This window comes from Suricata suricatta, chromosome 9 (genome assembly GCF_006229205.1).
Source record: "Suricata suricatta isolate VVHF042 chromosome 9, meerkat_22Aug2017_6uvM2_HiC, whole genome shotgun sequence".
Classification (NCBI taxonomy): domain Eukaryota; kingdom Metazoa; phylum Chordata; class Mammalia; order Carnivora; family Herpestidae; genus Suricata; species Suricata suricatta.
Genome location: NC_043708.1, coordinates 81,035,351 through 81,151,430, shown reverse-complemented (window position 1 = coordinate 81,151,430; position 116,080 = coordinate 81,035,351). Strand labels below are relative to the sequence as shown.

General features: G+C 47.8%; 7 protein-coding genes, 1 long non-coding RNA gene and 1 pseudogene across 17 annotated transcripts in view; 4 read left to right on the top strand and 5 right to left on the bottom strand.

Annotated features, from left to right (window-relative positions):
- Nucleotides 1–10,032: 10,032 nt before the first annotated feature.
- Nucleotides 10,033–22,912, bottom strand: SPINT1 (serine peptidase inhibitor, Kunitz type 1). Of its 4 annotated transcripts, none has more exons than XM_029951994.1 (11): nucleotides 22,679–22,912; nucleotides 21,926–22,465; nucleotides 13,954–14,081; nucleotides 13,580–13,718; nucleotides 13,301–13,486; nucleotides 13,107–13,133; nucleotides 12,656–12,781; nucleotides 12,488–12,538; nucleotides 11,566–11,736; nucleotides 11,298–11,345; nucleotides 10,033–10,930 (listed from the first exon to the last, which is right to left on the bottom strand). In XM_029951994.1, exons 2-11 carry the CDS (start codon nucleotides 22,383–22,385, stop codon nucleotides 10,707–10,709), a joined length of 1,560 nt encoding a protein of 519 aa, XP_029807854.1. In that variant the 5' UTR covers nucleotides 22,386–22,465; nucleotides 22,679–22,912; the 3' UTR covers nucleotides 10,033–10,706. The 4 variants fall into 4 exon arrangements, with proteins under 4 accessions (XP_029807854.1, XP_029807856.1, XP_029807855.1 ...); XM_029951996.1 differs by having other exon boundaries at nucleotides 13,316–13,486; XM_029951995.1 differs by having other exon boundaries at nucleotides 22,766–22,912.
- On the top strand, nucleotides 18,925–19,739 carry LOC115302016. Its single transcript, XR_003913388.1, has 2 exons — nucleotides 18,925–19,092; nucleotides 19,506–19,739. It is a non-coding gene; the product is annotated as an uncharacterized LOC115302016 (long non-coding RNA).
- A 10,951-nt stretch (nucleotides 22,913–33,863) lies between the features above and the next one.
- PPP1R14D (protein phosphatase 1 regulatory inhibitor subunit 14D) lies at nucleotides 33,864–45,596 on the top strand. 2 transcript variants are annotated; one of them, XM_029952005.1, is made up of 5 exons: nucleotides 33,864–33,985; nucleotides 34,380–34,655; nucleotides 44,928–45,011; nucleotides 45,201–45,233; nucleotides 45,447–45,596. In XM_029952005.1, the coding sequence occupies exons 2-5, from the start codon at nucleotides 34,404–34,406 to the stop codon at nucleotides 45,510–45,512; spliced, it is 435 nt and encodes a 144-aa protein (XP_029807865.1). In that variant the 5' UTR covers nucleotides 33,864–33,985; nucleotides 34,380–34,403; the 3' UTR covers nucleotides 45,513–45,596. The 2 variants fall into 2 exon arrangements, with proteins under 2 accessions (XP_029807865.1, XP_029807864.1); XM_029952004.1 differs by lacking the exon at nucleotides 33,864–33,985 and having other exon boundaries at nucleotides 34,324–34,655.
- Nucleotides 45,597–46,658: 1,062 nt separating this feature from the next.
- ZFYVE19 (zinc finger FYVE-type containing 19) lies at nucleotides 46,659–53,419 on the bottom strand. The gene is made up of 11 exons (XM_029951998.1): nucleotides 53,198–53,419; nucleotides 51,815–51,936; nucleotides 51,594–51,647; nucleotides 51,093–51,211; nucleotides 50,848–50,993; nucleotides 50,399–50,507; nucleotides 48,311–48,520; nucleotides 47,785–47,864; nucleotides 47,367–47,465; nucleotides 47,131–47,258; nucleotides 46,659–47,046 (listed from the first exon to the last, which is right to left on the bottom strand). Exons 1-11 carry the CDS (start codon nucleotides 53,249–53,251, stop codon nucleotides 46,968–46,970), a joined length of 1,200 nt encoding a protein of 399 aa, XP_029807858.1. The 5' UTR covers nucleotides 53,252–53,419; the 3' UTR covers nucleotides 46,659–46,967.
- Nucleotides 53,420–53,508: 89 nt separating this feature from the next.
- Nucleotides 53,509–94,039, top strand: DNAJC17 (DnaJ heat shock protein family (Hsp40) member C17). 3 transcript variants are annotated; one of them, XM_029951999.1, is made up of 11 exons: nucleotides 53,509–53,708; nucleotides 83,865–83,934; nucleotides 84,232–84,290; nucleotides 84,506–84,611; nucleotides 85,821–85,906; nucleotides 86,134–86,230; nucleotides 86,827–86,870; nucleotides 87,309–87,386; nucleotides 87,904–87,984; nucleotides 88,497–88,607; nucleotides 93,833–94,039. In XM_029951999.1, exons 1-11 carry the CDS (start codon nucleotides 53,631–53,633, stop codon nucleotides 93,953–93,955), a joined length of 933 nt encoding a protein of 310 aa, XP_029807859.1. In that variant the 5' UTR covers nucleotides 53,509–53,630; the 3' UTR covers nucleotides 93,956–94,039. The 3 variants fall into 3 exon arrangements, with proteins under 3 accessions (XP_029807859.1, XP_029807861.1, XP_029807860.1); XM_029952000.1 differs by having other exon boundaries at nucleotides 53,511–53,708; nucleotides 84,524–84,611; XM_029952001.1 differs by lacking the exons at nucleotides 84,506–84,611; nucleotides 85,821–85,906.
- LOC115303070 lies at nucleotides 81,191–81,372 on the bottom strand (annotated as a pseudogene).
- On the bottom strand, nucleotides 89,518–94,094 carry C9H15orf62 (chromosome 9 C15orf62 homolog). 2 transcript variants are annotated; one of them, XM_029952002.1, is made up of 3 exons: nucleotides 91,736–94,094; nucleotides 90,806–91,642; nucleotides 89,518–89,925 (listed from the first exon to the last, which is right to left on the bottom strand). In XM_029952002.1, exon 2 carries the CDS (start codon nucleotides 91,424–91,426, stop codon nucleotides 90,899–90,901), a length of 528 nt encoding a protein of 175 aa, XP_029807862.1. In that variant the 5' UTR covers nucleotides 91,427–91,642; nucleotides 91,736–94,094; the 3' UTR covers nucleotides 89,518–89,925; nucleotides 90,806–90,898. The 2 variants fall into 2 exon arrangements, with proteins under 2 accessions (XP_029807862.1, XP_029807863.1); XM_029952003.1 differs by having other exon boundaries at nucleotides 90,806–91,595.
- A 105-nt stretch (nucleotides 94,095–94,199) lies between these two features.
- On the bottom strand, nucleotides 94,200–97,795 carry GCHFR (GTP cyclohydrolase I feedback regulator). Its single transcript, XM_029952006.1, has 3 exons — nucleotides 97,621–97,795; nucleotides 95,857–95,951; nucleotides 94,200–94,708 (listed from the first exon to the last, which is right to left on the bottom strand). The coding sequence occupies exons 1-3, from the start codon at nucleotides 97,654–97,656 to the stop codon at nucleotides 94,585–94,587; spliced, it is 255 nt and encodes an 84-aa protein (XP_029807866.1). The 5' UTR covers nucleotides 97,657–97,795; the 3' UTR covers nucleotides 94,200–94,584.
- A 7,221-nt stretch (nucleotides 97,796–105,016) lies between these two features.
- The window catches only part of RMDN3 (regulator of microtubule dynamics 3), a 15,430-nt gene continuing 4,366 nt past the window's right edge, over nucleotides 105,017–116,080 (top strand). The window contains exons 1-6 of one of the 3 annotated variants that reach the window (XM_029951791.1): nucleotides 105,017–105,101; nucleotides 105,467–105,679; nucleotides 108,195–108,387; nucleotides 108,818–108,961; nucleotides 113,407–113,704; nucleotides 114,498–114,600. In XM_029951791.1, coding sequence (XP_029807651.1) covers nucleotides 105,493–105,679; nucleotides 108,195–108,387; nucleotides 108,818–108,961; nucleotides 113,407–113,704; nucleotides 114,498–114,600 — 925 coding nt within the window. In that variant the 5' untranslated portion in view covers nucleotides 105,017–105,101; nucleotides 105,467–105,492. Of the gene's footprint in view, nucleotides 105,102–105,146; nucleotides 105,680–108,194; nucleotides 108,388–108,817; nucleotides 108,962–113,406; nucleotides 113,705–114,497; nucleotides 114,601–116,080 lie in introns of those variants that run through there. The other 2 variants (XM_029951793.1, XM_029951792.1) reach the window with 2 other exon arrangements.

Genomic DNA, 116,080 nt, shown 5'->3' with positions numbered 1-116,080 from the left:
TTTCAAATCTGACACCAACCTGGACCAGGCCAGCTGGTCCCAGTGATCCCATTCCCTGATCCCCAATTATTTTTTGACTTCTGACTCCAAGTCTTTGCTTTTGCCAAATTCTTTAGTTTGCAAAATGTGCCCATCCCCCAACCCCCACCCTGTGTCCAGTTTCTCTTTTAACCATCCTTCAATACTCCCCTTTCCTAGGAAGTGTCTCTTACTTGTATTAGTGTCTAAACTGCTCTCTTGGCATTTCAAGGGCTCTCTGAATTTGGTTACTTACTCAGGCTGCATCTCTCCAGTGAAAGGGAGAGGAAGTCCTCTTCATGCCCCTGTGCTCCCACAGGGTGTTAGGCTCAGGCAATGTTTGCTGCTGGCCCTTAAGTGCTTAAGATAAAAACGGGGTTCCTGGGTGGCTCAGTCGGTTGAGTGTCCGACTTCGGCTCAGGTCATGATCTCGCGGTTTGTGAGTTTGGGCCCCGTGTCAGGCTCTATGCTGACTGCTCAGAACCTGGAGCCTGTTTCTGGTTCTGTGTCTCCCCACCCCCGCCCTTCCCCCATGTATGCTCTGTCTCTCAATAATAAATACATGTTAAATTAAAAAAAAAAAAGCCAACCAGTGAGCCATGGAAGGGACCCTGAGAATCAAGCTCAGCTCCAGATATGTGTTACTGAAGCCTGGAGGTAGGCCTGAGAGCAATGGACCCTCTGAGACGCAGGGCCCAACCTCATGCCGGACAGGCAGCATTTACCTCTGGTTCCTAACCCACTGACTCATTCTGCTTCCGTTTCTCTCTGTAATATCTGTTTTTATTTTTTATCTTTCCTTTGCCTTTTCCCCCTCTCTTTCCAGTCTTGAGTCTAAATTTAAAAGTATTGATTTTATTAATTAGATAAAATTGTATGTTTCTTACATCTACATTATTCCATGCTCTTATGGATGTAAATTTTCTTTTTAAGTTTATTTTTTCTGAGAAAGCCAGAGACAGTGTGAGTCGAGCGGCAGAGAGAGAGAGAGAGAGGGAGACAGAGAATCATTAGCAGGCTCTGTGCTGCCAGCATGGAGACTGATGTATGGCTCAGACCCACAAACAATGAGATCATGACCTGAGCTGAAACCAAGAGTCAGATGCTTGAACTGACTGAGCCACCCAGGTGCCCTGGATGTAAATTGTTTTTAATGTCTATGTAACTAACCCTTAGCTGATATTTTAATGTTTATTTTACCATAATACATTCTCATAGGAAAATTAGAAAATCCTAAGAACTTGAAGATTAAAACTTTAGTAATAGTCTTAATTCCCAAAGATCACCAGTAGTACCATTTTGATATACTTCCTTCCAGCCTGTTCTTCTGTGCATGTTCTTGAAATACTTATTTTCTGGTCATGCTGCATATGCAATTTTGTATTTTGTTTTGTTTTGTTTTTCATTTAGAAATTTAACAGGGGTGCCTGACTGGCTCAGTCAGTAAGCCACTCCTAGGGTTGTGAATTCAAGCTCCACACTTGGGGTAGAGCTTAGTTAAGAGAGCAATAGGGGCGCCTGGGAGGCTCAGTCAGTTAAGCATCCGACTTCGGCTCATGTCATGATCTCGCAGTTCATGGGTTCTGGCCCCACGTTGAACTCTGTGCTGACAGCTCAGAGCCTGGAGCCTGCTTTGGATTGTGTGTCTCCCCCTGTCTCTGCCCCTCCCCCACTCACACTCTGTGTTTCTATCTCAAAAATAAATAAACATTAAAAAAAGAAAAGAAAAAGAAAAAATCTAGTCTTTGGTTTGGAGACTGGATCCCATATAATCCCAAGTGACTCTTGTGAGAGACCTTGGGTTTCTGTGTACATATGACTCTGGTGGGGGGCAGGTGCTCTTTGCTGGAGCATGACTAGAAGATTGTGGGTGTTCAATACATACTAAATGATGACAAGGTGCATGTATATTATGTATTTGTGTTCACATACATTTCTCTGTGTCCCTGTTTTTGCTCTTGCATATTTAAAGTGGGTATTGTCTTTGTCCAAAACTTAGAATAATTCCATATATGTGCAAGTCTGTGTATCTATGTCTGTGAATGTGGTGTCTCTCTTTAGGCAAGATGTGTACAGCCCTGCACGTGTATGTCTGTGTGGCTACATGAGGTCTGCCCTTAGATGAGTGTGTATTATACACAAGTCTATGTGTGTGTCTAGGTGTGTGTAAGTTGGTCTCTGCGCCTGTGTGTGCACATCTAGGTTGGGCCTAGTTTCTTGGCAGCCATGCGTCTGTGTGTTCGTGTGTGCCTAGGCTCAGTTCTGTGTGACTCTGTGAGAGGGGTCCCTCTCTGCGGGCATCCTTGTGCTAGGTGTGTGTGCGCCCGAAGGAGCTGTGCCTCCCTTACTTTCCCCCTGGGAGCAGAGTGGTGCCCAGGGCGGGCGTGACGCACCCTCCCTGAGCTCCCCATTCTCCTGGGAACCAGCTGGGGAGAGTGAGCGAGACCGAGAGCAGACTGCGTCAGGAGCACCAGCCCCTTTTGCAACCAGCCCAGGCCCCAGGCGGTAACCACGGCTCTCACAGGTCAGACCTGCCCGCTGAACCTGGCTGCCAGGAACCCAGCTCCCACAGGGCTGCACCGTCAGCTCCCTCCTTGGGCCTGTGCCAGATCCTCCAGGGTGAGCAGGACTCAGCCAGCCGAGGGGCCACATTAGTCACCCTGTGACAACAGCCGGGAGTGACTTCCTGGGCCTGGGCAGCACTGGCTGTCCCAGGGAATCACTGCTTTCTGCCTCGATTGCAGCAACGATGAGGCAGCTTTATCTCCTCCATTATTGCCTTCTGTTCTTACAACTGAACTTTAGGATAGGCCTGGCAGCTCTCATAAGCTCCAATTTTTAGATAAAAAGACAAGCACAGAGGCCCCTGACCAAGGTGAAGGCGGAGCTGGGCCTCGGACGTGGGTTTCTTGACTCTGGGTCCAGGCCTCTTTTTGGTGATCTGCCCAGAGCTCTAGGTTTCTTGCCCCCTAGAAATGATTCTCTCAGAGGGCAGGACTGGGAGTCCTGGTTTCTGGGACAGATTTGGTTTTTCTAGGCTGGGGAGTGAGGCAGAGAGAGACAGGTCTGGAGGTGGGAGGTGGGGAGTGATGTTGCCACTGAACTAGGACTGCCTTCCTAGTGGAAGATTTTCAAGGCTTATTCCACTGAACAGAGGATTTGTCTCACAACATGAAACTTATTGTCAGATTCAGTATATATTTTTTTTAATGATTTTATTTATTTTGAAAGAGAGAAAAAGCACCAGTAAAGAAGGAGGGGCAGAGACGGAGAGAGACACAGAATCTGAAGCAGGCTCCAGGCTCTGAGCTGTTAGTACAGAGCCTGATGGAGGGCCTGAACCCGTCAACTATAGGATCATGACCTGAGCCGAAGTCCGACGCTCAACTGACTGAGCCACCCAGGTGCCCCAAGGACAGGTATTAATAGAGGTCCTATTCAAGCTTAAAAATATCCTGACAAGCAGAGCCTGTCCCCAGAGGTCTCCCTCCAGGTATAGCAAAATCACTGTCCTGGTGAGACAGGGGATCTTTCATTCCTGGGGCACCACCACACCCCTGCCCAATAGGCCATGTGCTATGCTGACCACCCCATCTTCCATGGGGCCATCCTGTTTCAGCCCCATCCCTGAATCTGGGGAGCTTGGGTGGCTCAGTTGGTTAAGGATCTGACTTCAGCTCAGGTCACGATCTCAAGGTTTGTGGCTTTGAGCCCCACATCAGGCTCACTGCTGTCAGCACAGAGCCTTCTTCAGATCTTCCGTTCCCTGCTCCCCCTCCCTCCGCTGCTCATACAATCTCTTCCAAAAATAAATAAGCATTAAAAGAAATAACTTTCCTATGTTCACCCTGCTTGTAACCCCTTTAGAAGACAGACCCAGTCATTGTCACCAGCAATATAGCCTCCTTGACCCTCATCTGTACCAATCTGTCTCTCTCCCCAGGTGTCTGGATGACTCGCTGGCTCTTTGGCAGTGAAGGACAGCAGGGGGGCCTTTGGGTCTATTGGGGGCATAGAGGTTGAAGCTGGCAGAAAATCAGGTAGCAGAGACCCCAGCCAGGGACACCTGACCATGATGGCTTCCTCCCTCAGACCCGTTGGCCATGTTCTGCTGCCTCGCCCCTCTGCTACTCCTCTCCGGTACCCTGCATCAGTTGGAGAGCAACCAGAGCCTGTCCCCAGAGTTCTCCCTCCAGGTACAGCAAAATCACTGTCCTGGTGAGACAGGGGATCCTTCATTCCTGGGGCACCACCGCACCCCTGCCCAATAGGCCATGTGCTATGCTGACCACCTCATCTCCCATGGGGCCCTCCTGTTTCAGCCCCATCCCTGACTTGCTGGGTGACTTCGGGCAAATTACCGCTTTCCTCCTCGTCTGAGTTTCTCTCAGTTGTGATGTGGGGCTTATACTTTCTGCCCCTCCCTGGCTCCCAGGGGACCTGCAGGGATAAGCAAGATAATAGCGGGGAACTGATTTAGAGGAAGCTATTGAGAGCCAAGTAAGAGGTATCAGTACTGGCCTGTGTTTACATGGGTGTGGACCTTGGGTTCCCAGCATTCTGGGGCTTGGGACCAGCCCTGACAGCTTCTTGGCCTGGCACCTGGCTCCTTTGTCCCACTTCCAGAGAAAGGACCAAAACCAAAGCCAGGAGTCTAGTCTTTTTGAGAAGATTATGTCAGAGCAAAATGTTTGGGGCTCAGGAACATTGGCCTAGCTTTGTCCCCAGCCACTCACTGTTTGACATTGGGCCAGTTACTGTCCCTCTCTGGGCCTCAACAGTTTGACTCTGACAGTCTCCCTCAGCTCTGCACTCAGGGCTTGTGAGTCTGTAATCAGAGGCCAACATCATGCTTTGGGGATAGAAAGGACCTTGTTATCTAGCCCTTTACTTTTTGTAGACTATAATGTACCTCTCTTTGAGGGCCACAGGTTAACCCTGGTCAGCCTAGTTAACCTAAGTCCTAAATTGGTTGCCAAAAGGATCATTTGGGAGAATGCTTAAAACCTGGCACAGGCCTCTCCTCCACCCACAGCTGTCCATGGAAAGGGTGCTGGCCCTTGTCCCCTCCCCCACTACACCTGCAACTGCCTCCACCTGTGCCTCCACTCCCTGCCTTTACCAGGTTTCCACCTGGCTCCTCTCCTTAGCTGGCTCCTTCCTGACCTTGGCAGGCTTCAAAACTCTTCACCTTTGAACCGCTCTCTTCCAGGCCTCCAGCCACCCCTCAAAGTGCTCCTCCTCTGGGTCCTCTCCCTCCAAGCAGAGTCCCTGTCTTAAGGTCCAGAGTGTTTCTCTCTCCCAGCAATCTCCCATGCCCCCATTTACCCCTACCCAGCCTACGCCAAATCCAGGCACTCAAACCTCTCCCCCAACCCCAGAGCCTCACCGCTGGAGTGTTAGGGCCTCACCAGGACGCACCTGTAGGGGGAACATGCAGCGCTGACTGAATGACCCAAAGACTACAACGCCTATGTTTTTGCCTTGTTCCTGGCTTTTCTAAATGTTCCTTCTTGCTCTTTCTTATCTTCTTCCTACGTTATACTCATATTATCTCATACTTTATAGATCCTTTTAAGCTGCCTTTAAATTCTTCCTCAGGAAGGCAAGGCATAAGCAAACAAAAACTAAGTAATTAACAATAAAATCAGTGAAACCAGTAGCCAGCTGGTATCTGGGGCCTGGTTCTCTTGAAGCTGCCCCGCCCACGCGGCCCTGTTTCTGCCAGTGGCACTGCCACCCATCCAGGCTTCGAGGACAGAAAACCTGAAGGCTCCACTGACTCAGATTCTCCCTCTGCACACTCCAGGTACCGAGCTTTCCTGCCTCCCCTTTCCCCAGATCTCAGAAGCTCACTCTTCTTTTCCCTCCCCACTGTCTCAGTCCCTGTTACAGAGCTGCATGGTTTGATGATTTGTTCTTTCTGGAATATAAATACTTTCTCAAAAGAATAACTTTTTCTTATTACAAAAGCAATAGACATTTATTGTAGAAAATTCAGAAAATGCAGGCTGACAAAAAGAAGAAAACAAAAACTACCTGTAATTTTATCAATGAGAGATAACACTGTGGACATTTGGGTAAATATCATTTTCCGGTTTTGTTTTAAGTTATTTTATTTTTCATTTTAAGACAGAGATAAAGCACAAACAGGGGAGGGACAGAGAGAGAGAGGGAGATACAAAATCTGAAGCAGGCTCTAGGCGTCAAGCTGTCAGTGCAGAGCCTCACAGTGTTCAAACTCTCATGAACCACAAGACCATGACCTGACCCAAAGTCAAGAGTTTGATGCTTAACCAACTGAGCCACCCTGTTTTATTGTTTTAAACATACAGCCTTTTTTTTTTTTTTTTTAACACCACAACCAGGAGCCTCTCTATTTCTTTCCTGGTTTATTTTCTTGGTCCTCCTAGTTCCAGGCTCCCCTGATAGAAGCCCCCAAAGCCACTGCAGTTTGGGGGAAAAAAAGTGCTCTGGGGAAGCCTGTGGGAGAGTTTGGGCCACCTCTCCTCCACCCCCCACTGAAGCTGGCCTTCTGGGTTTGGGGCTATCAGGTGGTGCTATTGACAACAACCCCTCCCATGGGGACCTGAAAAGTGCCTTCCCAGCCAACCCAGTCTAGGGGTTGGGTGGGGAAGGGAGTGGTCTTGTGCAATAGGGCAAACCACTCCTCAGTCAGGGCTGTTTGTTTAAGTGGGCAGGGATGAGTTCGGGAGAAAACCCAATTTTTGTCAGTGCTTATTTGAACTATTGGGACCAATAGGTTTTTGGAGAAAACTCCCCAATATGGGAAGAGAGGTTGGGTTATAAGAAGATGGGGAGGGGTTCCCAAATTGAGCCTAGAGCGGCCTGCCTGGTGGGGGTTATGGATGGGTTAGTGCCTGCCCAGCTCAAGAGGACCCAGACTCAGTGCCTGGATTGCTGCAGGAATGGGAGCCCCCGATCACCAGTCTCCCAGGTTTTCACATAAAGCTAGAAAAGTGGAATTTTAAAAAAATGAAGTTTCTTGACTCTTTAAATGTTGGTAAATAATCAAAGAAATTGAACGACGGTGTCAAAGCATGGTTGGCTGCCAGCATGCAACTTTTTCATTAGACTTTACTGCACATCTACTGTATACCTTACACAGAATATCCTAATTGACTTCGTATTGCTTCCTCCCTCCTCCCCTCTCCTGTGGTCCAGCCTCCAGTGATATGCCCTGCTTACCTAACTATTTCTTAAAGTAGAGTCTGAATCGCTCCTTCCCCTGCTCTAATCTCTTCAATGTGTTCATCAACATTGCCTCTATCCACCAAGCTCCCGGCTTTCCCCCTCTGTGCTTGTGCCAAACTGAGCAGCTTCTTGATCCCCTATCAAAACGAGACGCGTGCTCGTCACTGCCTGGTTTTTACTATGATTTTGTTATGCCTGGAACTCCCACACCCACCTGCTCAACTTTTTATACCTCCTCCGTGAAGCCATTTCTCAACCGCCCTCTTGATTTCCATGGCTTGACCAGCCTCTGCTTTATTCAACAGCCATTTTTTGGACACCTTGTATCTACAAGCAGAGCCTGGCACCAGGAATACTGAGATAAATAAGACCCCATCTGCAGGGTGCCTGGCTGATATGCAACTTTTGATCTCAGGGTCATGTGTTCGAGACCCATGTTAGGTGTAGGGATTACTTAAAAAAAAAAAAAAAAAAAAAAAAAAAAGAGACCCCATCCCCATCCCTGCCATTGGGAGCCTCCTCCAGATGAGGGCAAGCACATCCTACCATGGGCCATGTGTGTGCAGCAGAAAGGACAGCAATGGGCTTTGGCTAAAGAGACAAGGCTTTTTCGGCTTCATCACAGGGTGTGTAGAGGTTTCCTGGGGCAAAGGGGCACTTGAGGTAGATGCCACTGCCTGTACAAAGGAATGGAGTGTGGAAGTTCTAAGAAAGGGAGTCACTTGGGTGGGGAAAGTCACAGAAACAAGCGGTTGAAGGACCAATTTTTTTTTCTTTTTACAGTATTTGCATTCCTCTGCCTGCACTCCACAGTGTGAGCTCCAAACAAGCAGGGGCTGTTTCTGCTTTCGTTGCTTCACACCTGCCACCTGCCTGAGATTGTGTACCCTTTTCTCAAACACAGCAACAGATGGGTGGTGAGAGTGCCCCCTAGCGGCCCCCGTGCAATCCTTCCTCCCAGAACCACAGCTGACCTGGCTGACTCCTCCCTCCATCCCAGATCTTACTGGGGACGCGCTTTACTGGACATTGTCTCACTTCATCTCCACCCCTCCCTCAGAGGAGGATGTTCCTTTCTGTCTAACACTTATTAAGCACTTATATTGGGTTGATCACTGTTCTAGGCACTGGGATACAGCATTTAATGAGTCATTAATCACCTCAGCTTTGGAAGTGCTTCAGAGATCTAAGGGATAATGGGGGGTGTCCCCAGTGCTAGGGGGACTAGAGGGACCAAATCCATGTTGAAGTTTGAAGGATAGATGAATGGCCAGCCTGTAAAATGGGAGCAGCCAAAGCACAGTAGCAAGCCCCTGCCATCTATCCATTACCATTGACTAAGGTTGTGGAGGGATGTGGAGTGATGGAGACCCAGGGAAGATGTTGATACCATCTGTTGTCTCCAGGAGCTCACAATCCAGAGGGAAGACCGCTAAGTAAACAGAAAGGAGAAAGGGGCACTCCATGCTCAGGGTTCTGTTAGCAGATGCTAGGGCGTTTCGCACCTGGATGTGTGCGGGAGCATTTGGGGAGTAAGGATTAGGCTGAAAGATGAGAAAGGAGGATGTGGTCCAGGCCGAGTACAGCAGGTACAAAAACAAAGTGTGAGAGTTAGCCATCAAAAGGATGCTAGAAAGGTTCTTCTTGATCTGGGTGCTTGCTTTCTGGGTGTGTACAGTGAGGGAAATCGATTGAGCTGTACATTTGTGAGTCAGGTATGTACATTCACCCTCAGTCATTTAAAGGTAGCCTCCAACCTCTCACATTCCCATGTTATTTTCCTGCATAGTAATTATTACAATCTAAAAGTCTCTCTTTGGTAACACTAGACTTGGGAGCCACGTTCATGTTGGGGTTTGAACCTGGCCCTCCAGTACCAGCTCTAGGACCCTGGGAATCTGGCTTTGCTGAGCCAGCTTCCTGTAAACTGGAGATAATAGGACCTTCATCATAGGGCTGTGTGCTGAGACAATGACTTGAGATACATAAAGCACTTACACAGGTGCTTCCTATGTCCTTTATCTTGACAAATATCAGATTGTCAGTACACAGAAGCTCAGTATGTAATTTGTTAAAGAAATGAATTAAAGGAGGCTCCTGGGAAGCCCAGTCAGTGGAGCATCGGACTTGTTATTTTGGCTCTGGTCATGATCTCAAGGTTTGTGAAGCTGAGCCCCTGTCTGGCTCTGCACTGACAGCACAGAGCCTGCTTGGGATTCTTTCTCTCCTTCTCTCCCTGCCCCTCCCCCACTCACATGCACAAACTCTTTCTCTCAAAGAAACTTAAAAAAGATGAATGATTTTTTTTTTTGCACCAAACAAAAGGTGGCTTATGCCTTTGGAGGGGTGTGGGGTGGAGTGGGATGCCTCCCGGGCAGGCAGAGCTTAGGGAGCAGCACAGATGGGTGTCCTGGGCCCCCACACCAGAGGGAATAAGGAGAAGAACCAGGGTTCAAACCTGTGCTCCCTCCCCTGAGTCCTCTGCTACACACCACAGTTAGGATCTGCCCCAGCCACTGAGCAGGTTGTTGACAGGCTCCAACCAAGAAGAAATAATGCTACACAGCAGCACCGCAGCCTTCCTGGGCCCCCTTCTTGCACAGCCTCTCACCCCTCCCCTCTGGTGGTCAAACTTGGCAGTTCTTTCCACCCTCAGGGGCTGGGGCAGTTTCGGGAAGGGTGGGAAAACCTGCTCAACAGGGTGGCCAAAGCCTGAACCGGTTGTACAGGGCAGTCCCAGCTCCCCCCCAGCAGCCCTGTCCCTCTCCTGTGGCCCACAGAGCAGAGGCAGCAGCAGCCTCACAGAACCAACTATTTTATTACACTGTGGGTGGACTGGGGCCTGTGGAGGGCAGGGGGATGGGTGGGGTGTGATGCCTGAGAGCCCTGGGGCATGTGGGGAGGATACTATGGAGCATCAGGCTCTGTAGGGCGGGCAGGTGTACTCTTGGGGGAAGGGAAGAGGCGGCCCCTTTCCACTCCTCTCACCCATCCCCATGGCATTAAATAAACAAACAGGAGCTCTATATAGCACAAAATATACAGGGAGGTCCTACCCCCTCCTTTAGCCCTCAACTGTGCAGAGTGGCAGGGCCAGCTGGGAAGGACAGGGCTGGGACCTCCAGCTTCTGAGATGGCGGCTTTAAACAGGAAACAAAACTCCAACTTCTTCACAAATCCCAGGCAGACAGGTCCATCTGTGTATGGGACTCCGGGTTCAAAGGTTTTCTGCTCCTCCCTGGCCCTGGAGCTTTCTCAGGAATGAGAGGCCTAAACTTAGCTGAGACATCTCTGAGAGGGGCTGGAGCCCTGGGCTCAGAAGCAGAGTGGGCCTGGGAAACAGGCTAGAGGAGTCTGATCCCAAAGTCTTCCCCGGCCCAGGCTTCCATCCTGACAGAAAGGAAGGAGGGCCAGGCAAGAGCTGGAAAGAGCCTGCAAGAGCCCTAGACTGAAGGGCCAAGGCAGCCCCAGGCTCAGAGGGGCCGAGTCGTGTGGTTATAGACCAGGTGCTCCATGTCCTCTGTGGTGGAGACTGTGGAGCTGGCGGGGGTAGGGGGTTGAGGGTGATGGAGGTGGTGGTGTTGGCGGTGTCTGTGGAAGTCCTTTCTCTGGTTCTTGAAGAAGCAGTAACCTAGTATGGCTACCACCACCACAATGCAGATGACCAGGAGTACTGCAATGGCCACTTCCACGGAGCCTGGGGGGAAGAAGAGGCCTAATGGAGGAGTTCCTGGAGCCTGCTCAGCTCTGATGCCCAACCCCCCACTCTGCGCAGAGGGAACCAAGTCAAATGGATGCCAGGTATGTAAAGACCTCCAGCGTACAAGCAGCTGGGCTCCATTAGGAGCTCAAGGAAAGGCCTGGGGCTCTGACGGCAAACATACAACATGCACTTTACTGTGCTTTCCTCCTCTGCCCATGGCAGGCATCACTACAGACTGTGGTTCTCTGTCCCTTTAGCCAACCTCAGGATCCTTCTGAACACAGGTTTAGGCAATCGCGTGGAGTTGATCCTTGAGAGGATACCTACTTATCCTCTTGGGGAGAGGGCAGACAGGACTTACCTACGTTAGGAATGGGGGTTTCCCGCCGCAGACCAAAAACATCTTTCTCTACAAAATGATGAGGAGAGAGACAAGTCAGCACTAAAGGCTCTGAGACTCAACTGCTCCTCAGTGCCCCAGTCCACCCGCTGCCATCCTCCCCGACTCCCATTCCAGCACTCTGATGATGCGCTGTGACCAGCCTGGGCCCCTGGGACAGAGCAGAGTGCTCTAGCTCAGCCTTTCCCCTATCTTCCCCTCCCCTCCAGCCCCCCACTGCCCAGCTCACTGGAGATGCCACGACAGGACTCAAGACACTGCTGCTCCTCCTCAAAATTATTCTTATTGCCATAGCAACCACCATAGGTAAAGCGGGCACAGCGTTCACTGAATGGGTTGTAGTACCAACGTGGGATGTTCTCCAGGCAAAGACCTGTGTCTGGCAGGTCCACACAGTGCCCTGGGAGGTAAGGGACAGGCCAAAGGGGGAGTGAGTCCATGAGGGGGGGGCCTCCCTGCCACCATCCACTAGGCTGCACAGGGATGCTGAGAGCCACCTCCTGACCCACCTCATGCTGAGGAAGGCTGAGAGTCAGTGAGGGCCTCTGGGGCCCCAGAAACAGACAAATCCTGGGCAACAATCTTAGGCACAGAAATATCCCACATTGAGTCCTGTAACTATTGTTTTCCATTTTCTTTCAGCTTTTCTGACTGTGTCAAGGTCTCGGTTTTCTCTCCAGTACTGAACGGTCTATTTTTAACAGTGAAGGCTCAGGGTCTGATCCCTGGCAGGTAAATGTCCAGAGAAAATTAACGTTGTTTTATTATAGTTATTGTAATAATTAATTTCAACCTCTAGCACATAACAGTGGCTTCTCATGTACGCTACGGATGTGAAATTTCCTTGAACACATTAAGTTAAAAACGTACCTAAACAAAAACAAAAACAAAACAGAACAAAAAAAAAAACAAACGTACTTGATTTATAGGGAAAATGGTGAGTAAATAACACCTCAGTGTGACATGTGGGCATGGTGTTAAGAGGGTGACCGAGGCCTGGGAAACATGAAGCTGAAGAGAGCCTAGGAGCCCGCCAGCTTTCCACCTGCAGCCTGGCACACACAGCAGGCCCCTTCGGCACATTGGAGGGGTGAATGAGGATGGCAGTGCCAGCCTCTCTCCTGCCCCAGGGTGCCTGAGGAGGACCTCACCTTTGTCACTGGGGAAATGGATGTTCTGGAGCTCCTCAAAGCCACTCGTGTCTGTAAAAATGAAAGATCAGAAGCCCAGGCCCAAACAAGGGTCTTACAGGGGTGCAGGATGAATGGCCAGGCCCTCCCCCTCCACTGCCCACCGCCCCTCCCTCTCCCGGGCCTCACATTTCTCACAGGTGGCCTCGTCGGAGGCATCGGGGCAGTCGGGAGTGTCGTCACACTCCAGGAAGCTGTCGATGCAGCAGCCATTGCTGCAGCGGAACTCGGTGGGGTGACAGGTGCCAGAGCACACTGGGTGGGGCAGGACGGTGTTGAGGGTGAGGTCAGGCTTGAGCATAGGTCACCAAGTACCAGAGTCCATCATCTACCTGGCCTTCTCTACCCCAGCATAGCATTATGACACGTCCCCTGCTCCCCTTCTAGCACCCCCCCACCCAAACTCTTCTATACACAAATTGGGTAGTTCCTGATAGGGTGCTGGGCTGCAATGGGTGGGGTGCCCATGGTCCTTACACATCCTACAAGGGCAGGAATGGGTTGCGCAAAGGGAGCTCAAACAGGGGCAAAGGCATGACCTGGCAGGGGTGAGGGGAACAGAGGAAGGAGCAAAGCCCACCTGGACGGTGCCTGTCCATTGAGGGGCCTGGGAGAGAGAAAATAGACAAGTGAGAGGAGTCAGGGCCAGGTCCCAGCAGGGATGAGTTGATAGGGGGGAGAGAGGGGACTGGGAATGCGGGACTCCCACACCCAATGCCCTGATGATGGAGAGACCACACCCCTGGGGGAAAGTCACCTGAGTCCCCAAGCTACCTCGTAAAGGCCCACCTTGCACATCTCGGCAGGCTAGCTTGCACTCTTCTTCCCGAAGGTAGTTGTTCTTATTGCCTAAACAACCTCCATAAATGAAACTCTTACAAATCTGTTCTGTGGGGTCGTAGTACCAGCGGGGGAAGGAACCGCGGCATCGGCCCACCTTGTTGGATGCGAGGCAATATTCTGGGGGAAAGGAAAGTTTGTGAGGGGGCTCTGTGGGGCCCCATCATTGGAGGGGGCTGGCTCCAGGTCCTCCCTCCCTGTCCCCTCCTTTACCTTCTGTCTGCTTGGGGGACAACACAGTAACTGTAACATTGGCCGTGCTCTCTGTCTGGTCTGAGTTGGCCGCTGTCAGCTGGAACAGGTAGGTGCCTTCCTTGAGTCCCCATAGCTTCACCTGGTCCGGCTCATTCTTCTGTACACAGGAGTAGCCATCAGGCTGGGACCCCCGATGCCCCTCAGCTGTCCCAGGTCCTCCCAGCCATACCCCCACACCCACAGGACACAGGGAAAGCAGAGGGACTCGGGATTAATTGTATCCTCAGCTTCTATCTACCCCAACCATCTGGAACCTCAGGTTGACCAATGGTCCTGGAAAAGAAACCCTGGAGAGCTGTGGTGGGGGCCAGGGAGCCAGCCTAGGATCTCACCTCTACTCTGACATCCGTGTCACCCTGCAGTAGGTACCAGTCTGTGCTCTCCACACCCTTCAGCACCAGGGGTTCCTGGGGCTGCACCTTCAAGTCTATGCCTGCCCAGGCCTTGGGGATCCGGGACCCTGAAGGGGAAGGTAAGGTAAGATCAACTCTCCCTGCATGGACCAGAGCTCTCCTGGGGTAGGGAGCAATACGGGCCACACCTAAACAAACCCAGGACTCAGCAGCCTGCATGAGGCACAGGCAGGAGCTCATGACACAACTATATTATCATCTTGCTCTCTATTTAGATAGTCTTTGTTACACTGAAGATATTTTTAATGTTGTAAACCCTACTTTCTAAAGGAAAATACTGAACAGCATGTGCCATTTGATCCCATTTAGGAGAAATATTTAGGAAAGGAGCTTATTCCCATTTTCTTTTTATTTATTTATTTATTTTGAGTGAGAGAGAGAGAGAGCACATGTGCTTGCACACACAAGTTGGGAAGGGGCAGAGAATCTCTTGTCAGTGCAAGAGCCTCAAGTGGGGCTTGATCCCATGAACTATAAGATCATAATCTCAGCTGAAATCGAGAGTCAGATGCTTAACTGACTGAGCCACCTAGATATCTCTATTTATTTATTCTTTTTTTAAGTAGGCTTCATACCTAGTGCAGAGCCCAATGTGGGGGGTTGAACTCATGATGCTGAGAACAAACATCGACACTTAATTGGCTGAGCCACCCAGGCACTCCCTCCCCCATTTTCTTTCTTTCTTTTTTTAAAATTTTATGTTTACTTATTATTGAGACAGAGAGAAACAGAGCATGAGTGGTGGAGGGACAGAGAGAGAGAGACACACAGACTCCGAAGCAGGCTCCAGGCTCTGAGCTGTCAGCACAGAGCCTGACGAGAGGTTCGAACCCACAAACCATGAGATCATGACCTGAGCCAAAGTCGGTCGATTAACCGACTGAGCCACCCAGGTGCCCCTCCCTCCCCCATTTTCTATAATAAGCAAGTACTTGTGCTAAGTGGTTTAAAATTTTAAAGTAACGATATTTTTGAAAAGCCAAATAAGTAAATGTGTAATTAACACTATTACCCCTCATTCTGCTGGTCTGGATAGCTGCTGAGAATCCTGTCCTGGTAGAACCGTAAGCACGAGTCTCTGGGCAGCAACGTGGCAAGACTTGGTGTCCTAGAGTATGTAGCCACAGGAGGGGGGTGCCTCTGCCCCCTCAGACAGACTCTGCCTCCCGTTACAAGAGGTCTTGAGGGAATCACACCCTCGCTCAATCTGATGATGCCTGAGCCTGGGGCTTCCTCCAGTCTCAAGTTAGAGGCTGGAGAGAAACCAGAACAAAGCAGAATTCCTACCTGTAGTAAGTTGAATGGTTAGACCCAGAAAATAAGGTTGTGTCTAACCTCCGGATTTTGTGAATGTGACCTTAACTGGAAAAAGACTGGTAGCAAAAGTAATGAAGTTAAGCATCTCCATACGAGATCATTCTGGATTAGTTGGGTAGGCCCGATCCAACGACACGTCTTTACAAAAGACAGAAGGGGAGAAAACAGAATGAAGAAAGGCCAAGTGAAGACAGGCAGAAACTGGAGTGTGATGTGGCCCCTAGCCAAGGACTGCATGGAGCCCCCAGGAACTGGAAAGATCAAGGAAGGATTCTCCCTTAGGGTCTTCAGAGGGGGTGTGGCCCTGACAACACCTGGATTTTGGATTTGTGTCCTCCAGAACTGTAAGACAGTAAATTTCTATTGTTTTGACTCATCTAGTATGTAGTAATTTGTTTCAGCAGCCATAGGAAATTATACACTGAGTTGGAGGGGACTCCAGTCCAGTTAGGCAGATAAGGCCCAACACCAGGAAGCAACATGGGAGAAAAGACCCAAAAAGAGGAAGTAATATGTGCTGCGTGTACAAGAAAAGGAAGTGGATATGCAGAGAGGGGAGCGACCACAGCAAGTCAGAGGAAAAAGGGAAGGCTTTCTTGAGAAGGGAGAAAAAAGGTGTTTTTTTTTTTTACCTTTTTAAACATAAATTAATTATTATTTTACATTTATTTATTTTTGGGAGACAGAGCACAAGTGGGGGAGGGGCAGAGAGAGAAGGAGACACAGAATCTGAAGCTCCAGACCCTGAGCTGCCAGCACAGAGCCCAAGGCGGGGCTCAAACTCACAAACTGTGAGATCATGACCTGAGCCAAAGTTGGATGCTCAACCGACTGAGCCACCCAGGTGCCCCTATTATTATTATCTTAAATGTTTATTTAGGTTTGAGAAAGAGAGAGAGGGAGGGAGACAGAGGATCTGAAGCAGGCTCTGCACTGAGAACGGAGAGTCCGATGTGAGGCTCGAACTCATGAACTGAGATCATGACCTGAGCCAAAGTCAGATGTTTAACTCACTGAGCCAACCCAGGTGCCCCAATTTTATTATTTTTTAATGTTTATTTATTTTTGATAGAGAAAGAAAGAGGCAGGTTGAGCAACAGAGGGGCAGAGAGAGAGACAGAGGATCCAAAGCAGGCTCTATGCTGACAGCAGAGAGCCTGAAGCAGGGCTCGAACTCATGAACCATGAGATCATGACCTTAGCTGAAGTTGGACACTTAACTGAGCCACTCAGGCACCCCAAGAAAGGATATTTTTAATTCTTTTGTTTTTGTTTTCATTTGGTTGGTTGTAGGGAAGAATGTGCGGTGCTGTTGATAACAGCAGAAAACATGAGCCAAAGGAAGGAACTGGGAATTTGCAAGGCAGGTCTGGCGGAAATTGAAGAGATCAGCCAGGATGAGACAGACCTCAAAGGGCCCTTAATGCAGGGCCAGAGCATGTGGACACAGCAGAAATAATGTGTCAATATTTAACAACTGGCAGTATAGGAAGGGGACAGACATGGCCATGATCAGTGGCACAGAGTTCTAGAGACCACAGCTGCACCAGACATTGACCTCCTAGATGAATGATGGAGGCCCAGGCAGCAGCTATCTATCCCTCTGTTTGGAATGCCTTCTATGGAACAAGGAGGCCAGTGAGTGGATCCGAGCCAACAGTTCAGGGCACATGCGAAGGGAGTCGTCTGAATTAAAGGGATAGTTAAAGGAATGGAAAGGAAGATGTGAGAAAAAGCTTTCCATGTCTGACTGGCACTGGGAATTGGGAAGGCACAGACAAAAGGGAAACCAGATCTAGAGAGATCCTGGAATTGAGAAGTTGAACTTGAGGGACGGAAGACCATTGAGGGAAGTGGCTAGCAGGCAGTGGAAGTGTGCGTGGGGACTCCTGAAAACTCAGAGATGGAGACAGATATATTTACATATTGTTAACAGCTGCTTTCACATTACAACAGCAGAGCTGAGCGACTGGAACAGACTGTATGGGCCACAAAGTGTAAAATATTTCCTATTTGAACCTTTACAGAAATTTTGCTGACCACAGATCTCCATCACCTGCCCTCCTAACCACCCAGCCACAGCTGCATTCTTGCCCCTTTCCAGATGAGAAAATTGACACCAGAAAGGTTAAATGACTTGCCCAGGGTCACTCATTTTCTGAACCGCAGAGTAGGGATCTGAACTCTGGTTTATCTGACTCTATAGCTCATGGTCTTTATAAAATAGCATGCTACAGGCCACTCACCTACTTAGAGGAGTGATTTTGATTGCTGTTCATTGTCTCGGGGTTTTTAAATTAGGTAACACATATATATGATACAAAATTCAAAAAATACAAAAGAGTTGGGGTGTCTGGCTGGCTCAGTGGAGCATGAGACACTTGATTTCGGGGTTGCAAGTTTGGTTGGGTGTAGACATTACTTAAAAAATGAAATCTTGGGGCACCTGGGTGGCTCAGCTGGTTAAGTGTCCAACCTCGGTTCAGGTCATGATCTTACAGTTCATGAGTCTGAGCTCCACATTGTTATCCATGCTGGTGGCGTGGAGCCTGCTGGATTCTCTCTCCCTCCCTCTCTGCTCTCCCCACTCTCTCTCTCAAAATGAAAAAAAAAAAAGTTAAAAATAAATTAATTAATTAAACTAAAACCTAACCACCACCTCCCCTCCCCCCAAAAAGTACAAAAGAGCAGTGAGTATTAAGTCTTGTCTTTTCTTAGCCTTTTCTCCTTAACCTCCCAGGGTCCTCTCACTAGAGGCCACCATCCTTACTATTTTATATGTGCGTGTGTGACTAGCAAGAGACAGTACTGAATTTATAAGCATGCAAGTTCTTTCTGTTTTTCCCACAATGTATTTTGGAAATCATTCCATAGCAACACAGAGTTTCCCCCTTTCTTGGTTCCACAGTACTCGTTATATGTAGGCATCATAATTTGCAACTTACTTAACCAGTACACCAGTCTCCTCTTAACTTAGATTCTTTGTTTTTTTCCTTTCTTTTCCTCTTCCTTCCCTACTTCCTTCCTTCCATATTGCTTCAGGGCTTTTTTTTTTTTTAATTTTTTAATGTTTTATTTATTTTTGATACAGACAGAGACAAAGCATGAAAGGGGGAGGGGCAGAGATAGAAGGAGACACAGAAATGGAAGCAGGCTCCAGGCTCTGAGCTAGCTGTCAGCACAGAGCCTGACGTGGGGCTTGAACTCACGAACGTGAGATCTGACCTGAGCCGAAGTCGGAGGCTTAACCGACTAAGCCACCCAGGCGCCCCAGGGCTTATTATTATTATTAAAACACCACTGCCATATCCAATTATAAGATGCATTGACAGAAATTGAGATTGGTTCTGATTCTTTGCTATTAGACACGGCACTACAATGAGTAACTAGCTGGTAAGTTGGTTTACACATGTATTAGTATAGCTGCAAGATGAATTCCTACAAGTGAAACTGTGTTGAGGATCATGTGCATTTACAAGGTTGGTTGGTTGGTTGGTTGGTTGGTTTATTTATTTATTTATTTATTTATTTATTTATTTATTTATTTATTTATTTAAGTGATCTCTCCATCCAACGTGGAGCCTGAACTCACAACCCTGAGATCAAGAGTTACATGATCCTCCGACTGAGCCAGCCAGGTGCCTCCATTTACAGTTTTGATGGACATGGCCAAACTGCCCTCCACAGAGGCTCTCCAGAAGGTTATGTCAAGTGTAAGTGAATTGAAAGGAAGGAGATAAGGTAAGAGATAAGAACGGCTCATAGGAAGCTGAGTCACAGAGATTTCTCTTTGACGAGGCAGAGAAAGGGAGCCAATAGGGGACTCACAGAGGGGAGACCCAACAGGGAGAAGAGCAGGACACACAGTGACAGCAAAGGGATGAGAGGGGAGAGCTTCCATAAACATGTCAGATGCAGGTGCAGAGGCCTAGAAGGATAAGAAAAGGAGGACCTGGGTCGCAGGGGTGGAGAGGAAATAAAATTGGAAGAGCAGGAAAGAAAAGTGCCTATCTGGGATGAACTGTACCCAGGGGGCTTGGCTGGCAATCAGCAGAGGGTCCAACAGGGGCAGGTTCTGAGGTAACCTCTAAAAGAAAAAGCGATGGGGGCAGTGAGCTGGGGGACACCCATGCCTCCCTCCTTGCATTTTCCAGAAAGTAATCAGCTAAAGACAAGACTACGTGGGAGTCCACCTGGCAGACAGGCTAGCCCCACCAGCCCCTGGGGTGGAAGTGGACAGCAGAGTGATGCACCTTGGGCCAAACCAGCAACATCCACCCAGCCCCAGGCCCCAGGAGCAAGGGGCAGATGCCCCACCCTACCACTCCCTACTTCCCACCCCCAAGAGAGCAAAGGGCCAGAGTGGCAATAAAGGAAGTCCTTCCCCAGCTGCCAGGCCTCAGTACATCTCCAAGAAACCCAGACTCCACCTCCTAAGCCACTCCTTCTACAGAAAGAGGGGGAGGGCAAGTGAGGGGAGAGAAGGAAGTTAGCAGATGTTGCTGAGGCCACAGGAATCTGGACTAGATGGGCCACAAACAGGGAAAGAGGAACAAATCAACCCACTCTGGGGAGGACTTCTATACCCAACGAAAGAATCAAAGGTTTAAATGCCCTGAGCACCTAGGTGCCCACCTTGCCTGCATTGGTCCGCCCTAGCCTCCAGGATGGTTTTATCCTGCTCTTCCCCATCTCCAACCTCTAGCCAGGCTCAGCTGAGAAGGGACTCCTTGATCCCAAACAGTGCCCGCCAACCCCCAAAGCACTGCAGCACCCTTAAAGTGGCCTGGAGCTCGCACTCAGTTCACACCCTGCCCAGTTCTCTAAATGACCCAGGAAATCCCCACTCCACCCTGTGTTGTGCCAAACAGGCCAGCCAGTCTGGGGTGGGGGCATTTCCTAATAAGGAAGGCTGGTCCCAAGACCCTGTGGCCCCATCCAGCTCATCTTCCCAACCAGACCCCAGAGTTTCAGGTGCTGGCCCTGAAGTAGAACCCCCATGGACCCTCTGTCAGAGCAGGAAGGCACAAGCAGCTCAGGTCAATTAGACTCATCACCACCTACACTCTCTGCTACTTCCTTGTGGAACAGGCTCAGGCCCTGGCCCAGTGGGACCCAGGTGGCCCAGCCTGCCCCAGAGATGATGCCCACTCTCTCCTTGCCCCACCCAAAATCCCCATCCCACCTCTCTCCTCAGAGACCCAGGAGAACTACTGGAAGGATAGGGAAAAAAAAGAGTGGGTCCTTAATCTGAGAGAGAGTCTGGCCCAGGAAAAAGCTGGGAACTGAGACCACCCCCAGATTGAGTACCAGGCCTGTCCGGGCCCCTCAGCTCCCCTATCTCTGGTTCTATTATCTGCTGGGCGATCTTGGGTCAGAGTGCTATGTTTCTACCAAAAGGGTGGTCTTATGTGAAAACTAGCACAGGACTTTTGGAGACCCTGCATGGGTTGAGTCCCACGTCTCCCATTTACGGGCAGTGATGTCCTGGGCAAATTATTTAACATGGGAGTCAGTTTCCTAATCTAAAAAGTGGGATGACAACTAATAGCACCCTTTTCAGAAGTGGTTGTCATGAGGCCTAAGTCAGAGACTAAGTGGCACAGCAATCAGTAAACTATAAAGTGCTAACAGAGGTTATCAGTTGTGACCCATCCCTGCCCTGGAGCCCTACCTGGCCGGATCATCAGACAGAGAAAATGGGGAACGAAGGTCTCTGGAGGGGCCCCCCGATCTCAGCTAACTGCTCAGTCCTAGGAAGAAGGAGGAGGAGCCCCCACTTTGCCCTTATCCCTAGAAGTAAACAAGGTGAGCAGACCTTGTAGCTTGGCTATCACATCCTAAACTGGGAGAGCCCTGCCTGGCTCACCTGCGTACACACACACCTGCAGGGACAGCTGACATCCCTCCCCTACCAGGTATACATACCAGTGGGCTGACTCACTCAGCAACCCTCCTCACCCCCACCCAGAGCCTCTGGCTACTGTGCCCACAACACCACCCCTTCCCCTTTTAGGTCAACCCCAGACTGGGCTTGTTATTTGGCATCTGGGATCTTGCAGTTGTTGCCACACCACCAAAAGGTCAGTAGGTGAGAAGAGGGGGTGCAGAGAGATACTAACCAGGCCCAAGCCCAGCAGTAGAGAAGCAGACTATCCTACCCCAGGCTCACTTGGCAGAGCCTCAAGGTACCTAGCACAGTGCTTGGCCAGGGGTATCTAGCTGGTCACCAGGCGGCCTCCAGACAACTCACTCCCTGACTTAGCATATGAGGACCAGCAATCGAAAATCCGTAGGCGCTGCCTCCTCTCTCTCAAACACAAATCCCAGAGCACCAGCCCACTCAACATCCTGAATTAGGGAGCCAGAGTCTGGGTTCTAGGATGTCACCCCTCCCCACTCTAGTAGCCTGTCTTTTGTTTACTGTTTATACTGCCTACTTATAAGGAGGAGTCAGGCCTGAATGTGTCTGTCCTTCTCACTCCTTTCTGATGCTTGCCTCCCCCAGGACTCCATTACCAGTTCCTTTTTTGAGTCTCTCCAGATCCATCCAACCCGGCCCCCTTGTCCTCACCTCCAAAGCCCTGGGTCCGAAGCTCGCGGTAGGAGCGGTAAACCTCCCGCGTGAGGTAGTTGATGAAGCCCTCCCTGGGTGCGAACTTGCACACGAAGTTCTGCTCGTAGAGGCAGTTCATTAGGAAGCAGGCGGCAATGGCGTCCTCCCCGCCGTCGGGCTGCAGCTCCACCAGCGCCAGGTTGCAGTTCTGGGTGGTGCAGCAGGCGCGCACGCAGTCCCAGCCGCGGCGCACGGTGGGAGAGCCCAGGAAGGTGGCCCCGTTGCCTACCGAGGCCTCGGTGTCGAGCACGAAGGCAGGCACCCCGGCGGTAAAGCGGTCCAGGCAGGCGCCTCCCGCGGGCAACCCGGGGGGCGCGGGCGGCGGCCCCGCCTCGGTGCCCAAGAGATCAAGGGCGCACAGGAGCCACATGGTGACTGCTGGGACGCTGGCCTGGGAGAGGCGGGTACGGGCCATCATCCTTCCCGGGGCCGTTGCCCTCCTCCCCACGGGGGTCACCTTCACTGTGCGGGCCTCTGGGCTCTAAGGGTGCTGGAGACCTGAAAGAGGGGAGGAGACAGAGGAGGAGACACACCGGATGAGCCAGAGACTTCAAGGGAGGCGGGCAGGCCAGGAGGAAGTCGAGAAGAGGGCTGGGAAGCACCCCGCGCCCCGGGAGTGAGAAGGGGTATGCGGGCCCAGCCCTCCCACGCCCACTCCGGTGACCCGGCCGCTCGCGGACCCCTAGATGGAAGGCTAAGGAGCTCACGTACCCAGGCACACGCAGCAGCGCACAACAAAGGGCCACACATGCTCGGATCCCGCTCCGTCTCCGCCTGGCGCTCCAGGGCCCCGGTTACCTGCGCAGGTGAGTGGGGTGGAGCCGCCCCTGCCGAGGTTCCGGTCCCGGCTTCCTGCGCGGCTCGGGCCCCCGCTTCCGCCCCGGTGCCGGGTGCGCTCGGCCACCTCCTCCCAGGGTTTCTGGTGAAACTGAGTCAGTGAGGCCGGGGCGGAGCGGACATTAACCCAAGAGCCGCCGGCCCCGCCTACTCCCGGTGCGCCGCCGCCCGCCCAGCCCTGCTGCGCTCTACGACCGCGGCCCTACGTCCCCGAACCCCTTCCCCCCGGGCTGCTCCTGGCACCGTCTCGGAGTTCGGTGGTGGTGCCTTTGAGGCTGCTGCGCTCCGCCGGCTCCGCCGAGGCCAGCCTTGTGACGGTCCCCGCGCCCCAGAAGTGCAGCCGGATCACTGGCCTGGACGCTGTAGCAGACTCGTCCATTCTGGGGTCTGGCACTCCGGCCTCCCTTTCCGGTCGGGGCCAGCATTCCAGGCTCCGAGCCTGGGGCGTTTGAGAAGGAGCTAGAGGAGGAGATATGGGGCAAAGACCGACGCAAACGGCAAACGGTCTCGCAGCCTCGAAGCCGTCGTCAACCCTCCGGAAATCGTTTTCGTCTAGTGGCGGGAAGAGATCCCAGAAGGGGCTGCACCTTTGGTAACTGGAATCCGGATGCCTGCTCCAGCGTCACCGCCCATGCCAGCTCCGGGAAGCCCTCCTCTGCCAGAGTGAGCAGCTGAGGTGATTTCCCTCTTCCAGGTTTCCCTGCTTGACCTGCAGTGGTTCCATTTTGTTTGAGGCCCTTCCTTGTGCTAAGGTTTACATTCAGGTCTCTGTCAGAGCCGAATACCTGTTAGCGCTCATTGGTCTGCCGCCTCCTTCCCTGGAGTACAGGTTCCCTCTTCTCTCTCACCAAGAGGGTGCTCCTCGTCAAGAGCTGGCCGCCCTCTTCCAATGGAGTGCCATCCTTGGAAGCTAAAAGCTCCAGCTCACCAAAGTAGTTGAGACAATGACCTTCACAGAAGTGTGGGCTCCTTGAAGCCATGAGTGAAGAACTCCTCTTAAAGACCATTCTTATAGAGCAAGGTTGGTCCTCTTAAAGCTCTCCCCAAAAAGAGATTCCACACCTTTTCATGATCTAACAAATCCTACCCAGTGGGAACATTCTTCCTCATTTCTCATCTAGAGCAGCTGTTACCTTCCAGGTCCTGTAGCTAACCCTTTGATCATTTTCCTGGTGGATCTGCAACGCTCCCCAACTACCTACATGAGTGTTAGGGGTGAGAATCTGGGGTCTGTCCCCCTTATCTTCTCTGGATTTTATGCTTTATTTTTTCCCACTGCCCCTTGCACAGTGTGGACATAGGACAATGCTGTTAGGTTGAGAATGCAGCAAAAGATTGTGCAGTAACTGGGGAGAAAGTTTTTGTTGTGAGCTGCCTCCCCTTATACATACAAGGATCCTGACACAGGAGACTATGATCTTGTAGTGACATGACATAACCATAGATTTATCATTACATCCATCTACACCTACATATTTATCAAGCACTGACAATGCCCGAGTGCAGTTCTTTAGTACTTCCCACACGTTGCCCCATATACTCAAAACAAACCAAGAAAGTAGCTACTATTTTTATCTCCATTTTACAGGTGAACAGACAGGCTCAGGCAGCTAATGTAGCAGGTAGCAGGGTGAGGATCAGAGTCCAGGCAGACCAATTCCAATGCGTTAGCGCCTAAACCCTGGGCTTTACTGCACTTGCAACTGGACCTTGCAACTGGACTGACTTCAGCTGAACCTTACACCCTCCCCACAGATTTAACTTACCAGAAACAGAAACTCATTTTTAAGTGGTGGGCAGCCCCTTTTAGTTAAGATGCTGGCACAACTTGACATAATTGCTAATGCTCACAGCTACTCTGAGAATAGTCTCCACTTTGCAGAGATGTTCACTAACTCCATTGAGGTCACATAATGAAGAGTAGGAGGCAAGGCTGGATTGGGCCTGAGTATGTGGACTTCAGACTCAGGCTCCTGAGTTTAACTCTCAGCTGCCACTTACCATCTGTGTGGCCTTTGGCAAGTTATTTAGCCTCTCTGTGCCTTGGTGTCCTTGTGTATGAAGTGGGGCCTCATAGGTTATTATGAGGATTAAATGAGTTATTACAGTAAAACATTTGATATCATGAGTGCCCAATGAATGTTACCCGAAGAAAGACTCAGTCCACCCACATGATGAAAGGGATCGCATTTGAATGGCGGAAATATGGTGTAACATTTTCTTCTTTCTAATTTTTAAAATTATCTTCCAAGTTCTCTTTAGTGAGCTTGCACAATGAAGACGGAAGTATATTCTCACAGTCTCCACATTGATCGTATTTAGCCCCAAATCACTCTTCTCTCCACATTCTCTTCTGGTCTCATTGTTCCTGCCACTTTGGAGTTACCTGTGCTCTCTGCCTTTGGGCTTTTCTTGCAAATATCCAGCTGGCTCCTGGGTTCACCCTGGTAATGGTCCTCTCTGGGCCACATCTATCCCATTGTCTACTGCTGCTGCCCTTGCTCTGGGCTCTGCCAGCTTCCCAATAAATTCCAAGCCACCTTGTATACCGCATGAGGTTCCCTCCTCCAGCCCTGCCTTTATCTGCCCTTTACCTGTTCAGACCCTCAGTGACCCCCAACAGCATCTCTGGCAGTGTGCACAGAGCCAGCGGTTCCCTGGATGGATTCGTAAAGTACGCTTTGTAGAGAAGTAGAGAGTGTTAAACCTACTGAGGGGCTTAGCTAAAGGCATTCCCCTTACATATAGGAAACTCAGCTCAGAGACCTGTCCTTGATTTGTTCAGAGACACAGAGCTAATGTGTGGCAGAGGCCACCTGCAGACTTAAGGTCTCTTGACTGCCAATCTTGGGCCCTGTCCATGAGTCTGCCCTGACTTCCTGCAAAGCATTTCCAGAGGACACATACGGTTTTCTAATTGTTTATTGCAGGCCCAAGAGGAGCTGTCTGGATGATTTAGCTCTTTTGTTAGACTCACCCTCCCTCTGTGAGCTTGGAGAAGAGTTGGCTTGGGTTTGTGCTCCTGGCTTCATTCTTATGTGCCATATCCCCAGTACCAGCCATTACTCTTAGGATTGAGTGCTTTGGTGAGAATATTCAGTCCTTAACACCACTGCTTGAAAAGGAACACTGACTACCTAGTCTCGGATGGTGATCTGGTGGTTTCTATAGTAGGTGTGGCGGGTTGTCCACAGTGATGGCCAGCAAAGATGGTAGACCCTACTTCACCTTCCCATATGTGCACACTGCCCCTCCCACCAAGAGGTGGCATCTGTGTTCCCTTCCGTTTGAATCTGTAACTTGCTTTGACCACAGGACATGCAGAAGTGGTGCCCTGTGACTTCCAGGCTGTAGCCATATGGCTTGCATTTTTTCCCTCTTAGAACCAGTTGTGAAACAAAGAAGCTTGACTTCCCTGCTGGGGAGAGAGGCCACCTGAAGTGAGCCAGCCGCTGGAGGATGTGACAACAAAGGGAGAGAGGAGTACAGCTTCCCCTCAGCCACCTCAGGAGAGTAACTGTGTGAAGCCATCTACTATCCTTGGCCTCAGTTGAGATGCCTGGTAGAGACCATCTGCACTGGCCAATCCCTGCCCAAGATGCAGATTCGTGAGTAAATAAATGGCTGTGTTTGTTTTACACCTGTGTATTTTGGGGTGGTTTGTTATGTGGCAATAATAACAGAAATGGAAGGATAATATATTTATAGAATAAATTTTAGGTTTAATTATTTAATGATCATAAACATTTTATTTTATATTTTGGTGCTGGAACCCAGGAATGAATAAATAAATTTTAGAAACAAATTCCAGTTTTGTGGCACCTGGGTGGCTCAGTTGGTTAAGCCTCTGACTTCAGCTCCCGTCATGATCTCACAGTTTGTGGTTTCGAGACCCGTGTCGGGCTCAGTGCTGACAGCTCAGAGCCTGGAGCCTGCTTTGGATTCTATGTCCCATTCTTTTTCTGCCCCTCCACCACTTGTGCTCTGTCTCTCTCTGTCTCTCAAAAATAAATAAATGTAAATTTTTTTTTAATTCTAAAAGAAATAAATTTTAGTTTTAATGATCTAAGTCAGGCTGCTGACTTAGGCAAGGCCACTTGATTGGTTCAATTTTTATTTAAAGGAGACAGGTCTTCTGAGATACTACTACAGCCTTAAAGAGGCATTTTAATTTTTTTCTTAATGTTTATTCGTTTTTGAGAGATAGAGACAGAGTGTGAACTGGTGGGGGGTTGGGTATGCAGAGGGAGAGGTAGACGCAGCGTCTGAAGCAGGCTCCAGGCTGTGAGCTTCAGCACAGAGTCTGACATGGGGCTGAACTCACAAACCACGAAATCATTACCTGAGCTGAAGTCAGACACCCAACCAATTGAACTACCCAGGCACCCCTTAAAGGGGCATTTAAAAAATGTTTAATTTGGGGCACCTGGGTGGCTCAGTCGGTTGAGCACCCAACTTCGGCTCGGGTCATGATCTCGCAGTTCATGGGTTTGAGCCCCGCCTTGGGCTCTGTGCTGACAGCTAGCTCAAAGCCTGGAGCCTGCTTCAGATTCTGTGTCTCCCTCTCTCTCTGCCCCTCCCCTGCTCATGCCATCTCTCTCTCCATAAGAGATGCCGCCTCTCAAACCGTAAGAGATTCTTAAATACAGAGAACAAACTAAGGGTTGCTGGAGGGGTTGTGGGCAGGGAGATGAGCTAAATGGGCAAGGAGCATTAAGGAGGACACTTGTGGGGATGAGCACTGGGTGTTATTTGTAAGTGATGAATCACTAAATTCTATTCCTGAAATCATTATTACACTATATATTAACTTGGGTGTAAATTTTAAAAAATAATAAAAAAATTTTCATTTCATGTTTACATATGTATGCATTATGATATTAAATAAATTCCTTACTCTGAATGATGGTCTAAATTTTTTGTGTGTGTGGCCCAAATTTTGAAAAACTCTGCAGTGTTAACAAAAGAGATGTATAAAACTGCTTAATGATACAAAAGTATTCAAAAGATATTAAATTATAAAATGGCTTGCATATGTTACAAAATTATCTAATTTCATGGAAATCCAAAACAAACAAAGCTCTGTGAAAAGTGAAAAATAAATTTACCAAACAGATCATTTATACTTTTCTTCTTTATCTATATTTAAATTTTTTCTACAATGAACATGTCTTCTTTAAGCATATTTCTTGGGGCACCTGGGTGGCTCGGTCAGTTGAGCGTCTGACTTTGGCATAGATCATAATCTCACACTTTGTGAGTTCGGGCCCCACTTTGGGCTCTGTGTTGACGGCTCAGAACCTGGAGCCTGTTTCGGATTCTGTGTCTTTCTCTCCCTCTCCCTCTTTCTCTCCCTCTCTCAAAATAAAAAAACCAAAACATATTTCTTGAATAATAATAGTTTTTAAAGTTTCCCAAATAATTATATACTGTATATTAGCATTTTCTTAACTATGTTATATATGCATAGAAAAAAGACTAGAAGAAATTTGCCATAATGTCAGTTAGCAGTGGTGGTTTTATGTGGTGGCATTGTGGGGAATTTTTAATGTTTAAGAAAATTTAGAATGTTGGGGCACTTGGCTGGCTCAGTCAGAGGAGCATGTGACTCTTGTCAGGGTTGTGATTTGAGCCCCATGTTAGGTGTACAGATTACTTAAAAATAAAATCTAAAAAAAGAATTGAGAAATGTTTCTAAAATAAATGTGTTTTTCTTTTGTAATAAAAAAAATTTTTTAAATTAAGTAATTTCTATGCGAGCATGGGACTTGAGCTCATGACTCCGAGTTCAAGAGTCACATGCTATACTGAATATGCCAGCCAGGTGACTCTATAAATAAAAATGTTTAATAAGAGGAGGAAGAGAAGAGGCATATAAGAACAGCCTAGTTTTTTTTTTTTTTTAAGTTTATTTATTTTGAGAGAGAGAGAGGGAGAATGAGTGCAAGGGAGAGGCAGAGAGCGTGGGAGAGACAGAATGCCAAACACGCTCTGTGCTATCAGTCAGAGCCCAGTGTGGGTCTCAGTCTCTGGAACAATGAAATCATGACCTGAGCCAAAACCAAGAGTCAGCTGTTAACTGACTGAGCCACCCAGGAGCCCCAAGAAGAGCATAGCTTGATGACATCTTCTGGGTGCCCATTTTATCCCACCACTGGATTGAAAGCAGGCCAGGGAAGTAGGGCAGATACCTCCACCTCTGCCAAGGGCAGCACCCTCTTTGTTGACCCACCCTGATGAGGTCCTGTGGTCCTTGCAGTTTTTTTTCTTTCCCTGTTATCTTGGGGCATGATTCCCTTACCTTGGGCAAACTAACTGATGAATGGTGAGGCGCATAGGGCAGTGAGTTGCGTGTGAATGCAGAAATGGAAGAATGTCAGTAAAGAGCCTTACACATAAATAATGGGCATAACTCTTGTGTGCCATGCTGCATGCTCTTGCAAAATCTCCACAACCTCCAGTTTACAGATGAGAAAATAGGCCCACAGAGGCTCCGTGCATGAACCTGTCTGTGTTGCAGTGTAGGCGTCTGTGAAGTTTGCATATTTTGTGTCCCCAATCCATCACCAAGTTCTATTAACTAGGACCCTCTAAAAAGCTCTCCAATCTATCCCTCTGTACCCTTGTCACTACCAACAACACTACCTCCTCCAGTCAAGCCATACAGCAATAGCCTCCTAATTGATCTTCTTCAGGCTTTTTGCACCCTCTGATTCTCTGTCTTTTGGAAATTTAAATCTGAACATGCCAGCCTACCCACCACTATTACTTAAGATTTTGTTGTGACTCTCAATACTCTTAGGATAAAGACAAAATTTCTTAACATGGATTACAGAGCCCTGTGTAGATACCTCTACCCATTCTGCCTCATGACTCTTAATTTCCTCCCTCCTCTCTCTGTTCTAGCCCCATTGGCCTTTTAGTCCTTGTACTTGACATCTTCCTTCTGCCACAGGACCTTTGCATTTGCTGTGCCTTCTGCCAGAACCATTCCTGCTGGTCCCTGTGCCTAGTTAACTCCTATTCATCCTTCAGAATTCAGTTCAACTGTTACCACTTGCTAGGTCACACCCTCAATAGATGTTCTTATAGCACTTTTTACCTTTTTTCCATATCACTAAATATAGTGGCAGCTTTATAATTATTTGATTAATTGATGAACACTTGTTTACTTATACCCTAGACTGTAAGTTCCATGAAGGCAGGGATTGTGTTTCTTTTGGATCACCAATCTCCAGTACTGAGCATAATTCTTGGCCTACTTGAGGAGCTCATAAAATCTTTGTTATTAAGTGACTAGGTTAATGAAAAAAACTCATTGAGTCTTCTGATCTGGTTTGTTTTCCTGAAAGGGCTCCCAAACTTCAAGAAGATAGGATGGAGGAATTATCATAATAATGCTGGCCATTATTATGTGTAACAGGTCATCAGAGTAAGAGCTGAGTCTACAGGCTGCATATTAAAGGCCTCCCTACCACTCATTTCCACCCTCATCCCTTGAGGCCCAGGAGGGAAGCCACTGCAAAGAAATCCCTGGACCAACCTTTGGCAGACAGAGCCTCCCCAGGAAGGCAGGGAGAGTGAGAAGGCAAAGGAAGGGAATGATATTTACTGAGAAGGGCATCTGTTTTGGACATCGTGTTTACATCTATCAACTCATTTATTCCTCCCCCAAAACACTATGTTGCAGATAAGAAAATAGATTCAAAGAGGATGTGAAATGTGAGGAGTATAAAACCAGTGCAAGGCAAAAAGCTGAGTTTGAACTGACATCTGTCAGCCTTCCTCTAAACTCTGGGCTTTTCCAGGCTACTTTCCTGGCCTCCAGCCCTCAAATACCTCCCCAACGGTCATCTGAGAGCCCCAGAGGTTTTTTTTTTTTATCATTAAAGACTCATCTTTTGGCCATTATCTAAAGCTCTCTTTTGGAAGTCAGTATATAATGATTGAAGTCAGTATACCTCAAACAGAAATTCGACATTGTGAAGGCAACTACTGCAAGACCTAAAAAGAAATATATAAACAAGATCCCATATTGAACTTGAGTTGGAAGAGACAAGTCTAGTCTCAAAACGGAAGTAAACTGCCACTCTCTCACCCCCAGCCCGACTCCGGCACCGCTAGAAGGAGGGCCATGAGCCAACGGAACAAGAGGAGTTGAGAAAACTGTTGTTGGTTTGAGCTTTGAAACTACAGATAGTTTATGAGAATGTTTTGAAAAATGAGGCACATTTACAGATTGTGTGGTGTTGAGAAACCCCCAAACAAAACGTTTCAGGGGTTTTGGTTTTGTGACTTACTCTTCTGTGCAAGAGGCGGGTGCAGCAATGTGTGCTCCACCACACAAGGTTGCTGGGCATGTAGTGGAACCAAAGAGAGCTGTTTCCAGAGAGGATTCTGGTGTCCAACTGATTGTGAAGAAAATTTTTGTTCATGGTATTAAAAAAGATACAGAAGAATATAATTTGAGAGACTACTTTGAAAAGCATGGCAAGATGGAAATCATAGAAGTTATGGAGGACAGGCAGAATGGAAAAAAGAGGATTTGCTTTTGTAACTTTTGATGATCATGATACAGTTGATAAAGTTATTGTTTAGAAACACCACACTACTAATGGGCATAATTGTGAAGTGGAAAAGGCCCTTTCTAAACAAGAAATGCAGGGGGTGTCTGGGTGGCTTAATTGGTTAAGCGTCCGACTTCGACTCAGGTCATGATGTCACCGCTCATGGGTTCAAGTCCAGTGTGGGGCTCTGTGCTGACAGCTCAGAGCCTGGAGCCTGCTTCAGATCCTGTGTCTCCCTCTCTCTCCATCCCCTCCTCGCACTCTATCTCTCTTTCTCTCAATAATGAATAAATGTTAAAAAAATTTTTTTAAATAAACAAGAAATGCAGTCTACTGGATCGCAAAGAGGTCATGGATGTAGATCTGGCAACTTTGTGCATCATGGAGGAAACTTTGGAGTTGGTGGTAACTTTGGCCATGGTGGTAACTTTGGTGGAAGAGGAGGCTATGGTGGTGGAGGTGGTGGCCGCAGAGGTAGTTATGGAGGTGATGATGGCAACTATGGTGGTGGTCCTGCTTATAGTAATAGAGCAGGCTGCGATGGTGGTGACCAGGATGTGGAAACAAAGGCGGTGGATATGGTGGCGGTGGTGGAGAATGTGATGGTTACAATGAAGGAGAAAAGTTTGGAAGTGGTAACTATGGTGGTGGTGGGAACTATAATGATTTTGGAAATTATAGTGGACAATAGCAATCAAACTGTGGACACAAGAAAGAGGACAGTTTTGGTGGAAGACACTTGAGGGGGGTCCCTATGGTGGTGGTTATGGATCTGGTGGTGGAAGCAGTGGATATGGTAGCAGAGGGTTCTAAAAATTTTCACAAGAAAAGGGCTAGGGTTCTTAGCAGGAGAGAGAGCGAGGAGTTGTCAGGAAAGCTGACAGGTTACCTTGAGACAGTCCCAAATGCATTAGAGGAACTGTAAAAGTCTGCCACAGAAGGAACAATGCTGTGTAGTCAGAAAAGTTACTGCAGCTTTTAAAAACAGGAAGCCCCCCCCCCCAAAAAAAGCAAAAAAAACAGAAGCCCTTCTTGTTCAGGACTGTCATAGCCACAGTCTGCAAAAAGTGCAGCTATTATCAATGCCTTGTAGTGACAATTACCTGTACATTCCTGAGGTTTTTTATCTGTTGTAGCTTTGTCTTTTTCTTTTCATTACTTCAGGTACATTGCCCTGTAAATTGTGGTAGTAGTACCAAGAATAAAAAATTAAGGAATTTTAACTTTTCAATATTTGTAGAGCTTAGTGTTTCTACATTTTATTACAGAAACTTTAACAAAATGCAGTTTTGAAGGTGTTTCCTTGTGAGGTAATAAGTAAAGAAGAAAGTCATTGTTAATTACTATTTTGTATGAATTTTGCTAAAGTTAACTGCAAGAAACACCTGCTGACTTGCAGTTTGAGGGCAATCTATTCTCGGCATTTTCTTTTTTTTTATTTTTAAAATGTTTTTTTATTTATTTTTGAAGACAGAGACAGCGTGAGCAGAGAGAGTCAGAGAGAGAAGGAGATATAGAATCGGAAGCAGACTCCAGGTTCTGAGCTAGCTGTCAGCACAGAGCCCGATGCGGGGCTCAAACCAATGAATCGTGAGATCATGACCTGAGCCGAAGCCAGACACTTAACTGACTGAGCCACCCAGGCGCCCCTGTTCTCTGCATTTTCAAACCATGAAATGAGTGGGCTCTGACATGTGGAGAGAATAGATATTTGTATGTTTGCAATGTGTGTTTTAGATAAATAGAACTGGTATTTAAATTAGCATATTTGTGAATTTAATAACATTAAGATTTACCTTCAAATGAAAAAACCCTCAACATTAAAAAAAGAAAAAATATATAACAAAAATTGAAATGTGGAAAGTAAAAGGAGATGACAAATTTCTGATCCTTCATATTGAGGAGACAAGAGATACTGCCGAAAATGGACAAATATATACAATTACACAAAGTGATAATGGTGATTACAGAAGAATTAAAAACAGAAGCTGTGGATGGGGTTGCTTCTGGGGAGTGGAACTGGGGAAAGGAGAAAAACTTCCATTTTTCATTTGTTTGTCCTTCTCAGCTGTTCATCTTTTGAAAAAACTATAGTGTTCTTCTGTAACTTTTCTAAAAAGTTTAGAATAGTTTTATTACCAAAGACTAAACAAACATACCCTTTCTTTAGAATGCATGTACTGTGTGTTTAAAACTCTTGACACCTGGGTAGGAGGTAGGTCTTTGGGTTTCCTCTGGGTCAGGAAGGCCTTGAGTCAGGGGAGGGTCGTGTGATGAGAAATATGGCTTCCCAAGCAGTTGCCTCTGGGGAACGGGCTTGATAAATTTACCTTTGCAAGCACAGGGCTGACAGAGAAGCACCTCTTCCCTCACATATTTCGTAAGGCAGCTCACGTTCAGACACACCCAGACACACGAGGGTACTGACCCTACGAGGGCCAGAGATAACCATCCTCTAACTGCCTCCAGTGAGACTCTGCCCCTACCAGTGCCACACTTGGAGAAGGAGCTCCTCCCTGCCTGGGACCCTGCTCCTGGGGGATCCGTCTGACTCTAGCGCCTCAGGGCCCAGGTGGATCTAGTCCCAGGAAGATGGGATGCTGAGGGCTCTCAGGTGAGTAGGACTCAGGTCCTGTTCCAGAACTGGCCATAGAGCACTGATCAGAGCTCTGCACTCCTCAGGACCCAAGGTTCTCTTCTTCCTCCAGAGGATTGGCACCCTATTGACCTTTGCTTATCTGAAGTTTATATCACTTTGGGCAACAGCAAAGAGGAGGGCAGGGCACAGCTCGGGACTGCCACTCACTGGCAGCCAAGAGCCTGAAGATTGGCATTCCCAGCACCAGAGAAAGTCCTGTTGATCTTTGACCCTCCGCCCCTCCCAGAGCCTTGGCCCTCCCTCCCTCCCTCCCTCCCTCCCTCTTCCTTTCTCCCCTGCTGGCCTCTCCCTCTGTTCTCTGTCTCCTCACTTCCCTGGCACCCTTGTTCTGACTGGCCATTTTCCCCAGGTTCTTGTTCACACCAGTCCTTCCATGCTGTCTTCAAGCCCTACTTCCTGCACATCTCCCAACCCTGATGGGGAGAACCCAAATAAGAAGGTCCAGTGGACTGGGAGGAGGAGGGCGTCATCTACAGACTCAGAGTCAAGGTCCCACCCCGACTCCTCCAAACTACCCAGGTCCCGGAGACCCAGCCGGCTGACGGTGAAGTATGACCGAGGGCAGCTCCAGCGCTGGCTGGAGATGGAGCAGTGGGTGGATGCGCAGGTTCAGGAGCTCTTCCAGGTGAGTGATCCGGGGCAGGGTGGGAGGCCACAGGGGGCCTGGGAGACAGCCTGCTGGGAGACCTCAGGAGGAGCTGGAGGCCCAGAGTGAGAGAAAACTGCTCCCAACAGGTGAATTTGGATTTGCAGTCCAGAAACCTGCCTCCCTCTGGGCTCCGCCTCTAACTCTCCTCAAAATCTGGGCCAGGTCTTTTAGTGTCCCTGCGACTTAGTTTCCTAATCTGTAAGATGAGCCTATCAGTGTCTGTCATATTTCCTTTGTAGGACTTTTTTGAAGCTCAAATGAGTTAGAAGAGTGATTTTTATTTGTCTTTACTTACTCTCATCCTTAACACACAGATGTGTCAAGAGCTACATTGTCCAGAAATATAGCTATGTGTAGCTATTTACCTTTAAATTAATACAAATTAGGGGCGCCTGGGTGGCTCAGTCGGTTAAGCGTCTGGCTTTGGCTCAGGTCACCGTCTTGCAGTTCGTGGGTTCGAGCCCCGCATCAGGCTCTGAGCTAGCTGTCAGCACAGAGCCTGGAGCCTGCTTCAGATTCTGTGTCTCCCTCTCTCTCTGATCCTCCCCTGCTCACTCTGTGTCTGTCTCTCAAAAATAAGTAAAACATTAAAATAATTTTTAAAAAATTAAAAAAATAAATGAATACAATTAGATAAAATTAAAGGTTCATTTCCTCAGTCATACTAGCCACGTTTCAAGTGCCCAGTAACCCCACATGGCTCGTGGCTACCATACTGTCAGGACACATACAGAACACTTCCATCCTCTCCGAATGGACAACACTGGACTAGAACAAGTCCTTGGCCCTGGCTCTGATGGACCCCCCTCACCACCACCCTGGGAAAAGGATGGCTCTCTGCCCCTTGTTATGAGAAGTGGCACTTTCCTCCTTAGATAACTGAAAATCGGGATCCTTGAGTAGTCACAACTCCTGCTTCAGCGACAAGAATAACATTCTGCACACATAACTCTGTTAGGCACTGCACCCAGCACTTGGCATGCATTACCCCATTCGGCCCTCCCTACAACCCCCTTCAGTAGCTCTGTTTACCTCGAAGGAAATGGAAGCCTAGAGACGAGTAAAAGTCCAAAGTCATGCAACTAGGAAACCAGGAGACCAGGAGCTGCAGCTGGGGCTCGGCCTGCAGAGCCTGGGCACTTTCTTGAGCAGCCTAGTGGTTCTTTAGCCCGGAAGTACTTCAGAAAAAGCCAGCTGACCTGACCGTGCCTCAACTGACCTTAAATCTACTAGGGCGGGGCCCAGGAACTGGTCTTTTTAATAAGCCCCACAGTTAATTCTAGCATGGGCTGGCTGAGAACTTCACCAAGCCGGAGACCAGGAGTCTCTCTTGTCCACACACTGTGGTCCTTCTTTCTCTTCCTTCTTGACTCAGATCCTATCTTTTCTTTCCGGAGCAGCAAGGGGCTTGTCATTCTTCCAGGTGAGGGCTGTGTCAGTGGCCCTGTGGTTGGGGGTGGGCGAGAATGATGCATGTGGCCCAGCCTGTTTTGTGAAGGAAGCTCACTGGCTCATGTATCACTTTGGCCCAGGTGTCAAGCATGTCCCTGCAGCATCCTGGGCTCTCTCTTTCAGTGTAGGGAGATGCCTCAGGAGAGGCACACATTGTTGGCCTGTGTCTGCTCTGCCCTTGGAGAACACCTCTACCGCCCTACCATCCTGCCAGCGCCCTCCCTCTCTGGATCAGTTTCACTTTCAGATTGTTGTACATGTGCATAAAAAGTCTCTTATTTCAGACACGTCAGAGCACATTTTTCCAGGCATCAGAGAAAGGCACTAGACAAAGAACCTGGTTTTGCAAGATCAATGCAGGGGGGAAAGCTGTACAATAATGATCTCATAACATCAGAAAGCAGGATATGTGGGAGGACCACTCCCAGGCAATGACCGAAATAAAATACCTGGCCTGTGGTTGCCGTGGCAATTGTCCAAAGGTGCCAGGTGCCAGTTCCTCTCCCAATCCTAGCACTTTTCAGCAGGAAGTAGCCAAGTGGCTGGGGAAGCCCCAGGTGGCTGGTCATTTTGGGCAGAGATGGGGGCAACAATGTCCAGGCTTACCTTGCCCCAATTCTGCCTATATAGAGTCTGTCTCCACCCACCAGGCTCTCCTCAACATGCCCACCTTGGATAGCACTGCGGGGAATGATTCCAGGGATGCATCACTACTTGTTTAGTTTGGTTTAATGGGTTCCAACCTTGCTCTGTTGGAGGGCCCGACCTCTTCTCACTGGGGATGCAGCAGCTCTGTGTCTTCAGAGAAACCAACTCTAGTTTCAACAAAACAGACTTGGGGCCCTAGAGCTCCTATTGTCCAGAGGTGGAGTATGGATTTGGCTTCTAAGTAAGGATATAAACACTAATGAGTTTGTCCTATTTTAAGGAGACTCTTGGGGCACCTGAGTGGCTCGGTTGGTTAAGTGTCCAACTTTGGCTCAGGCCATGATCTCGCAGTTTGTGGGTATGAGCCCCACATCGGGCTCTGTGCTGACAGCTCAGGGCCTAGAGCCTGCTTCAAATTCCATGTAACCCTCTCTCTCTGCCCCTCCCCCCTCAAAAATAAATAAGCATTAAAAAATTTTAAGGAGATTTGCCCAACAATGTGCCCTCCCCCAGTTCCCACCCCTGATTTCATGTCTCCTTTATGAGAAGACTTCTTTTTTTTTAATCTATTTTTTAATGTTTTTTTTTTAATTTATTTTTGCGAGAGAGAGAGAGAGAGAGACAGCATGAGCAGGGGAGGGTCAGAGAGAGAAGGAGACACAGAATCCGAAGACAGGCTCCAGGCTCTGAGATAGCTGTCAGCACAGACAGAGCCTGATGTGGGGCTCGAACTCACGAACCGTTAGATCATGTCCTGAGCCAAAGTTGGATGCTTAACCAACTGAGCCACCCAGACGCCCCTATGAGAAGACTTCTTAAATGTTTGTCCACACTTACATCCTTTCATTAAAAGGTTTATTTATTTATTTTGAGAGAGAAAGAGAGTATAAGCCAGAGGCAGAGGGCAGAGAGGGAAAGAGAGAGAATTCCAAGCAGGCTTCATGCTGTCAGCACAAAGCCAGTCTTGGGGCTTGGACTCGCAAATTGTGAGATCATGACTGGAACCAAGATCAAGAGGCAGATGCTTAACTGACTGAGCCACCCAGGCACCCCCACATTCACATCCTTTAATTACCTTTCCCCTTCCTTTCACCATTCAAACCACTAAGACCTGGCTTCTCTTCTCTGCATTCTATTGAGAGCTCTTGCCAAGGTCATCAGTCACTGCTTTGGGGCCAAATCTAATGTACACATCAGCAGGGGACACTGTTGACCACCCCAGAGTTTTGAAATATTCCACCCCCCCCCCCAAAAAAAAGAAACATTCCTTCCTTATAGCATTTATGACACTATCTTTTCCTGGTGACAGCTGGCATTTTGATGCAGCCCTTCTGTTTTGGTGACATTTTAAGAAACAATCTATTAGGGACTGGGCAGAGACCTCTGTGCAGCCAGACTTCACTGTGCGCTTATCATTGGGGGACCTAAGACTGTTAAATGTTTGCAGGCAAGACTTAACTCATGTTTTCGTGGTCTAGGTGATAGCTAATTATTAGTAAACTGTTTCCAGAGACATAATGGGGTTTGTAGGCCTGTGGCATTAAAATCCCACCTGTCTGAGAGTAGTGCTGGCAAGGGGCAAGACAGCTCCGGGCTGTTGGAAGTGTTCTGTTTCCTGATCTTGATGTTGGGTGCATGGTGTATTCCGTTTCTGAAAATTCAGTGAGTTGTACACTTTTGTGCACGTTTCTATATGTATGTTGTAATTGAATACAATGGCTTAAAAAGTAGGGGGAGGAAACAGTCTGTTAGACTTCCAACTTTAAAATAGTATTGTTAACAACTATGTTAAAAACAAATACTTGTTAGCTCATCCCTGAGCCTTATTTCACTGCTGGTTCTCATGGCAGAGAGATCAGGAGTACGGGGACAGGACATGGAGTGAAGGTGAGAAAGGAGTCAGATCAGGCACCGTCTGGCAGGAAACCACTACTAGCAATATCGACTCACAATTTTACCACACTTGTTCATCTTAGCATGAGTTGTTTGATATATCCACTCATTTATGAGAATTCAAAACATACTTTAGGGAAAGAATATTTGGATTATGATATCAACCCATATTCTCAACTCCAGACTGCAGTGGTAATCTGACTCTCAGTAATATACATACCTTACATTCAAAACACGTGTAGTTAGGCGTGCCTGGGTGGCTCAGTCAGTTGAGCGTCTGGCTTCGGTTCAGGTCATGATCTCATGGTTAGTGGGTTCGAGCCCCGCGTTGGGCTCTGTGCTGGCAGCTAGCTCAGAGCCTGGAGCCTCTCACTCTCTCTGCTCACACTGTCTCTCTCTGTCTCTCAAAAATAAATAAAAAACATTAAAAATTAAACAAAAACAAAAACCAAAATATGTGTAATTAAAATCATAAGTGATATGAAAAGGGTTTTGGGAGCCAGACTAATATTTTTTAGAGGTAGAATTCTAATAATTAGAATGCAGCTTTACTATTCTTCCCTACCCTCCACCTTCTGGGATTCCAATTGCACATATATTAGACCACTTGATATTGTACCACAAGTCACCAGGTCTCTTTAGTCTTCTTTCTCCCCCAAGGTTTTTTTCTTTCTGTGTTTCATTTTGGCTAGTTTCTGTCTCTATATCTTCAAGTTCAACTGATCTTTATTTTGGCAACATCAAATATGCCATTACCTCCATCCAGTAAATTTTTCATTTAAAATATTGTATTTCTCCATTTGTTTTTCTCATATATTTCATTTTTCTCATTAGTATGTTCATGGTTTCCTTATCTGCTAATTCTGTCATATGTGGGTCCATTTCTATTAACTGATATTTCTCCTGGTTATAGATCATAATTCCTGCTTCTGGTATAACTAGTGATTTTTTGCCTGGATACTGGTCATTTTATGAGTTTCATGTTACTGACTAACTGGAATTTTTTCTTCCTCTAAAGCTTCTTCTGAAGCTTATCTTTAAGCTACATTGAATCTAGAGTATCCCTTAATCTAGAGAATAACTTAACCCCCAGTAAAGTATGGCCCTTCTGAGGTCTTTACTGAATTCCTGAATGGCCAGTGATGACTGTCCACTCTTACTGGATGGAATTTGATTTGTCTCCTAGTCCTGGGTGAGGTCTGGGAACTGTTAATCTCTGTGCCTTTGGTGCCTCATAGTACCTGGCCTTGAATGAACATCTTGTGTTCAGCAAAAACTCAAGAGAACCCTTATGCAGATTTCTGGAGATCTCTTTTCATAACAGTCTCCTCTCCAAAATTTTGTCTAGCCACCTTCAGCCACCTCAACCCTGAACTCTGATCTCTGTCATATCAATTTAGCGAGACCATAGTGCTCTCCTTGGGACCTCCCTCTCTGCTCTGTGGTCTGGAAATTGCCTCTAAGAAGAAATACAGGACGATTATAGAGTTTGTCTCATCTGTTTCCCTTCTCTTTAGGTAGTTCTGAGCAACCTTTGTCCAGTGACTGAAAACGCTGTTCACATATTTTTGTTACTTTTAAACTCTTAAACTGTTACTTTTAAAACTTCTAGTTACTTTTAAAAAATGTTTATTTATTCTTGAGACATAGAGACAGCATGAGTGGGGAAGGGACAGAGAGAGGAAGACAGAATCCCACGCACGCTAAGTGCTGTCAGCAGAGAGCCCAATGTGAGGCTTGAACCAGTGACTATGAAATCATGACCTGAGCAGAAACCAAGAGCCAGACACTTAACCAACTGGGCCACTCAGGCACTCCTTGTTTTCTAGTTACTTATCCTGAGAGAATAAATTCAGTCCCTGTTACTCATTATAAATAGCTGGTTAACTCTTACCCTTCAGTTCTCAGATTAGAGATCACTTACTCCAGGAAGCCTTCTTAAATCTCAGGCTTGATTAGGTTCCCTTTCCATGTGTTCTCAAAGTGTATCATCAGAGTGTTTACCTCTGTGTTATAATTGCCATTTCACTTGTCTGCATCTTTCAGGAGACTATAAGCTTTTCAAGGGCAGGGTTATGTCTGTCTGTTTGCTGTTATGGCCCAGCACTTATCACAATATTTGGTGCATAGCATGTACTCAATACATATGCATTAAATGAATGAAGGCTGAACCAATGAACGAGAAACTAAGGAAGCAACAGGGAAAGTCTAGAGCTTAGTGTGAAAGAGCTCACTTAGAACCCTAGCACTATTTATTTTTTAAAACGCATAGAGGGGGCCTGGGTGGCTCAGTCAGTTGAGCATCCAACTCTTGATATCGGCTCAGGTCAAGATCTCATGGTTTTGTGAGCTCTGCACTGAGCATCAGGCCTTTTTGGATTCTTTCTCTCCTTCTCTCTCTGCCCCTTCCCCATTATGGTCTCTCTCTGTGTCTCTGAAAATAAACAAGTAAAAAATTTGGGGTGCCTGGGTGGCTCAGTCGGTTGAGCATCTGACTTTGGCTCAGGTCATGATCTCATAATCTCAGGTCATGGTTCGTGAGTTTGAGCCCCACATCGGGCTCTGTGCTGCTAGCTCAGAGCGTGGAGCCTATCTTCAGATTCTGTGTCTCCCTCTCTCTCTGACCCTCCCCTGCTCGCACTGTCTCTCTTTGTCTCTCTCTGTCTCTTAAAAATAAATAAAAAACATTAAAAAAAAAGGTGTAAGTAAACAAGCGAACAAACCTAAAAAAAAAGTGGCACCAACCTGTACTAGGAGTCATGTTCTTCATCACTATGCCACTTTCACTTAAGAAAGTCCTTGATAAAGCAGTAAAAAAAAAAATCACTAAGTTTATTAAACTTTGGCCATTGAGTTCACATCTCTCTCTCTCTCTTTGATGTTTATTTATTTTTGAGAGAGAGAGACAGACCATGAGTGGGGAAGGGGCAGAGAGAGACGGAGAAGCAGAATCCAAAGCAGGATCCAGGCTCTGTCTGAACTGTCAGCACAGAGCCACACAGGGCTTGAACTCACAAACCATAAGATCATGACCTGAACCAAAGTCAGACACGTAACCAACTGAGCCACCCAGACAACCCACATCTCTTTCTTTAAATAGACGTAATTTTTAATGTTTACTTATTTCTGAGAGGGACAAGACAGAGACAGTATGAGTGGGAAGAGAGGGAGACAGAATCTGAAGCAGGCTCCAGACTCTGAGCTGTCAGCACAGAGCCCAATGCAGGGCTCAAACTCATAAATCACGAGATCATGACCTGAGCTGAAGTTAGATGCTTACTGACTGAGCTACCCAGGCACCCCTAGACTTCATTTTTTGAGCAGTTTTAGGTTCACAGGAAGACTGAGCAGAGTTCCCATATTCCCCCTGTCCGCACGCACACATAGCTTCCCCCATTATCAGTATCCCCAACTAGAGCAGTACATTGTTAACAATTGATAAACCTCCATTGACACATCATAATGACCCAAAGTCCATAGCTTCTATTAGGGTTCATTCTTGGTGTTGTACATTCTAAGGGTTTGTTTGGACAAATGTGTAATGACAGGTACCCACCATTATAGTACCATCCAGAGTATTTTCTCTGTCCTAAAAATCCTCTGTTCTCCTCCTGTATATCCCATTTTCCCCTTTATTCCTACTGATCTTTTTACTGTCCCCATAGTTTTGCATTTTCAAGAATGTTGTAGAGTCAGAATCATACAATATGAATGACTGGCCAATTTCAGATTGGCTTCTTTCACTTATTCTCTGTGTTTACAGTTCATTTAGTCTTTTCATGGCTTGAAGCTCATTTCTTATAGTGCTGAATAATAGTTCCATTCTGGATGTGCCACCGTTGATTTATCCATTTACCTACTGAAGGACATATTCGTTGCTCTGGAGTTTTGGCAATTATGAAAAAAGCTGCTATAAACATCTTTATGCAGGTTTTTGTATGGATATGTTTCCAACTCACTTAGGTAAATATTAAGGAGCTTGATCACTGGATCATATGGTAAGAGTGTGTTTAGTTTTTAAGTACTGCCAAAATGCCTTCCCAAGTGGCTGGACTATTTAGCATTCTTACCAGCAATAAATGAAAGTTCCTCTTGTTCCACATCCTTATCAGCATTCAGTGTTGTCAGCATTTTGGACTTTTTGCCAATTTTGTAGGTATGTAGTGTGTCTCATTGTTGTTTTAATTTGCAATTTCCTAACTACCTATGATGTTGAACATCTCATATGCTATTTGCCATCTGCATATATTCTTTGGTAAGCTGTCTGTTCAGATATTTTCCCATTTTTCAACTGGGTTGTTCCTTTCTTATTTTCAAGTTTCAAGAGTTCTTTGTCTATTTTGGACAATAGACCTTTATTAGATACGTCCTTTGCAAGTATTTCATCCCAGCCTGTAGCTTGTCTTCTCACTTTCTTGAGCTTCTTTTATTGTTAATTTTACAAACTCTGTGTTTAAATTATTTCACTGACTATAATAACTTTTTTTAAGTTTATTTATTTTGAGAGAGAGAGGGTGCATGTGCATGTGTGAGCAGGGGAGGGGCAGAGAGAGTGAGAGAAAGAAAGAGAGAGAGAGAGAGAGAGAGAGAAAGAGAGAGAGAGAGAGAGAGGATGAGAGAATGCTGAGCAGGTTCCACACTATCAGAGCAGAGCGCGATGGAGGGATTGAACCCATGAACCACAAGACCATGGCCTGAGCTGAAATCAAGAGTTGGACACTCAGTCAACTGAGCCACCCAGGTGCCCGACTATAATAACTTTTAAAGACAGCTTTATTAAGATATGACTCACATACCATACAGCCACTCACTTGCAGTGTACACTTCAATAGTTTTAAGTATCTTTGGGTTTATACAACCACAATTTTAGGACATTTTATCACCCCAGAAAAAAACTCTGTTTCAATTAGCAGTCACACCTCAGACCTTACCACCACCACTCCCAGCCCTAGGCAACCACTAATCTACTTTGAGTCTCTGTGGATTTACCTATTCTGGACATTTCATACAAATTGAATCATAGTATATAGCCTTTTGTAACTGGGTTCTTCCAGTAGCATAGTGTTTTCAAGGTTCATCCATGTTGTAGTATGAATCAATGCTGTGTTCCTTTTATTGCTGAGCAATATTGTATGGCTATCTCATATTTATTTATCCATTCATGGAGATATGTGTTGTTTTCACCTTTTGGCTATTATGAGTAATGCTGCTATGAATATTCATGCAAATTTTTGTGTGGACATGTTTTTATTTCTCTTGGGAGTAGACCTTGGAGTAGGATTGCTGGGTCAGATGATAACACTATATTTAATATTTTCAAGAACTGCTGGGGAGCCCTGGTGGCTTAGTTGGTTCAGGGTCCGACTCTTGATTTCCGCTCAGGTCATGATTTCACAGCTGTGGGTGTGGAGCCTGCATAAGATTCTCTCTAGCTCCTCTCCCTCTACCCTTGCCTGTCTCTCTCTCTCTCTCTCTCTCTCTCTCTCAAAACAAATAAAAAATAACTGCCAAACTGTTTTTCAAAGCAGCTGTACCATTTTAGATCCTTACCAACAATATGCATATACCTTTTTTGAAAAAAATTTTAAATAATGTTTTATTTTTTATTTTTGAGACAGAGAGACAGAGCAGAGAGGGGCAGAGAGAGAGAGGGAGACATAGCACCTGAAGCAGGCTCCAGGCTCTGAGCTGTCAGCACAGAGCCTGACGCAGGGCTCAAACCCACAGACTGTGAGATCATGACCTGAGCCAAAGTCGAAGGCTTAACTGACTGAGCCACCCAGATGCCCCTGCATACACCTTTGAAATTAAACAGGCAATCTTTTTATTTAAAAAAAATTTTTTTTAAAATATTTATTTATATTTGAGAGAGACAGATCATGAGCTGGGTAGGGGTGGGTGGTGCAGAGACAGAATCTGAAACGGGCTCCAGGCTCTGAGCTGTCAGCACAGAGCTTGTTGTGAGGGCTTGAACTCACGAGCCATAGAGCATGACCTGAGCCAAAGTCAGATGCCCAACTGACTGAACCACCAAGGTGCCCCGAACAGGCACTCTTTTTAAAGAACCTGTTTCAGATAGAAGATAGTAGGTACTCACTAAGTGTTGAGTGGCAGAATGAACGCGTGGTTTGAGTAAGGTGAGGAGACAGACTGGACATGGGAAGTAGGGTAGGAGATGGGTGAGCCCCAGACAGTAACTTTCACTCCGGCACCAGCTGTCCAGGCCCCTCTGAGCCCCATGTGATTCCCAAACAGGGTCAACCAACTCCTCCCTCGCCTGAGATTGACCTGGAGGCTCTCATGGAACTATCCACAGAGGAACAGAAGACTCACTTGGAGGTAGTATGTGGGCCTGGGGTTGGGCGTAGAAGCTGAGCTTAGAGAGGGAGGAGCCTAGGAACCCTGGTTTTGCCTCTTTGAGTGGCATGGGGAGAACCAGTTCAGAGGAGAGGATTCCTGAGAAGCTGAGAGGAGGCTTGTGGGAAAGTGCTGTGGCTTGGGGACTCACTCTCTCCTCTTTTCCACCAGGCTCTTCTCCAAAACTGCCCCCGCCCCACAGAGGTAAGGGATGCTCTGCTGCTCTGGGGGTCAGAAGGGCCTAGAGGGGAGGCAGCTAATGAAGAGGAGTATTTGAGAGGAAGGCTTAGCCCTAGGTCCTTCTCCCCTCCCCCCAGCTCTGGAGACATGGGGTCAAGGGAGATTAAGAAGGGCAACAGCCCTTGTGATGGGTGATCATGGCCCCATGCCTTGATCTCACCCCTGTTTCTCTTTCAGCCTTTTATCTCTGAGCTGCTCAGTCAACTCAAGAAATTCCGGAGACTCAGTCGGCCTCAGAAATAAGCCTTGTGAGACTACCTTCAGCAGCTTTAGCATCGCCAAGGCTGCCCTGAACCTCAGAATCCTGGGCTGAGAGGGAAATGGCCTTTTGAGACAAAGACCAGGAACGTGGAAGATGAGGAGGGACATTTGGACACATCTAGTGTATGTATAGTTTCAGCTGGTTCCTGTCTGGAAGCCGTTCATGGCTGTTCCCCAGTACTTTCCTTGGCAGCTACGTGGATAAAACCTTTGGGAGCCCCAGCTGAATGGAGTGTGGAGCATATCTGTCCTGAGGGATAGGGGAGGGGAAGGTAAAGTGATATATTAGAAGGTTAGCGTCCTGAGTCACCAGATTCTATCCATATTTTATCCACCCATCCATCCATCCATCCACCCATCCAGATAGGCTTTGAGTATTCAAAGGTGAAGCCTTTAGAGCTCTGCTTTAGAGCTCATGATCTAGCAAGGCCCAGAAGCCAAGCCGAGGGCACCAGATTAGGACACACAGCATCCTTTATCACCAACAGGAACCTAAGTGGCAAATACTAGTTCTGAATCTCAGAGGAGAGGTAATAGGAAAACTTAGTTGGGTCTGGGGACATCAGGGAAAGCTAAGCCCTCCTCGCCCCCTAAATGATTCAGGAAGCATCAGGCTGAGACCTATCATGAGCTGGCTCGGGCCAGCAGCAGAAAGAGAAAAGGCAGGAGCTAAGTAAAGGTGTGTAAAGGGTACAGGTTGAGACGCCAGGAGTCAGCTCAGGAAGGTGTTGCTGGAAACAAGACATTAGGTCTGCATGGCAGCAGGTTGGGACAGGAACCTGGGGAGGTGGCATCCTTTGGAAGTAAGGCAGGAAGCAGGGCATACATCCACTGTTTGTGCAAGCACTGTCTGAGTGCTGGGTAAGCTGAGGAATCTGAGCTGGTGGGGCCTGGGGGCGATGCTGGGCTGCCCAGAATAGGATGCATAGTTCAGATCAGTTGAGTGAATATCCAAGCCTACTGTGTATGAGAGGGGATGGGACTGTTCCTCCCTGGAGAAGCCTGCAGGATGGCCCAGCCTTTTTCCTCACTCCACAGGACTGAACTTCTAGTGGAAGAGCTGCTTTTGGCACCTCTCTAGGGACCCAGGCTCAGAGACCAGAGGGTTCTAGAGATAAGACATGGCGGTCTCAAGGAATCAGCATTCTTTATTAGATCCATTAAGTGCCAGGGGAGGGCCCTGAGTCCTTGAGCAAGTTCTAAGGCTCATCACCCTTAGGTTCAGTCTCACCATGCCTCACTCCCAGTCAAGGGTTGGCTGTTGGACGGCTTCTGACTTCTGTCCTCCCTCTGGCTCCCCCAGTTATTGTCCTAAATGGAGAATCTTTCCTGCTTCCAGGGACACTGAGGCTCAGGAAACGGCATGTCCATGAGCAGTCTAGCTTGACTTGTGCCCAAGCCTGCACGACTGACCATGGGATTGCCTCCTTGGTTTCCTCAGTGTTCTCGGCCTATGTGCTGGGGGCAGTAGGCAGACGTCTGGTGCTCTTTAAGTTCAAAGGCATCGTGGCCTTCCCTGTGGAGCAACGAAAGTCTGGTTAAGGATCAGAGAGGACCCGCGATTTCTCCCAGCCACACAGAACACCCCACCCGCACTCACCGGAAGCAGCGGGCACAGTAGAGGTCTCCATCGCAGCCGGCGCAGCGCAGGGTGGCATCCTCATTGCAGATGCAGCACCAGGGGAGCTCCTCTTCCTCATCCTCGGGCCTGGGGGCCTGGGCCTGGGCCTTCCAGGAGCAGAGAGAAGGGGAAGGGAGGTGTGTGGCGACATTGCCACAGGAGCAGTCGGCCAGGCAGGGGGAGAGGCCGTGGCAGCGGCCTTGGACTTTTCTCACCTCGGACTCTGCCCTGCAGGACTGGGCCCGGGCTCTGAGAGCAGGCTCCACGGGGATGTTAAAGCCACTTGCCTCATCCAGGGCAGCTTCTTCGGTGAGCTGTGGACAGGGCAAAGAGGTGCAGCTTCCTGTTCTAGGCCTGGACCCTGACCCCCTGCCCACCAGTATTTCTGTGCTCTGTGGCCTTAGCTTCTCAACCCATCTCCCTTGATCTATTGCCTGTGGCCACTGATATTCCATCTCAAGGGGCCAGTAGGCAGGTCTGGGTCATAGGGACAGTGGGGCCCCAGGGAGCACAGGAGATGCAGAGTGGCCATTCAGTGAGAGAGTGGAGGCAGGGTGAATGGGGCTAAGTGGGTGGTGAGGCAGTGAGGCAAAGATGGGATGGGGGGGGTCAGGTGGGTAAGGCAGGGCCCACCTGCTGCAGGACTCTCTGGATGGCTGTCTCCTTATCCTCCTCTTCATCACTGTTTGGGAGGTGATAGTCCTGGAGGGTCACTTGAGAGGGAATGACAGGAGCAGGGGAGGAGGAGTGAGGCTGAGAGAGTTCACTCGAATAGCTGTAGTTTTGCCCACAGAAGCTGGTTTGCTTTCCAGGGGCACTTCTCCCAGAGCTAGGCAGCCTCTATCATCTACAATCACATCAGATCCTGTCCCTCCCTGCCCCACCCTGCAGGACTGGGGGACAGAAAAAGAAGGATTTGCACCTGAAGGGACTGAGGGTCCCTGGGCCCCTGACGGCTGCTACTTATTCCTTATCTATTCCTTTGCCCCAGCACCTTCCTCATGGCTGTGGGCAGAGCTCAAGAGACCTCTGGACATAGCAATCCTGGCACCTGACCCAGTGTGACAGGGAATACAGCCATTTTGTAGAGCTTGGCCTAGGGTGGGAGTGGAGGGCCTGCCCAATGCACATAAGTGAATTGCTGCTTCCTAGCCTCTACCTTTATCGGGGTCCTGTCCCCGCAGCACGGCCAGGCGCTTGGCAAGGGCCAGGGTCTTCTCCTGCCTCGTGTTCTCCTCCCGCAGCTCGACCGCTGCCTCAGCCAGCAACCTGCTCTTCTCCTCTTCCAGGGACCAGGTGGCCTGTCCCTGGGAATTAGTGCTCTGGCCCCCTGGGCCACCGTGGTTGAGGTCATTCTGGATAGGGGCAGCTGGAAGGAGTGATGCAGTCAGGGAGGCAGAGACATTCCAAACCCCGTGCTCCCATTTCTCAACTTTCTTTAGAAACCATAAATTATCAGCTTTTTGTTCAGCATTAGCTCCTGTGGTTTATATTACAAATAAAATGAGTCTTTCCTCCACTTTTCCAAATGTAAAATACTAGCAATCTTAGACCTGTTTCTTTCAACCACATCTGTTCTCACTCCTGATATTCATACCTGCTGCGCTCAGAGTAGGTGTCCCGTGGTATGAGCATCACTGCCCCAAATGATGAGGGCATAGGGCAGCTAAGCCTCAGCCAGTCTCTCTGCTTTACAGGCTGGAATTAGCACTTCCACGGAGCAACACAGACAGGACACGAGAGAAGCTGAGATCTTGTAAGGGACTAGGCAGGAGGAATTCTACCAGAGTGGGTGTGGCTCTGACATGGTCCCCTTTAGATCAGCATTTCAGACCAAGAGGTTCAAAATCAGAGCTCTGGGTTCAAGTCCCAGATCTGCCACTTAATATGTGTGATCTGCTCACCGGGCCTCAGTCTCCTCATTTATAAAACATGGATAATAATAGTATGTATAAGATTACAGAGGGTACTCAATGAGATTATGTCTCTAAAGCAAGGCTTCTCAGTTTTGTTTCTTTTGATATTTTGGACAGGATAATTCTTTGTTGTGGGGGCTGTCCCGTGCACTGTATGACATTTAGCAGCCATATCTAGCCTCTGCTCACTAGATGCCAGTGGTACCCTGTAAGTTGTGACAACCTGAGAGTCTCCAGACATTGCCATCTGGGCCCCGGATGGAAAATCATCCCTAGTTGAGAACCACTGCTCTGAAGCATTTGAACAGCACTGTCCAATAGAACTTTTTATGATGATGAAAGCGTTCCATATCATGGTCTGTATTTGTGCTAAGATTGTTGTTCAACAGGACTTGAAATGTGGCTGGTACCACTGAGGAACTAAATTTTAAATTTCATTTCATTTTAATTAAATCTAAATAGCCGCTTTCTCATGCTTATCCTCATAATCATTGCAAAGAACATTTGCTGAACACTTATTATGAAACCAGCAGGGTCTTAAGTGCTTTTTATTTTTTTTAATGTTTTATTTATTTTTGATACAGAAGAGACAGAGCATGAGAGGGGGAGGGTCAGAGAGAGAAGGAGACACAGAATCGGAAACAGGCTCCAGCTCTGAGCTAGCTGTCAGCACAGAGCCTGACACGGGGCTCAAACCCACGAACGTGAGATTTGACCTGAGCCGAAGTCAGAGGCTTAACCGATTGAGCCACCCAGGCGCCCCTCTTAAGTGCTTTTTAATCTCATTTACTTCTCGTGACTTTCCTGAGATGTCAGTTCTATTATACCTCCATTTTACAGATGAAGAAAGTGAGACTTAGGTCAAGTAACTTTCCCAGGGTCACATAGCTAGTTTAAGTGGTAGAATAAGAAATTGCTGTCTGGGAGTTCCTGGGTGGCTCAGCCCACTGAACATCCAACTCTTGATTTCTATTCAGGTCATAATCCTGGGATTATGGGATTGAGTCCTGTGTTGGGCCCAGGCTGAGCATAGAGTCTGCTTGAGATTCTCTCTCCCTCTCTTTCTTTCTCCCTCAGCTCCTCTCCCCCACTCATGCACCCTCTCTCTCTGCCTCTCTCAAATTAAAAAAAAAAAGAAATTAGAAATCACTGTCTGATTCTCAAGCCCATGCACTTATCCACTAGGAATACTGGCTCCTGTTGGGGTAAACCATAGCTTATGTTGATTGTTCTCTGATTCATATTTGCATCCCAGAGGGTGGGCAGCACAGCCCTTCCTACATGGGGAGGGGCAGGGGCAGGTCCCTGGGGGATCCAGGTGGATAAGTTACCTGGGCCTCCTTGTTCCCAGCTGTCATCAATAGCCACCTCTGCTGCCAGCTGTGTCAGCAGATCCTGTGCCTGCTGGGCCTGGGTCCTTGTGTCTGGTGGTTGATGTGCCTGCTCAGAGGAGGGAACTTCAGTGAGGAGCAGGGTAGTGGGGAAGCAACATCGTAAAGCTCAGAGGAGTCAAGGTGACTGGCAGATGCTGAAGAGTTTCCAAAGCTCAGGGAAAGGGGACTGACTAATCCAAGGCTCACATTATTGAGTAGATCTGGCCACTCTTTCCTGCCCCACCCCATCCTGCTGCTTGTTCCTAGATCCTTGGGCTGGCAGCAGGCCTGAGAATCAAGAGGAGATGGTGGGAGGTTTTGCCAACTCCCGTAAAGTACATAGGCATACATGTATCTGGACTTCTGCTGGGTCCTTGTCCTACGACCCCTGATCCCGAAGCACTCACCGCCCGGGACATCTGAGAAGGTGGAACTCTGCCTTGCAGTGCAGCAAGCCGTGCCTCCGTCTCTTGGGTGGAAGGGATGGAACCCTGGGTTTCATTTTTCAGCGCAGCTAGTCTCGCTTCTATCTCTGCCTGTGAGGCCACTGACTCTGAAATTGGTATGGGGAAGCCTTATAAGAGCCAGAGGAATCCTAGTCCCAGGAAGCCTGGACAGTATGTTTTAGGTCACCCTGACTGCCCCCACTCACTGGGCTTGTTCTGCTGGCGGAGCTGTGCGAGGCGCTCAGCGATGACTTGGTCTTGTTGGGTCAGGCCCCGGCTCTGGGGAGTGCTGGGCTTCTGCTTGGCTTCCAAGGCTGCCACACGCCTGGTGGGGTATGAGATAAGGTTCTTGAAGAATGCACAAGGGAGAGGTGAAGACACCCACTCACCGTTTCCCGTTCAAAGCATTTCTAGGCATCCAGGGAGGCCTCCAGTGGACAATAGTCTGTGGTCCTCATTTATATCCTCCTGCAGCCCAATCCAGCTGACCAGAGGGTCTGGCTTAGAGGCCAAGATTTTCCAAGAACCGTTTCCAGGGAGAAGGCTGAAGAGCTGTTTTCTGAGCCCAAGAGGGCAGACAGGAAGCTGAGAGATGCTAGTCTCCTGACCCTGCACTCATCTGATCTAGAGGCTGGGAAGAGAGTCCTACTCGATGGCTCCTTTGTCTTTTAACCACCCCTGTTTGTCTCTGTCCCTTCAGCACTTACTTCTTATAGTTCTGAGGTGGTGACCACTTGGAGGCATTGGCAGGAGAAGATCCTCTATAGAGAAGAAATCTGGTATCAGAAGTCCCTTTATCTACCAGTCAGTACCTCTCACCCCAAACGCTTCCTGAGCTGACCTCTAGCCACAAAGCACAAAGCTGTGTGGGCTGGCCAGCTTCCCGGTACCATGCTTGGCTAAACCCTCGCCCATATCAGCTTCTCACCTGGTCAGGACTTCGTGGCACTGCTTGCAGACCTTCTGTTGGGTATTCCCAGTCCGGGGCACCACTGCACTGAAGCTAAGGCAGCCAGAACAGAAGGCCCGGCCACAATTCTTACAGCCGTACTACAAGAAACATGAAGTAGGGGGATCCATCTCTCACCCGCCCCTGAGGTCTCCTCCCTGGGACTCTCCAAGCACACACACAAAGAAGACACTGAAGTTCTGACCAGCTGCTGGGAGGAGGATGAGGAGTGGGGACCCTAAGGCCTGGGGAGAGACAGGGGTGGAGGGTAAGGCAATTCCTCAGTTTCCAGTCTTTTATTCAAATCAAGTAGAGCTTTATGCAAAATTCCCATGCTTTCTATCCTGTCTTCAATTCCCTGACACTGAGGTGTAGAAAACAAATAGGCAAAACCTCATGCTGCAGGTCATGGGCTCTTCAACAAAGGAGAACCAGAGAGAGTGCAGGGCCCCTGCATTCTGTGCTCTAGCCAAGATGGGGGGTGGCTTGGCTTCCAGATGGGATAAAAATAGCCTCCATTTATTAATCACTTACTGTGTGCCAGGCACTAAGCTCAGTACTTAACATTCATCATCTGATTTAATCCTCCCAATTTATACACACAACTTTACTTAATCCTGATGACCACCATTATTATTCCTATCTTAGATGGGGGTCAGAGAGGGTACATGGATTGCCCAAACCAAGGTCATTCCATGAAAAAGACTGCAGAGCTCAAATATGAACCCTGACCACCCTGATTCCAAAACCCAGGTTTCTAAGTGCTACAGGGATCTGCCTCCCTACCTGCTATTCATTCGTCCAATCTGGTCATTCCTATCTTCTGGTCACAACTGATCAGAGGAAGCCAGGAGGAGAACTTGGGGGCTTGTGCAGAGGACAAAAGAGACTTTGCTATGGTGCTTTGGGAGCAGGAGGAAGGGCGGCATTCCAACTCAAGAAACCTGGGAAGGGCAGGCTGCATGGTGGTGAAGGTTTCAGAGCAAAGGGCATGGTGCGATGGAGAGTGGTCACAGGGTATTAACTAAGCCTGGGCTGAGGAGGAGCAAAGTAGAGGGAAGGAACCGGCTGTATCCTTCACTTAATGGACAGAAAAGCCTACCTCTTTTGAAAAGACAGGAGCGTGCTCTAGAGTTACAGAGCACTTTCACCTCCAGCACCTCTCTGTACCCTCATGCTAACCCCGAAAGCGAGGGAGAGTTAGCCCCATTTTACAGAAATGGAAACTGAGGTTCAATGACTTCAACAAAACCAACACAGCTGGAAAGGGGCCGTTAAACCAAGTCTACGAACTTCAAGTCCAGGGTTTTTCCTCCACTCCGCGTCCTCCCTGACCCTCTAGCCCTCGGGGAGAAGACTCGCCTCCTTCTTGAAGAGGGTAAACTTGACAGCGCAGCCATAGCACCTACTCTCCATTCTGGTGGCTGGTGCAGTGCCGCAAGGTCCACAGAGATGAGATGAAGCTCGCCTGGTCCCGGGCCCCTTGGACCTTCATTAAGCCCAGGTCCCGCCCCCGGCCCCACACCCTCTCGCGCAGGCTAGCTGCTGCCTCCGGCGGGAGAATTGCGATCTTCCACACCAACCAGAGAGCGGTAGCTGCGGGCGCGGGGGCGGCTGGGAGGCGTAGTTCATTCGCTGCCCGCTTTCCTCATAGGCAGTCAAGCCTGATCCACAACACGACATTTCCCAGGGGGCTAAGCGCCACTCAGTTGGCTGGCGATGACAGTCCCCGGGAATCCCTAAGAACGCTTTGACTCTTGGGAGTTGTAGTACGAATCCAGTCAGGATTGGAACCATGGCGGTAACCAAGGAGCTCTTACAGATGGACCTGTACGCGCTGCTAGGTATTGAGGAGAAAGCAGCGGACAAAGAGGTGAGAACCGTGGTGAGAAGGGCCGAATCCGACGGTGCTGGCGGCCCTTCCTGTCTTGGCCCCTTGCCAGCACGCTGGCGCCTGCTTTCCAGGTTCTGCCAGGCCCTGGGCGCGGAGTGAAGGGCGGCCCACCCGCCTCAGAAGGTGGTTTCCCAGACGTTTCCTGGCCGGTCTGAGGGCCTCATGAGGAATTGGGGTACACAGAAGGAAGGCTCCTTGCGCGGGGTACTATTGAGGAGAGGGAACTGAGTGAAATGAGAGGGAACCCTAGTCCCCTCCCTGCGCGTGCGCAGTGTCAGCGCCTGGGTCCGCTTCTGCGGTCACCTCTGAAGGCTGATTTGACTCTGCTTAGAGCCTAGGATAGGGGAAAAGACCGAATCTCAATGTTCCTCCACCCTCTTTTCATCTCTTTCTTGGCAGTGTGACCTATGACTCTGTCATCTCTGTTTTCCACCCCAGGCCATTGTTGCTTTCTGAAAACTTGCTAATGGGCTCAGACCCGGAAGATCGGAAGGCTAAAGGCAGGGGGCCTTAAGTTCTAGGGGGAAAGTGTTGATAAAGGTGCCAGGGAATGGGATACTAACGGATCAAGCTGTAATTAGGATTTTTGTTGTCTTGCCCTGGATAATGGTAGAGGTTGTAGCAATGTAGGAAGGGGAAGCAGATAATTCATCAGATGAAAGTTAATGCCTGCGAACGTCCCTGTACTTCCTGGCTGTCTTACTCATGGGCTGAGTGCGCTTGTGAGAAGAGGAGGCTCTGGGGCAGAAAAGCAAGGAGACCTACAGGGTTCTGGAGGAGAGCTCTGTCAGCCTGCACATCACTGTCCCCTGCAGCTGCCGCTGAAACCAGAAGTGGACCGTGGGTGTGTACACAGCACCAAAAGTATCTGCTACACCCATCTCATAAGTTCTAAACTTTCAGTATTAATAATGCCCAACACCTATATAGTGCTTACTATTTGCTGGACCCTGTTCTCAGTGCCCTACATTTGTAAATTATTTAATTTGTACTTCATTAATAGTGAGAAATTACTTTGGACATTTTTACCAAATCCAGCCAGTATGCTGGAACCCTGAAATTGAGAACTTCTGAGGAAGGCATTTGGGTAGCCACTGATGTGTATATTGTTCAGAGCTGGAGGTGTATAGATGAGCTGCCACTAAGGGGTCAGGTGAGGCTATTGTCTAGACAAGAGACCAATGTCTGAGCAGGCCAGTATGGTTGGGATCCATTTTTCACTCAGATGAGATAAGGGATAGGCCAAGGGGTTCTTTATACAGGGCAAAAGGTGCTGTTCCTCTCTAATAGTAGGGGAGGCACAACTATAATATAAGGAAGAACATGGTAAATTCATTAAAAAAATTTTTTTTAATGTTTACTTATTTTTGAGAGAGACAGAGACAGAGAGTGAGCAGGGAAGGGGCAGAGAGAGACAGAGACACAGAAACTGAAACAGGCTCCAGGCTCTGAGCTGTCAGCACAGGGTCTGACGCGGGGCTGGAACTCAGGGACTGTGAGATCATGACCTGAGCTGAAGTCAGATGCTTAACCGACTGAGCCACCCAGGTGCCCCAAGAACACGGTAAATTCCTTAAGAGGGGTACAGACAAAGAACTGTGGATTTTTATAGTAGGCTGAGGTGGCTTCCCATTTGGGAGAAGGAGTGGGGAAAATAGAGAAGGCATTTGAAGCCTTGAAGAACAGGCAGAGTTTGGCTGTGTGGAGATGAAGGAAGACTATTCCAAGAAAGGGGAGTCTACTTTGGGGCATAGGCTAAGAAGAAAGGGTAAAATTAGATAAGCTTCGAAAAGCAGATTTGAAACTTTGACTATACTGGCTAGGTTCACGGTGATGGATACTTTTTGGTAGAGAGCCAGGGAGACCTGGGTCCTGATGTTCCCTCTCTTTCCTTGGTTCAATGCCTGTCATATTTTCTAATAGTGGAGGACCTTTATATTTTATACATACGTAAAGCATGTAGAAAAGAGGCCTTATAAACTTTGGTTGTCTGGTCATATAGTCTAGGAGTTGTTAGTTTGCTGTCCATAGAAAGGTGACATGAATGGAGTAAGCCCTGAAATCATGTATAATATTGTGTATTCATTTTTGAGGAGAGGAGCTAATTCTTACCCCAAAAAAGACTAAAGAAGCCATGGTCTAGGCCAGTCTCCTTGTATTATTGATGGTGAAACTGAAGTTCAGCGAGGGTGGTTAGTGACAGAATTGGAACTGGAACCCAGATTCTCTGATGCTGGGACCAGGTCAGGGCTCCTTCCGCTGCGTCACTTTGGCCTGTGTCCAGCACCATAGAGCTCAGTTCATACCAACACCAATTTTAACTGTCCTTCAGACCACTTCTCTTTGTATATCTGTATATCCATCTGTCGGTTTGAGCTCTCCATTTGGATGCTTCACAGGGGTCTACTTCCAAAACTGAATTCTGGAACTTCTGTCTCCATACCTACTCCTTCCTTGAACTTCTCTGTCTCAGTAAATGGCACTGCCATCCATCCACTTGAACTAGGAATCTGTAGTCATTCTTTTTTCTTTCTTTTTTTAATTAAAGTAAGCTCTATATCCAACGTGGGGCTCAAACTCCTGACCCTGAGGTCAAGAGTCGCATTCTTCACTGACTGGGCCAGTCAGGTGCCCCTGGAGTCATTGATACTTCATCTTCTCATTCCTGCCATCTAGTCCATCACCAGGTTCTAATGAGTTAACTTCCTAAACAATTCTCAAAACTATTCAATATATTTGTTTCCACTACTGCCAGTCCAGCCCAAGCCCTATCAATTTCCGTCTGAACAGTTATGGTTGTCATTTTACTTTCAATCTGTTCCATTTTGACCTGTTGTATGCTGCTCTTCTCTTCTTTTCACGGAAAATGGAATGATCTTGATAAATGCCCTATTGCACTTTTAATAATAAACTCCATACAATTTCCCAACCCTTCTTGCATGCATTTCCTTCTGCTAGGAATACTTTTCTGCCACTTCTGTTAACCTGGGTTACTTAAAAAACATTCTTTATGGGGGCACCTGGGTGGCTCAGTCAGTTAAGTGTCTGACTTCAGCTCAGGACATGATCTCATGGTTTGTGGGTTCAAGCCCCATGTTAACAGCTCAGAGCCTGCTTCAGATTCTGTGTCTCCCACTCTCTCTTCCCCTCCCTGGCTCACATATCATAATTTTTAAAAATTTTTAATGTTTATTTATTTTTTTTTGAGAGAGAGAGACAGAGTATGAGCTGGGGAAGGACAGAGAAAGAGGGAGAGAGAGAATCCCATGCAGTCTCCATGCAGCAGTGCAGAACCCAAGCAGGCCCTGAACCCACGAAAAGCAACTCTGTGACCTGAGCCTAAGTCAAGAGTTGGACGCTTAACTGACTGAGCCACCCAGGTGCCTCTAACCTAGGTTACTTTTATTTGTCCTTCAGAATTCAACTTAAATGGCACATCCTTAGGGAGGCCTTATCGATTATTTTCTTTCATAATAGCTGGCTTTCCTCCTTTCTAGCACGTATTTCAGTTTGTAATTACATATTTGTTTGTGTGATTATTTGTTTAGTGCCTTAATCCCCTCTGTATTCATAGCTCTGAGGAGTCGATCTGGTCCATTCCCTTCTGTAACAGCCCCTGCTGTGACTGGCACAGAAGAGGCTCTCTCAGTGAATATTTGTTGAATGAATGAGGTAGCGGCTACAGAGACCACTACAACTTGACTTGAGAATCAGGAGACTTGAGGTAGTCACTGCCTCTCTTAGGGGCTGACTCTCCTCAAATGTAAAATGAGACAGTTGGGCTAACTTTGGCCTCAGGGGTCAAATGGCCCATGACATATTTTTGTAGTAGGCCATGAGCTAAGAATGTTTTTACATGTTTAAAGGATTGTAAAAAAAACAAACAACTCAAGAGGAAAAAGGCAAAAAATCAAACATGACTAAAAAATGGGCAAAGGACTTGAATAGCCATTTCTCCAAAGATATATAAATGGCCAATAAGTACATGAAAAGATGTCAAATACAATCATTAGGTAAATACAAGTCAAAACCCACAAGATACCACTTTACACCCATTATGATGGCTATAATTATTGTTATTCTAAGTTTATTTATTTTTATTTTGAGAGAGAGAGGGAACAAGCAGGGTAGAGGGGCAAGGAGAGAGAGAATCCCAAACAGCCTCACACTGTCAGCACAGAGTCCAATGTGGGGCTGAATCTCATGAACTGTGAAATATGACTTGAGCTGAAATCAAGAGTTGAACACTCAAGCGACTGAGCCACCCCAGTGCCCCAAAGAGAGAGAGCATGGAGCGCATGGCCTGACTTGGGGCTCATTCCCACAACCCTGGGATCATGACCTGAGCCAAAATCAAGAGTTGGTCACTCAACCAACTGAGCCACCCAGGGGCCCTGTAAGTTATATATATTTTATAGTGAAAACAACCAAGTAACCAAACCAAATCAAAATCAGAACAAAAAAGATTGTTTGACAAAGACCCTATGTGGCCTTCTAAAACTTTTGGCCTTTTACAGAAAAAGTTTGCCTACCCATCCTAGACTTAGGGGCAAGTTCAGCTCTACGTTTCCGTACATGGAACTTAGCCCTTCTGCTGTCCTCCTGCTGCAGCAAACCTCGCAGGTTCAGAAATGGGCTAAACACTGCTTTTGGTGGAAGTTTAGAGACTCAGCAATTCCCAGGTAGACATTTTTGTTTCCATTCCAGCTTCAGAGGAGATAGGCTGGGCATATTATCTTCTTGTAGAAAAGCCTTGAGTCAAGGACCTGGATTTGGTGTGGAACTGCTGCTGGAAAGAGGATCATGCCCTGGGAATTCAGTCCCCTGCCAGAACCTAAAGTGGTGAGCCCCTGAGTCTTCTGTGCTCATGCGCACATGCCTATGCGTGCACGTGCGTGCTCCCCCAGCCTCCCAGTCACCCACTCACTCTCTGCTGGAGCGCAGCCCCAAGGCCTGCCAGAATGAAGGGTAGATCGTGAATTCATGCCATTTGCACGCCCTCAAGGGATTCTGAAATAATCTCAGGAATTACCTGGGTGACTACCAAGGCCTTATAGCCCTTTTCCTAGTTCTGCTCTTGCTGCCTTGAGCCTCTTTACACAGCAGCCAGAGTGAGCCTTTAGAATGTGAATCAAATTGTGTCACTTCTGCCCCAACTCCCCAGGGGCTTCTCATCAGTCTTAGAATGATACCTGAAGGCCTTTCCTGGCCCTGGGGGCTCTTGTTGCCTTTCTTTCATGTTCCCTGCCATTCTCCTCTTGCTCACTAAGCTCCTGCCATCTCAGTCCTCCTGTGATTTTTAAAAAATATTCATAACACAAAAGTTACCATTTTAACTCTTTTTTAAATGTTTGTTTGTTAATTAATTAATTAATTAATTAATTTATTTTTGAAAGAGAGAGAGCACAAGCCAGGGAGGGGCAGAGAGAGAGAGGGAGATACAGACTCTGAAGCAGGCTGTATCTCTGAGCTGTCAGCACAGAGCCTGACGTGGGGCTCAAACAAATGAACTGTGAGATCATGACCTGAGCCAAAATCGGATGCCTGGCTGACTGAGCCACCCATTTTAACTCTTTAAAAAAGTTTTCTATTTATTTTTGAGAGAGAGCGAGTGAACGAGAGCATGCGAGGGAGGGGCAGAGAGAGAGGGAGACCAAGGATACACAGGGGTCTCCAAGCTGACAACAGAGAGAACAGTGTAGGGCTCGAACCCATAAACTGCAAAATCCTGACCTGAGCCAAAGTTGGACACTTAACTGACTGAGCCACTGAAGCATATCCCATCTTAACCCTTTTTGAGTGCGCAATTCAGTGACATTAAGTACATACCCATTGTGCAGCCATCACCACTGTCCATCTCCAGAACTTTTCCACCATCCCACACTGAAACTCCATAACTATTCTAGGTATCTCATGTAAGTAAACATAGAAATATCATATATTTGTCCCTTTGTGTCTGGCTTATTTCACATAACAATCTTCTCAAGCTTCATCCATGTTGCACATATCAGTATTTCCTTCATTTTTAAGTTGTTTTTTTAAGATTTCATTTATATATCTTTTTGCTTATTTAATTACTTTGAGAGAGAGAGAAAGAGAGCACATGTGCACATGGAAGAGGGGCAAAGAGAGAGAGGAAGAGAGAGAATCCCAAGAAGGCTTCACACTGTCAGCACAGAGCCTGACGTGGGGCTCAATCTTACAAATTGTGAGATCATGACCTGAGCTGAAACCAAGAGTTGGACACTTAATGGACTGAGCCACTCAAGTGCCCCTAAGATTTTATTTTTTAAAGTAATTTCTATATCCAGCATGGGACTCGAACTCACAACCCTGAAGACAAGAGGTTGCATGCTCTACAAAGTGAGCCAGCCAGGTGCCCCTCTTTTTAAGTTTGAATAGTATTTCATTGACTATATATAGCACGTTACCATATTTTGTTTATCCATTCATCTGTTGACAGGCATCTGGATCGTTTCCACCTGTTGACTATTGTGAATGATGCTACTGTAAACACAAGTGTATACATATCTGTTAAAGTCCTGCTTTCCATTCTTTTAAATATACCCATAAATGGAATTGCTGGACCGTATGATAACTGTATGTTTAATATTTGGGTATACTGTCTTCCACAGCAACTAGACCACTGTACATTCCCACCAGTAGTGTACAAGGGTTTCAGTTTCTCCACATCCTTCACAACATCTGTTATTTTCTCTTTTTTGGTTAATAACCTTCCTACTGAGTGGGAAGTCACCTAACACATTGTTTTTTTTAACTTTTTTTTTAATGTTTTTTATTTATTTTTGAGAGACACAGAGAGACAGTGTGAGCAGGGGAGGGTCAGATAGGGAGGGAGACACAGAATCTGAAGCAGGCTCCAGGCTTTGAGCTGTCAGAACAGAGCCCGATGCGGGGCTTGAACCCACGAACCATGAGATTGTGACCTGAGCTGAAGCTGGATGTTTAACCGACTGAGCCAACCAGGTGCCCCTCCACAAAATTTTATTAAGTGCCTAGCATGTGTCAATTTCAGAGCTGGTCCTAGGGATACAAATGTGAAAAGAATGGTCCCTGTAGAGTTGCCCTATCTTGTTTCCTTTTTCCACCTTTTCCATCTCTTGCTCGTGTGTGTGTGTGTGTGTGTGTGTGTGTGTGTGTCCCATCATTATGGAATGCAGAGGTTAAAGTTGATAATTCTAAAAGTTGATGCTTTTTTTTTTTTTACATGTTTATTTATTTATTGAGAGAGACAGAGAGCTAGAGAAGGGGACGAGCAGAGAAAGAAATTCCAAACAGGCTCCACACTCTCAGTGCAGAGCCTGACTGAGGGCTCAAATTCATGGACTGCGAGATCATGACTTGAGCTGAAATCAGGAGTCAGATGCTCAACCGACTGAGCCACCCAGGTGCCCCTAGAAGTTAATGCTTTTTAATCAGATCATCATTTCCTAGAGAGTGTAACTTGGTATAGAAAATAACAATTTTGGGGGCATCTGGGTGGCTTCGTTGGTTAAGCATCTGACTCTTGATTTCAACTCATGTCATGATCTCATGGTTCATGAGTTCAAGCCCTGTGTTGGAGCTTTCTTGGGATTCTCTCTTGCCCTCTTTCTCTGCCTCTCCCCAACTTGTGTGCACACATGCACACTCTCTCTGCCTCTCAAAATAGATAAAAGAGAAAAGAACAGTTTTTATAACTAATCTTTAACAAATAAGGCCAAGAATTGTTGCTTATTACATCTACCATATGTTGAAAGTGGATGAAAATTATGATGCAGAGCATTGAGCAGTGTTGGGAATTGTCAGTGTACTTTTATCATCACCTTTGACTTACTAGCAGTGATAGTTAAGAAAGTGGACTTTGACTCCAGAGTCACTGTAAGTCATTGACTCCATAACTTACCTAGTTTGTGACCTTGAACAAATATTTAACCTCTGTGTGCCTGGCTTTCCCATCTGCAAAATGGGAATGATGGCAGCCCCTCCCTGCCAGCATTGTTGTAAAGCTCGATCCAGGTAAAGCATTTAGCATGGCGCCTGGTACAGAGGGAATGCGCACTACATCTTAGCTCCTGCTGTTAACACTGTCCTCCCACCTTCCTTCCACTGCAAGCGCTGATGTCAAACACCCCCCCCCCCAACTCACATCTAAGGTTGTCCTCTACCCCTCAGGCCTTCTCACTCATTCCAGTCCTGACCCAGTGCTAACTCAGTGATGCTCCCAGCAGTCAGGGTAGAAAGGAGGTGGGGAATTAGGTAGAGCAAAATTGAGAATCAGCAGAGTTCACTGTTCAGTTCAGATCTACAGATGAGTGGAGTATATCACCAAGGATAAGGTACCATGTGGGCATGGTGGGATTTTAGAGCTGAATAAGACATCAGTCTGCTTTTGGCCAGCTCACACAGTATAATGAACAATGAATTTTGAGGTAGAATGAAAAAGGTTCCACTAAAGTATTTAAAGATAATGCTATAGAAATAAAGAAGGCATGATTCAGGGACACATGGGTGACTCAGTCAGTTGACTGTCCGACTTTGTCTCGGGTCATGATCTCACAGTTCGTGAGTTTGAGCCCCACATCTGTCTCACTGCTGTCAGTGCAGAGCCCACTTCAGATCCTCTGTCTCTCTCCACTCTGCCCCCGCCCCCCCTCTCAAACAAAACAAACAAAAAAACCCAATAACAATAACAACAAGGCATGATTCATAGGGTGGCAAGGTCAGGGAAGACTTCTCTGAGGAAGTGTTTTTGTGCAAGACCTTGAGGAGAGAAAAGAATGTATCGCAGTAGGGATTCTCTTCGTTTTATAGACCGGAGGACTAGGTGCAGAGAGCTTATGGAACTTGCTCCAGGCCACCGAGAGAACGCGCAGGCCCAGACTGGAGCCGCAGTGTAGTATTCTCTCCATGCCTGTGCAGCTGGCACAGGTCTCTGTGTCTCTTGCAGCCTCGTCTTTCATCTGAAGCCCTTTACAGGGTATGTAACTCACTGTATCTGGGCAAGCATTTCTTGATGAAGCCAGGTACTTGAAAATGCATTTCGTTTAACTCTTTCAAGACTCAAATTTTAAGTCTGTTTACCAGGAAAACTACCAAGGACACTTAATATTGATATTTTCAGAAAGGAAGGTTATATTATAACATATAAATTACTTTAAGGAAAAGCCTATTTTACCTATATGCTAGCTAATACCTTTATTTAAACTTCATGTTTCTGGGGCACCTGGGTGGCTCAGTTGGTTAAGTATCTGTCTCTTGATTTCAGCTCAGGTCATGAGCCCAGGGTTGTGGGATCAAGTCCCACATCGGGTTCTCCGTGGACAGTGTGGATGGAGCCTATCTCTCCCTCTCTTTCTGTCCCTTTTCTGCTCATACGCTCTCTCTCTCAAAATAAATAAATAAACATTAAAAAAATAAATTCCATATTTTTGTTATACTCTAGAAGGTGATACACAAACATTTTTCCAGAATTAAGAAGAGTAAGTCCTTGACAGAGAATAGAGAAGGGCTTCAAGGAACAACATGAGTACATAGGTATAGAAGAAAAGCACCTGGCATGATAAGGAATGGGCATTGCCATGGGCATGTTGAAGATATGGCAGGGAATACATCTGAAAAATGTGGTATCTTTGGACCTCCAGGTGCTGCAGTGGTTGGACTTGATTCTATGGACATCTGGGAGGCATTTCTGAATCTGAGGTGTGCCTGACTTAATTCACTGTCTTCAACAGGAGACTTTCCCAAAGTCTCTTGCTTCTAGACCAGGCATTAAAGACTCAAGGCTGGGGGGCACCTGGGTGGCTCAGTCGGTTGAGCGTCCGACTTCGTCTCAGGTCATGATCTCACGGTTTGTGGGTTCAAGCCTTGCATCGGGCACTGTGCTGACAGCTAGCTCAGAGCCTGGAGACTGCTTCCGGTTCTGTGTCTCTTTCTCTCTCTGACCCTCCCCTGCTTGTGCTGTCTCTTTCTGTATCTCAAAAATAAATAAAATACATTAAAAAAAAATAGACTCAAAGTTGGGCACCAAGTCTGATTTCTCTGGATGACAGTCCTTCATTCACTAAGGGCCTGGCTAGCACTGGGCGGCTCTAGGAGCCAGGCTCCCGCCCTATCTGCATCCTTCTGATGGTTAATTCACTCCTGGGTTTTATTGTCTGGCCAGAGCTCTGGATTTTTGAAGTTACTTGGCTGCCTGTTAAGACAAAAGGGATGATTCATTTGTGTTTGTAAGCTGCAAGTTATTCATTAGCATTTAAGATGATACCTTACATTTATATGACACCAAATTGCTTTCGTATAAATTATCTCATTTGATGTGATCTTCAAGACAGTCCTGAGATAGGCAAGGAATATTCGGTCCAATTTATAGATGAGAAGACTTAAGACTCAAGAGTTTAATTGATTTGCCCAACATAAGGTGGCTAATAAATGCAGAGTGCTCACCCAAACCCGAATTTTCCACTTTTATTTCAGAGCTTTTTCCATGACCCACACTTCAGGAGCAATTAGGGCAACAGGAGACAGGTCTATGGGCCCCAGAGAGCCTCATGACTCCAGCTGTGACACAGATAGAGCTTTGACTCTGAGTAAAGCTGCCCGACCTGGGTTCACCCAACAGGTAGCAAACTGATCTAGACAGCTTGAGGAAGTGCATTAAAATGTGTGTTGAAACTACCACAGTGCAGTTTACATTTCATCTAAGGCAGCATTCAAAATATTCTCCATCCAGGGGCTTCTGGGTGGCTCAGTAGGAAGAGCATGTAACTCTTGATTGCAGGGTTGTATGTTCGAGACCCACACTGGATGTAGAGATTACTTAAAAATAAAATCTTGGGGCGCCTGTAAGTATCTGACTTCGGCTCGGGTCAGATCTCACGTTCGTGGGTTTGAGCCCCGCATCAGGCTCTGTGCTGACAGCTAGTTCAGAGCCTGGAGCCTGCTTCCGGTTCTGTGTCTCCTTCTCTCTCTGACCCTCCCCTGCTCATGCTCTGTCTCTCTCTGTATCAAAAATAAATAAAAACATTAAAAAAAAATAAAAAAATAAAGTCTTAAAATAACAACAACAAAAAAACAAGTATTGTCCATGTGAATAGTTGCTTTCCCAATTTTTGCCATTCCTGAGTGCTGTTATCTAGTTACTATTTTTCTTTAAATTGACTCACTTCTTTTTATAATATAAATTTGATTTTACAGAAAACCACTGTGTTACAGGGAAAAAAAAGAAATAAGTAAGATGCAGGCAGTACCGAGGCCTAGAGAAGAGGAGTTCTGCGCCATGAGCCATGGCAGAAATGGGGCAGAGAGAATGCTTTGGGAGTGGGGACCCAAGTCTGTAGGGGTTTAGGGTGACAGCAGGCAGGGGAGAGAAGTGAGGGGCAGCCAGACTCATGATATCTGGTAGATGTGAGGGGCAGGAATCTACCACCTGAGGGAAGAAGGTGGGCAAAGATTGTAGAGTCCGAGCCTGATACAGCAATGCTTAGGTTAAGGATGGGAGGGAGCGGGGTCGGGGGCGCACATAGACGGGTCTTCTTGGGTAGCTGGTTTGGGAAAGTGGACTGAGAAGAATGGTAGGGCTGGGGTTGAGGCCCAGGAGGCAGTGCTGAGAGGGCTAAAGGAAGAGGGGGGGACCCAGAGGTGAAAGCCTGCGGGATAGGAGGAGCTGAAGAGTGACCTCAAGGATGGTCCAAGGACCCAGATCCAAAGGGTGCATAAGGATGACATTTGGGGAGAAGCAGGTCAGGCCTGTGTACAGTCCCAGTTGTTCCAGGTTGTATAGGTCGCCGAGTCTGGGCCTTGGGCCATGGTTAGCAAGCAACCCGAGAAAGATGGTGACATGACGTCCAAGTTCCCCCAGTGCCATCTCAGTACCACGAGCAGGCCCATATCTGGGAGCACTGAGCTGAGGGGGCTGGTCTGGGGGCTGGCTGGCACCTGCTGGTACTGAGTCTTAGGAGCAGTGCGGTTTTTGTAATGACCAGACATTTAGGGTTTTCTCTGCAGTGGTGTTGCAGTGTGGGCCAGAGGCGGTCAGGAATGAAAATGACCAGTATGTCAGGCAAGAGGGGCTTCTGTGTAAGTGCCCCAAGCTCTGTGGTTTACTTTCTGCCTATGACATCAGGCAGTCACATGACCTCTGGTGTTCTAGCTGGTGTGGGGATGAGGAGATGTCTGCCCCTCCCCCCCAGGCTTGAGGAGAAATTAAATGAGTGCCTGAGCCGTGATTATGGACTGTTCCCATCCCGGGAACCAGGCCTGATAATAGTTTTCTAGCTGATTCACTGGCATGGCTTAGTACCTGTTGTCACACAGAGTGGTCTCCTTATCTGTCCTCTCTCTGAGTCTGACCTGTGAGTCTGGCTTTTGAAAACTGGGCTTAATTACCTGTACCACTTACTCACTTGGTTTCAAGTTTTAGCATAAGGGACAGCAGCCTTTAAAAAAATAATAATGATCTCTTCTCTGGAGGGCACCTTTCTTTTAAGTTAATTATGGCTGTTTTATATTTATGGGACCCCTGAGCATCTTGCCTTTTTTGAGTGAGTCAGGATACCGTTTCTTTCAAGAGGTGAAACTGGAGGCAGGTGGATTGTCAGAGGCCCGGCTGTGGGCCTGGCACACAGCCCAGTGGAGATGGTGGAAGACCCACTTCCCAACTCACCCCCTGCTCTGGGCTCAAGTTGCTGCAAGTGGCAGAACCAGTTACAGGGCCTCCAGGAAGGGCTGCGTGGGTGCTAATTCATGATTCATTCTTCTCCCCTGTGATGTGGGCTCAGGGGGTAATATTTAGTTCCCATCATGGCTCTCCTGACAGTCTGCCCGAGTGATTTTTTTTTTCTCTTTTTCTGACTTGGTTTCTCAAGAAACAGCATTAGCAGGTAGAAGGGAAGATTGTGAAATAGTGGTAAGATCTCCTAGGGTCAGGACAGTGCTCACTTCTACTCCTCACTGGGCCTGAAGTAGACATAGTTGAGGCTTTCTGATTGTGTTTTGGTTGAGAGCAAATGAATGTGTGCCCTTGGATTCAATAGGTACTTATTGTGTACCTACTAAGTGCCAGGCTGTTCAGAGCACTATTCTGGGCCCTGGGCATCGGCAAAACTCCCTGCCCCATAAAGCACATTCCCTTTATTTGTAAGGGGAACCCCCATGCTTTTCTATTCTGTGGGCTCTCATTTGAGGCACAATTATTATAGTTGTAAGATTTAAAATTTTTTAAATTTAATTAATGCATTAAATTCATTTTTAAATAATTAATTTAAAAAAAGTATAAAGTTATTTAAAAAAACCAAAACAGTTTATCTGTTTTTCTAGACCATACCAGAAAGGAAACAGCAGATTAGAAGCACTTCCAAGGAAGTGCTGGCATCTAGCACATTCTAGTAGAGACTGACTAGGGAAGAGACAGAAAAACTATAAAAAGATCACCACTACCTAGGGAAGCACAGGAAAAGCCTGACTCTTTGCCTTCAGTAGTGCCTGAAAGTGTTACCCTGTTCAGTAGTTTCTGTCCTGGATGACAGTCCTGGGACATGGAAGTCAGACTAAACTCCAGTAGTGTCCCAGGATGGAGAAGGGGAGGGGGAGGCAGCAACAGGTTAGAAAGACCACACTTCAGCAAATCGGAATTTTAAATCCTGGTGGAGTTTCTGTTCATCTGAGATCTTTGTCTTTCTGGGGCTGGGCTTTGGAGACAGCCTGGTCCTCTGAAAACCCATGGTCAGTGCGAGGGGCATTGGGTGGGAAGCTACTGCACTGTCGCCTGGCGCCTCCTCTCCGTGAGGCCTCAGGAAATGCAAACGAGTGTTTCCAGGTGCTACAGAGACCAGGGGATTTAGGGGAAACCCACAGGTAAAGAAAGAAAGCTGCATGTGGTAAGACAATCTAGTAGCCTTTGGCAACTTCTTGAAGCAACTGATCTAGCACCTGCGGACTCAGTTTCATGAAGGAGGTGCCATCCCCGATGCCCGGGATTCGACAGTCCTTAGCTTCATTTCATACCATTACAAATAGGGTCTCCAATTCTCTCTTCTGAAAGTCCCTCTTCCTTCCCAACTCTGTCATAGTTGAGGATCATATTTTGCATCTTTTTGCCCCAAATCGAGCCTCTTGAGCTGCTAATAAGGCAGGATTATTTCATAATAAACAATATTGACACCAGAAGCCGTTTCAAAGGCCTGTTTCAGGAGAGTTGTGTTTACATGATGAGAAATTCTTTAGGCAGCAGTCACTTCAGGAGGGCTGGGCAAAGCTGGGGATCCAGTTTGTAGCACAAAACACCGAACTCCAGGCCAACTGGTTCAAAGACAAAACTGGCCTTCCAGGCTAAAACCCAGGAAAGGGCCCTGCCCAGGGCAGGTGTAACAGCTAAAAATAGTAATAACTAGTTAATCAAGACAGACACACTGACCAGCATTCTTAGGCCAGCTGAGTTTTGGTTCATGGTCACTTTTCGAATTGAGGCTCCCTACCCTGCCCTCTACTCTTTGAATGAGAACATTTCAGAGCCCCTGGGAGCTAACGAAGGATAACATTTTAGAACTACAGCCCCAGCAGACTTGAAATCAGCTCTTTGCATCTCTAATTGGGCTGACCTGGGCCCACTGTGAACCCATCCCTAGAGTTGCTGTCAGACTCAGCTGGTGTCACAATTTACCTCCCTCCTGGAAGTGGATAGGCAAGAGGTTTGGGACTTATATTGAGTGCCTAGTTTTTGTCAGGGACTTCACCCGGATTATTTTCTTTAATCCTCACAACTCTCCTGTGTGTAGGGGATTCTTTCCTCACATTGTAACTGAAGAAGTGGAGGCTAAGTGAGATTCAGTAATTTGTCTAAAGTCATGTTGGTAGGATGCAGAAGACTCAGACTTTAAAAACACATCTGGGGGCGCCTGGGTGGCTCAGTCGGTTGAGCCTCCGACCTCGGCTCAGGTCAGATCTCACATTCGTGGGTTCGAGCCCCGTGTCAGGCTCTGTACAGACCGCTCAGAGCCTGGAGCCTGCTTCTGGTTCTGTGTCTCCTTCTCTCTCTGCCCCTCCCCCTCTCATGCTCCGTCTCTCTCTGTATCAAAAAACTAAATAAAACATTTAAAAAAATTAAAAAAAAAAACACATCTGTTAGGGGCGCTTGGGTGGCTTAGTTGTTGAATGTCCATCTCTTGATTTCAGCACAGGTCATGATCCCAGGGTCATGGGATCGAGCCCCACCTTGGGCTCTACCCTGACAGCCTGTTTGATATTTTCTCTCTCTTTCTCTTCCTTTCTGCACTCAAGCATTCTGTGTCTCTAAAATAAAAACATAGGGGCACCTGGGTGGTTCAGTTGGTTGAACGTCCAACTTTTGATTTCAGCTCAGGACATGATCCCAGGATTGTGGAATCGAGCCCTGTATTGGGCTCTGCCCTGAAAGTGTCGAGCCTGCTTCGTATTTTTTCTCTTCCTCCCTCCCTCTCTTTCTCTCTCTGAACATGTGTGCATGCTCTGTCTCTCAAAATAAATATTTAAATTTTTTAAATTAAATAAAATAAAAATACATCTGTTAGATTCCAAAACTTTCTCTCTTTCAGTGAACATGCTGCCTTCAAGCTTAGAACAGTAGAAAGAAAACTATATATCCCTGGCTTTTTTAAAAACACTTCTTTTTTAAAGTTTATTAATTTGAGAATTTAAATTTTTCTTAATTTTTTTTTTTTGGAAGAAAGAGAGAGAGCACAAGTGGGGAAGGTGCAGAGAGAGAGGGAGACACAGAATCCCAAACAGGCTCCAGGCTCTGAGTTGTCAGCACAGAGCCTGACATGGAACTTGAACCCATAGACAGTGAGATTATGACCTGAGCTGAAGTTGGACCCTTAACCAACTGAGCCACCAGGTGCACCTTAATTTTGAGAGAGAGAGAGAGAGCGAGAGCGAACACATATGAGCAGGAGAGGGGCAGAGAGAAGTGGAGAAAGAGGATTCCTAGCAGACTCTGCACTCCCAGTACAGAATAAGAGTTGGACATTTAACTAACTGAGCCACCCAGGTGTCACCATCCTGTTTTTCAAGATTGAGATATAATTGACACAACATTTTAGAGACAGAAAGGGAGAGAGGGAGAGAGGGAGGGAGGGAGGGAGGCAGAGGGAGGGAGGGAGAGAGAGAGAGAGAGAGAGAGAGAGAGAGAGAGAGAGGGAGGGAGGGAGGGAGGGAGGGAGAATCCCAAGCAGGCTCCATGCTCAGTGCCAAGCCCGCTGATGCAAGGCTCAAACCCACAACCCTGGAATCGTGACCTATCCAAAATCAAGAGTCCGCGATGCTCAATCGACTGAACCACTCAGGGGCCCCGTAACATTATATTATTAACATCAGTGACTCAATACATTGTAAAATGTACACCACAATAAGTCTAGCTAACATAAGTCTATCACTCCATGTAGTTATACATTTTTTTCTTGTGATAAGACGTTTTCACATCTACTCTCTTATAACTTCCAAATATACAATATAGTATTAAATCTATCAGCATACTATGCATTACATTCCAATGACTTATTTTATAACTAAGAGTTTGCACCTTTTTACCTCCTGCACCCATTTCACCCACCCACCCCTACACCTCTGGCAACCACCAGCCTGTTTTCTGTGTCTATGAGTTTGGGTTTTTTGTTTGTTTGGTTGGTTGGGGTGTTTTGTTTTTTTTAGATTCCATATATAAATGAATATAAATGATAATATGGTATTTGTCTTTCTTTCTGACTCATGTCACTCAGCCTGATGCCCTCAAGGTGCATCCATGTTGTCACAAATGACAGACTTTCCTTTTTTATGGCTGAATAATATTGCTGTGTTTGTGTGTGTGTACCACTTCTTTGTCCATCCATCAGGTTTGCTTCTGTGTCTTGGATATTGTAAATAATGCTGCAATAAACATGGAGTACAGATATCTTATCAAGTTAGTGTTTTTGTCTCCTTTGAATGAATACCTAGAAGCAGATTGCTATATCATATGGTAGTTCTATTTTTAATTTTGTGAAGTATCTCCATACTGTCTTGCATAGTAGCTGCACCAGTTTGCATTCCTACCAACAGTACATGAGGGTTCCCTTCTCCACATCCTCGCCAATACTTGCTATTTCTAGTCTTTTTGAGAGCAGCCGTTCTAACAGGTGTGAGGTGCTATCTGATTGTGGTTTTGATTTGTAGTCCCCTGATTAGTGATGTTGAGCACGTTTTCATTTACCTTTTGGTCATCTGTATATCTTCTCTGGAAAAATGTCTCTTCAGATCCTCCGCCCATTAAAAAATCAGATTGTTTGGGTGTTTTTTGCTGTTGAGTTCTATGAGTTTTTTTTTCATATTTTGAATATTAATTCCTTATCAGATACATGATTTACCAATGCTTTCTCCCATTCTGTAGGTTGCCTTTTCATTTCGTGGATGGTCTCCTTTGCTGTGCAGAAGCTTTTTAGTTTGATATAGTCTCACTTGTTTACTTTGCTTTTGTTGTTTTTGCTTTTGGTGTAAAATCTAAAAAATCATGGCCAAGACTAATGTCAAGGAACTTACTGCCTATGTTTTCTTCTAGGGATTTTATGGTTTCAGGTTTTACTTTTAAGTCTTTAATCCATTTTGAGTTGATTTTTGTGTGTGGTGTAAGGTAGGAGTCTAGTTTCATTCTTTTGTATGTTGCTGTCCAGTTTTTCCAACACCATTTATTGAAGAGACTGCCTTTTCCTCATTATATATTCTTAGCTTCTCTGTCATAAATTAATTGACCATATATGCATGGGTTAATTAGTGGGCTCTCTAGTCTTCCATTCCATTGACTTTTGTGTCTGTTTTTATGTTAATACCATACTGTTTCGATTACTATACCTTTGTAATATAGTTTGAAGTCAGGAAGTGTGATGCCCCCACCTTTGTTCTTCCTTCTCAAGATTGCTTTGGTTATTTGGGGTCTCTGTGATTCCATACAAATTTTAGGATTTATTTTTCTACTTCTGTGAAAAATGCCAATGGCACTTGGATAGGGATTGCACTGAATTTGTAGATTGCTTTGGGGAGTAAGAACATTTTAACAATATTCTTCAAATCCATAAGCACAGAATATTTTTCCATTTATTTGTATTGTTTTCAGTTTCTTTTATCAGTGTCTTCCATTTAGTATACAGGTCTTTCACCTCTTTGGTTAAATTTATTCCTAGGCATTTTATTCTTTTTGATGTAATTGTAAATGGCATTGTTTTCTTAATTTCCCCTTCTGGTGGTTCATTATTAGTGTATAGAAATGCAACAAACGTTTATATATTGATTTTGTGTCCTGCAACTTTACTGAATTCATTTATTAGTTCTAGTAGTTTTTTGGTGGAATCTTTAGAGTTTCTTGTTTCTTAAAGTAGGTGCTTATCACTATGATTCTTCCTTCTTGGAACTGCTTATTCAGCATCCCATTAGTTTTGGTGTGTTATATTTCTACTGTCATTTATCTCAAGGTATTTTCCCCCCTATTGTCTTCTTTTACCCACTGGTTGGTCAATAGTGTGTTGTTTAAGCACCACATATTTGTGAGTTTTCCAGTTTTCTTCCTGTAATTGATTTCTAGTTTTATACCACTATGGTCAGAAAAGATACTTGATATGATTTCAATCTTTTGAAATGTATTAAGACTTGTTTTGGGGGGCGCCTGGTTAGCTCAGCTGATTAAGCATCCAACTCTTGATTTCAACTCAGGTCATGATCTCACGGTTCATGAGTTCAAGCCCCGAGTGGAGTTCTGAGTTTTGAGCATGGAGGATTTTCTCTCTTTCTCTCTGTCTGCCCTTTCCCTGCTTGCCCTCTCTTTCATTCTCTCTCTCTATGTCAAGATAAATAAATAAACTTACAAAGACTTATTTTTGGCCTAACGTGTGATCTATCCTGGAGAATGTTCCATGTGTGCTTGAGAAAAATGTACATTCTCTTGCTTGTGGGTGGAATGTTCTGTGTGTCTATTAAGTCCATCTAGTCTAACGTGCGGTTTAAGGCTGATATTTCCTTATTGATTTTCTCTTTGGATGATCTGTTTTGGCCGTTGATGTAAGTGGGGTATTAAAATCCGCTACTATTATTATATTGCTGCCTACTTCTCCCTTTAGGTTATACATGTAGGTGCTCCTTTGTTATAGAATATTTACAAGTATTATATACTCTTGATGGATTGACTTCTTTATCATTTTATAATGACCATTGCCTCTTATTACAGTCCTTCTCTTAAAGTCTGTTTTGTCTAAGTATAGCTACTTCAGTTGGTTTTGTTTGTTTTGTTTTGTTTTTTGGCTGTTTGTGGGGAATCTTTTTCCATCCCTTTACTTCCAGTCTGCATGTGTCCTTACCTCTGAAATGAGTCTCTTGTAGGTAGCCTATAGATGGCTCTTGTTTTTTAATCCATTCAGCCACTCTGTTTTTTGATTGGAGTGTTTAGAACCATCTGGTTTTTTAAACAGTGTTTTTCTTGACTTGACAAGTAATACAAGCTCATTATAAAAGTAAGTATCAGCTATAATCTCTCTCTTTCAGGTATATATATGTTTTTTAACATTTTATTCTTTTTAAATGTTTATTTATTTAGGGAGAGTGACAGTGAGCATGAGCAGGGGAGGTGCAGAGAGAGGGAGAGAGTCATAAGCAGGCTCCACACCGCCAGTGCAGAGCCTGACATGTGGCTTAAACCCATGAACCACGAGATCATGACCTGAGCTAAGACCAAGAGTCAGAAACTTAACTGACTGAAGCACCCAGTAGCCCCTAACATTTTATTTTATTTTTTGTTTTTAGTTAGAAAGAAAGAGTGTGTGGGCAAGCAAGGGAGAGGGGCAGAGGGAGAGAAAGAATCTCAAGCAGGCTCCATGCTATGCTCAGCGCAGAGCTCAACATGGGGCTCATTCCCACGACCGTGGGATCATGTCCTAAGCCAAAATCCAAAGTTGGACACTCAAATGACTGAGCCACCCAGGCGGGGCAGAGAGAGAGGGAGACACAGAATCTGAAGCAGGTTCCAGGCTCTGAGCTGTCAGCATAGAGCCTGACATGGGCCTCAAACCCATGAGCAGTGAGATCACGCCCTGAGCTGAAGTAGGACGCTCAACCAACTGAGCCCCCCAGGTGCCCCAGGAGTATTGTTATATTTTTATCTGTGAGGGTGAGCTCCCACTTGGCCTTTTCTGACACCACCCTGGTGAAGGTTTGAGATGGTTTGTTACAGGTGGGGAGGAGAGAAGTCTAGACCCCCCTGGTGGCAGGGGTAGGGTGAGGGCCACGTTTTTCCTCTGGTGTTTGGCCTGGAATAGAACAGTTATTGTCTGTAGTAATAATTGCATGCTTTTTCATTGAATGGATTTTCAGTATCATAATTATCCTTGATTATGTCACAGTTTCCTCATCTGTAAAATGTGTATTATAATAATAGCCTAGTAGTAACATTCATAGGGATATTTTAAGGGTTAAATAAGTTATTATATGTAAAGCACTTCTGGGCACCTGGGTGGCTCAGTGGGTTAAGCATCTAGCTTCGACTCAGGTCATGATCTCACGGTTCGTGGGTTCAAGCCCCGTGTTGGGCTCTGTGCTGACAGCTCAGAGCCTGGAGCCTGCTTCGGATTCTGTGTCTCCCTCTCTCTCTGACCCTCCCCTGCTTGTACTGTCTCTCTGTCTCTCACAAAATAAATAAAAAACAGAAAAAAAATTTTTTTAAAAAGCACTTCAGACACGGCTTGCCACGCAGTAAGCGTTATGTAAGTGCTAGCTACTGTTGTTGTTTTGGAATGTAAATAATTTCTGACTTTCTCTAATATAACATAAATAATGCTCTAAGTGAATACACTTTTTATAAATATTGAATGAACTTCTAAGTATTTCTGTAGACAGACTCTTAGTAGAGGCCTTGCTGGATCAAAGGGTCTGCACTTTTTATAGCCTCCTGATACACAGGGTCAGATTACTTTCCAAAGTCATCAGATCAATTTACATATTCACCACAAAGCCACCAACATTAAATGCCATCCTTTTTTTATTTGTCGTCAGTTGATAGGACTGAAATTTTTGAATTTTGTAAAGGACTTAATTTTTGTGTGTGAGAATGAATATTTTTCATGTTATTAATCGTTTCTATTCTATGCATTATCTCTTCATGATTTTTCTCTATTGTGGTTTATTCTGTTGGGTTCTTTTTTCTGTATGAGTTCTTTAGACAGTGAGCATTGTGTTATCTGTCATATTTCATTCAAATACTTCCTTTAGTTTTCATTTCCCCACCTATTAATTTTGTCTATGATTTTTAACTTAGAGACATTAACAATTTTTTTCATGGTAAATTTATTCATTCTGTGCATACACACATGGGGTTTCTTCCCTTGCTTTAAATTTTTTTTTTAAATGTTTTATTTATTTTTGAGACAGAGAGAGATAGAGCATGAGAGGGGGAGGGGCAGAGAGAGGAGACACAGAACCGGAAGCAGGCTCCAGGCTCTGAGCTAGCTGTCAGCACAGAGCCTGTTGCGGGGCTCGAACCCACGAACGTGAGATCTGACCGGAGCCGAAGTCGGAGGCTTAACCGACTGAGCCACCCAGGCGCCCCACTTCCCTTGCTTTAATACTTTGGAATTTCTTCCCAATCCCACAGGCAGATTAATTGTCCCATCATTTCGTTTCTTTTAGGTTCTTTTAGTTTTGTTTTTTGTTTTGTTACTTAAGGTTTTGTTTTATTTAGTGTTTTGATCTACTTGGAATTATTTTGGTATATGGTTTGAGATGAAGATTTAACTCTTCACTGAGCATAATACATTTTAATAATAATTTTGGGGGGCACCTGCGTGGCTCAGTCGGTTAAGCGTCTGACTTTGGCTCAGGTCATAATCTCACGGTTTGTGAGTTTGAGCCCCACATCGGATTCTTTGCTGACAGCTCAGAGCCTGGAGCCTACTTCTGATTCTGTGTCTTCCTATTTCTGCCCCTTCCATGCTCATGCTCTGTCTCTCAATAATAAGTAAAAACATTAAATTTTTTAAAAATAATAGTTTTTTGGGGCGCCTGGGTGGCTCAGTCGGTTAAGCCTCCGGCTTCAGCTCAGGTCAGATCTCACGTTCGTGGGTTCGAGCCCCGCGTCAGGCTCTGTGCTGCCAGCTAGCTCAGAGCCTGGAGCCTGCTTCCAGTTCTGTGTCTCCTCTCTCTACCCCTCCCCCTCTCATGCTCTGTCTCTCTGTGTATCAAAAATAAAAATAAAAAAAAACTAAATAAAAAAATAATAGTTTTTTACTATATGTTGAGTTTTTACGTATATTACTGTTCTTTCTTGGCCAGCCTTATATATTCCATTAATCTTGCATTTGTGCTTTTTATGGTACTCTTTCATAGCTGTTAGAGAATGTCAAGGTTTAAGTTCTCTGGGCTTGGAGATCCACAAAACCTCCTGTCATTCATCCCTGGTAGAGGTTCACCACCCTTGAACTCAGCAGACTCATCACATCTGGCTCTATTCAGACACACAGTGGTGTTTTCCATTCTAATTGTTCTATTTCTGTTTTATGAATCACACTAACTGTCTTGTATTTTCAGTATCGTCCCTGAATAAGTTTATCATTCTTCAACCTTTTTGTCTCCTCTTCTTGGGCCAGTGGGCATTTCTTTGCCTATATGTATGTTCTCATTCCCCAGCATTTCTTCATGCCAGGTCTGTGCATAAAAGCCTGTTTGTATGAATTTGTTATTTTCCTACTCTTCTTTCATTACTTTTTTTTGGTCGATGTTTTATTTTTATTTTTTTTTCTTTTAAGATTTTATTTTTGAGCAATCTATACTTAATGTGGGGCTTGAACCCACAACATGAAGTTCACAAGAGTTGCATGTTCCACTGAGTGAGCCAGCCACGTACCCCTGGTTGAAGTTTTTTAAAACCCAAAATGTCCTTTGACAAAATTACTTTTATTTCCATGCTTTATTGCAACCTTGTCTCTTTTTTCATGTCCTTTTCTGTTCTCAGTACCTTTCCCTCATTAAAGCTATTGTTTTTTATTTTATTTCATTTTATTTTTTTAAATTTTTTTATTTATTTTTGAGAGACAGAGAGAGACAGCCCGAGCAGGGGAGGGTCAGAGAGAGAGGGAGACACAGAATCTGAAGCAGGCTCCAGGCTCTGAGCTAGCTGTCAGCACAGAGCCCAACGCGGGGCTCGAACCCACAAACCGTGAGATCATGACCTGAGCCGAAGCTTAACCTACTGAGCCACCCAGGTGCTCCAAAGCTATTGTTTTTTAAATTTTATTTTTATGTAATTTCCATACCCAACATAGGGCTTAAACTCACAACTTCAACATCAAGAGTTACAAGCTCTACTGACTGAGCCAGCCAGGTGCCCCGACAGCAAAACTATTATATTTCTCCTGTAAGCTGGCCTGGGACCCTAAGAGAAGTCAGGTTCTTTCACACCCTCTGTCTTGAATGACCTTTCCAGCTCTCTGCTCACAGGACTACTCACCTTTCAGATCCAGCTCAGATACTGCCTTCTCTAAGAAGCTTGCAGAGCTAAAATCAGTCACTCTCTTCTCTGTGTTTCCATTGCTTTTTTTTTTTTTTTTTAGTTTTTTTCCTTTTCTTTATTTGAGAAAGAGAGAGAAAGAGAAAGAGAGAGAGAGAGAGAGAGGGGATCCCAAGCATGCTCCATGCTCAGTGCAGAGCCCAATGTAGGGCTTGATCCCATGACCCTGGAATCATGACCTGAGCTGAAATCAAGAATCAAATGCTCAGTCAGCTGAGCCACCCAGCCACTCCTTCTTAAATTATTTTATTTTATTTTATTTCATGATAAGTGTACTCTTTAATCCCCCTCCTCTATTTTCCCCATCCCCCACCTACCCCCCCTCTGGTAACCATGAATTTGTTCTCTAATAGTTAAGAGTTTATTTCTTGGTTTGTCTTTCTCTTTTCATTTGCTCATATTTTTTTTCTTTGCTCATTTGTTTTGTTTTTTAAATCCCATGTATGAATGAAATCATATGGTATTTGTCTTCTCTGACTGACTTATTGCACTCAGCATTGTACTCTCTAGCCCTCTCCTTGTTGCAAATGGAAAGATTTCATTCTTCTTTACAGCTGGAAAATATTCCACTATATCTTATATATGACATCTTTATCCATTTATCAGTATATAGATACTCTTCTTCCATAGTTGTCTAGTATAGATAATGCTGCAATAAACATAGGGGTGCATTTATCCCTTTGAATTAGTATTTTTGTATTTTGGAGGTAAATACCCAGTAGCAGGATTCCTAGATTGTAGGGTTGGTCTATTTTTAATTTTTTGAGGACACGCCAATGGCTGCACCAATTTGCATTCCACCTTTTTATCCATATCCTCATCAACACTTGTTGTTTCTTGAGGGTTTTGTTTGTTTGTTTTCGTTTTGTTTTTTTAAGTGAGCTCTAGGCCCAATGTAGGGCTTGGGCCCCTAACCCTGAGATCAAGAGTTGCAGGCTCTGCAGACTGAGCTAGCCAGGTGCCCCAGTTTTTTGGTGTTTTTGATTTTAGCCATTCTGACAGGTGTGAGATGATGGCTCACTGTACTTTTGATTTGAATTTCCCTGATGGGGAGCGATGTTAAGCATCTTTTCATGTCTGTTGACCATCTGGATGTCTTCGTTGGAGAAAAGTCTGTTAATGTCTTCTGCCCCCTTTTTTTGTGTTTATTTTTGAGAGAGAGAGAGGCAGAGCACAAGCAGAGGAGGGTCAGATAGAGAAGGAGACAGAATCTAAAGCAGCCCTAGGCTCTGAGCTGTGGGGGAGGGGGGGGGAGTTCAAATTCACAAACCTTGAGATCATGACCTGAGCCAAAGTCGGACACTCAACTGAGCCACACAGGCGCCCCCATCTTCTGCCCATTTTTTAGTTGGAATATTTGTTTTTTGAGTGTTGAGTTTTAGAAGCTCTTTATGTATTTTGGATACTAACCCTTTATTGGATATGTCATTTGCAAATATCTTCTCCCATTCAATAGTTTGCCTTTTAGTTTTATTGTGTCCTTCACTGTATAGCAGCTTTTTATTTTGATGTAGTTGCCATAGTTTATTTTTGCTTTATTTCCCTTGCCTCAGGAGACCTATCTAGAAAAATGTTCCTATAGCCAGGGCCTGAGAGATTATTGCCTTCAAGGATTTTCTCTTCAAGGATATTTATGATTTCAGGTCTCACATTTAGGTCTTTAATCCATTTTGGGTTATTTTTGGGTATGGTGAAAAAAAAGTGGTCCAATTTCATTCTTTTACATGTAGCTGCCCATTTGTTGAAGAGATGTCTTTTTCCCATTGTGTATTTATTCCTCCTTTGTCAAAGATTAACTGACCATGTAATTGCGGATTTATTTCTGGGTTTGCATTCTCATGGACCACTTTTAACCGCATCCCACACAATAATGTAGCTCATTGTTTTCACGGCCATCTTCCTTGCTAAATACTGTCCTTCCTCTTCAGAGTCCAAGAAATACCTGATTTTTCTCTATATCCCTAACTCCAGCTCAGCCTGTTTATCCCTAGATATTTCATCAGTGGACCTGGGAGGTGGGGCAGATTCAGTGCTGTACTGAAAGGCGGAGGCTCTCCTCCTGCTGTTAGATACCCCTCCTTGGGGACGAATACCCAGCCTGCTAGCCTGCTAGTATCCAGCCAGTACATGAAACTGTTAATTTTTTCCTATAGGATCTTGAAATATAGAATGATCAGCCTCCTCTACCTTTAAAGGATGGTTTAGAAATTGAGGTCCACGCCAGGCCTTGAGAGAGTGGTGTGTCCAGAATAGTCAGTTTGATTGAGGCCATTGTATTTAGTTGTCGATGTTGGGAATATGGAGCTGGAAGGGTGGGCGTCAGATGGGTCCATGCAGATGAGGAGTGAGGTGACCTAGGTCTGGTTATACCGTTACTTCAAAAAACATCTGATGAGACTGTTATTGATATTTATCAAATGGACACATTCTGGAAAGAGAATTGATAAAGGAGCAAATTAATGTATTAGATTATTTTCTCATTATTACATAATTAATTTTTTGTTTGAATAATTTATTTCCTTATTTTGTAAAAAAAAAAAAAAGGTTTGTTTTTTGTTTGTTTATATGTCCTGTTTTTTATGGCTTTGCAGCAGAATGCCCAACATGAAACATAACTGCAAATATTCAGCTGTGCAAAAAAGAATAGTGCTTAAGTACAAATGAAGACATGATTCATTTAAAATAAACACTCAAACATAATTCAGGTCCTACAAGCACCTGAACGATAAGGTCTGTGTGGTAAAATCCCCCTGTCTTATGATATCAAACATCCAAAATGAATTTTAAAACATAAAACATACTTAATATCATTCCTTTACAGTAAAATCCATAAAGCATTCTCTCTCAAAAAAAGAAAGAAAATGAAGAATGTACTACCACCCAGGCTTCCCTGTGCTCCTTCTTATGGTCCTTCTTGCCTCTCTCCCTTTTACTATCCCTTTCAGATTTACAAAAATGAACATATAATACTTTTAAAGAGCCTTGCAATACAAAATAAACCATCTTTTTAAAAAAATTTTAATGTTTATTTTTGAGAGACAGAGCATGAGCAGGGGAGGGTCAGAGAGAGAGGGAGACACAGAATCTGAAGCGGGCTCCAGGCTCCAAACTGTCAGCATGGAGCCCGACACGGGACTCCAACCCACGAACTGTGAGATCCTGACCTGAGCTGAAGTCAGGCACTTAACCTACTGAACCACCCAGGCGCCCCAAAAAGAAACCATCTTTGACAAAATGCCTAGACATTGGTAGGCCACACCTCTACCCTAGTCCTGAAGAAGTGCATTCTGAGGCTGGGCAGCTTTCATGCTGAGGTGTCAGACACCTTCTTCTTTCTGCCTCTTCCTTTCACCCATCTCAGAGAGAGAGGACCACGTGGGCACGGGTGGACAATGAGAAGATAGGAGTGTAGGGAGTCACATCTACTCCGTGGTTGCTCCAGGCCGGTCCTGGAAGTGGATTCTGTTTGCTGGGCTGAGCCAGGCCCTGGGAGAGACTGATGGGCTTGGTCTCCCTGGCGGCGAAGGTGTAGTGCCGGCCATAGCCCAGCAGATGGCAGCACATTCCAGGGGTCCCTGCCTAGGTTGCTTCCGGCCCTCCTTAGCCCTAGAGTGGAGCACCGGACCACACGCCCTACCTCGGTGGTGCTGGCTGCGTTCCTCTGAGGGTTTTTATTTAGCAGCTTTGCGTAGAAGTATTTATTGGTTTCCTCTGAGAAGCCTAGAAAGCCTGTCTGCTTGGCTGCGTGAGGAAGTTCTGGGTCCAGAGGCCCCTCCTCGCAGGTTTGAATGGCTGGTAAAGTGTGCAGACACTAGTGAGGGCAGGGCAGATTCTGGGATTTTGTGCTCTGCCCTTCCTTAAAATAGCTTAGTGGGTAATATGTCACAGAGAATCTTAGTAGCTGTGTTTGCTTTTACTAATATATGAAGTAATAATTTTTTTCCTTTTAACTCAGAGAGATAAAAGATAAAAACTAAAGATGGACCATAACCTTCCCACCCAGATAACCCTTGTTGACAAGAGAAAGTTTTCAATTAGCAATAATCGCTCCTCAGATAAACCTTATTAGCTACGACACTGCCATGGCCCAAAGCTGACAATAAAAAATACTAATAAAGTAAGACCAGCTTAAGGTTTGAAAATTTGAACTACAGAAATGTATGAGAAGTAAATGGGGGCACCTGGCAGGCTCTGTCAGAAGAGCATGGGGACTCTTGATCTCAAAGTTATGAGTTCAAGCCCCACGTTGGGCAAAGAGATTACTTAAAAAAAAAAAAAAAAAGAGGTTGGGGTGGCCGGGTGGCTCAGTGTGGTTAAGCATCCGACTTTTGACTTTGGCTTGGGTCATGATTTCACAGTTTGTGAGATTGAGCCCTGCGTTAGGCTCTGTGCTGATTCTCTCTCTCCTTCAAAAATAAATAAATAACTTTAAAAAAAAAGAAGTAAATGTTTCCCTCCCCTCCATCTTTAACCTCTCTCCAAAAGAAACCACTATTAGATTTTGTATGATAAGGAATTTTTTTCCTCGTAAGTTTCTTATAAAAAAGAAAACAAAGGCTATACACTTGTCCAAATATCTCTATACTTCTTTTATCTGTTTATTTTATTTTATCTTTAAAGTTTATTTATTTATTTTGAGAGAGAGAGTGCATACACACATGAGTTGAAGAGAGGGTAGGGCAGAGAGAAGGGGAGAGAGAATTCCAAGCAGGCTCCCCACTGTCAGCGCAGAGCCCGATGTGATGTTTGAACCCATAAAACCTGAGATCATGACCTAGCCAAAATCAAGAATTGGACACATAACCAACTGAGCCACCCATGCACCCCATTATTTGTTAATTTTAAATACCAGAGTGAGGGGCGCCTGGGTGGCTCAGTCGGTTAAGCCTCCGACTTCAGCTCAGGTCAGATCTCAGGTTCGTGGGTTCGAGCCCCGCGTCAGGCTCTGTGCTGACAGCTAGCTCAGAGCCTGGAGCCTGCTTCCAGTTCTGTGTCTCCTTCTCTCTCTGCCCTCCCCCTCTCATGCTCTGTCTCTCTCTGTATCAAAAATAAATAAAACATTAAAAAAAAAAAAGAAATAAATACCAGAGTGATCATATTATATATACTGCTCTAAGTCTTGTTTTTTCATCAACTATACCTCGAAGATCTTTTTTTTTTTTTTTTAGATAAATTGACATATAACGTTGCATTCGTTTCAGGGATACAACATAATGATTTGATGTTTACATATATTGCAAAACAATCACCACAAAAAATCTAGTTAACATCTGTCACCATATGTAGTTACAATTTTTTTTACTTAAAGATCTTTGTAATCAGCACATAATAGACTCTGCCTATCATAAGTTTTTTGATGGCTCTCCCTGTTGATGGAGGTTTTGGTTGGCTCCAATGGGTGCTAAATATAAACACTGCTGCAGTGGACATCTTTGTATATTTGCTTTGGCATACTTGTTTAAGCCCAAATTCCTCAGGGCGACCAGAGGGCAAATACATTTTTTAAAGTTTATATTTTATTCCTTTTTTTTTAATTTATTTTGAGAGAGACAGAAAGTGTGAGCAGGGGAGGGGCAGAGAGGAGGGAGAGAGAGAATCCCAAGCAGCTTCCACGCAGTTCACACAGACGTGATGTGGGGCTTGAACTCACAAACTGTGAAATCAAGACCTGAGCCAAAGTCAGATGCTCAATCTCTCAACCAACTAAGCCACCCAGGTGCCCCTATTTATTTTTTAAATGTTTATTTTATGTGTGTGTAAGAGAGAGAGCTCAAGCAGGGGAGGGGCAGAGAGAGAGGGAAACAGAATCCCAAGCAGGTTTTGCACTGCCAGCGTGGAGCCCACTGTAAGGCTTGAACCCATGAACTGTGAGGTCGTGCCCTGAGCCAAAACCAGGAGCTGGGAGCTTAACTGACTGAGCCACCCAGGCATCTCATGGGCAGATACATTTTAAAACTTGATGGCTACACAGAACAGATGAACATAAGGGAAGGGAAGCAAAAATAATATAAAAACAGGGAGGGGGGACAAAACATAAGAGACTCTTAAATATGGAGAACAAACAGAGGGTTGCTGGAGGGGTTGTGGGAGGGGTGTGGGCTAAATAGATGAGGGGCATTAAGGAATCCATTCCCGAAATCATTGTTACACCATATGTTAACTAACTTGGATATAAATGAAAAAAATAAGTTAAAAAATAAAATAATTAAAATACAAAAAAAACCCTTGATGGCTAAATTTTCTTTCAGAAAGGGCGCCCCAGTTGACATGCCCACAAGGAGTATGTGAGTGCCTGTTTCCAGGTGGCTGTAGAGAAAGCTGCCAGGGTCAGGGGCCCTTTTACATCCTCTGCCCAGAGACTGGTGCTCAGCAGGAAGCAGGCCCAGCCTCCCTGCTACAGGGCTGCCGCCGCTCCCTCCACGCCTTGGCCTCATCCACCGCACATCTCCGGGGAAGGAGAAAGTGTGGGGGCTGCAGCCTTTCTTTTAGTGATGGGGAGTACTCCTGGGTTCCTTTATTGCTTTTGTGAGATTTACTCACCGGTCTGGGATGAAAGAGTGAATAACCACATCTTCTGACTCTTCCAGGTGAAGAAGGCATATAGGCAGAAGGCCCTCTCCTGCCACCCAGACAAAAATCCAGATAATCCCAGAGCAGGTGAGGCTCTCCTACACGTGAGGAGGTGAGGCCCGGTCCCCTGGGCGTGGCGTCCCCCTGGTCTCCGCTCCCGTGTGACTGCTGTGGAGTGCCGACGTGCACAGCCCCTGGCCTGCACTTTGCATGCGAGGGGCGTCTGGTCAGCTGTCTGTACACTTACCTTTCCTGGTTGGTTGTCATCTGTGGATGTTGCCCTTCCTGCCAGTGTGTGGCTTCTTTGAGGTGCTTTTTCAAGGAAGCACACCATATAAAGCCTGACTTCCTTTTTCTCCTCTCTTTTTTGACTTGTATTTTTAGCTGAGCTCTTCCACCAGCTTTCTCAGGCCTTGGAGGTACTGACCGATGCTGCAGCCAGGGTAAGCTCATCCTCTGCTATTTGAACTGTCTCCCATGGTTAGAGACCGCTGTGGCACTTCAGCCCAGTCCCCTATACTCCGCCATGCAGCACAGGCCCTGCCGCCCCAGCCTGGAGGTCTGGTCACCAGGCTGCCTCCAGACGGCTCCGGGGCTACACAGCAGGGCCAGGAAGATGGCTGCACTCGTGTTTGTCCTCTAGCTGACTGCTCCTCAGTGTTCTTTCTCCTGCCAGGCTGCGTATGACAAGGTCAGGAAAGCCAAGAAGCAGGCAGCAGAGAGAACCCAGAAACTTGATGAGAGAAGAAAGAAAGTGAAGCTTGGTAGGTGACATTGTGGTGCTGGGTGGCCTGTGGTTTCCCTGGGCCATTCTCATGCAGCCCCCTCACTTTTCTTCCTGGAGCTGCACCTCAGAGCTTTTTGGCTCCAGCTCTGGACAGAACCCTGCTGTCAGGGGTGGGTCCTGAAGGACACTCTTAGGAATACCAACAGTGACTAGACTTACTACTAGCTAGCACTGTGACAAACGCTTCACAGCCTCCTTTAATTATCTAAGGAAGTGAGCATTACTAAACCCAGTTTTTATAGACAAAGAAGCTAAGGCACCAAAAGGATGAAAACTTGCCAGAGCTGGGAATTAAACCCACGCAATATGAGTAAAGTCTTGTTCCTGTTCAGGACGCCATCCTTGATCTCTTGATTCATCCCAGCCTACTTCTGCCCAGAGCTTTAAGTCTGAGGAGTCCCACAAAAGGATCCAAATAGGTCCAGGCATTTTTTTTATAGCTTTATTACAGTGTGTTTTGAATAATATCTACCCATTTCAAGTGTATAATTCAGTGATTTCTAGGAAATTTACCAAATGATACACCTCTGCCTGTAAATCAATTTTAGAACATTTTCATCACTGCAGTAAGATTGTTCTAGGAAGTCCTGGGGCACCTGGGTGGCTCAGTCAGTTAAACGTCTGACTTCGGTCTCAGGTCATGATCTCATGGTCTGAGTTCGAGCCCCATGTTGTGCTCTGTGCTGACAGCTGGGCGATGTCCTCACACAGAATCGGCCATCCCTTTAGGAACTGCCATAGGTGGGTCCAATGTGAGCTAAGCGGGAGGTGTAGGAGGCAGTGGGGACTTGAGCTCTGTGGTAGAAGAAGCATCAACACCAAGGTCGAGGTTGGGCTGTTGTGCCAAACCACATGGACGGGTCCGCGGCTCCACCCTTGGCATCCCTGCCACATGGCCCTGGGCTGCTGACATAAGCACCCACCCACACCCTGTTCACTGATTGGAGAACCAGCTTGGTCAGCATGAGCTGCTGATTTAACTCTTCCAGACCCCGGCCGCTCAGCTGGAACCTATACTTCTTCCACACTCTGACTTTTCTCAATGAAGATTAACTTGAGAGCACATAGGCATGGAGGGAGGGGGCAGAAGTACTATATGGTTTTGTCCTACGTGAGGCTTTGGGCTGGCTGAGGCCATGTAGAATTGCTTAGACCAGACATTGGGTCACTCAACTCTTGTGCCTAGACCTAGAGGCCCGGGAACGGCAGGCCCAGGCCCAAGGCAGTGAGGAGGAGGAGGAGAGCCGGAGCACCAGGACACTAGAGCAGGAGGTGAGCATCCGGGCATGCTGGCCTAAAGCCATCTGCCAGAGAGGGAGGAGGGTGAGCCTAGGTGGCTGCCATGGCTGCCTTCTTCTGTGGGATCTGGGTAATCTGTCCAACCCGCAGGTTGCTGAGCCCTAGCTTGCAGGTGGAGCCTCCCAGGGACCTTCACAAGGTGAGCCAATCTGGAGTTGGATCTGCACAGAATTGTCACTCCCCCCAACCCCGCTCTGCAGATCGAACGCCTTCGAGAAGAGGGTTCCCGGCAGCTGGAGGAACAGCAGAGGCTGATCCAGGAGCAGATACGCCAGGAAAGGGAGCAGAGGTTGAGAGGTAGGCTTTCATCGCCCCCACCCACCTCCCCTCGGAGGCAGCTCCAAAGGCCCAGAGTGGCCACGCTGGCTGCTTGGTGGAGGTGCTGTGGACGCTTCCACCTGCTCAGAACCCTAGGGGCACCTGACTCAGCCATACGCCGCCTATTCCTTCTTCCTACCACCACTTCTCCGGGGCCTATTTGTTTTTCACTCACCCTGAGATATCCTGCCCGTGTTTGTCTTAGTCCTAAGCAGAGCTGGCTCTATGTGGAGGAGATCAGTAGGGGAAAAGCTCTGGATACTTTGTTTCAGTAGAACTGCGGGGTTGGTACCCCTGCCTCATGCCCCTGGAAAGCATTCAGAACCCTTCCTTAGCAGAGTGCTAATCACAGCCTTTTACAGGCAGCTGGCCGCACCGCCCTCGAGGTGGCAGCTCCTCGGGATGGGGGTGGGATTGCCTCTGCCTTCCCCACCAGGCTCCTGAGCAGGGCAGGCCAGATCTGCCTTTGATCAGGAGTGCCCTTTCCTAGGGCCTTCAAGCTCTGGGCTGTGTCTCCTTTAGAGAACTTTGTGCTCCCTCCTATTCTACCTTGCTAATTTTCCCAAATTTTCTAGGAAAGGCAGAAAATCCTGAAGGCAGAGGAACCCCGAAGCTAAAGGTGAGCTCTGCGGGATCCACAGGCCGCCTCACACCACCTCTCGTCAGCAAGAACAGATGCTTCCGGTGGCTCAGGGGGTTCTAGCGGGGACTGGGTCTCTAGGAGCCAGCGCTACTACCCACTCTTCCATGCTCTCACAGCGTGGGGATCCGAGCTTGCCACGGAGGCCCCTCTTAGCCCTGGCAGTTGCCAGGCAGCTCTCCTCAGAAGCCCTGGAAGGAGCGCGTCTTACAGGCCTGGACGTGTGGCTGTGTGGGTGAGCAGGCCGCCCTGCCTGTCCATTTTCAAGAGGAACACATCTTTAGGGGGCGCTCCCTAGATTACAAGTGCCTGGAAGACCATGAGGGTGTCGCTCTGACTGTAAAGCTCAAGTGTGGGGCTGGGACTGTTCAGGCCAAGGTCAGAGTTTAATGGTGACACCCACTGCCCTTCTTTCAGCTAAAATGGAAGTGCAAGAAGGAAGATGAGTCAAAAGGTGGCTACTCCAGAGATGTCCTCCTACAGCTTTTCCAGAAGGTCTGCCCTGCCGCCTCCCCTCTTTCCTAACATCTCCTTATGTGTCTAGCCCAAACCCTGGGTCTCCAGGCCTAAACTCCCTTAACATCCCTACCAGCCTTTTTTTCTGTCTCACAGACCATAGAGCAGCCTAGAGGCTTTCCCCAGCCACCTGTGTTGCCTTGTGCCCTCCAGCCTGGTCCTACCTTCCCTCCCCAGCTCGAGCCCTTGTCGTTTTGAGTACGTGGGGAGAGACAAGGTGGGCAGGTGCACAGAAGCCCCGTCCCCTTCCCCACCTTTGGGCCCTGAGGCAGCTTCGCGGCTCTGCCAGTCCAAGTTCTCAGTCCTTTGCTCAAGTTTCCTTTGCTACCTTTCTGCATCCTGGTAAAGATATCCTTTCTTTCCCATCTCTGCTCCCCCTCTGGGAACTTAGCAACAAAGCGTTATCCCCCAGCCAAAAATGCCCCAGCAGGCCTCAGGGCAACCCAGGCTCGTCTTGCCCCTTGCCATGCTTACTGGGACCCCCTTGTCCTCACAGTACGGAGAGGTGCTCAACCTGGTGCTTTCCAGCAAGAAGGCTGGCACCGCCGTGGTGGAGTTTGCGACTGTCAAGGCTGCGGTGAGTGCCATGCAAGGCTTTGGGGGACCACTCGTGGCCCTGCCATTCCAGAGTACGGACCCAGTACTGTGGGCCCTCTGAGCTTAGGTATCCATTCTCCCAGGGGCCCTCTGGGCCCTCTCAGAGCCAAGACTCCCCAGAGGCCCCTCTATTCCTGGGAGTAGAGACACAGCGAGTGAAGGTAAGACAGGAGAATGCTCTGGGGATGAAGGAGACCATAGACTGCCTTTGTTTCCTACTGTCTGCCTCTACACCCTCCACCTTCCACCCTCCTATGGAAGCTGGCATGCCTCCCGGCAGGCTTTGCCTCTCCCCCGACGGCCTGGTTAGAAGGCTCATATCCCCCACTCACCCATGACGAGGGTCAAAACTTCAGCACATCATTGTGTGAAGGTTGCTTGGTTTTGCCTAGAGGATGAGAGGGCTGGTGCGGGTTCTTTTCGTGGTTATAGAGAGAGCCACTCATGGCTGATTAGAGCCGTGGGCCCAGAACCGGGTGCTGTATCTCGCAGGAGCTGGCTGTCCAAAACGAAGTGGGCCTGCTGGATAACCCCCTGAAGATTTCCTGGTTGGAGGGACGGCCCCAGGGCGCAGGGGGCCCCAGCCATCCAGGACTGTCACAGGTAAGGAACCATGCCTCCTCCAGCTGGGTCTGCTCAGGGTCTGAGGGACCTTTCCCTGTAGGGGCTCATCTCAGGGCCCTTTCCTCACAAGGAGCACAGTGAGATTGGCAGGTTTGTCAACCTAAGCAGGACTGTGGTTCTGTTCTCACTCTTTTGTGTCTCTGAGTGCCGGGGCTGTCACCATCACCCAGAGGGGCTTTTCTGGCCCATGGGTGGCTTGGTTCTGGAGCGAAGCATCTGGCGCTTAGATTAGCAGGTACTGCCGGGAAAGAAGGGGCAAGTGCGCAGGTGCTTCCTCCCCAGCTCCACTTCTCCAGGTGAGTGGCGGCTCAACTGTGGCTGCCACACACAGGCCACAGGCGCCTATCGTGACGAGGCAGTACCTCCTTAGAAATGACACTGGTTATGCTGCTGGCCCCGGGGCTCCCCTGGGGCACGCCTCATGGTGAAGTGCAGACTTCAGCTGATGTGCTCTTGGCGCTGTCTTAGTCCTCACAGTTCCATGCGGGCCTTTGTTCAGCACCCAGACACTTGGACACTGGGCCCTGTTTGCACCGCCCCACCTTGGTGGGACAGAGCACTTTCAGGCCCAGAGTTCTCCCACCTCTGAAATGGCCTTTGGGTCTATGTGGGAGCCGCAGGCTGCTGTGTGCACGGCCCGCTCTAGGGAAGAGGGCCTCAGGGGGTTCGCAAGGGCTTTGCTCTTACTGCCTCAGTCCTGCCACCTCTGCTGTCCTATGTGCTCCTCACCTGGCTGTGAGGATGGGAAGCTCCCTAGGAGTGTGTCTCAGATCCTGGGCAGAGGAGGAAGATGAAGTGGTATGAGCCCAAGCTGGAACCCTTCTTTAGAGACCTCATCCCCCACCGTTATGTCCCAGCATGTCACAGCCCCAGAGGACACTCCATAGGCCATGTTATAAAGAACTTTATTCATTATCTCTTGCATCCGGAGGGGAGCCTTTCAGCTCAGCATGTCCATACAGAGGAGGGGAGAGAAGGGCCGGGGGTTTGGGTATGGAGACAGTGTGCGTCGAAGCTTCCTCTCTCCCTCTGCCATGCTTGAAAAGGCCTAGAGTCTCAAAAACATGTGGCCCAGCCAATTTGGGCTCTGGCATCAAGTCTTCTGGCCAGGCCGCAAGGCATGGCAGTAGCAGAGCCTACGGTCTTGACCCGGTGGGCTCAGCCCTACATGTTGGGTCCCCATCATCAGGTTGCTCGGGCAACACAGAGATCCCCAATCCTGTGGATGGTTCTGGAGACCAGCTGAGCCTCTTCATGGTAACAGCCACGAGCTTCGTGTCCATCCTCGGATCCAGTCCTGTGCTCCCGGGACAGGAAGGAGGGAAATCTGTCACCTTTCTGATACCTTTCCCAAGGGCTCCCATCACTAGTAATTCTGGGAACTCTCTGAGCACCCCGTTGCAAGCTGTGTCTGTGCCTTTGACTGGCGTTCCCTCAGACACCTTCCTCGGGCACCAGGGTGTGCTCTGGGCCGCTCTGGTGGCAGCTTGTCTCTCGCATCCCTTTTCTGGAAGTGATTTGTTTGGCCTTTTTCCTGAGTCTTCTCTGTACCTCTGTATGCCTCACTCTTCCTAATCTGCCAGCCCCTCCCTCCCCCAGATGCCTCACCCCCGCCCCACCATGGGACTGTGGCTCAGGGCCCTGGTCTGTCTATGCCAATGCTGTCCAACAGAACTTTCTCCAGGGATGTTCACATTCAACTTGCACTGCACAGTGTGGTAGCCATTAGTCTGAAGATTTGAAATGTGGCTAGTGCAAGCAATTAACTAAATTTTTAATTTTACTTCATTTCAGTCTGAACAACCACATGTACCTGGTGGCTCTCCCCTCAGGTCTCCCCCCTTTCCTCTTTGGCCTGGGTCAGACCACTTTTGCCTAGACCTGTCGTGTAATGTGTCTCTATAAACAGACTTCAGACGGGAGCCGTCTCAGTTCTTTACTACCTGACTCACTCCTTGTACTCCCCTCCCCCTCTGCTGGCCTCCACCTTGTCCCCGTGGTTATAGGCATGACCTCCCTTTCCCAGACTAGTCGGCTGCCTTCAGGGCTCCTGCCAGCAAGTACCCCCTCGCAACATTCCCAGATTGCCTCAGTGCCTCTGTCCATCTGCTCCAGGGTCACATGGAAGACTGTTCAGGACCCAGAGGGCAGGCAGGATGCTGGAGTTTTGTCCCTACCTTTTTCTTAATCTGCAACTGTACCCTCCTTCCCTGGGTCTCCAGGCTTCCAGGTCTTCCAGTTACCTCACATCTGCCTTCCACGCACTCCATTCAGAAGTTAGGCTCATTGGGAAATTGCTCCCTCAGCATCTGTAGAACTTCCTCAAGAAGTGAAATTCCCAGGTCCACTTTGAAGGAGAAGAAGGGATCACTGAGGTCTGGGTCAGGTGTCCTCTGGAAGGGGGGAGTGTCCAAAAGGTCCTCTTCAGAGCAGTGGTGGAGGGTGCCTGCCAGGGAGAGCGCCGAGGGCAGGGTAGCGGCGTAGGCAGCAGTGTAGGCAGGTGGGGGCTCCAGGATGTTGGGGCAGCTGGAGCTCTCTCGGTAGAGGCGAGGAGGCTTGGGTGGGGCCAGCAGGGTGGCCCGGGGCTGCTCGTCCCCCCACAGAGGCAGGCGCCGGCCATCTGGCCTCCCTCGCAGCTCCCGGATGACCTCTCGGTTGCTGTACTCCTCGTGATCCCCGCCAGCCGTGCTGGCCTGGCTGAGCACGCTGCCCTGTCGCCTGAGTCGCCTTGGCCGCCCCAGGCTCAGCCGCTTGAAGAAGGAAGCGTTTCGGAAGGAGCCTTTCCGCCAGGTCTCCATGGACACCCACCGGAGCCAGCAGACAAGCTCTGTACCTCAGCAGCCCAGTTCAAGAGTTGCCAGGGACCATGAGGTCCCTCCCGGAGCGAACGGCAAGAATCAGGGAAACAGCCCTAGTGGGCTAGAAGCACAGACCTTTGGCCAGCATCTTAGATGGTGGGAAGGGGTCCTGGGAAGAGGGCACTTTTGTCCAGGAGAGCAGAGAGGTAGGAGTCCCTGGTGACAGGAGTTTCCCAGAGGGACAGGAGTGGCCTGGTTACTTAATAGGACAGTGGAAAAAAAAACCCAAGAGGAAGAAACAGCACTTACTGGAGCTGGAGTGAGGGCAGCGCCTGTGGTGTCAGAGGTGGATCTTCATGCTGAGTAGCCTGTGCTGCTTCCCCAGCACCCAGCTCCTGGTGGGTCTGCGGTCACCTTCCGTCCCTGGCCCCTGTGCCTGGCTCTCGGCAGCGCAGGGCCAGGCCTTTCTGCCGCGGCTCCCGGACTCTGATTAGTGGCTTGGCTGTTTGTGCCAGTGTGTGGCAGTGGGGACGTGTTATTGTTTTCAGGTGACTCAGTCAGGTGGGAAGCTGGGTTTCAAGCTCTTAGGTAATTGCAGCATCCGCAGGCAGGGATTAGGCCGGTTGAGGCCAACACCCCGGGGCACTGGGGAGTTTAGGCTTCCCTGGGGACTTTTGGGGGGCAGCCCTGCTTGGTGTGTCACCACATTGTTTCCTTTTTCCCTCCAGTCCCACTGCCCTGGGGCCTAGCTGGTGGGCCTGGCTCCACAGCTGCCCCTCCGTGTGTCTGGGAGGGAGGAGCTCAGGGAGGGTGGGAGTTCACTGAAAGGCAGGCATGTGGAACAGTTGTTGGGGAAGGAAGAGAGACCTGTCACTGGTGAGGGTGACTCAGTCCTGCAGCCTGATGACAGGCCCTTATTAGCCAAGCCTGCAGGTATGGGGTTGGGGGGTGCGGCAGAGGGTGTGTTCACAGGAAGCAGCCCCTTGCGTATAAAGGGCTGCCTCCTCCCAGGGCTGGGCCCAGAGCATGCCAGGGTGACTTCAGTTTTCTCAGCAGAGCATTACCTTGGGGAGGGGGAAATTGCCCTCCCCTGGGCCTGACCTCCAGTCTGAGAGTTCCTCATCTTCCTCCATTTATTCCGATAGCCTCAGGGCCAGAGAGAGCAGTTGAGGGCCAGGGTCCTGCAGTCTCCTCTCCCACTGTGCTCCAGGCCTTCCCCTCAGGCCTCTTGGGCCTTATTTGAGGTCCCTCCTCTGGGGAAAGGGCTCGGCCCCAGAGGCCTGCCTGAATTGTCATCAGTACCCTGGGCCAACCTTAGGTGTGTGGGCCAGGCTGTGAGGACAGCTGTCCTGGAAGCTGCTGCGGCTGGAAGCCGGAAGGCTGCCGCTAGTCCGAGAAGAGGGGGATCCGGGCTGAGTAACACTTCCGGTTCTGTACACCCTTTTCTTCAAACCAGTTGGCCCAGGTCTGGCATCTTAATCCCAGCCACTCCCTTCTTATCCACCAGATCACTGACCACTGAACTTCCCCCTGGATAATTCCATGAGCGCACACCTGCATGATATACCAAAGAACTCTTGCACCCCCTGGCCTGGCTCACTTCTGGCCCAGCTGGGGGGCCTCCACGCTTCTCACCACTCCAGCTGTACTGACAGAAGTGATTTAATGCCCACTGCAGACTATCAGGGTGTGGGCTTGGTAGATCAAGTCTCTTAGAGCTGCCTCTCCACCCCACAGCCTCGGCCCATTGAGTTGCTTGTTTATTATTCTTTTGATTATTAATATATAGCACTCTTTAATCCCCCGCACTGTGCTGGCAAGATCATAAAAGAAAAAGGCACGGGCCCTGCCCTCCGGCAACCCGGGTGTGTATTTTTAAGAGGCAAACGGCCTCATGCTTGTTTCTCTCTCCTTCTAGGGCAGGCTGACAGAGGTTAGGTCTAGGGTAGGGCTGCCTTCTGGTGGGTCCCACAGGAGCCAGACCAGAGGGAGGTGGGCTGCCGGGAGGGGGCAGTGCTCTCGCCTCCGCCTGGCAAGGCGGAGTGGATTTCAGCACTTCAGACGACCCCTTCACTTGCAGACCTGTGAGAAGCAGGAGTCACGGGTGGAGGAAAGGAGTCTCAGATGAAGGGTGGGGAGGAAATGGAGGGAGACAGGGCCTGGCTGGAGCATGAACTGATTCAGCCCCAGAAGCTGAAGCCGGGCTGACTGTTGATGGAAGGCCTGCCGGGAGTGGGGTGACAGACAGCTGCTTGCAATGGCTTAGAGGGGAGCAGCTGAGAAGTCCCAGGCATCCTCACTCCTTGCCTCAAGACTAGCTCTGCATAGGCCCAGTCCTCCAAGTCTGGATTCTGTGGGGCTGTGCCCTGCTGCCCTGACCGTCTCTCATCCCCCTCTGTCCACCAGGGCTCAGTGCTGTCCGAGAGGGACTATGAGAGCCTTGTCATGATGCGCATGCGCCAGGCTGCTGAGCGGCAACAGCTGATCACCCAGATGCAGCAGGAGGACGAGGTAGGGCAGCCCACGTAGCCTCCTGCCTCCAGCCCACTGCCCCGCCCTCGTCTTCACCGCCACCAATAAAGTTTGGTCTTGTTTTTTGTTTTTACAAGTCTACCTCTATTGCATGTGTGGATGTAAGGTGCTGGCTTGCCCAAGCAGGGCCCTGGTTTCTGGGCTCTGCCTGAGAGGGTTCCACCCAGGCCTGGCTCTCCCTCCCAGGAGTGGGCAGACCCCCAGGGAGGTGCTCCAGACAGTCGAGTCAGTGGGCCAGCAGTGCAGGGGAGCAACCACTCATCACAGTCCTTTATTGGCTTGGACTAGCTACGCAGGACCCTCCCGCCCAGTCCTGGGGCCATGCTCCTCAGGGGCTCCCAGTTTCTGGCCAGGGACAACCTGGCTCTTGCGGGTCCCTCAGGCTGCTCCCAGAACATGGCCTCCTCCGGGGCTCTCAGCCAGGCCCAGAAGCTGGAGGGCCCTGCCCTCCCCCACTAGCTGAGGCAAGTTTCAGAAAAGGCCGTTCACGGCCCAGTGGTGCTAGGCAAAGGAAAATGGCAATTTGGGAAGACGGGCCAGGGAGTGAGTGAACGGGGGCTCAGGGTTGGGGCCCATGGCAACCGCTCAGAAAAGGGGTGCGCCGTCTTCTCCTCAGTGTGCGGGGGTCACTCCTTGTGCAGGCACCACACGAGCGTCTGGCCCACCCCTGTCATGCTCAGCACACGGAAGCCCTTGCGCTCCAGTTTGTCCAGGACTATGCGAGGAGGGTCATTAACAAAGTACTCACAGCTGTGAAGAGAAGGGGACGAGGGGACAGCATGAGGGGCTACACAGCAAAGGTTCCCCAAGTAACACTAGTATCTACTGATGACTAGGCCTGGTCAGGAATCCTTGTAGGGACTGACATTTGTTGGGTGCGTTCCAGGTGCCAGGCTAAGTGCACATTGCCTGCCCCCTCCCCTGCTAAGCACTTGGCTTGTATCTCTTCTTTCTTCCTCCCAATAACCCAAGGAAGGTACCATTATTATTCCCATTTTATAGTTATAAATATAAAACTTGAAAGGCTAAGTAGCTTTCCAAATGTTATTGAGATCATAGAGCCCATGATGACAGCCGCACGTTCCCTGGGCTGCTGCACTATTCAGGAGGAACAGCCTGTTCTCTCCAGGGTCCTCCCCCAGGGCCCTGTCCCCTCTTGATGCCCTGTTGGTCCTGCAGTCCTGGAGCACCAGGTCGGCCCCTAATAGCTCCTGGCTCTGGTGCTGCTCCCTAGCACGGAGAATCCTTGCTGTCCCTTCTTTCAGGGTTAATTGATTGTGAAGTGTTGTCAATCAGATAAAAGGCTCAAGCCCCCAGCTGGGCATCTCGAGATAAATGGCTCATGGTAGAGGAATGGGGCTGGCTTCAGCCCTCCACCCCTGACCAAGGAAAGGGCTGGGGCCAGCTTGCCTCCTCTTTCCCCTCTTCGAACTGGGACTCATTCCAACAACCCCTCTCACGAGCTGCAAGACAGCAGCTGAGCTGAAAGTAGGACCCAGGCTGCCTGCTGCCTGTTCCCAGAGTTCAGCTTTCTTACCCAGCTAGCTCTTCAAGAGAGAAGATTGTCTCTCTGTGCTTATCTTTGCCTTGATGGGGTCCAGCTCCAAGATGAGAGGGCAGAATAAGGAACAGGCCACTTATGGAGTCCTATACCCAGCTGGACTCAGTCCTGGGGCCCCCTTGTGAAGGGAGGGCCACTGAGGAAGCTTCCAGAGCAAGCCTGGGGGCCGTGGGAAAGCCGCAGACAGGACTGACCCTATAGAAGACAGAGCCCCAGGATGCAGGTGGGCCCTCTGAGGCTGGGGGGTGACATCATCCCTGGGCTTCGTTTTGTAAAGCAAACAGGGACAGGTCTAGGGACTGGCAGGGAGGAGATCCTTAAGAATGCCATTACTTACAAGTTGTTCCCCAAGACGCTTCTCTTTGAGGCCCCCAGGTACCGCATCAGCTCTGGATCAGAATGCTCATCGCCCACCATGGTAGGGCCCACCTCCTGCAAGGTAAGCCACAGTGGCTACTTGGCTGGCGGCCTGGGAGAGGTGAGAGGTCTCTCTCCTTCCTCCCCTGCCTGCTGGCCCTGAGCCAGTTTCAGTTCCTGGCTGGAGAGGGTGGTGAGGAAACTCACTGGCCCTCAGTGATCAGGCCAGGCCATGTGAGACCTCCCCAGCCCCTCCAAGCTGAGCTGGTCATGGCCCAAGCATGTGATGCCAAGCATCACTACCCGTGTCTGCATGTATCAGAATCACCTAGAAAACAGAAATGAAAACATGTCCACACTACTTGTATAGCAATGTTCATAGCATTATTCACAATAACCAAAAAGTGGAAACAATCTAAATGTTTGCCAACAGATGAATGCATAAATAAAATGTGATATAGCTACACATGCATTAGATCTCATTAGGCAAAAAAAAAAAAAAAGGAAAAAGACATGTTACAATATGGATAAATCTTGAAACATGTACGTTTTCAGAAACCAGACACAAAAGACCACATATTGCCACAGAAATGATGACCTAGTGGTTACCTAGGGCTGGGGGGTTGGGGGGAAATGAGGTATGACCGCTAACATGCATGGTATGGGTACAGGGTTTTTTTAAGGTGATGGTAATGTTCTAAAATTGATTATGGCAATGGCTGCACAACTCTTGAGTATGCTTTAAAAAACATTGAATTGTACACTTTAAATTGGTGCATTCTATGGAACATGTGTTCTATGTATCAGTTAAGCTGTTATATTTTTTAAAAAATCACCTGAAGAGCGCTGAATCTAAGCCCCAAGCTTCGTATTTGAGGTCTGGGGAGGGGCCCAGGAGGCCACATTTTAACAACTGCACAAGTAACTGGTTCTCAAACCATTGCCCTAGGACACTGCCAGGACCTCTCCTGTCAGGCGGTGAACTCCTCTGTCGTCTTTACCTCCAGAGAGCTGTGATGGGTCACCCAGGCACTGGGGAGTGGGAAGGGGCAGAGGTGCCCCTCTGGGGTGCCCAGTCAAACTATTCTGAAGTTAAAAGGGGATTCCTGGAGCCACCAGCACTGTCTTGGACGAGGAAATTGCATCCAGAAAAAGGGGCATCACTTCTGACCCCAGAATGGTCTCCCCACCGCTAACCACAGGGCCTGTCTTCCCCTTCTGTCTTTCCTAAGGGCTCAGAGATAGCTCTTTTTGAAAGTGTCTGAAAGCCAGGCACTTGACATAGGCGTTTTAGCGTCTTAGCACGTCCTTTTCTTTTTCAAACTTCTTTCCCCCATATATTTGCACTCCCACCTCCTCCCCACCCCGAACCCCTGCAGAGCGGCTCTATGTAAGGCCGTGGGTGCTGCACCATGAGGCCAGGGGTTCCTGGCTTCCTCGCGCGGACACGTAGGTCAGAAGCCGCAAGCGCCCGGAGTTCGCTCCGCCGCGGGGATGCCCGCACCCCGCACCCTTCGCGGCCCTGGAAGCACCGGGCCGGCCAGGACTCCCCGAGTCCGACGCTCCGGGCTGAGTCCGCTCCCCAGCCTCCGCAATTCTGCCCCAGGGGGCGTGTCCCGGGCGGCTTCCGGATCCAGTCACTGGCAGACGCTGCCCGAGAGGGAGGCGCCAAGGTGCAATCGCAGCCCCCTCGGCCGAGGCCCGGCTCCAACTGCATCCAACTCTACCGGCAGCGGGTACTCACCATGCGGATCTGGGTGCTGATGAGCAGGTAGGGCATTGTGCGCGCGTCCCGGCCAGACTCCCACCCAGGGCTTTGGGCTCGGCGCTGACTTCAGCCCCTCAGGCTCCGGGACTGCGACCCGCCGCCCAGAGTCCAGTTACTCCAGCTCTGGACGCGGGCGGCGCCAATCCCGGTGAGCCCGGCCCGTGACAGCCGCAGCGGGCCAATCAGGGGCGGGCGCTCGGACGCGCCCGGGCTCTAGGCGATTCGGGGCCCGCCTCCTGCCCTCCCGGCCCGGGCGGTGGGACGCTAGCGTGCCCGACTGCTTCTGCCGGTGGTCCAGGCAGACGGAGGGGTGCGGGTTGCTGAGGACGCTCCCGCACCTTTGGCCTGGAGTAGGAGGTGACCCTCAAGGCTCCACTGGCTGCAGCGAGCTGTGGTGCCAAGTGTGCATTTCGACTGTGCGCCCTCTTTCTTGCAACGCCTAGGGTACTAGGTTCCAAAGTCCTGCTGGTCCCCGCCCCCGTCCCTGTGAAGAGAGCCGGGAGCAATCGGCTATCCTGCTGAAACCTCCCAAGATCCAGCCCACCCCACCCAGGCACACCTCTACAGCTTTAAGCGGATTCCCACTTCCCGTCCGTTCGGGCACTGGAGAAAGCGGTGGGAGGCTTGGGGCTTCAGCTAAAATACCATCTCATGTGCACTGCGCATTTCCGCCTGCCTGACTGTAATTCCTAGTAGAGCGGCGGAATCTTGCATTTCTGTGGCCCCATTGGTAAATGTGTAAAAGAACTGAGCGCTTGGCTGTGTGCCTGTCCCGGAGGGATTTGAACCTATGGAATTTGGCCTTAGCTTCGGAGAGCTTCCCGCGGAGCTGGAGAGACGCAGCGCCCGCGCAGGAAATCATAAGCCAACACCTGGGGCAAAAGAAAGTACATCCTTGGCATTAAGCCACCGATGAGGCAGCAGCAAGTGCGCCTCGCTGTGTCCACGCTGTCTTCTAGGTGTTCAAAATCTGAAAACTCGAGATTCTTTATCTGCTTTGTGATTGGTTCTCTAAAAAACAAAGCAAACAGAAACAGCCTGTAACCTTTCCGGGCCTTTGAACAATCTTCACATCTGTACCCGGCACTTAGAGGACGTGCTCTGTGCCTCCACGCACTTTGACAGATGTGCGGCGCGCTGTAAGGGAAATAGGTAGGCTGTTGTAATTTTAAAGGACTCTTACTGGTCTAATTTATTATTCCGTGCTTTCTACCCCTCGTCTACACCTCCAAGACTAACAACGTAGCTGGAGAGATAAGATATTCATGCCTTCAAAGAATTGTTAAACTGACAAAGGATTAATACTCAGGACATATAAAGAACTTCTGCAAATCAAGGATAAAAGAGATAAATCAATTTTAAAAAATGGACAAATGACTTGAATAGGCACTTTTCAAAAGAAGGAATGGAAATGATTAATAAACCAATAATATGTTGTTCAGTGTCATTAGAAATCCCAGAAATGCAAATCAAGCTACATTTTATTTATTTATTTATTTTAATTTTTTTTACATGTATTTGTTATTGAGAAACAGAGCATGAATGGGGGAGGGACAGAGGGAGAAGGAGACACAGAATCAGAAGCAGGCTCCAGGCTGAGTTGTCAGCACAGAGTCTGACGCTGCGCTCAAACTCGCCAACTGCGAGATCATGACCTGAGCCGAAGTCGGTCAACCAACTGAGCTACCCAAATGCCCTATTCTATTTTTTAAGTAAACTTCACGCCCAGCGTAGAGCTGGAATTCACAACCCTGAGAGCAAGACCTGAGCTGAAATCAAGAGTCAGACGCTCAACCTACTTTGGCTCAAGTAATGATCTTATGGTTTGTAGGTATAAGCCCCACATGGGGCTTTCTGCTATCAGATTCTCAGTCTCCCTTTCTCTTTTCCTCTTCCCTGTTCCTTCTGTCTTACCCGACACCCTGACGCCCTCTCTCAAATATAAATAAAACATTAAAAAAAAAAGTCGGATGCTTAATTGAATGAACCACCCAGGTGCCCCTCAAGAGACATTTTATTTTATTTTTTATAGAAGTTTTTTAAATGTTTTATTTATTTTTGATATATAGAGAGAGACAGAGCATGAGAGGGGGAGGAGCAGAGAGAGAAGGAGACACAGAACCAAAAACAGGCTCCAGGCTCTGAGCTGTCAGCACAGAGCCCAATGCGGGGCTTGAACCCACGAACGTGATATCTGACCTGAGCCGAAGTCAGAGGCTTAACCCACTGAGCCACCCAGGTGCCCCCTCAAGAGACATTTAAAACCACAATGAGATATAACTTTACTTTTTTTTTTAATGTTTGTTTATTTTTGAAAGACAGAGTACAAGTGGGGTAGGGGCAGAGAGGGAGATAAAGAATCTTAAACAGGCTCCAGACTCGAGATCAACCAACTGAGCCTCCCAGATTCCCCAAGAAGATAGTACTTTAATGATTTGCTAAATAAATCAATCTGTAAACACTGAGTACTGGTGAAAAGGTCTAACAACAGAAACACTACTGTTAGGATTGCAACGTGTTATGATTGATACAATCACCTTGGAAAACAATTTGGCATCATCTAGCAAAGCCACGTGGTGCAAACCGTTTCTGGATAAACCTTAAGAAAACTCACTCATCAGGATACATGTCCAAGAATATTCATAACAGCACTGTTTGTAATTAGCAAAAAAATGGCAACAGTTCTTATGTCCATCAAGAGTAGGGTATTTGGTTAATACAATGGAAACAACATAACAATGAAAAATGCTAAGTGAAAAAGTAAATCATGGAAAAATATACACTAATTCTACTTAAAACTCTAAACTTGGGGCTCCTGGGTGGCTCAGTCAGTTGAGCATCTATCTTTGGCTCAGGTCATGATCTCATGGTTGTGGGTTCGAGCCCTGCGTCAGGTTCTGTGCTGACAGCTAGCTCAGAGCCTGGAGCCTGTCTTCGAATTCTGTGTCTCCCTCTCTCTCTGACCCTCCCCTGCTCGTGCCGCGTCTCTCTCTCTCTCTCTCTCTCTCTCTCTCTCTCAAAAATAAACAAAACTTAAAAAAAAAAACAACTCTAAACTTGTGGGGCGGCTGGGGGGATCAGTCAGGGTAAGCGTCAGATTTCGGCTCAGGTCATGATCTCACCGTTCCTGAGTTCGAGCCCCGTGTCAGGCTCTGTGCTGACCTCTCAGAGCCTGGAGCCTGTTTCAGATTCTGGGTCTCCCTCTCTGTCTTTGCCCCTCCCCTGCTCATGTTCTGTCTCTCTCTCGAGAAAATGAATAAACATTAAAAAAAAAATTAAAAAAAAAATCCTCTAAACTTGCAAAACTAACCAATATATTGTTGGGGATGAAAAACATATATGGTTAAATTTTACTTCTATCAAAAATATGTGGTTAAATGATAAAGACAAGTGAGGGAATGATAAATGTCATATTCAAAGCAGCGTTTATCTCTGAAAGAAGTGAAAGGAATGGGGTGGGGGCAGCCATGTAAGAACCTCTCTTCCTCTCACTAGGACCTGGGTGCTAAGGGTTATATATGTCCTCAATCTTTATTGTTTTACATGTGTTATACATATTATTTTCTAGCCATTATATATTGAATAAGAACAATTTTTAAAGTTTATTTATTTACTTTGGAGAGAGAGCACACAACGAGGGAAGGGGGAGAGGGAGAGAGAGGGGGAGAGAGAGAGAGAGAGAGAGAGAGAGAGAGAGAGAGAAAGAATCCCAAGAAGTTTCTGCACCATTAGTTCAGAGCCCGACTGGGGGCTCGTACTCACAAATGGTGAGATTATGCCTGAGCCAAAACCAAAACTAGGGTGTTTGACCAACTGAGCCATCCAGGTGACCCTAGTAAGAACAAGTTTTTAAGTGTCAAGCACCTTAAGTGGTTAGATGCAGACAGGTAGAGCCACCATCCCAAGACCCTTGGCTACGGTGCCTCTTGGAAAAGCCAGGTCGACGAGGCTCGCCTGTTCTGGGCGGAGGGGAGAACAGGAGTGTGGGGCCTGCTCCGCGTCCCCTCCGGCGGGGCGGGCTGGGGAGGAGATGGGAAGACCGTGGAAATCTCAGGCTGCCAGGGCTTTATTGCATTTGGTCTGCAGATGCCACATAAGATAGAAGGCTCCATCCAGAATCACCCACCCGCCTGCTGACTGCTCTGGCAGCCGCATGCCCACACGATAACATCTTTAATATCCAGCGGGAAATGAATTCCCCTGCTTGGTCTGCCCATCTGGCCTCGCCTCTTGCCACAATCAGTTTATCTGGCAGATCTTCCTCCCCTGCAGAAAGAGGAGAAATTTTTCTTCCACAACTCACCTTTTCATCATGAAAGCATTGTCTAAGTGGCAGAGCCTGGATATTGGTTGTTCCTTTTTTCCTTTCTCCCTCCACATTCGGCTTCTGTGGGTGGCTTCTGCCTTGGTGCTGTGCTAGGCTCAGGGGACGTGGAGGCGAACTGAGCATGAACTGTATCATGGAGGAGTGAACACCCCAGTTGGGTAGCCAGACTAGAAAGCAAATAATCATGGAACCAAGTGTAATAGAGGTAATGAAACCTCAGGAGCAAAGAAAAACAAAAAGATTAAGTCCATCAAGGTGGTGGGTCTGGAAGGATTCCCCAAAGGAAATACATTTTTATTCTCTCCAAAAGCTAACATTTTTTATTACTGAAGAAACACATGCTTATCTTAGAAAAATGAGAAAAAATAATAGAAAAAGTATATTTAAAAACACTCTTCTCACTATAAGACAATTACAGTTAGTGTATTTCAGGAGATTCTATTTGAACTGAATCCTTAAAAATGAGTAGGAGGTAGTGTAAATTTATATTCCTTAAGCTGTGGGGTGGGAACCTCGTTGCATTTAAACTGTTCTTAGGGGCTCATGGGTCGTTCAGTCAGTTGAGTGGCCAGCTTTGGCTCAGGTCATGATCTTGCAGTTTGTGGGTTCGAGCCCCGTGTCAGGTTCTGTGCTGACAGCTAGCTCAGAGCTTGGAGCCTGCTTCGGATTCTGTGTCTCCCTTTCTCTCTGCCCTCCCATACCTGTGCTCTGTCTCTCAAAAATAAATAAATGTTAAAAAAAATGTTTTTTAATAAATTGTTCTTTATAATTTGCATATACATTAAATGCACTCTCCTATTTGTAAACTATCTCACAATTACAAGGTAAATAAATATAATATCTAGTCAAGAGGCACCTGGCTGGCTCAGTTGGAGGAGCATGCGGCTCTTGATCTTGGGATTGTAAGTTGAAGTCCCACGTTGGGTATGCTTAAAAATAAAATCTTCAAAAATGTATGTATATAATATCGAGTCAAGGATTTGATGAGGGCTGGTGTAGATATTCCGGTTATCACTAAACTAAATTTTAACTTGTAAAAAATACTGACGATAAAATTGGAATCATAGTCCTGTATTTTTGTTAAAAAAATTTTTTAATGTCTATTTATTTTGAGAGAGAGAGAGAGTTTGAGCACGGGCAGAGGGTCAGAGAGAGAGAATCTCACGCTGTCAGTGCAGAGCCCAATGTAGGGCTTGTACTCAGGAGTTGTAAGATCAGGTCCTGAACTGAAATCAAGAGTCGTCACTTAACCAACTGAGCCACCCAGATGCCCCCGTGCATTTTTAGTTTTTAAAATTGCAAGAAGTTGCATAAAATCACAAAAGTGGATTATAAAAATCAATAGGCCATGGTGGTTTTAAACTTAAAAAACAAAACTGCCAATTAGTTCACCAGCAAAAACAGGTTTATTCAGGAACAGCAGAGAATTGCAATCCAGGACAGGCAAGTTCAATAAACATGAAAAGGAATGTTATTTTATGGAGAAGGAGTAAGTTGGGAGGAGTTGTTTTGAACATGAATCGATTGGAAAGAAGCAAGAGTTTAGGGTGATTGTTTCTCTTTGGCCAAGTTGCAGGGATAGTTGATTTATTGTAGGAGACCCCATCATTGTACATCTTTCTCTGTTGGAGCCTATATTTTATGATTCTTTTCTGTTGCTAATTTTCTGTTATGCGTCTGTAATTGACAATTCTGCCTGTGATTGACATTGAGTGGTATGGTTCCCCCTTCCAGCCTTCCCTTCTAGCATCTTCTGTCTACTGTAGAGGTTTCCTTTTATTGATTTTAACAGTGGCACAGAAATCCTTATGAATACAGATTTTTAAAAAAATGAAATGGTATATGAACCAATTTCACCAATTAAAGATCATGTCAAGTTTTAGCCTCACCCAAATGTTAAAAAACAGTTATCATTAGAGGAATGAATGTCATTTACATTCTGGAAATGGAAAAAACAGTTTATAATCCTTTTGTTAAGGTATTATAGACAATACAAAGTTTAAGGGTTTTTTGTTTGTTTGTTTTTAGTTCTGAGGTTTGCATCTATTATATGAGGGTTTTTTTTAATGTTTTATTTATTTGAGAGAGCCTCCCTATGAGTTTTTAAGTATCAGCCAGGAGAAGCTGGGCCTGGTGACTCAGGGATTGACCTCTTGTAACCAACAATTTATTTTCTAATTTGAACTGCCAAAGGTGCTCTTGTCTAGTAATGGTTCAAGGGGAGCCTGGGTGGCTCAGTCGGTTGAGCGTCTGGCTTCGGCTTAGGCTTTGGCTCAGGTCATGATCTCACGGTTCGTGGGTTCGAGCCCCGTGTCAGGCTCTGTGCTGACAGCTAGCTCAGAGCCTGGAGCCTGTTCCAGATACTGTGTCTCCCTCTCTCTCTGACCCTCCCCTGCTCATGCTGTATCTCTGTGTCCCTAAAATAAATAAATACAGTAAAAAAAAAATTAATGGTTTGAGTAAAAATGTATGAACAGAGGAGCCTGGATGGCTCAGTCGGTTAAGCTTGGGACTCTTCATTTTGGTTCGGGTCATGACCTCCTGGTTCTTGGGTTCGAGCCCTTCATGGGGCTCTGCGCTGACAGTGCCAGCCTGCTCTGAATTCTTGCGCTCTCTACTCCTTCTGCTCTCCCTGCCCCCCTCCCCCGGCAATAAATAAATAAACATTTTTAAGTATGTATGAACAAATAAAGCCAAAATAAAATAAATTCTGAGTTATGACAGAGTATCAAGGAAAGGTGGGAAGGGGGTGGTGTTTTCCAGATAGATGACGGGTCAGGAAGGAGCAACAATAGACTCAAAGAGAGGCATTTGGGAATAGCAAGTAAACTGGTGTGACTGGAGGGAAATGGGACCTCATCTGGCCGGAACGTGGTACTGCAGGAGAATCTCATCCAGAAGTCTCCCTTCTCTCTCTCTCCGCTCACCTCCCTCCTTCGTTCCCCTTTCCCGCTCCCAGCTGGCACCGCCCCCTGGAAAAGGCAAAAGAGGAGGCTGAGCCTCACGCGGTCTTCCTCCCCGCCCCTTCCTAAAGGCGCGCAGGGCTGCTGGCGCCTCTTGATGACGTCAGGGCCATTGACAGCGTGAGGCCGCGGTCGTGGCTGCTGCAGCCGTGCTTTGGAGCGGTCATGTAAGCGTCTGAGTCCATCTGCTGCCAGCCAGGGTGCCTTCCGAGGGCGCGGGGGAGGCCCGGAGTTTGCAGCCGGGACGGCGGGGTTGTTGCCTGCAGTGTCGTGGGGCTGGGGGAGGGAGCGTTCGGATCATCCCACCTGACTCCTCTCAGGGCTGCGGGTGTGTTGGCCAGAAGGCTGCGTCCAGGTTGGGTGAGAGGCGCGGCCGTCCGGCACAGGAGTCTGGGGAAACGTTAGGGTCCAGACTGGGGTGAGGGTAGTCGGGAGCTCAGGTCTGGGCAAGGAGCTATCTCTAGGGGTTCGGCCTTCGGGGTGGGTGGCCCACGTTCACGAATCTCTCTGCCCCCCGCCCGCCTGCTTCCAGTGGCTCACGCGGGCTGCAGATGCAGCATGTCTAGACTGGGGGTCTTGGGCGGCGCCCAGGCCGGGTTGGGACTGTTGCTGGGCACCGCCGCGGGCCTTGGATTCCTGTGTGCCCTTTACAGCCAGCGGTGGAAACGGACCCAGCGCCACGGCCACAACCAGAGCCTACCGAACTCCCTGGAATACACACGGACCTCAGAGCCCGGACGCCAGGGTAGGTAGAAGCGGGTCCCCTGAGGCCACAGTCATGGCTGATGGATGGGCCTAGGGTCCGGGATGCCTTTAGCAGGACAGCGGAGGGGGGTGCCTGAGAGTTTGACTTTTTTTGTAAAGTTTACTGAAAAGGAAAGCAGACTTCCTCTTCTCTACTTTTTTCTATAATCCTAGGAAAGTATATTGTGAAATTGTTTAGCCTGCACTCCTAGTTCAGGCCACAACAGTGCTATGTATGTATAAAAGGGACTTGCTTAGTGGTGGGTGACGTGTTTAATAAATAGAGAAAAAGTCCAAAAGAAGGCAAGAGGGAAAACTAATCTTATGGGAATTAAGTCTTGAGGCTTATGTATTAGAATTTGAAGGGAACTTGGAGACTATGCAAGTTTTTTTTATCCTTCTTAGAGGAAAATTGAGATTCAAAAAGATTATGTAACTTTACCAAGGTTGTCACAGGGCAGTTAAGTGGCAGGATTGCGCCTGGTCACCTGGTCCGGTGGAAGTGGATGGAACTGGGAGTGGATTTACTGCAATTGAAGCTGAACGTGGCTGGCTTCTAGCCACAGCTGAAATGGGTAGTGCTTTCGTTTTGCAAACCTTTGACCTTAAGTCGTTTGAACAAAGCACCTAGGGCTGGTTCTAGCCACTCCTCATGTGTGTGTAATAGAGGAGCATTTAGATCATCTCACCCCATGTTAATTGGGAATGAGTGTTTTCTCGGATTGCCAAATGCCAGATGGAATGGAAAAGTTAGTTTTAGAAGAGTCTTCAAAGACTTACCAGCTTATTTATTTTAAAGTTTATTAATTTTGAGAGAGAGAAAGAGGGTTGAAGGGCAGAGAGAGAGGGATAGAGAGAATTACAAGCAGACTCCACACCATCAGTGCGGAGCCCAATGCGGGGCTGGAACTCAGGAACCATGATATTGTGACCTGAGCATAAATTGAGAGTCACAGATACTTAACCGACTGGGCCACCCAGGCGGCCCAAGAGTTATCAATTTAGATAGCAGCTGTTGGTCGGCATTTTATAAACTGCTGGTAACCGAGTATTGTGAGGTGCTAGTCTTTACTTTTTCCCCCCTGTGGTTTGTTTGTAACTTCTTAGCAGTTTTTCTTCTGCTGTTTGGAGAAAGTGGCGCGTTCCCAGAGATCTTTTTTTTTTTTTAATTTTATTTCAGTAATCTCTACATCTGAGGTGGGGCTCAAACTCAACCCTGAGATCTAGAGTCGCATGCTCTTCCTGTCGCGTCAGTGTCCATCCTCTTCTCCCCATCTTTCTTGCTCCACACTTTTTTAAACAAATTTTTTAACATATTTCTTTTGAGAGAGCGAGCACGCGCGTGCGCACGCACACCGGTGGGGGAGGGGCAGAGAGCGCGATCCGAAACCGGCTCCAGACTGTCAGCAGAGCCTGAGGCGGGGCGCAGACCTACCGACCGCGGGATCCTCACCTGAGCTGAAGTCGGTCGCTTAACCGACTCAGCTGCCCAGGTGCAGGCTCTTGAAAACGTTGTTACGTGTGTATTGTAATCCGGGCCTACACTGTCACTAGATTTCCTTTAACAAACACATTTATGCTTGCCTGGACTTTGGATCTTGCCTTCTTAGTTCGTTTCCTGTTTTTTGTTTTTTGTTTTAAATCTCTCTCTGCCTATTTTTTAAAATTTTTTTTAATGTTTTATTTATTTTTGATACAGAGAGAGACAGAGCATGAGAGGGGGAGGGGCAGAGAGAGAAGGGGGCATGGAACACGAAGCGGGCTCCAGGCTCTGAGCTAGCTGTCAGCCAAGAGCCTGACGCGGGGCTCGAACCCACGAACGTGAGATCTGACCTGAGCCAAAGTCGGAGGCTTAACCAACTGAGCCACCCAGGCGCCCCCGTTTCTTGTTTTTACCTTTTCCAGTCCAATTACCTTACTAGCATTTATTGTTGGAATTTACCTGAGCTCAGTCGAGGGCTTCGTAATGGTGTTTTCCCATGGGATGCGGTTGGGCTTTTCCCAGTATATGTTTTCTCTTAGTAACTGCCCGTTTCTCTTTGCTCTTCTCTGATATTAAATGAAGAAGAGCTCAGAGTTGTCTTTGCTCTTCTTTGTAAAGTGAAAGATCAGATTTTGAATGAGCTCAATTTCAGTTTGGCGGTGTGGAGAGTACTGACTGCCTGGTATTTGGGAACTATATAGGCACTTAAGGGGTTTTGTTTTCCTTTTGCAGGGCAGGTATCCTGCTTTCTGGGTACTAAATCTTAAGAGCATTTTACATTACCCGCCATGCTGTGGAAGGTTCTTGGAGCAGAGTGGGCTCTGGTTTAGAGATTGAGCTCTTGAGTGTTATTTTTTCTTTGAATAGTCACCTGAGACTTGTTACCAGGACCTACCTGTGAACATATACTGCCTGAGCCTCCAGGGTTTTTGTAAATTGAGCTCTAGTGAGAAGCAAGTGTTCTTGAATTCTAGGTCCAAGACCTTTCCTCACTCTATCCCATGAGCATCACTGTCTGCTGTCACTCCTTCAGTGAGGCCTTTGCGGGCGGTCCCCGGCGAGGCTGGAGATGCTGCGGTGCTGCCCAGCCTTCCACGAGAAGGGCAGGAGGAGGTGCTGGACCGCCTGGACTTTGTGCTCAGCAGCCTGGCGGCCGTGCGGCGGGAGGTGGAGGAGCTCAGGAGCAGCCTGCAGGGGCTTGCCGGGCAGATTGTTGGGGAGGTCCGGTGAGTGAGGCAGCCTCTGTCCCGCCTTGCCCACGTCCCTCAGCTTTTCACAGCCCCCATAGCTTTTTCAGCTGAGCTGTGTCCTGGCCTTTTCTGCCTGTCCCTAAGGAAGAAGCCAGTTTGACAGCTGCTCACATAATTGGCAGAGAAGCCATATGCTTGTTACTTTGTTCCTAAGTTCCTTGCTGCTTTTGGGCCTCCTGGTCTGTTGGAGCAGCTGAAATGCTGTGTTCTGACCTACTTGGTCTGCCCCTGGGGGCTGGGTCCAGGGAGCTGCCCTCCTTGTTCTCCTGAGGGTAGAGGCCCAGGATTTTCTCCATTCTTGGCCCTTTAATAAGCAGCAGTAGTTAAGAGCTTCCCTTATGAGGAAGGGAAAAACAGGCTGGCGGGGGGCCTAGTGGCACCCTCTCTAAAGGGGCCTGTTTTCCAGATCCCACATGGAAGAGAGCCAGAGAGTGGCCCGGCGGCGGAGATTCCCTTTTGCCCGAGAGAGGAGTGACTCTACTGGCTCCAGCTCCGTCTACTTCACGGCCACCTCGGGAGCCCTGTTCACAGATGCCGAGAGCGAAGGCGGGTGAGTTGTTTCTCCTGGAGGCAGTTGTGGCCTCAGGCAGGTTACGTTTTGTGAAACTATTGTTTACCTAGAAAATTCACTCTGAGCTGCTGTGGGTCATTTTTGGAACAAAGTAAGGGTATAAATGAATAAAAATACAGAGTAGGTTAAACAAGAAAAACCATCTACCTTATGTCCCCCAGGCAAGTGGAATGTTAACAATGCTTAATGCTTGCATCTGCTGTTTCCCCTGAATAGGTTTCTTACACAGTTACCATAATATATTTTTTATTTCCATTTTTCCTGTAACAGTTGGGCATTTTCCTGTGTTATCACAGGGCCTTATAATTTTTTTTAAGTTTATTTATTTTGAGAGCAGAGGCGGGGTAGAGAAAAAGGAAAAGAGAGGATATCAAGGAGGCTCCACACTGCCAATGTTGAGCCCAACGTGGGGCTTGAACTCATGAACCGAGAGATCATGACCTGTGCTGAAATAAAGAGCTGTATGCTTGACGGACTGAGCCACCCAGATGCCCCTATATATTTTTTTTTTAATTAAGTAGGCTCCATGCCCAATGTAGGGCTTGAACTCCTGACCCTGAGATCAAGAGTCGCACGCTTTACTGACTGAGTCAACCAGGCACCCCTGTTACCAAGGACTTTGTTGTTGTTGTTAATGAAAGTAGACCACTTTCTTACCCCAACACAAGGACTTTATAAGCATTGTGCTACGACTTTGTCACTCAGGGGCTGAGCCAGCTTTGCCAAGCCCTCCAAGCACTGGAAACGCCTGTGCTCCCACATGGGAGGCTTGTGCATGCTCCCTTGGCATCTTCACAGGTGGGAGCTGACTGGCCGAGCAGTTCTGAGCATAGGCCTTTCTGTGCTCTGGGGCAGCAGGCAGGAGTCTGGGGGGCAGCCTCCAAACTTGGTCAGTAAGGGCTTTTTGATTTTAAGCCATTAGTGCCATTTGAAGCTTTTGTCTCAAGGATGGAATCTGGATGAAAATCTTCGCTGTGATGCCTGATGCTGTCATTGGCAGCTTCTGCCCTTGTCTACTGCTGGCGCCAGTCATCAAGGGGCCTCTGTGAGATCTCGAGGCTGACCTTCCTTCCTCCTCAAGGAAAAGAGTGGCACAGAGAAGAGCCCAGCCTTGTTTTGGGACAGAAGGACGTGCACACAGCTATTCAGGGTGAAATTTGCAGCAGTGTTCTTTAGCTGTAACGCCTTATGATACTAACTACGGTTTATTTTTCCTCTGTGACTGCGTGCTAAGTACTTTAGAGGCATTTCCTCACCTAATCCTCACAAGATCCTATGAGGAAGGTGCTGTTCTTCCTCACATGGAGACTTGGGGCTTAGCGAGGTTTGATGCCTTGCCCAGGGTTACACAGCTCCTGAGTGCAGGCTCAGCTGGGCTCGTCTGTGGGGGTGGGGAGTCTGTGATCTAAGGCCTGGCTTGTTGGGCCATAGAAGGGCTTTTTCAGGAAGACCTGTTCCATGCAGCCCTTGGGAGTTCTTCCCCGGAGAGTAAAGAGCTGCCACAGCTCACTGCCCATAGCTGTCTGATCTGTTCAGTACCTTTTACTGAGAAAATTTCAGCCTCATTTTCTTGTTTGGGCCATTATATCCTCCTGTCTCTTCTCATTGGTTTTCTAAGAAAATTAAGAAAAATAGTACTTTCTTTTTCATATTACTGCCATTGGGCATCTGTGCTGGGTTTGATTATTGCTCAGGCACCTCTCACAACGAGCCTTAGTCTTCCATTTCTGACTACTGTTGCTGGGGTTATCTGATCCCATTATCAGTATTGTCAAGGGCTCATGGGCGTGGCCCTTTTCCATTTACCTAATGCTTCACCCTGAGAGATGTTTCCAGAAGGCTGTTAGAGGAGGGGGCAAAAATGATGTTTGACATTGAAAAGAAAGGAGGACTAAGTGGACCCTGAGATGGAAGGAGCATCTCTGTGCAGCCCATTTTTTGGAGGTCATTCGAGGTGGGGAAACTGACATTTCGAAGAGGGTAGAACAAAAGGAGAGGTCGCAGCTCTGCCCAAGATCAGGGTGCAGAACTCAAGACTCTTACTGTTGATTTTAAGCAGTTGTACAAACTTCTGGGAACAGTGAGAGCGAGGGTGTTTAACCAGGCACCTGTGGGTGCTCCACTGCTTGGAGTGCTCACGGGGGCTCTCAAGGCCATAAAGGGAAGGACAGGCCCGTTAGCCGCCTGTGCTGGGACAAGAGGAAGGGCAGCCTTCTTAGTTACAGCTCCAGCAGGCTCAGCCCGGGCCCGTGGCATGTAGAAGCCGATGGTGGCTCCTAGGGCCGGACTCCGGCTTTAGCTTGCTGCTATCTGGGGCGATGGCCGTGGTGGATAATTCTTTGTGCCACGGTCAGTGCCATGTGGGCCAAGGGGGCATTTGGGGAGGGGACCACAAACTCTGGAATGGCTTGAACATGTGGGACCAGGGAAGGAGTGCTTCTTTGAGGGATGGAAGGCTAAGAATATTTGATGCCCTACTCCCTTGAAAGCTGTATTCCCTTTATCTTCCAAGTAAAGTAGGAACTTTGAACTCCCAGGGTATCGACTGGCAGAATTGCCACGTGGGTCCGTGAGCTTGTTTCTGAGCGTTGTGTCAAACACAGCTTTAGCTCTCTCCTGGTCAAAACCTGGCTTCCCCTGAGACACCAGCTCCTCCAGCAAGCCTTCCCAGGCGTCCCAGCCAAGGATTGCCTGCAACCCCACTGCCACCCCTTCTCGGGCATTTATCACCTCATTTATATTGGTCTTATCTTCCTCACCAGTTAGAGTCTCCCATGCCTGGTTCTTTGAATCCTTTAGCCCCACCCCTCTAATGGGGCTTAGGAGTCGTGTCAGAAGAAGGGGTATGTGTGTAACTGAGTCCTTGATCACTGAAGGGTTGGTGTCTTCTCAAGGAGTGGAGTGGGGTAGCTCTGGCTTCCTTGCTCTGAGGGAGCCTTGGATGATCTGCTCTGTGTGGGAACAGTGTGTTCCACCCAAGGGCACAGCTTCAAAGAGCCTTTTCAAAGGTGTCTGCCAGTCCCCGGTAGATCTCAAAAGCCTCAGGGCATGTTAAACAAAAGGGACATATGTCTGTCTCTGTCTCTCCCTCCAAGGGCTGGATTGGTGCTCTGAGAGAGAAGAAAATGGTGTGGATGTAGAGACGCAGAGACGCAGCCCCTGCAGCTGGGGAAGCCCTGGCAGCTCACAGGGCTGCCGCCCGAGCTGGAGCAGTAGCGTCTGCCCGTCCGTCCGCTGCAGGCCGGCGGCCACCTAGTGAGGTGGAGCAGAGCTCCCTGAAGGGAGGCTGAGGTGCAATAAAAGGCCTCCTCTCTGTTCAGCCTCCCTGGAGCCTCCCCTGCCCTCACTCTGTGGGTGGCAGCAAAGTCCCTTCTGACCACTCCTTTTCCTCAGCCACATAAGCTCCCCGGAGAGACTATGCCGATGCCTCTCTAAAAGGGGTAAGAGTAGGGGGTCCCTCCCTGGGATACTCCTGATTAGAACTCCTAATTGGAGGGAGTTCAGCAGGCTATGGTGTCTCCCCTTCATTCTAGCAACAGGAGACCTGAGACTCTAGGTCTTTGCCCCCACATAATCCATTTACTCATCTTGCCTTTGGGCCTGGATGGGCTGAGTAGAGGCTCTAGTAGACTGACTGGATTTTCTCATGTGGGGCAGGTTATTGTCCAAGCTGTAAGGATTGGTTGGGAGTGGTCTTTCCCCACCCCTGGCAAGTTCCTATGGTTTCCAATGGCTACTCCTATTGTGGTTTAGATTTGGCTGCTGACTTAGGACAGAGGTGCACCTGGAGTTGATAAAGGAAGTGTAGATGTCTGAGCTGCCCATGGCCTCAGGCTGGCACCCACCCACATTGTTTCTGGCCGGTGCTGTTGGCTGATAAAGCAAAAATGATTGACAGACACTTAGACTGGTGAGTAATCTAGCTCAGGAGATCAGTTCCACCTACATTATGGTTCTTATCCTAAGTGTGTCTTTTTTTAACTTTTAAGAATATATGCTCACTAAAGCGGTCATATATATTAAAAAATACAAAAAAAGGTTACCTTTAATTCTTCTACCCTGAGATCTACTAGTATTTTGGTACATTGCTTTCTAGGCAGCTTCTTTTCTAGGCTTTTTCTGATCTGCCTGACCTGATGGCAGCTTAGCAAGGGTTCTCACATCAGCCCCGGGTTGCCACAGTGTCCCCCCCCTGCTGGTCACTCTTTCCCTCCAGGAGGCATCATTTTCCCAGACCATAGTTCCCTCTGGGAAAATTTCTCTCAAGGACCAATTTCTGCTCCTAAGTGACAGAAATGTTTTTTACTTGGTGCTTTGGACAGCAGTGCCATGAAGAGCCCTTCTTTGTGGGTGGGGGATAGACCCCAGGGCTCTGAGGCTAAATAACCTCCCTTGACCCTGTCACTTACATTTCTCTGCCACAGGTATACCACGGCCAACGCGGAGTCTGACTACGAGCGGGACTCTGACAGGGAAAGTGATCATGGGGAAGATGAAGTAAGCTGTGAGACTGTGAAGATGGGAAGAAAGGATTCTCTGGACCTGGAGGCGGAGGCGGAGGCGGAGGCGGCTTCAGGCCCGGTGGCCAGAGCCCTGGAGGCCGGAGGCTCCCCTGGCCTGGAGGATGTGCTGCCCCTCCTGCAGCAGGCCGATGAGCTACACCAGGGCAGCGAGCAGGGCAAGCGGGAGGGCTTCCGGCTGCTGCTCAACAACAAGCTGGCGGTGAGGCTCCAGCTCTGTCTGCCCTTAATGACCCGCAGCCCCCGGGAAGGAAGGCAGGCCCCTGTAGTTGCTAAGCCTGCAAGGTGACACACGAAGGTGAGGGTGAGATGGCTGGTTCTGCATGTATCCCCTGGGCTTGCACATCCTATTAAGTAGGCCCTGCCCTGCCCCCAGGGGCCTAGGTGTGCCGCCGGCCCCAGAGCTGCCTCCCGAGTCCTCTGCCTCCTGCAGAACCACTGCTAAAGAGCTCCGCCTCTTACAGAAGAGAGATGTGAAAAGAACCAGAATATATTTTCCTCTTTTATTTGTCCCTTGAGGCAGAGCCCAAACTGTCTGCCCTACTTGAAGCTTCTGTGACAAGTGTGTAGGTCACTCAAGCATAGTTCCTTTCTCTGGCTCACTGCTAGAATTTATGTTCACCCAGGTATAAATGCCCAACAGTTAGAATTTTTCCTTTTCTTGGGCATTTTCACTTTTTCATTCTGTCAGCAAGACTTCTCTCCCATTGTGCCTCATTCATCTTGGAATTGACCTTTACTCCCCACGGCATCCGGCCAGAATGCCCTTACTCTGAGGGTTGTGCAGTCTACTGGCTAGCGATAGTATGTCCTCAGCTAAGTGCAAGTGGGAAGTTGTGGGGGTGAAACCCTGTGCACAAGGCTGGCCTAATGTCAGTTTGTAATAATACACTAGTTGGGAAACTCAAACCTAGGGCGTGGGGAGAAGGCCAGAGCCCCGGTTCTCTGCAGCCGAAGGATGAGGGGTCTCATCCATCCCTCTGTTTGGTCCACAGTATGGAAGTCGGCAGGACTTTCTCTGGCGCCTGGCTCGGGCCTATAGTGACATGTGCGAGCTCACTGAGGAAGTGAGCGAGAAGAAGTCATATGCCCTAAATGGTAAGTGCTGACAGATTCCTGGTGGGAAGGTGACTGATTCTAGGGGCACAGCTGGCCCATCTGGGGCTCAGGGGAACTACCTAGGTAACATGTAGGCTGTCAGGGCAGTTGTGGCTCACTCACTCAGCACAAGCTCTGGTTCCTGGGGACTTCTGCTTCCTTCTCGAGACAGCACAGTCTCTCTGCACATGGTGATTAATACAGGTGCAGATGTGTTTAGGGATAACTGTAGCATACTAGCATAATTCTTTGTTCTCCCTTCCCAGCTGTAAGAGAGGGCAAAGACTACTTTATTAATTTGAATAGGGTTTTTTGTTTGTTTTGGAGCCCGTGGAGTAGGTGTTCTAGCTTGAGTCTTTGGGATCTACTTAGCAACTCTGTTGCCAAAGTGTGTATCCTGGAGGGTAGGGTGCATCTGAACTATGTCAAGTGCAGGGCTCTTCCCTATCACTGAGAATCCTGGGCCTTTGAAAAATGAGTGTCTTTGTGGGGAAGATGCGTCCTGCCTAGCTACACCCCCCCAGTCAGGCACCATCAATGGACTTCCAGGTCTTACTCAGTTAGCTATGGAAAGTCATCTGAACTATCCGTAATGGACATGTCCACTTCCTTACTTATAAACATCGAATCTCTGTTAACGTAGAATCTGACTTACCACAAGGTCATTGTGCTAAGCATTTGTAGAATTCTGTCAATAGAGAAAGACTAGGCCAGTTGAGTTGAATGTTTATTGATACCAATCTTCAGAAGTTTTAACAGAAGATGCTTAATTAGTTTGCTTTTTCTCAAAAGTTTCTGCTTTCCTTCCTAAGTTTCAGGAGAGAATTCTTACCAGCTTTTGGGCTGATATATGGACTCTAGGTATCAACAAGAACCTTTGCTTGCTTTTTGATCATTGATCATCTCATACTAGTACCAGTAGCCAGGATGAAACCTGAAGGTGGAGGCAGGGTGGTGGTTAGGGCAGCCATCGCCAGTGCTCTGGTCTGGTTTGCAGAGCTTAGCAGTTCTGTACAAGTCCACTCCTGCAGGAAGACAGATGGAGCATCTTTGGAGGCCCTGCTTCTAAATCTTGCTTTTTTAGGACCACCCTTGACGGGTCTAAAGTTCTTCATTTTGTTCTATCTCTAAAAGTTGGACCACCAGGAGACAGCCATTCTGTGGGATCTTAGGTGACATCTTTTTCACCTTATGTCTAGGTTGACAAGAAGGAACTATCCGCTCTTATTTTTCTGTAAAGACAGTGCTTTGAAGTGGAAAGGGAAAAATCCACTAATAGACCATGTCCTCCACTGATGGGGCCACATTTGGTCATTGTTTAAAAAAAGGGAGGTTAGGGGGTGCCTGGGTGGCTCAGTTAGGTGTCCAACTCTTGATTTCTGCTCAGATCATGATCTCAGGGTTTGTGTGATCAAATTGTGTGTCGGGTTCTGCACTGGAGGTGTGGAGGCTGCTTGGGATTCTTTCTCCCTCTCTGCCC

What these genes read in the sequence shown, in the direction of transcription:
- ZFYVE19 (XM_029951998.1), bottom strand. Translation starts at nt 53,251, where the DNA reads ATGGAGAGTAGGTGCTATGGCTGCGCTGTCAAGTTTACCCTCTTCAAG. An exon ending in TGCCACGAAGTCCTGACCAG is followed by an intron (nt 51,648 to 51,814) that starts GTGAGAAGCTGA and finishes TCTTCTCTATAG; the next exon opens with AGGATCTTCTCCTGCCAATG. An exon ending in GGGACAGGACCCCGATAAAG is followed by an intron (nt 47,865 to 48,310) that starts GTAGAGGCTAGG and finishes TTCCCTCTCAAG; the next exon opens with TGACCCTCCAGGACTATCAC.
- GCHFR (XM_029952006.1), bottom strand. Translation starts at nt 97,656, where the DNA reads ATGCCCTACCTGCTCATCAGCACCCAGATCCGCATG. An exon ending in TCAGCACCCAGATCCGCATG is followed by an intron (nt 95,952 to 97,620) that starts GTGAGTACCCGC and finishes CTTACCTTGCAG; the next exon opens with GAGGTGGGCCCTACCATGGT. An exon ending in AGCGTCTTGGGGAACAACTT is followed by an intron (nt 94,709 to 95,856) that starts GTAAGTAATGGC and finishes TTCTCTTCACAG; the next exon opens with CTGTGAGTACTTTGTTAATG.
- DNAJC17 (XM_029951999.1), top strand. Translation starts at nt 53,631, where the DNA reads ATGGCGGTAACCAAGGAGCTCTTACAGATGGACCTGTACGCGCTGCTA. An exon ending in AAGAAAGAAAGTGAAGCTTG is followed by an intron (nt 84,612 to 85,820) that starts GTAGGTGACATT and finishes TCTTGTGCCTAG; the next exon opens with ACCTAGAGGCCCGGGAACGG. An exon ending in AAGGGAGCAGAGGTTGAGAG is followed by an intron (nt 86,231 to 86,826) that starts GTAGGCTTTCAT and finishes CAAATTTTCTAG; the next exon opens with GAAAGGCAGAAAATCCTGAA.
- C9H15orf62 (XM_029952002.1), bottom strand. Translation starts at nt 91,426, where the DNA reads ATGGAGACCTGGCGGAAAGGCTCCTTCCGAAACGCTTCCTTCTTCAAG.
- PPP1R14D (XM_029952005.1), top strand. Translation starts at nt 34,404, where the DNA reads ATGCTGTCTTCAAGCCCTACTTCCTGCACATCTCCCAACCCTGATGGG. An exon ending in AGGTTCAGGAGCTCTTCCAG is followed by an intron (nt 34,656 to 44,927) that starts GTGAGTGATCCG and finishes ATTCCCAAACAG; the next exon opens with GGTCAACCAACTCCTCCCTC. An exon ending in AACAGAAGACTCACTTGGAG is followed by an intron (nt 45,012 to 45,200) that starts GTAGTATGTGGG and finishes CTTTTCCACCAG; the next exon opens with GCTCTTCTCCAAAACTGCCC.
- SPINT1 (XM_029951994.1), bottom strand. Translation starts at nt 22,385, where the DNA reads ATGATGGCCCGTACCCGCCTCTCCCAGGCCAGCGTCCCAGCAGTCACC. An exon ending in GTCCCCCAAGCAGACAGAAG is followed by an intron (nt 13,487 to 13,579) that starts GTAAAGGAGGGG and finishes CCTTTCCCCCAG; the next exon opens with AATATTGCCTCGCATCCAAC. An exon ending in GTCCTGTCGTGGCATCTCCA is followed by an intron (nt 11,346 to 11,565) that starts GTGAGCTGGGCA and finishes ATCATTTTGTAG; the next exon opens with AGAAAGATGTTTTTGGTCTG.